Here is a 144,179-nt window from a genome sequence, read left to right as displayed (position 1 = left end):
CAGTCTCTCTTGACTGCAGGATAAGGCCTGTAGACCCAGTGTAATGAATTGAAGTGGTCCTGAACTGGGTGTTAGCTATGAAGCACCATTGTTTCAGAAACAATGCATACCTCTTGACTGGGAGGGAGTTTCCAAGCTTATTCCATGTGTCAAGTGGCAAGAACTGCAAGTGGAGTAATTTCTTACTTTCTCCAGTGGCAAAGAGCAGTCAGTTGTGCCAATCACCACTAATAAATTACACTGTGTTTCTCTTGTCACCAGACATGCTCTCTCACACACACATTTCTAATATCTAAGCCTGGGTTGCATTTATTAGCAAGTGCTGATGTGTTAAGTACCACACCTCCTTCTTGAGTCTATGTGTAATTTTCTCCTTATCCTGTGAAGAACCAGGACATAACCAATCTTGACTCCCTTTTTTCTACTAATGCCTTCAAGCAGAAGCTTTTATGCCTGCAAAACTAGAGGCATCAGCACAAAACTGCCTAGGATTAGACCCTTCGCCTTTTATGGCAAAACAAACAGGTCTTCTTGAGGTCATATTCAAAATGACTGTGAAAAATGCGATGGGGGAAAGTTTTGGCCACTTGCCAGTAGCTGTTCACATGTCTTTGTTCCTGTTGATGAAAACCATACTGATTGCAGGGCTGACATCCTCATGGACTGGCTGCCTGTGCACACAGGAGACGTGCAGCTACAGGCTGAGCAGATTTTGCACACAGCTTCTCACCAGTGCTCTCCTGGGTGAGGGGAAGTGGCACTAGTGGCTCTGTCCCTTACTCAGATCATTTTGTCACTACATCTGGGACACCTACTGAGTCCCCCTGGCACAGCTACTCAGTTTTTTTCTTCACCCAGTTTATCACAGATCCCCAAAATTTGAAGGTGTATCTCTGATTCCTAATGCTTTGACAAGACATGCTGATGAATATTAATTTGGTGGGATATAATTAACATACATAGGAGGCTTAGACATTTGTTATTAAGGTATTTTGCTGGCTCACAATGAATTCCTCTGGATTGAAAGAGCCGGCCCCTCTGCTTTGTGTAGCTCTTTTTGATCTTCTTTCTGTGACTCTGATAATGGTCCCTCCTCCCTGTAGAAAGGAAAATCCTTTTATCATCTTTTCTCCCTCTGGGTGTTTGGCTCTGTTCTCCACCATCAGAGGGGTAAGGGGGATAAAGTGAAATGATCCCTCCAAAAATAGTTCTGATGATCAGGTCTCTTCCTACTCATGGAGGCCTTGGCTGTATTATTTTCTGCCTAGCTCTGGCTTCACTCCTGCTTTATGCACAAGAGGGCAAAGCTCAGGGAGGTTGGCACTGAGGTCCAGCTTAGCCAGAGTGAAAGGCCCCTCTTCCCCACGCCAGAAAAGGGACGATGTTGTGAACTCAATGTGCAATTTTACCAGCAGCAAGAAAGAGCCACATTGACAGTCCCTCTGACAGAGACAGCATTGGAAAGTGGTCAAGTGGTCTGTTCCCCATCTCTGTTGCCACGTGCAGAGGGGTAGAGGATGCCTGTGGTGCAGTGGCTGCCTTTGACCCACTCAGTCTCCTTCAGCATTGCTCTCCTCTTGGGGAGCAGAGACCACAGGAGCTGCTTGCCTGTCTCCTTTACTAAGTAAGGGAGCCAGGGTGGGTGCAGACCCCTCTCTTTGGCGTGCTGTTGGCTCTCACCTGCTTAGAGCTCACTTCCATGTTCCTGCTTGTGTTGTACCTCCTAAAGAAAATTTCCAAACTGTGCCAAAAGAGAGCAGCTCTCAGAACAACTCTAGCCCGATGGAGAGGTGAGGAGGAGCTGTGTCCTGCCATTGAGCTGATGCCTGGAGAGGCTGGCCTGCAACAGAGGCTAGACAGAGTTAGAGGAATAAAATAGGTATTTATTTAAAAGGCCTTCAAAGGATATACCTTGGGCAGTACAAGAGCCTGGCTGTGGCTTCACATAAGATGGACACAAGATGGACAGCAAGTCATGAGTTTTCACACTTTTACTAGTTTTAGTCCATTTCCATATTGGGGTTAATTGTCCAATTACAGCTTTAGGTTATGAAGTCCCGTCCTCCTGGATTGCTTTCCTCAATTCACTGTTGTTTACACTTTTGGGCCTGAAGCTGCAATGGTGTCCTTGATTCTCAGGCTGGAAAAGGATTGTTTTGTCTGACTAAACTGTGAGGAGAACTTGCTAACACTTTATGTGAAGTTCAGAGTCACACACTAAGGCAGTACAGAATCTAAAAAATATGAAAGCTAAAACTTAAGGCATCAGAGCTCCCCTGTGAAGCCACAGGAAGGGTGAGACAGCCCTTGCCTTGAGCCTGTAGGGATTTCCATGAGACTGAGAGGCCAAGGAGCAGTGCAGGCTGCTCAGCATTGTCAGCGAGGTTGTGAGGAAACCTCCCAAAAAGACAAACCTGACACGTTCATGGGCGTTACACAGAATTGAATTATTCACAGGAAATGTGTAAGCAGAACTTGGTGTTTTGCTCAGTGGAAACTCAGCATCTGGAGGTCAAGCACAGTGCTTTCTACCAGGCAAGCACTTTGAATGAAGCCTGCAATGAAGTTGGGGTAGAGGCTGGGAGCTGCCGTGGTGCTTCAGGATCTGGGTTTGTGGGCAAAGAAATGAGAACTTGGGGATTTTATTTTTTTCTTTTAGTATCAGCCTCCAGCTCTGAAGTGTGAGGATCAGAGCTCACATCTGTGAATGTCAGGGGAAAAAAGCTCCATGCTGTGTAAGCAGTGTGCTGGCTGTAGCAGAAAAAAGAGTAGTGCTCTGAAAGTTTGATGTGATCAAACAAAAACATCTCCTTGTGCCACTCAGACTGTGAATGAGGTAAAATAATTAAAAGTTTGAACAAAGTGCTTTCCAATTCCCTTCTGTTCTTTTCCCGTAGGCATTTGATACATTGCTTCATCTTAACTGGGGAAACCATATTTAATTTGAACCTGGATTTAAATCACCTGAGCCCTGGTCAAAAAGTAAATGCAAAGTCAAATCAATTTTGTGTAAAGCTGAGTGCAGCCAGCTACTGAGAATTACAGCCACTGCTAGCAATTATCACAGTTGTGATAGTTATTTCCAGAGACACTTTATATTTTGTTTTTGCAGGCTCCACTTCATAACACACAAACTTGAAAATTACCTTTTACGCTTCACCACTGAAATGTTATTAATTTGCCAAAAAAAAATTAAAGAATCAATCAATATCTCAGAAGTTTACAACTTGCCAAAGAGCCTTAATTTGCATTCAAAATGTTTCTGTGTGAATGATGCCTCCAATTTAATTGAATTTTCAGAGTTCTCTTGGAGGCTTCCTGTCTTTGTCTCTGGGTAACACAAGTGAGTATTTCTCTTTCACTTTGTAGTCACAGCCTTTCATCTGGGGACAAGGTCTGGGACAGAAACTGTTTCTGCACTGATGACATGGGCTTGGGACTCACTGGGAAGGTTTTGCAAACCACCTGTGAAATCCATCCCAGTTCACCCAGACTCCTCCTTTAACTTTCTGAGGCCAATATCCATCAAACATTTTCCCTTCAGAGAAGTATTTATGGCTGAAGAGACTCATCAGAGAGTCCACAACACAGTGCTGGTCTTGTATTTAGTGCGCTCACAGCCACCTACTTACCTGCAGAAGGGATGTGCAGGAATTTGGCACCAGGAGCTCTGGGGGGCTCTGAGCAGCTCCAAGGAGAAGCCAGGTGATTCCCTTCCATCCAATGTCTATTTGCATATTCATGAAGATACTTTGCATTGAAACAGAATAATGTTTCAGACATGAAACATGCAAGGCGGAGAATCAGGGAAGAAAAGAGCAGCAATTTGTGGGCTGGGTGACCTGGCCTATGCCAGGAGAAGCAAAGAGCTGAGATGACCAGCAGGCAAACAACCTTGCGGCTCAGTCTGCTTATGTGTTGTTCAGCAAAAGAACCAAACCAACCCCACAATGCTAAATATGAGAATATGAGCATTTTACAAAAAATCGAGATCAGATTAAAGAATCTGTGGTTTGAGGAAGAGCCTCAATGTACCAGATCATGTATTCAGGCTGAATATCTCAGCCACCTCTAACTGCCATTATACATTTGCCATTCTAAATATAATTTTTCTAGAGAATGGCAATGAAAAAATTTTAACAGCTTGCTTGGAAGGGGGCTGTTCTTTGGTTTACAGAGGGCTTGTAGCTACAAGCGACTGCTAACATCCAGCTACAGTACTCAGCGAGGTATCTCTCTGAGACAGACATCTGTGTAAAAAGTGGCACCCTGAGTTTTCTTACTTGGGTATACTGCCTTGAAAAAAACAGCTTGTGATTTTATTCAAATTACTACAGCAGCATAAAATTTGGACCAAGCTGTTTATGGATTGGGGCGGATCCAGGACTACAGAGGTCAGGAAGAGTTCAAGTTCATACATAATGTATGGCGTGTTTTAATAAGGCTCCTTTCATACTTCAGTTTGTCTGCCTGCCTTTGCATGAAGCTGTAAAGCCACAGGCATCGCTGTTTAAAATTAAAAAGGCACGGCTGAAACCCTCACCCTCTGCACTTTTAAAGGCAGGTCTGTTCTCCAGGTGGCTCCACAGAGCCCCATCGCTGCCACACAAGGCAGCTGCCCCGCATGGCACAGGAGCGCCTGCCCTCCCTGCTCATTATCCAGCTCTTTGTCCCAGCCCTTCTGTTTGCTCAGGGCACGTTAGCCGTGGGAAATTCCTGCCTTTGCTGGGAAGTTGCTGATGGTGGGGCGAAAACATTTTTACATAGATTAGGCCTTTAAAAGTGCTCACTAATACCCACTAATATGGACGGACACTTTCTGCTATACATTGCTTTGCTCTCTTTCCCAGCTATTAAGGAATGCAACATCATGAGAGCCAGCTCTGCAAGATGCTGAGCCTTTGGCTGTCATCCAGCGAAAACTTAAATATAGGGACAGTCCCATTGACTTCAGCTGGTTGGAATGAGCCCTTAGGCCCAGATCCTCAAAGGCATCTGGGCAACTGGCTCCCAAGGTCTGGGCTCAGGGTCTGCATGTGTGTGATATATTTGGTGCTTGAGACAGGAGCTGTTTAATCAAACAGCTCTTCCCTTTGGCTGTACTCTTTTTGCAAGATGAAGATTTGTAGTTTTCACAGCCGGGGCTGGGGACTACAGAACAGGATGTGCTGATTTGAGTTTCTAGCCCACAGAAATGTGTCCTAAAATCATACTTGTGAATGTATCAAGCAATATTCTGAGCACAAGTCTGTATCACAGCAGAAGCTCCACCTTTACAGCCCCTTCTGATGTATACAGTAGCTATTGTAATCTTATTTTTTGAAGTGAGAGAATGAGTTCTGCAGCACCTCCATAGCTCAGCTAATGTCATACAGTGGGTCAGAAGTTATACCAGAAAAGGAAAAGTCAGATTTCCTAAGTCATTAGACAGCACAGCTCCTCCTGTGGTGAGAAGAAGGGTATGAGACCTGGCCTGTTTTGCAGTGCCCATAGCTGGCAGATGGTAATAGGGATGATCCAATGAGTACAGACACAGTGCAGGTGGCAGTCTTCAAAGGTTTGTACAGGCACAGTTTGAAGATGGCAATGCTTTTCTGGATCTAGGTCCCTGCTCTGATTTTATTCTGAAATTGTATCAAGATAAGAATCCTCCTTTTCCCTCCATTTATTTTCACCAAGGAAATCTGAGTTTTCGGGCTGCAGTGGAGAAATATGCAGTAGTCAGGCTCAGACCCTGCAGGCCAGCATGTGCCACAGCTCACATCACAGAGCAGATTAAGCATGGCCTTCCTCTGCCATCCCTTCAGAAAGGAAATACCCCAGCAGAGTGAGTGTCTGGCTGTGCTGTCGGATTCAGGGCTGGGCAAACACAGAGGCTGTGGTAGACAAGCACGTGTTTGCTTTACTTCCTTAAGAAGCAACTGCATGCCAAATGTGCGTAGCTATATCAATGTACCAGAAGTATGCAAAATTCAGACACTTTGAATTTCATTTATACCAATTACACAATGTCTTTTACACCAGAGAATGTTCCAGTCTTTCTTGGCAAAAGGCGCCTCCGGCATGCAGCAGCGAGTGCCTGTACAAATATCAGAGAGAGATTATGGATTAGGACCTAAACACGTTTATGGCATTATGTCAGGGAAAGTTTGTGTTGGATATTAAGAAAAGTTTCTTTACCCAGAGGGTCTTCAGGTACTGGGACAGGATCCTGAATCATAGCACTGAGCCTGTCAGAATTCAACAAGTGTTTCAACAACATTCTCAGGCATCTAGTGTGACTTTTGGAGTTGTCCTGTGCAGAGCCAGGAATTGAACTTCTTGATCCTTGTGGGTCCCTTCAAACTCAAGATATTCTATGATTCTTTAACATTTAGGGTGACACCTCAAGCCTCTACTGTATGGCTATTCATTTCCAATCTTGACATTGAGGATCCTATTCTGATTGCTGGACGTCAAGGATTCCTTTGATTCTAAACCCATTTGAGATACTATAGGGCATCCCCCATCTCATCTGTAGCTACTGCTTCAAAAGGGCATGGGTGTCACTTAGATCCTGTGCTACATCTAGGGACACAGCTTTCAGAGGTGTCCCAAGCAGCTCTACTTGTGCAGATGTGTGCGGGGATGCTCTGGCACACCTCTTCAGGTTCATTTTGTGTTTGCTCTCCTTACAGATCCAGTCACTGCTAATTCCTCACAAAGCTGCTCTTTGTCAATTCTCCTCTGCCAGACCATATGATTTAACGACACTTTATCATTTCTACTTTCTGATGCTGAAAGATCAGTGTAGCACTAACACTGCCTTGCTTAATGTATTGCAAAGGAGGCACCTTTAGTTCCTAATGATGATTCAACAAATACTGACACCAAACCTTCCTTGCTTAGAAGAGCTGAGCCCTTCTGGCTGGGTGTCATGTTTGTCAAAAGCTATGATGTTTTAACTACCTCCCCAAGCAAAATCCAGCATCATTCAGGCTTCAATTAAAGAGGAAATAAAAATATTAAATACTACACAGCAGTGTTTCCATATCTTTATTTTATAACCTGCTGCTTCTCAACCCCCATCCTATGTTTGCTTGCTCCTGACAGCCTGCTGAAGAAGAGGTGTGGGACTGGGACAGGGAGAGGCCAGAGGCAGATTAATGCTTCTTTGAAATTTATGCTTCTTTGAGAGAAGTGAGACTACAACCAGAGGTGGCTGTTAAGTGTCAGTGTGACAGGGAGTTGCAGACACCTCAGGCAACATTGGACTCATGCTTCACAGCTTTTATTTACTGAGCCAGCCCCAAATGAGTATGATCAGTAGGCAGGAAGGACCAGAAGAACATAAGGAGTGTTTCCTCTTGCAGCTTCTGAGTGCTAAAATTGCTCGACCCTGAATCCTGTTCATTCACACTGTAAACTTTAATCCATTCCCTTTTATTTCCTCGTGTGTGTCTGCAAAATCTCCTCTGCAGGATGTTGGGTACATGGCAAGTTGTGCTAACTGCATATTCAAAATTTGCAGCAGATGCTGGATTTTGGCTGTTACCCTTTAGATGGGCCTGAATTGAAAACCTGACTCTGCCCTTTGTGTAGCCTCCCTGGAGGAGTGGGGCACCAGCACAGATGAAGGAAACACTGAAATTTTGTGGAAAGGATATAGTGAGCTTCCTTCTGTGCCAATATTTGAATAACTGGATACGACTTTGAGTGCTCTGAAATGCCCTCTCACAAACTCATGCTTCTTGAAAGGAGTCAGTCAGAAACCAGCCCATTTGTTATTGCCCCTCTGGTGAAATTCTACAAGACAGTTCAAGCACAGAGGGCTCATCTGAGCAAGGCTGCACTTCCTTTAAAACTCTATGGCACCAGCCAGAGAAAACTCTCAGTTTTGGTTTTGGTCATACACAGTGCAGTTCATTGGAGGCAATTTCTGTGCTAAACAAGGAATTACCCCACTCTGTGGGGAAGGCTTGTTCCTGCGCAGAGCTGGTCCTTGTTACCCACTTATTTCATATAGATCATTCCAGAAGCACATTGGCTGACGTACAAAGGAGCAAGGTTCTCCTCCCTGGAGCCAGAGTGTATTGTCATCTACCACTACACCCATTAATCAGGCCAGGACAGGGTCTGGATGAGCTAACAGGTACAGCCTGTAACTGTGTTGCCTACCAAAATAGGCTCTTAGCCTCTGAAACAAGGTTTTCACTGGGAATGGTGAGAAAGCTGAAATGCTGAAATTGCTCGTGCATGGAGGAGCTGTACATCAGAACAGGGCTCAGGATGCTGGTCAGGACCACTCTCTAGGAAGAGTCTCATCCTTGCCCGCAGCCCTCGGTGCTGATGGATGCAGGCTGTTGCCTCAGTCCATTCCAGCAAGGTTCCAGATTGCTGGGCACACAACACCTTCCCGTGGGCCTTTCCTCTGACTGAGAGGCAAAACATGCAAACATGCCATGCATTCACTGCAGCCCCACTCCACAGGCTGAGCAATGCTTGGGAAAAGGCCATTTTACCAGGCAAAAGGAAGGGTGGAGGCCAGAGTGAAGAAGCCCTGCTCCCACATCACACCTGATAAGATGCCAGCAGCAATGTTGCACAGCCTCCAAGCAAGGTCCAGTTTTAAATTTATATCACATCTGTGCATTTTACCAGTGCAATATTCCTCATAAAACATTCATATGGATTGGATTTCTACCCAGTCTCCAGTGTTTTGAAAATACAAGGTGGTGGCTTTGCACAACTGTCTTGCTATAAGGCCCTGGATGGCCTGAGGACTTGTGAGAATTTTGCAAGCTTGACTTATTTTTTTTGCTTTTTCTAGGATTCTGCCAGCCTGTACAGAGTTTTGGTGATCTTCAAGAAGGCTGTGACTGACATTACATGGGCAAGACTTGTTCAGACTATAATGGATAAGGCCCTTCATGGGAATGGAAGAGCTGGGGAAGACTAAACCCAACCTCTCATGTAACTTATGAATCCCTCTGTAGAAATCATTTAGAACAGGATCCTCATGAAACACACTTGTATCACCCAAGGACATGTGCCCCTCTGAAACAGGGGAAGCTCTGCTTTATAACTTTCAAGAGCATTTTCAAATCCCACTCTTCTCCTTGAGTGTCTGCTTTGTACTTTATAAGCTATAGGGTAACTGTATGAATTTCTATATGCAATTCAGTGTGAGATAAAGCTCCTAGAACTACTGGATATTTCTGTGTTATAAACACTGTTAAAAAATAAATCCCAGCCTTGTCTCTGCTGTGTTGTCTTGTTTTCAATTTTCCTCTGATTCATCTGAAGAGAGCATGTTTCAGAGATGTTTCTGCCCACAGTGTGTCATATTGATAAATTTCTGCAAGTAGATAATTTTCCCAGTGATCTTCCCCATTCTGTCTTCCCACCACACTTGGTTGGGTGGATGTGAGTCTCTCAAGAAACACCCAGTGGCTTCTGAAGGCTGTGAAGTCATACAGGAGGAGGTAACCTTCTTCCTGAGTCAGCTCTCAGCTTATGTCCCAGACTGGTACCAGCGAGCATTGCACATGCTTTGAAGGTGCAGCTGAAGAGGTTGGAGTTTTTTTCCCCCACACATTGGATGAGATTTCCCAAAGTCACTTTGTGACAGCTGAGCACCCATGTTGCTTCAAAGCTTGATGGGAATTGGGAACCAGAGTGCCATGAACACCTTCATGTACCAATCCATAACAGATATGTGGGATGAGTGTAAGGCATAAGGGAGATTTGATACTGCTGTTATCCACCGAGAAAAGGCAAGCAGCACCTTCCCTCTTTAGTCTCATCCTGTCCCTTCTTTCCTCTTGTTATTCTAAAACCTGCATTCAGACCTGAGTCTTGGCTTGGTTGAGTCTTCATTTGCTTTCCCTCCCAGCAGTTGTGTCACATCCAGATCCTGCTTTCCTGCATAGCACAACAAAACATCTGCATTGCCTTCAGCCCGCACAGCCAAGATGTGGCCAGACTCTCTCCCACTCACTCTTTCCTGACTGCTGCCTCTTCCTTGCTGACTTGGCCAATGACCCCTTTGGTCTTTCGCAGATGTCTTTCAAAATTCAGCTGTTGGCACCATTTTCCAGCACCCACTCAGTGTGAGCAAAATAACTCCTACACCCCATTTTTGAAAACATCTTTAAAGCAAACAGAGAAACATTTTCAATTGTTACTTTTTTTTAATCCTTCCCACATTGCTGGGAATTTGAGTGCTAAAACTTGAACAACAAGTAACATTATACCTGGAAATGTCTCATCAGCCCCTGGGGATTTTTGAGTGATGATGCCCTAAGCAAAGCTAGTCCAGTTCTGCAGAGCCCTGATGAGGAGCACCGGAGCAGAGGGAGCAGTAGGAGAATGTAACCTTCCCCTAGTAAAAGGCACAGAGAAAAATATGGAAACACAGGGATACATACAAAAATAGTGGGAACGTCCATCTTCCAACCACCTGGTGCCTTCTGAGGCTGCTCTCATTTCACTCTTCTTTGCTAAGGAACTTGGATTAAATATTGCCCAGAATGGCTCATGGAAAAGGAGAAAATGGAAAACGAAGAAAAACCCTGTGGAGATGGGCGCAGGCCTGATGTTGGGACAAAGTACTGTCCTGTGCCCCAGGTGAGACCCTAAAGCACCATTACTGATGTCCCCTCACCCGTTTGGTCAGTCCCAAAACTTCCCAGTGCACAGATGCCAAAGGAGACTGGAATCCATGTGAATCCCTCAGCTTCCCCCTCTGTCATTGGACAGCTTGGGCATGCTGGGCTGTGGGTGGAAACCTACAGCCTCAGACCTGTGCTTCCCACCTCCAGGATCAATGTTCACACCCCAGTCCAGAAGCACAGGGATGGGGTCACACCCCAGGCCAACAACAGAGGTTGGATCCAGTCTCTTCAACCTGACTGTTCTGGGGGAATGGCTCAGGAAAGGAGCTGCAAGGAGCGAGGACAAAGTGTGTGTATGGCTGAAGCACGCCTAGAGGTTCATGTTTTGCAGAGAACTCAGACAAGGGACTATATAATTTGAGCATCTAGATGAAATAACAAATTCCTTGATGCCCACCTGAGGTGAATCCTACATTGGAAAAAAAACCTGTGGAGGCCCATAAGTTAATTTATGTTTTATCTTCCTATCTGATCTTTCATACTAGAATGCTTAAGAATTCAGACTACATAGCAGGTGGGCCATTATCTGCTGGAGAAGAATTAGAAATCCAGAGGACCCCATCTAGCCCCTACTTTTCCAAACACTAAGGTTAGGTGTAAGCCTTGGGTCAGACCTGCAGTTGCTATCAATTGACACAATTCTACTTTAGATTGTATGACCTGAGGATGACAATCTTCACCTCATGAGGACATGAACTCTGTACACAAGAGCATGGAATGATTCTCCTGCTCATTGCAGGGCCCACCCAAAACCACTACAAAGTGATGACTCTCTCCAACACACCTGTAGAAATATGAGGAAGAGGAAAAACCAAAACAAACCCCACAAAGGCACAACACCATCAGGCCTAAGACACAATCCAGGTACCATTTTCCTGCTGTCCCAAGGGTATCAATGCTTAGTACCCAAAGACTAGATGAGGGTGAGTGTTGAACAAGCTGTTCCTTCCCCTCCCTGATGCTGAGGTGGCTCTCCTGGGCATTTAGTAAACCTGCCTCCCTGATGAGAAGAGGGTCATTGTGATGGAGGTATAGTGAGACAGTGGGCAAACACGTCTTCCCATCCTGATCAGAACCCTCTGAAGTTCTATGAACAGTTTTAATTTTAAGAGTTTTGATTTGCATTCTTCATTTGGCTCAGCTATTGTGTTGGTAAAGTAATTACTGTATTATCTCACGCTTGGCTTTCAGCCTTGTGTTATCATGCTGAGCAAGTCTTTGGGAACATCTTTAGCAAGATAACTATTAATAACCTTGCTGGAGCTGGAGCATTCTGTGGGACCTCTTATCTCTACTCTGAGACCATCTCTTACTTCTATGCTTACTGCTGTAGAGCCAGAAAGCTCTTATGGAGACTTTTTTAGAGGGAGGGGGAAGAAAGTGCACACTGGTTGGAAACTGAAGGGAAAAAAACCACGAGAAGGATGGATGCAAAAGACAGAGTAGTGCCCAGTTTCTTGTAGGAACATGGGAGCCACATGGTTACAGTCTGGCCAGAAGGAAGGTAGCATGTACACATGCAAAATCATTAAATCGTCTTAATGATGTTTACTGCTTCTTAGGACACACTGTACTGGTTTGCAAAACTTGGCTTTTCTGCCTCAGATCTCTCACTCTTTCTTTGTTAAAAAACATCTCTACAACCTGCCTCCTTGTGCTCATTGAGGAAAGGCTGCCAGGCTGCGTGTTTGCTTTGCCCTCTGCTTCCCAGAGGGACCTCAGTACTGGCTCCTGCCCCAGCATGGTGTTGGATTTACATCCCCAGTGGATGATAGCATCCCATGAGCCTGCCAGACAGGATTTTGCAGCAGAGAATAACTTCTGTCTCTTGATCACTTCACATTCTACCTCTGTTTTCCTGGTTACCAGCAGTATAACATAGCAGTCATCTTTCATTTAAACCGCAGTGAGAGCGTGCTGTCAAAACCAGGCAGGCATCTGTGATCAAAATGCAGCCCTCGCTCATAAATCAGACTTGCATGCTGACCACACATGAAGCATGCTCCAGGATCCTGACTGGCTGCCTGGCTCATGAGAAGATGAGATTTCAAGGTGTGGTTGTTAATCTCTGAACCTTGGAAAGGCTGGAGAGATGGCATCTCCCCTGCCACCTTGCTGCAGCTTTGACAAACAGGGGTATGTGTGTAAGCACTATGTTACTGCACACAGGTGTGGGTCCCTGACAGATATTTCCCAGGGAGGAGGCAGGACAAGTTAAATTTGGTGCTGATCCTACCCCTTCTCTCAGCCCACATCTGGGATGTGTGGGGCACTTTGCAAAACTTTTTTTTTTATTTTTAATTTTTTTTGCATGTGCACAGATCTCCTAACAGCTGTGAGGGCTATTTTCTTTCTGATTACAAATATTTTAAAAGGAAAGAAAATAAAGTGGTGGGGGTTTTATTGTCAATGAGGTAACCAGAAAAAAACAAGTTATTCCAAATAAACTGGCATATCCAGAATAAATAAATGGCAATCAATACTTGAGTGGAAGCTGGGCATTTCCTTATCAGTTGTGCCTTTGTGACATAATTGTCAGTGATAATGTTGATATCCTACATAACAGGATTTGTCTGCTCTTGGGTTTTGTGACAATAAAGAAAGAACTTGGACCTTAATCTCAGAAGTACAGATGAACTTTTATCTGGGCTTTGCTTTGACATTACAGTGCAGGTCACAGTGTGTCCCCAGTATAATTTCTGCTATTAAATCAGCCTATGGACATTTCTTCATTGATCAGAGGGAAAAATGCAGCTTGGTGGGGACTATGGGAGATATTCTGGCCTCACTTGAGGCAGGGCTAGCTTCAGAACCTGGGCTCCTGTGTCAACCACTGAGATGCTTTGGCTGGACCCCAAGGAAGAGGTCACCAGTGTTTAAGAGGATCCCAAGGGAATACAAAATATTGTCCTGAGTTCTCCATTAAGTGAGGAGACAGGCTGATGGGGAGGGAGCTGGGACTGGGGATAGATCTCTGTTTGCTCTTCATGTAAAAGTCAATGAAGGTGAATGCTTATGGCAGCGTTAAAGCTTTAAGCACACAAATGATTTCTAGAGCTGATACAGGCACCCCAGTATTCGGATGTACAATTTATGTCTCTTACCTAAGAGTACATGAGAGGGAGATCCTAAAGTTCAACAACTCCAAATGAGAGTTGACACACTGAACAAAGATTCAGGCAAGCAGCACTGCTCAGTAGTGTGTTGTCTCTGAAATCTCACATTTCTTCAGATTTGTTGATGTGGCTGAGCATCTTCATTTCCTGTAGTCCATCTGAGAATATGGAGACAAGGTTTTTTCCCTGCATGTTTTACAAAATACCCCCAGGAAGCAGGAGATGCAAACTCTAAAGTGCCTGGGGCTTTGAACCCACAGCTCCCCCATCACATGGTACACTCTGATGGCTCCCAGGATGCTGGGACCAGACCAGGCTTAAATAAGATGGAACCCAAGAATGCAGACCAGTAATGGGCTGGACAGAGGTGGGATTTCTCAGGAAAGGAGAGTCCAGGAACTGCTTCTCAGCCTCTATAAGAGAGCCTGTGCGCAAGCAGTCCCTGGGAGCTGGAGGAAGAACAGTCTCAGTGCTGGCCATGCTGGTGCTCCTCTGCCTGCTGCCACACTGCCTGCAGAGAGCCCTGCTGCTGGGAGGTGAGCCAGAGAGCAGCTTCTCCTGGCTCCTGCTCCACCTTGCCCAGAGGTGCCCGGAGGTTCCTGCCCTGTGCTGCCTTCTGTTCTGTACACACAGCCCTGCAGACTAGCTCTGTGTGACTGCACATAGGTAGTGGGGGTATTTCTGGGACATTGCAGTAAAGCCAAGTGAAAATTAGCCTCCCCCTCAAAAGCAAGTAGGTAAGCACAAAAGGTTTAGGTGGCTGCTAATAGGACAACTGGTGAGCAAGCATTGAAATATGCTGACAGATACAGAGAATTAATCTGAAACAAGTGCAGTGAGAACATCCTCATCCTAGGGCAAACTGGGTCACTCTTCATGGTATGTTCACTTCTAAAGAGCTGCTACTGGTGGTTTTTTACAAAGGCTAAGGGATCAATAGGTTACCTGCAGCAATGGCTTGCATCTATCTGTGATACTTTCTGTAACGTGTAACACGTTTAACATGTTCATAACAGACAATAATCATCACATAAGCTTCTATAAACTACAACTGCACAGGGCTCTAGCATGTTTCAGCACAGCCTAACCTGGAGTGCCATCATCAATTTAAGTCATGTTCACACTTCTCATGTGTGTTATCTGTATTAGGGATCAGGTCATCAGGGCTTCAGTCCTCACAAGGCAAAAGAATTGTCTAATTTTCTGAGGTTTTAAAGATTATGTAAAGGGTCACCTTGGCTTTTCTGCACCGACTGTATCCCATTGTTCTTGACTCTGTTTTGAATTACTTTTCTTGCACTGCAGGGAGGAAACTCTCACAAAATAAAAAGGGTATTTTATGAAATATCTATGCAGTGAAATACAGGTGCATTTATTGATAATATTGTTGTAGCCTTGATAGTTTAAGGACTTAGACAAGGCATGCTTTATAGATAGAGGCAATACTTTTTTATTGAGTCAACTTTCTGGTCTTTACTGCAGTTGTATTTTTCTGCAGTTGGAAAAGGGGATCAGTTCACAGGCAGGCACACAGGCCTTCTCCAAGTCCCTGTTTGCTTTGCTTCTCTGGTCAGGACACATGACAGGGCCTGTTGCCAGGAGCCTGGGTGCATGCTGCAGTCATGTCTACAGCACAGCCTTGCTTTTCACCCACACCTGCTTGGCAGGCTCATAAGGAACTGTGCTGTGTTTTAAAAAGGAAAAGAGTGTTTCCACCCAAACTGCACCCTGACAGCAGAGGACGGGCCAGCCAGGCTCCAGGGGCAATGGTGAGGGACAGGGCAGTGCCCTCCCCAGCGTGGCACTGTCCTGTGGCACCCAGCCAGAGGAGCAGAGCAAGGATGGGGATGGTGACCAGCAGGGCACAGCCCAGCACTGTCTGTCCCTGGCTGCACACAGCTGGCGGAAGCACAGCCACAACTTCCTGATGTTGCAGCAGCCCCGAGAGCTTTGGCCCCTCACTGGGCTGGACGGCCCCAGCTCAGCTGCCTCAGCACAGGCCAGCAGGATCCAGCCCAGAGCCCAGAAGGGCCTTGTGTTCCTGTTATTCTGCAGCACAGCAGCAGCAAGGGAAAATTATCCTCCCCCCTGCTATCTATGTGAGCTGCAGCACAGCCACAGCAGCATTTCATGTAGGTGTATGAGAGATGTGCAAATGCTGTCCTGCTTCTGGGCTTTCTGGTTTTGGCTGTGGAGAGAGGCAGCCATTTACCACATTCATTGCCCTGGAGAGAGGGCCGAGTCAAAAATAAGTGTCAGATGTTGTTTGAAGCACCACCATTGTGCCACCATTGTGCCACCATGGTGTGGTTGGAGTGCCTCAGCCCACGCTGGGTGCTACCGCAGCAGCCAGCTCAGCAGTGAACCCCAACCAGCACCTCCCAGCCAGGACAGATGGGCTGTGCTGAGCCTGTCTGCACCCCTGCAAGCCACAGCTTCCACACAGCCCAGGTCACAGCTGTCATAATGTGCAGATCAAAGCTGAAAAAGCTCAAGAAGCGCTTCCAATGGTTTACAGATAAACCACTCTCAGAGAGGATTAAGGGAGACAATTGTAACTTGTATTATATGAGGCAGGAGCTGACTTGGTTTGAAAAAGTTTGTCAGTGGGTAACTTCCCACCACAGACTGCTGTCAACTTGTGTAATGCTGAGTCTGATGATGCAGAGGTGCCTTGACAGGTCTGTGCAATGTTATTTTTCAACTCATTACTCAATGTTGCAGCTGAATCCATCAAACCAAAGGTGATTTTACTGCCTTTTGGATAAGCAAGTCAGTGTTTATTCAAAAGGCAGGCTCTTCAGTACAGCTGCTATCAGCCCTTTCACTGAGCAGGACTCAAAAATGAAATGTTTCTTCTCAGCGGGTTGGAAAGGGCAGAGTCAGTATTTCCCCTGAGGATCTCAGGAGAGCTCAGCTCCAGGAGGTTGCTTCATTGTGGTACTGCAAACAGATTACAGGCCTGCATGTCCATGTGTGTGCATGCCTGTATGCCCACACACACTGGTCAGATTTTGCTCTTATCCTTCCAATTCACTTGCTGAACAAAATGAGTATTTAGGGAATGATTCTTCTACACTTTTTGAAAATTTCAGCGTTGAGCAAGCTGAAATATCCACCTGTTGTCACCTCTTCATTACCTAAAGTGTTAAGTGTTCTTTTTGTCAGGCTGTCAGGAGTAGCATTAATAACAATCTCTTCCCTTGTGGACTGAGCTGGGGCAGGCTTTTGTTGTATTAGTTAGTAAGAAAATGCCTTGAATAGTTGATGATCTAAATAACAAAATAGGAATGAAAAGTCCCCTATTTTCCAGATGTTCAGCTGTGGTTTAGACACACAGAAAATGAAACCCTCTCTGTGCTGAAGTCAGTGCTGAAGCCTCAGTAGGACTGCAGGTTTTATCCCAGCTGCTGAAACAAAATATGGAAAAATGTTAAGGACCTGGACACATCTCCTTAAAAAGCTTTATCTTGGAAATCTGCACAGAGGCAGGCATTGAACATGTTTCTCGGGTCCCATATCTGTATATTAAAACCCTACCTTTTAGTTGCTAACTCCTAATGCTAAAAAATATAAGTGGCAATAAAACACTGGCCATGACATTGGGCTGAGCTATGCAATGGAAAAACCTCAGTTGCTGTTTTTTGATAAACTGTTCTAAGCAAGTGACAAATGCCTGGTCTTGACAAAGGAGAGCAGTACCTCATGCTGCTGTGATGAAATGTTTGCAAGCCCTGTGCTGTGCTGTTCCACTGCTTTCAGTACCCTTGTCTACGAACCCATTGCTTTCAGAGAGCTGTGGCTGGTGCCATCTCTTCCCTGTCTCCAGATGGCTGCAAGACAGATGTTTGTGTGGGAGCAGTCATTTCAGCTTCCTCGAGAGCTGATGTAGAAGGATGGGTGATTCTGAGGCACAGCACATCTCAGCCAAAGGTTGGCAGTGAAAGTGAAAAGTGAAAATCTCTAAGCCTTATGCTTTTTCAGCTTCTACCATATGACAGAAGCTGGAAAAGCATAAGTCTTAGAGATGGAAATGAAGTAAAAGAGAGACAGGAGGAAGACCCAGGGGAAGGAACTAACTAAACCACAAGATGCACAAGGCACCAGCTGGACTTCTTCCAGCTCCTGTTCTCTCCTCATGAAGAGACCTATATAAACTCTCTCTCTCTCTCTCTCTCTCAAACACACACACACACACACACACACACACACACACACACACACATAATGAATGCTCCTTCATATGAGCCTGCTGCAAATGTCTTGCCTGCATTGGATTATTTTTTGAGGTCTGTTTTAAAGGAAGGCTGTATGTGAGAGGGGATGATTGGAAATGGTTTGACCTTTCACCAGAGTCCAGCCCCAACACAAACTGGAAGGGCTGCGATCTGACGACTCTCTAATTGTTTTCAGGAGACATAATGAGACAAAACCTATCAGCAATAAAAAAAGTAGAAAGGCAGAGGTGAAGATGCTTGCCAGCTGGACTAGGAAGAGGCAGCTGTTGGTTATAAAATGGCTGCTTTGTGTCTTTGTCTTGCCAAACTTGGAGAGAAATCATAGGGTGTGCAGAGAAACAAGTCTTGCACTTCAAAAAATGAAGTTGAAAGTACTCTCGGGTTATGATCTCCTTTAAAGTGTTTTCTGCAATTTTACAACTGAAGTATGCTGCTTACAAGTGGAAAGGTAAAATTAAACTTTTCTCCAAAATTATTCATGGTTTCAGGTTTTTCTGTTGCAGTAACTTCAACATTGATAACACAGAAAAATCCATCACAGTCCATCAAGAAGATTATTGTTTGCCTCTGGCCAATTCTCAGTCAATCTCTTCAATCTCAGTCAATCTCTTTCCCAAACATGAGACTGGACTCTAAGATCTGTTACAGGCTGATGCCCTCACAAAAACCCCAAAGTGCAATATGATTCCCCCAAGAAGTCTAAAAAATCCAGTTCAAGTCCCACTATATATCATGTCAAAGTCCCAAATAATTAATCCTGCTCCCCAGATTAAAAAAACAACCAACAAGCAAATGATCAAGCAGGATGATAATTTTTTTGTATGATGTCACTGTTGAAGGAAATTTTTATCGGCAATCTGTAGTATCCTAAATTAATTTTTGCCCCTCAAGCCCATAATTTTTTATTGCATATGACATGCTGACTCAAGACATCTCACTGTTCAACATAAGGCTTGCTCTGTCTTATTAGCCACGGAGCCCATAGGCAAAGCAGTCAGCGTGACGGACCCCATGTGGCACAGAAATGTTCTGAATGAACAGAAACATCAGGAGGCGCATTCTTCTGCTCAGAACGAGCCTCAACAACAGCTGTCCACAGTTTCATGATAAACTTCTTCCAGTTTGGGGCAAATCTAGCACCCCCTCCCCCATGCTCACATACTGTTGTTGTGCCGTTATCTGTTGATGTCTACTCAGAGGCTGAGAGGAATGATCTTAACACTGTTTGCCTTAAAATAATATACTTGTCCTAAAACATATGTTTGGTGGGAGAATGCAATTTAAATTAAAGCCAATGTGAACTAGTTATAAATTTTTTTAAGGAAAAAAAGCACTCACCTTAAATACATCATTTTATCTGTAGATCAGCCACAGTCAAGCAAATCAAAATTTGACAGAAGTCAGAATGCCATATCCACTTTATAAAAGATGATACCAGAAGTATGGATAATTTATTTTGATCTTGGACAGAAAAAAATGTTTAAAATCTCTGTGCTATGAAATCTGCATTAAGGCTTTTGAATACCATGTATTCCAGTAGAAGAGAATTCTTTGCAATAAAGTATTAGTGAAAAACAACTCAACTTCATCAGCTCTCAGACTCTCCATTAATGTGAAGAAAGTAAGGTCACAGCAGTGAAGGCACTTTTGCTCAGGGGGCTGCTACCTGTTACCTCATTATGCACAAGCCAAAGTACACCTGATGACTCAGTGTGGACTTCGGTGAGAAATGTGCTGTTCATTTTTTGTGACCCTGTACAATGTTATTAATTCTTCTGTCCTCACAGTGGCTCAGTAATATACACATGGATTTGAGATATGTGCACTGAATGTGAAAGCAACATTGTTTTCAGATGGAGTACAGTTGTGGGGATATTTAAGCAAGAACAGGCTGCTCCAGGCAGAAAACATACTGAAAGAATCAGCTCTAAACCAATATGAGACAGAAAAGTGTATTTTAATATAAAGAGACATTGTTTATAATTTGTATGGCTAAAAAGAGAATGGAAAGCAACATCTGTGTCCTCTTTGCTAATTTTGTCTCACAAATGCACTCCGGCAGCACACACCACTTATTTTTGTGGAATAAGAACTGACACAGATTAGAGGAAGAATAGATAAACACTCTTCCATAATTGCAAGGTAGAAAGAAGGTAAAGAGGAAAGTTCTTCCCTATAATTATTCCCAAGCTTTCTGTCACTCCAGCAAAGCTATTTATTGATGATATACATGTTACTTACACAGGAAAACAAAAAGATTAAGGCATCAGTGACTGACTAGATTGTTAATGGTTAATGGCTCAAACAATCAGCAGGGTGCTGAGGGGTGCACATCCACCACCAGAGGCTACAGCTGGGTGTTGAAAAATATATGGAAGAGGCTGAGAAGATGCAAATCCTTCAAACTGAGGTAGTGCTTTTTATCATGCCAAAGTCCTTACACCAGTGGCTCAGCTGTGGAAACTCCCCATCAGAGAAGCACCAGGATGTTCAGCCTGAAGGCATTCATCCCTTCTGGTGGGCCAAAATTGACTCAACTACATGTAACAGGCAGCTGTGTGTCTTAGAAGGTGCCAAAGACCCCCGAAGTGTCCTGTGATCCACAGCATTACATCATCCAGTGTAAAACTCCCTAGAGGAGGTAACTGGACATTCCCACTGAGCCTGAAGATAAATAAAAAGCCACCAGACTCCGTGTTTTGTGGGTTTCCCCCACCCCTGATGGATCAAGACTTGGCAGTAGTTGTACTTTTTCCATGAAAATGTGTCTCAAAGAGTTGTTCTTAACCTCGGTAGCCTGGAAGAACCAAGATAGCACAGGGGCCCTGTACCCCCCAGGGCTCTGGAAATTGTTTTGTCTTTCTGCCTAGGGAAAGGCCATGGATCCCTGATGTATCAAGGCCATCATTTCAACCAATGCAGTCTGGTCGTGTGATCCATGGCTAGTGACTATGTATCTTTCCACTCTTACAATTTTCTTTCTTCTCCCTGATATGTTTTCTTAAGTGATTTTTTGGTGCTTTTATACTGTTGCATTTCTAACCAAAATGGCTATATTTTAAAACCTCCCAAGAACCTTGCTCTACCTTAATGTTATAAAGTTTGTAAGTAAAAGTCTGTTACTGGGCTTGCCGCGAATTTTGCTGTTCCTCCTGCTCACTGGCACTCCTCGGCGCTGCTCTGCTGACGCTCTCCAGAAGGCACCCTGGGCTGGTGACCCATCTGTATCTGTCCTGCAGCCTGCAGCCCGTGTCCAGAGGGCCAGCCCAGAGCACAGGCTGAGCCAGCAGCTGCCCTGACTCTGCTCGGTGCCCTGGCTGAGCCCCTCTCCTGAGCTGGACATGGATGGGTGCTGTGGTGCGCCCAGAGACCGGCTGGTCTGGGCAGTGTAATCTGCTGCTGTGCCCTGGTTGTAGGGAACTGAGTGCTGTGTCAGCAAGGGTGTGCAAGCTCCAGGGACACAGAAGGGACACCTGAGCACCATGGTCCCTTTTACTGACTCCTCTTTTAAATTTAAGACATTAGTAATGTGCTTAACTGGAAGCCATAGGACTTGTCCCTGCCTCCTCCCCAGTATCAACAAATAGCTGATGGCACTGAAGTGAAACAAAAGCTTTGCCTTTGCTCTCCCTGTCGCTGTGGTAAATCATGCTGTCACGTTGCCATAGAAACGGCAGCTATCACAAATATCACTGCATCGTGGCATCAGAGCAGCTCCAGCAGCCAGGTCTTCCTTCTGGGGCCAGTCCTCTCATCCCTCATCCAGCCCCGTCTTCCCAGCTCTTCTACAACGTGCTGCAATTTTTGATGAAAAAAGAGAAATCCAAGTTTTATTCTTGGGAGTGGAGAGTTTTGTCAAGGAGGATTAATTGTGAAAACCCACACTTGTTAGCTCTCCAATACACAGGTGGAGTAGGACAACAGACTATGGAGAGCTGAGACTTTGGTGATATAAATTCTTAAGTTTACTCCCATTTGAAAGACAGTGAAGAGAAACCTAATTAATTGCAAGTTGATTTGAAATAATCTGTGAACAGCTTTGGTGGAGAGGACAGAGATATTTTTTTTCCTCAAATATTTATGAACCTAGAGATACAGATGGGTAGTGGGTGAGATTTTTAAGAGACATGCTATGCTAATTTATATTCATCAGGGATTTTTGCATTTTCTATAGCAGAATTGGAAAGCATTAGAACATTTCCCTCCAATCTTCCAGCTCCCCTATGGACAAATATCTATTATGTTCATTGAAAACTCATTATAACTTCAGTATTGTCCAAATAAAGGACATTGAGCTGTGTTTTAACTAAAATGAGCAGGTTGCTCTGCTCTACTGTAATGAAGAATATCTATTTGGCCAGGCTTGTAAACGCACCACTTTTCACTTACAAGAAAGGTTTGCAGTCACATCAGTATATGTTTCATGCACTGAGTAAAAAAGACAGCTCTAATTTTTAAATTTTTTTCAGGGAACAGTAACATGAGTTTTCAAAGACATTGGCTTTTTATTATGAAAATGCCTGTCTTTTATTTCATTTATTCTGCTTTTGCTAGCCACATGGTTAAAGTTAGGAAAACAAACAGCAGATACTTTCCAGTGAGGAATGTTTACATTACATCTAGCTTATCTGTGCAAAGAATAATCTATGAACTCTCCCTGGCCTTTTGGATAAGCAAACATAAACCTCATTTCCCTTTATTGTCCACTCCACGTAATAAGGAGCCTTTCCAGAGGGCTTCACAGAGGTTATTCAGTCCAGGATGGCTCCTGGGGATTTCCTTTAATGACTAAAGGCATGGCTGTGTGCATTATTGAGCAGTCATATTGCAGTTGTGATGGTTGGTGTGCATTATTGAGCAGTCATATTGCAGTTGTGATGGTCGAAGGATGAAGCACACAAGTTTGTAGGGAGAGGTATCATCTTGTATCCAGACTAATCAATACAGCTGGAAAAAGCAAAGTCTTCAAGCATGAGTCTTTCCTCGTATCTCTGGAGGTAAACGGATATGCTCCACAGGTTCATGCCTCCAACCCCACAGTCCCATTGAGCATTCATGCAAATCCTCTGTGAGCTAAACCAGCTCAGGAAATTGGTAAAGAACTAATCCAAAAAAAAGCAGTGAATTTTTTGGGGTGGGTCAGCAATCTGATTTGGCTGTTTGCAGGGTGACACTCAGTGCCATAGGTACAGAAGCAAGGGAGAAGACAAAAAAAGAGACAAGATGCCCTTTTTGGTGGCCATGAGATGTACAATTGTTGCAGTTGTCTCATTTCATGAGAGATGAGGCTCTGGTTAGAACATTTCAAAGGGCTTCTTTAACTCTGCTCACACGATGTTCTTCAAAAAAGAGCAATCAGCCTAACCATGTAAGGATACACTTAAGCTTTCCACAGCTATCAAGAGGGGGATGATGCTGTTAACACCTTTCATCAGAGCCTTTGCAGCACTTCTGCAGCCCCTGCTCCTTCTGGCAGGTAGGCACTAAGACTCTGCCTTTCTCAGAGCACTCACAGAGCTGTTCCAACACCAGCCAAAATAAGATTCCTTGTTACTGATCATGCCCTTATCTCTATAAAGACATGCAAGATGAAATAGCTTGAGCATCATATTCTCAGTGTGAGGGTCTCTTCCCTAGAACACCAAAGATATTGAAATTGTTCACACTAATTTAAAGTGAGATTTGGATCTGGTCTCACACAGGTGGGTATTCAAAGCATGCTGAGAAATCTTTTCCTGCTGTAAAGATTATAGGATTTAGAAGGCAAGTTAAAACTATAAAATCTAAACTGCAGGCTAAAACATGGCAAACAGCTCTATTTATTTTTTTTATTATACATTGTGGTATAAATCTTCACTGGAGTTATTAAATAATTTGTTTTAAGGAGATGTACAATTTTGATACAAAAAGTACAAGGATGAAGTATTCACCACACTTATTCACATTCAGTTATTTACTCAAAAATTATCAATGTCTTCTTCTTAAATTTCTACAGATGGTAATGTGTTTTGACAAAGCCAGCTAATAGCTGTGCCCTTTTGAGAAGAAATATTTTTGAAGTAAATAAAGTTATGAGCTAAGAGGCTTAGAGCCTGTGTATAGTTCTAAAGCCTCCTGTTTCATTCAATCCATAAAACCACACTATGTTTTATAGTCTCCCACATGAACATAACATGAACAAAAGCTGACTGGACTGAGGTGCTTGACTGTGTTATGAGCATGAAATGCCTCACCCTTATCTCATTTTTTGGCTGCTTTCACTTGCTGCAAACTTCACGGTGGTTCCTTTGAAAGCTGCTCTGTTTCAGTGACTCACTTGGAAATTATGGGGGGGCTAAATGTTCTGTTATGAAAGAGAGAAAAATAAAGATGCTTCACTGTTCTCTAATTTAAGTAGGTTTACGCAGCTACTATCAGCAGACAAGATTATTTTTCAGTAAAGGCATGACTCCAGGGTTTTACCTTCATATTTCTCTGTCAGAAACCTTCCAGAGAAATCTCTTCCTTAGGAAATATTTTTTTGTTCACTCAGGTTTCCAATGTGAGCTTTGTACTACAGAGAGACAGACTGCTGTCTTCCTGGGCAAGAAGCAGCTATGGAGATGTGCAGGGAGAAGTGGCAGCAGCCAAATTTCTTGTGTAGCCTGCGAATGGATCAGTCCTGCAGCCTGTTATGGAGCTCGGCTCCCTGTGATGGCTCTTGCATGGGTGTAATCACACCCACACCACCCTGACCCATCAGTCACAGGTGCTCTGTGCTCCCATGCTGCAAGCTGCAAGCTGTGGAGCAAACCAATGCCACCAAATTTTAGTCCTAGTGAAAAGTCAGGGCTTGTTGGCCAGAGTGAGGTAGCAGGAGAAGCAAATGGTGTGTCCCTCCAAAGGCAGGGGTAAGTTACATAAAAATCAGCTCTTCTCAACACAGAATACCTCATACTGTAGAGGAAAGCAACTCTTCTCCCCCAAGCCATTGGCAATCTGAGGTGAAAGCAAATTTCTCATTCCAAATCATAATATAGGAGAATAAGGTGAATGAGCAAAACCAGGGTTCTGAGATACAGCAAAATACCTGTGCTGAAACAGGGCACCAAAGCATCATCAATCTCCAGGGAGGGAAAACCCTGCTCCATACTCTTCCTGCAGACTAATCTTGTGGTTAGAGAGTGAAAATATCCTCCTTGACCCCCATCTTTCTTACAGGCCACCCTGAAGTATTGAAAGGGCCCAATTTGTCCTTCTCTGGAGCATTCCATTCTCCAGATCAAACAAACCAAATTCTCTCAGCCTGTCCTCACTGGAGGACAGCCCTGACAGAGTTCATCAGAGGGCTCCAGCCCTCTGATCAACTCTGAGATCTCCTCTGCATTTATTGCAACAGGCCCACATCCCTCTTGTTCTGGGGGCCCCAGAGCTGAACACAGCACTCCAGGTGTGGTGTCACCAGAGCAGAGGAGGAGAATCCCCTCCCTTGATCTGCTGGCCAGTCTGCTTTTTAGGCAGCCCAGCCATGTTTCTGCCAGCATTCATCCTGCTATTCTGATTTCTCTCTTATTTACTGAGCAAACATCTGAGAAACCCAGGTTAGGTTTCAGGGTTCACATCTTGGATTCAAGCCTTGCAGACCACCTGCAGGAAACATGATATCCCAAAGCACCTGCTACATGCCATATGTTTGCAAGGCAGACACATCAAGGTCTCAAACACCCTGAACAGAAGAAGGCTTTCAAGCTTCCCACTCTTCAATGGGGAACAGCTTGTAGAATTTCCTAGGTCTTGCCCTTTGCAAGGTGCCCTGAGCAGGCCTTCCAGAAAGAGCTCAGAGTCATATTGAAAACTAAGATGTTCTCTGGAGGGCTTGCTATACATGAGGGCAAGTCTTCTCCATAACTGGCAGCACCTGGAAAGGAACCTTCAGATGCCCAGTGTCCAACCAGGTCAATCAGGGGATGCAGGTTGGTTATGTTACCTTGAGCCCAACTCATTATCATACTCAGTTTTTCAGACCTTTCAGATTTTTTTTCTGATCCACCCTGGGAAGCTGAACTACATCTTTGGGAAGGTCTGCGTTGGGTCAATGTGTGAGAGAGATTGTAGCAGTGGGGTGCTGTGTGCATCCTAAAGAAAAGAATGCAGTTTTGCAACTCGAGTGAATCACCACGCCAATTTCTGATACAGACCTCCCCAGCACTCCTAAATCTGTACACAGTATGGAGGAGGTTGAATGTCACCTCAGAGGACCTCTCAGAATTAGCACTTTTGTGACAGAGAATTAAAAAAAAATACATTTTCCTAGATTTAATGCCAAATTCTGTACCTTTACTGAATTTTACAATTTAATCTTCTCTTGCACACCTTTTGCACCATTTCTGTGAGTGAAAGCTTCTTAGTCACCTCTGTTGCAAGACCTTTTGCACCTAATTTCCTCACATTTTCTGCAAATATAAAATTTAAAGACCTTAGGCAAAACTGATGCTTCCTAGGTAATAAAATCTAGGCATCCAGTGGTTTATTCCTTGTCCACAGATTCCTTTTAGGGTCTGCAGGCACTTATAACACCAAGACTCATTGCATTGCCTTCCTTAAATGTGCTACCAGAACATCCAACACTCCTGTCACACCACCATATATTGCTCTAGGCAATCACCACCATGGAAGAGTACCTGCCAGTATTCAGGTCTGTCATGATGATATAATTCCTTTTTTCCTCCTGCATTTGATGTTTGCCCTTGCTTGACTTAGTTTGTATGACCAGGGAATTCTGTTTTCCATCAGATACTCTGGGGAGGATAATATTCTAAGTGACACTGCACTACTTTCCTCTTGTTGATTTCTTTCCCATGCACTGGGGAGAGCATAATCTTAAGATGAGCATTTTACTTGTGCTGTTCATTTAGAGCGTTGGTTGTTGGAGCAAAGATCAGTGAAATACAAAAATATCCATTTTCCTCTGAGCTAGAGGAGTGATCCCAGAAACAGCTGTGGCACGAGGCTCTTCACAGGGCCCAGCTGACTCTGCCTGCTCCCTTGTCCCACAACAGTGACAAGTAGCAGCCAGTCTGGATTGAAAAATGTTAGGGACCTGTTCTTTATCATTGCTTTGTTCTGTGGGCTGGGTCATGGGGAAAAGGGAGGAAGCATCATCAGTATTCGCCAGTGGAAGTGAATTTAGCAGGAACAGGGCTCGAGTGAGGATCCAGCCTTTCATCAAGAGCACAACACTCCCTCCAACTTAGCCCCACAGGTAACCCGTGCAAAGGAAAAAATGGAAATTTCACCTCACTTTCTTTCCCTCTGTAAGCAAGTGGATAAAGCTAATTTCTTTCTTTTCCTGCAGTATCTTCTGATGGAAATACTTGCATTCTATAAGTCTTTTCTAGAGCAAAATCTGCACATTTGTTCAGCTTAGACTCCAAAATTCTAAATAATGTTGTTTGGATTCTCCTCAGTTACAAGGGTTTGGCCCTGGCTATGCTGGAGTGATGTCAATCAAAGTGGAAAAGTCATCTCACTTTACTATTTCTCCATCCTTGATTGTCTTTCTCTGCAGTTTATTCCTTTGAAATTATATACAGATCTGTCACATGATTATTAGGTGGCATAACTAAGTTAAGCAGTTAATAATCACTTAAATCTCCTTGTTATGAAATTCCATGCAAAAAAAGAGAAGGTATAGCAAAAGTTTATTTGGAAAAGCAAATGTTTCAGGTTGGTATATTCATTAAGGACTGCCTAATAGTCAAGTTCTTGGCACATTATTGTTGTAACTTTTCCCAGCAAGACACAGAAATTGGCAAAGAAATCATCAAAGCACATGAGCATATGTCTTAAGTAGATGCTTTAAGTTAATCATATGGCCAAGTGCTTTGCTGAATTGAGAACTCTACACTACACAGTGACTGCTTCCAGAGGTCTGGCCCACAGACAAGGAGTGTAGGACTGACAAAAGGAAAAGCAAACTTGAAAATATTTGATAACTACCTCTGCTTCAGACAATATACAGTCTTAGTGGTGTAACAAAGCACAAATATAAATAAAAATATAAAACTATTTTACTAGTCAACACCTATCCACAGCCTTGTACTCAGCCCATAACCATGGAAAGACATCCATGAAAAACAGGCAGAGGCCACATGGATAGAAAGAATGTAGGAGCAGGCAAAGGTGATTTCTGGGAGGTGAGGACAAATGACACAAATGACATGTCAAGGCTGATGCCACCAGCAAACCATAAAGGATGGTTGCTGTAAGAGGGTGAGAGGCATGGATGAAACAGAAATACAATTCTGGCAGAAGGAGAAGCTTTAAGCAACAGATTGGAAGAGTAAAGACCCATGAACAATTAACTTCATGCAACCCTTCTGGTTTGACTTGTTGACATAAATGGGCTCTTATAGTAGCAGTGATTGAGAGCACTCTGCCTGCATCCTCTTCCACAGCTCACCTGATCTACGTAATCATCTCCACACCATTTGTGAACATATATGAAGAGGCATTTTGCTCCATTTCCATATGCAGGGATACTTTTAAATTCTGTGCTTCTATCTATTGCTCAAAACGGATCCTTTAGCCTATGAGCCTGGCCTGTGATGTTATTATCACAAGAGTGTTTGAAGTGTTTTTTCCAAATAAAAGACAGGCACAGACTTTTTAAAACACTTAAAGGACTGTTGTTCCATGAAACCTGAAGTCTCAAGATGACAGAGAGATAAGGCACTCATTGGAAGATTCTTCTGCACTTTCTGATAGGAGTGTCAGGAAGAAAGAAATTAGCTCTAAAATGGCTTTAATGACAATGTAATTTTCCAAGAAAACAAACATCATTTTCCACACAAAGTTCAGGGGGTGCAGGATTGTAGTGGAAATCAACTTTTTTTTTAATATGCAAACAAGGTACTCAGTAAATATCAGCATCTAATCACGCTATTTTGCAGTAACAAAGTTCTCTCTATAATGGTTCCCATGGCAGGCATGCATTATGAGAAAGAAATAATTTTGAAACAAATTATCACCTCTAAAAACATAATAGCGAGCCTGAGGACTGCTTTTGTTCAAATGTATTTTCTGTTTTGGGATGTATGAATTATTAATCATCACTGTACAGGGAAGTGACTCCTTCCACTCCAAAAAAGAAGATTAAAGTTCAAACAAGGTGGACTCAGATTCTTATCCTAAACACATGAATTTAAGAGGACAGTTTCTCCTCTGCCTTCAGCATAATCTTTCTGTATTTAAGCAATTTAGGCAAGTATAAATGAGATCAGCATACTTTTCAGTCACCTGCAAGGAAAACACTCAAATAGCAGAACATAATTTCCATACAATTCCAGTAAGTGCATTATGCTGGTAATTTAATGACTAATTGCAAAATCTATTATCTTGGAGATGAAAAGATTTTTGGAAGATTTAAGATCAGATTTCAAGTTTAAGTAAAGCAGGAAACAAAAAAGAACAATGAACTAAATTCTGGTAAACACATGCATGACTCAAAGTCCTGCAATAGAAACAGCTGTAACTTCCATACACATTAACATGATTACAAACAATTACATGATATGTGGGAAAGTTGAGTTCTGTATCAAATGGAATTAAAAAATTTCAGAGAACAATTGAAAATTAAAAGGACAAAGAAGCAAGTAGCTTTGCCAAAACTGGGCAGCAAGTGCCTAGAGGACCACAGCAGTAACAATTACCAGGCACCAGCATCTTCCAGAGCCATCCATCAGAACTGCCAGGTGTGCAAAGTGTCTCAGGCACTGGACTGTATAAGGCAACTTTCTCAGCAGTGCACAGATAAAGGAGTAGGGGCACAACAACCCAGGAAAACATGGAGAGCAAACTCTTATCTTAGAGGTGGAAGAACTTATAAATATTGTTATGGGGACCTGGCTGTGTGAGAAACCCGTGGTTGCACAGTGGGACAAGACAGTGACTCTTGCTGGGTAAAACCTGCCTCTGAAGAAAAGGCCTGCTTGTTTTGAAGACTCAAGTTGGACAGAAATAATGGAAAAGCCTTCTAATGGCTTCTCTCAATGGACTAATTTAGCCTCCTGTGCCTATCCTAATGACTAGAAACAAAAATTGAATATTTGGGGCAAGAAAAAGCATGCTGAGCTAATTTAGAGCCATTTTTCAAATAAGCTTCTGAGCCAGGGGTTGGTATTGGACTTGATGATCCTTGTGGGCCCCTTCCAACTCAGGGTATTCTAGGATTCTAGGTTTCATCAACATTTTGGTAAGTTTGAAGTATTTTCCCTTTTGTCTCAGTCTCTGAAAGGAAAATAATCTTCAGTGTTCTAGACTGTACATAACAGCTTCAAGTGCCCAGAAGGCATAGAAACATGCAAATCCTTGGCCTCTCTGGGAAAAAGAGTGTCCTGAGAGCAGTCGCTGAAATGCTGGAAACCATGAGCCATTAGTGGTATTGGCATAGATACACGTAATGTAAACTGGCAGCACAGACTCAAAACATTAATACCCAAGCAAAATTAACTCTGCACACTTGTAAGTACAAAGAAATGCCAAATAACTGCTTTGCAAAGAATGGTAAAATATGATTAAATAGAGAAGAGCAGATGATAAACACTTTGAAGGAAAGAAAAGTTGTGTTGGTGCCTCCATTTTCTTCTGATCTTGCTGGCCTACTTCTAGAGATGTACACATCTTATGCACACAGCTTATCCCTTGTAAAATATCAGTGTGTTAACTTAAATGATGCCAGTGCTTCGGAATCAGGCAATCAAGGATGATAGCAGATCTGTTGTGCAATGCTCACAGGCAAGGGAAGGATAGACACCAGCTAATTCAAGAAGACCGCAGAAGACTAGCACAAAGAAAGTGCATTTCATTTGGAATTAAGTTAGCATGCCCTTACCCAGTGGGACATGAAGCAGATTCCAGAACTGCTCTTACTACACCACCACCATTTTGTATAAGATCAACATTTACACATACACAGATAATAAGAACAGGAAAGGTTTTCTATACACACAAATCTTACCTCTGTCAGAGACTCCAGGGCATGATGTTAGTCATCCCTGCAGTAAACTCTAATCATTCAGGGTTATAATTAGACAAGCAGGCAAAGGTGGGCCAAATATGCCTTTTAAGAAAATCAAACCCAGTCTCTTGGCCATTCAGTCAAGCAAAGCCAGAGTGGGAGGCACTGGGAAGGGCAGAAGTGAGTCCTGACATTCACACATGCTGGAAAGCACAAGATTCCTTCTGCTGTTTCTCTTCATTCTACCCCAGCTCCTTTGTAACCATTGATCCTTCCCAAAGCTATAATCCTGCCTCCATAGGACCCTTCAGCCTCCACCTATTATCCTGCTCCTAGAGGCTGTTTGGGATCATCTCCTCCACAACCCACCCTGGGAGAGGAGGGGATAAGCATCCCCCTCTTACTCTCCACAATGAACAGAAGAAAACCAAAAGAAAAAGGAGAAAATGAAAAACGGTGAGCATCTTTAGTTCAAACAATCAAGGAAGACAAAACGAGCATGGGGAAAAGTAATCTGAATTCCATCTGTAAATGGGAAACTAAAAGCAGAGGAGAAGTCCTGAGAAGGCTGGTGGAGGAACCAGAATGGCAATCTATCTCTCCTAAAAGTGATGCAGTGTCAAGCTCAAATATTATTTGCAATATATAAGATTTAAGACAAAGAAAATAAGCATGTGTCTGATAACCAGCATTCAGCAGGTAGTTCAGCCATGTTTTTAAAGCCTCTCTAATTTCTTTCTTTTCCTGCATCTAATGTCAGATATTTACTGAGATCTATTTACTTTCCTTCTCAGTCTATGTAGCTATCAAGTATAAGGATCTGTATTTTACTAAAACATCTGGAGTTACTGGGGCTTTTTTCCAATACTGTCTCTTCTCTTTGTCTTATCCTTGTGCTTTTCTAGTCTCACTATGTGAAAGCAAAAACAAAATTAATATCCACAGCCAAACTGAGGTGCAATTCATGAATACAAACCTAGAGAGGGATAAGCAGAAACTCCCTCTGCTGTCATGCATGGCATTCATTTCTCTGTTAATTAATGCCTCTTTTCCCTCAGGGTTGCTTTGTCCATTGATAATTTCTCAAAACAGCTCATTATTTTATCCAGCTGATTATATTGTTGCTTTACAAAAGGCATTTATTATTTTTCATCCTAAGAATTACTTTTACAGCCCCAGTGTAGAGACAAGATGTTTTGCTCTTGTTCTTCCTGAAGGACTTGTATTTTAATCAATTCACAACATAATTGCAGTGTTTTATATAAACACCAACCTAAAATTTAGATCTTAACTAGAACATTCTCCATTCATCCAGTTAAGTGCTTCAGTGTTTCCCAATAGTTTTGTGTTTGACCATCTAATGTTGCTTAAGGTATTTTCATAGGGCAGAGCTATTTTCCTGGACAGAGAACTGAAGCAAAGTTGGGGAGTTCATCAAAAGAACAAACAGATCCAGATTTGCACCACTGATGGGGGTTGAGCTTGTCTCCCCACACAGCCCAGGGTGCTCCCAGGTTTCCTGTGCCAGCACCAGCTCCAACCCAGTGTAGCCAGCCAGGCTCACCAGTCACTGGATTACAGCTGCTTTTCCCCAGGTGTCAGGGCCACATACTTCTGCCTGTTAAACCCTTTTGTTGCATAAAGCATGGATGGGGCTTGGAGCAGTCTGATCTACTCAAAGGTGTCCCTCTCTGCCCATGACAGGGATCTGGAACTAGATGATCTTTCTGCTTCTAAAATTCTGTCTTGTGAAGTGGCTGTAATTTGACAGGGATTCATTTTTTTTCCTATAGAATTTAGTTCAGCCTGCAAGATGTGGCATGCCATTAATATTCCTCCTCTAGAAGGATGCTTGGTGCTCTCCTGGAGAAGTCTGCCAATTCATTCTGGATATTGGCAACAAGCTGGATCTTTCTCAGAAAGCCAGGATGCAGATCAAACAGGAACAGCAAGCAGCAATAGATGTCCTCTTTGTCATGAACAGGTGCTATAAATTCTTAAACAGGTTACTAAGCCTCTTTGCACTCTTTGACAATTGAACCAATTGTGGACTTGGCTATTTATTCTAATGCCAGAAGGAGGAAAGAGGAGCAAGATTACACAGGAGTGATCTCATAATGTTCTCTCAGGATATCCCAGGACTGCAGTTGTGATTGTGCAGCTGGCACTACAGCCCTCTGCAATCTCAGCCCTATAGGAACGGGACTGGAAGAGCTTATCAACAACATAGAAGGAAATGTCAGGAATAGTTCAGCTGTTATAAAATGGCATAGGTTGGAAAAAATATAGAAATTATAAAAAAGTAATTCAGGGTGAAAGGAAGTTCTTTTAAAAAGCTTCATGCTATCAAACTGTGAGAGAGAAAAGATCCTTAAGTCCTTAAGATGGTCTGCCGCCTGACATTTTTCACTCCTCTTAGATTTCCAGATAGTTGTGCTTAAGGAAAAAACATACCTTGGCTATCAGTATCTGGTTCCTCTTCTGGGATCCTGTCTTGGCAGGAAGTAAGACAACCTTCCAAGACATGTTCTCCCTCCCCAAATACAACTAATTTTTGTTAGAAGACTAACATCATCCCGATTTCATGGCCGCTTCAGGATAAGATTTCCCACTTCTGTGTGTTGATTGGAATCCCAGGAAGCCATCTGTTCAGGAGACATAGGTTTCCCAAAGTACACCAACCTGCCATTTAGCTCCATCCCAGATTCAGAGACAAGATTACAACAGACAACCAATTTGGGTTCCAGATGGTGATACGGGGGAAGGGTTAATTACACCTTTGAGTACTCCTCGATTTTGATAAGTATTAACTTACCAATAGCATGAAGGGTCATTTAAGACATATTAAAAACACTGGGGAATAAAAGAGTTATTAAATTGTGTTGGTTTAGAGTATTCTTGTGATGTTATTTCAGCTCTAACAGTAATAAATTTGTTATTTGTTTTTCATACTAATATGTTTCCATTTACTTAGCAAAAGTGATGACAACAAAAGTTCTGTCAAAATGTCACTGGATCACACGAGAAAGTAAATACTTACAACAATGGTTTGTTTAAATTATCTCCCCTGGCCTCCTTGGGGTTAATTTAGGATCACTGGGTTCTAGTATTGTCAAAAAGAGCCTTTGTAGAATACCATATGGCTAAAAACATAATGAGTTTTACCAAAGTTCAGCAGAAGGTGTGTGTTTGTATGCAGTGACTAAGCATATGCAAGTAGGAGGCAATTACAGATGGCTGGAAATATGCTACTACTGCAGAACACATATGATGTTTTGTATCGCAGAGCAGAAAGCAGAAATGCTCCAAAGCACCAAGCTTGGCTACTAGCTAATACCCTGATTCTGAATTTGTGTTATTTAGGGCCGCAGCATCACACTCAGCAGATGCAGACCAGCAACAAAAAGTTGCTCACTTCTGCTTCTTAGACTGAAAACAAGTTAATGCAATCATGGAAAGTATGGAGAGGTAAGGAGAATAGACCAAGTGGGCAACAGTGTGATGCATCCACTAAAAGCCCCATTAAAAACAAAGGTATGAATTAACTGTGACACAGCCATGCTTAGAGCACTTAGGAAATTATATCTCTTTACTACATGTGCCAGTGGTTAGCCTGCATTCTCTCCTCCATTTTGGGGTTGCCTTATGGATTTTTTACCATACTACAGTGCTGAGATTGTAAAATGTTAATTTGAGGAGTGTTCATTCTCTTAGGTAAACTACACATGTGTACTGCCACTTTACCTAAGCAGTTGCTGGTGCATTGAGATATCAGCCCTCACACTATTTGCCAATTTTCACCCTAACAGAAGGTGGAGGTGTCCTGGGGAAGATTATCAAGGGATTGCTTTGGAAGTGCTGAGTGGGAACTCAGCATAAATGTCATAAATGTGAGGTTTGTTGCAGAGGTCAGGGCAATAAACAAGTTGCAGTCCCTTCCCACCCATACAAAGGAATGGAGACCTGGCATTGGATGACAGGTTTGTATTTGGAAAAGAGGTATTTACAAAATAAACTCAAAACAACAACTTCAAAACCAAACCACAAACCACTCCCTAGTCCACCCATTTATGTTTCAAACCAAAGAACAATCCTACTGATGTCTACCAAGTGATCCAAGGTGGGCTGAATGCAAAGAGACGCCCTGCTTTTAAGAGAAAATAAGTCCTAAAAAGGATATCCTAAAAAGGATAGAAGGTATGAATAGGACCCACGCTACTGATCCCATCAGCTTTGCACTAGGCAATAGAAAAGACAAATAACAAGGCATTTTATAGAGATATGAAAATATATTTATATTCTAAATAAAAAATATTATATGATACATTATGTATTATACAATACATTGTATTGTATAATATTATGATGTATCCTACATAATTATGTTTTATATAAATTATATATATAATTTATATAAATTAGAGCTACTCACTTCTTGCTTTATTTTCCTCTCTAAGGTCTATTTAGCAACATTCTTGTAGGGTCAGCAGGGCATAGAATTCTGCCTATAAGACTCAAAATTGCATCAATCAGTGCAATTGCATCTTGAAAGTCTGGGAAAATGAAAAGAAGCAAGCATTTCCCACTTGGATGTAGGAGACAATATACATTAGCATACTCTAGCCAGAATTTGCATGTGCAACAAAACCCTAAGATCTAAGTCAAACAGAGGCCTTTTTAGGAAAAGTTACTCAAAGAGCATTCACACTTCCTCTGTTAGGGAGTAAGACCCATATACAATGATGTAAAATAGGCTCATCCAGAGGACAAAAATGAAAACACTTTTTTTTACTCTAAATTGCTCTCTGATGACTTGATGGGAAGCACAGACTGACTGTCCCCCTGGTGGGCAGTGTGAATGGCCCCAAGTGCCAGAGATGTTCATTCTGGTGGAACTGGTCATTGAAAACATCTCAGCTTGATCTTAAGCAAGCTAACAAAGTTGCACTCTGAGCAAGTTGAGGTCTACTCCTCAGGGGCCCACGATCTTCATTGCCCCATAGATTTCCCCTCTCAAGGCTTCCATCTTCTGAGTGGCCATCAGTAATGGTTTCAGTGGGGCTGGCAGCACACCTTCTAACAGCCCTTCAAAGGGACTGAGAGAGGGAACCCCCGGCAGGATGAGCACCCAGCGATTCTGGGTCTAAGCAAACAGAGCCCTTGCTGCAGCAGGGAGTGCTGTGCAGTGCTGCCAGTCACAAAGACCTGTGCTCCACTGAGAGGGAACGTGTGGTGGCTCGATGGGAACAACCTCTGCCAGCCTCCTGGAGAAGGGCTGCAGATGGACATGGGCTGGACCTCAGCCGTCCCGGGGCGTGGGATGAACTGGAGAACAGAGAACTGGAGAACAGAGTCACTCCAGGGTGGGCCGGAACAGCGCTTTCACTGCTGCCAGCACCCAAAAACTGGGCATCTTTACTGCTGGCAAAAAACAGCACTAGAAAAACAGCTGGAAATGTATTTCACTTCAAGGAGCTGATGGCCCTTCCCCCCCCACCTCAGATGTACAGTGACTAATTTATTGACTCCTGGAAGAACAAATCTTACTGCCAAGAGGAAAAGTCAATGGTGCTAATTAGCAACAAAGTGGTGTAATTGAATAAAAGTACTAGGAGAATCTTTGAATACACTGATCCTTGAGGGCAGAGTCACAGTCTTTAAATCCTAAACCAATGAATGTATTAATGAAGAAAAAGCATCACAGAAATTGAGATAAAACAGATTGATTTATGGACTTTTTGGCCAGAAAATGCAACTACAGTTACAACTCTAGTGAGATTTAAGAAACTGAAGTTAGGCTAGAGGAAACTTCCAATGGGTTTAAAGAGAAAACTTATCTCTCGGGAAATGATTTTCTGTCAACTACCAAAAAAATTCTTTCATGTTCTACTGAAGAAGCAGAGATATTTTTAGACTACATAAATTACTGTTTTTATAAGCTCAATTCTATTTCAGTAAATAATATATCAATATCTGTGTTCCTAACTATAGTTGAAGAATGAAAAGCATGTTTTTGTTCTGTTTTCTAAAGCATACTCATTTTTTGTCTTTATAAGATCAAACATGTTTATCAGCCTGATAGCAATCTTGACAGTAGAATCAAGCTCATGAGTGCATTCTGAATCACTATAAAATTCATATTTACTGCTTTTTAAAATTATCTCAATAGCTTATGTATTTTTTTTTCCGACACTATCACCTAGTTTACTCAACTTAAAATGTTATCTGTGACAGAATTATGAACGGATTAAGATGGTATCTGATTTTTGCTATGGTTTCTGTATGCCTCAGGAGCAATATTGAGTGAGTTGTTGCAAGGATACTTTTCAGGAAAATGCAAGTGTCCTCATGATAGCAAGTCAAAAAGAAAGCCACATTCCTTTTCAAGTGGAGGGCTATTCTCCTGACACAAGGAAATATGTGAAGAGCTACTCTGTACTGTGAGTTTGCTTTTTCAAATGAATTAATAACTCAAAATATATAATAATATAAATGTGTGCAAAGATAAAATAAAAACCCCAAGAGTTCCAAAATGCTGCTTTTCTGACTCTTGATTTAGGATTTTGATACACATCCAAACCCAGATTTAATAAAGCAGAAGTTGTTTGAGAAGAACAGCACTTGGGATTTGGCTGACAAGAGTGAAAGTGATCTACAACTGTACTTCAGCCATGGGCACCTGACAGAAGGTAAGAGGTATCTCTGGATAAAGGGAAAGCAGCACTGCACATACTCCTGAGGTCCTACGTGCTCCACACCAAACTTACTTAGAATGCTGTCTCTTAACAAAAAATAAAGCAAAGCAAAAGGGCTTTAGAGATCTGGGCAGCAAGATAAGTACTCTTGGGAACTTTACTATTTTCAAACAGACTTGTTTCTGACTTTGCATAGTATGAGAATTATATCATGTTGGCAACAGATTAACAGGAAAGAAATAGAGGGGAAGTTACTTCTCCTTGCTCTGTTTACTTGAAATTTGCTACCAAAAATAACATTTAGAAATGCTTCTTCATGCAAAGCTATTTCTTTTCCAAGCTCAGCAAACTATCTTGATGATTATGTAACAATCATACGTATAATTTGGTATGTTTCCCTAGTGCAGCACTCTGCCTAGCAGGTGAATGGCTATTACAAAAAATTGTTAGGGTTTTTTTCTGGTCTATTCAAATGAACTGAACCCTGTGAGGGAAAAACTGAACACATCAAAATGTTGCTTACCTAATTTTTTTTCATTATAAAATACTGTATTCTAATAGATGAAGGAAACCTGTTTAAGTTGTAGAATTACAGGACATTTGAGGTTGGGAGTATCTTCTGGAGGTCATCTGGTCCAACCCTGTTGCTCAAGCAAGGCCACCTGGAGCCAGTTGCCCAGGATTGTGACTGGGTAGCTTTTGAGAATCCCCATGGATGGAGACTTTACCACCAGCTAGGGAACTTGTTCCACTGCACAGTCATCCTCATATAGTAAAAGCATTCCAAAGTACTATATTTCAGCATTTAGGATATTCTCATTTTAGCCTCAGTGTTGAACAGGAACAGCTACCCACTGTGGGCGCTGGCTGCTGCACAGAAAGCAGAACCATACACTGTGGGGTTTAAGCAGCATCTAGTGGCTAATCTTAAGTAGGCAGCCATCCTATTTAGCTCTATTTTCCCTTAATATATTTAACATCAGGAAGTAAGAGGAGAGATGCATTCCATCAGTTTTGATAAACATGATCCAACAGTGTGCTTGCTTTAAAAATGTCTTCACATATCACTACCTTTAGAGCCAACTAAAAGAAAAAAAAACCCCAGTCTACCAATCCCAGCTTAAAAACTGGAGCATATTTATGACTGGAAAAAGACTGAAGTATCTTTAATGAAAGAATGAAGAAATAATTTTCAAATGCATGTTGCAAGGCAATTTGTTTTCTATGCAAAATAGCACCATGCCATTCCAGTAAGAGGAGGTATCAAGTGCTCGCTCCACTTTTTGCAGATGTTATAAGATAGTTGGAGGCCCTGTGCACATGATCTTGTGTACAGTGATCATGAAACCTACCTCAGGGATGGGGAAGGCCATGGAGCAGATCACTGTGTGTGCATCGAATGGCACATGCAGGAAAACCAGGGGACAAGGCCCAACAAGCATGGATTTAGGAAAGGCAGGTCCTGCTTGACCAACCTGGTTTCCTTATATGCTGACCCACTTAGCAGATCAGGGAAAGGCTGTGGATATTGTCTGTCTGGACTTTAGTAAATCCTTTGACACCATTTCCCATGGCATTCTCCTGGACAAGTTGGTTGTTCCTGGCTTGGACAGGTGCTGCTCAGTGGATAAAAAACCAGCTGGATGGCCAAGTTCAGAGAGTGGTGACAAACACAGTTACATCCAGCTGGCAGCCGGTCACAAGTGGGGCTCCCCAGGGATCAGTACTGGGCCACTCCTGTTGAATGTCTTTATCAGTGATTTGGAGAAAGGGATTGAGGGCCCTCAGCCGGCTTGCAGGCAACACCAAGTGTGATTGTTGATCTGCTGGAGGGCAAGAATAGTTTGCAGAGGGAGCTGAACAGACTGGATTGATGGGTTGAGGCTAATTATAAAAGGTTCAACAGGGCCAGGTGCCAGGGCCTGCATGTGGGTCACAGCTGGAAAGGCCTGGAAGTGCTGGACAACAGCAGCTGAACATGAGCCAGCAGTGCCCAGGTGGCCAAGAAGGCCGATGGCATCCTGGCCTGGATCAGTGATGGTGTGGCCAGCAGGAGCAGGGCAGGGACCGTCCCCCTGTACTCAGATTGGTGAGGCCACAGCTCCAATCCTGTGCTCAGTTCTGGGCCCCTCAGTGCAAGAAGGACATTGAGGGGCTGGAGCGTGTCCAGAGAAGGGCAACGGAGCTGGGGAAGGGTCTGGAGCACAAGTCTGGTGAGAAGTGGCTGAGGGAGCTGGGGGTGTTCAGCCTGGAGAAAAGGAGGGCTGGCAGGGAAATACTGCTCTCTAGAACTGCCTTAAAGGAGGTTTTAGTGAGGTGAGAGTCAGTCTCTTCTCCCAGATAACAAGTGATAGGACAAAAGAAAATAGCTTTCAATTGCACCGGGGTGGTTTATATTGGTTATTAAGAAACATTTCCTCATGGAAATGGTTGTCAAGAATTGAAACAGGGTACCTAGGCAAATGGTGGAATCACCATCCCTGAAAGTGTTCAGAGAATGTGTACATTTTGTACCTAGGGACTTGGATTGGTGGTGGACTTGACTGCGTTAATGGATGGATCTCCACAGTCTTTTGCAACTCAAACTCCATGATTGCATGACAAAGGCTTTTTGCCTATAGTAACTTCATTGAATGATGCACTTTGTCAGGTAAGTGACCAGCAATCAAATCCTTGTAGATCTCGAAAGAATGATTGAAATGACTGTTCCTGGTTGTGTTTTGTAACATGCAGTGCAACTAAACACTGCAGGTGTTTGTATAGGTTGTATGAGCACCACTAGACTGCTTCAGGGGAGTCAGCTTGAATTAATTGTTTGCCTTTCAGCAACGGTTTAAGTTATTCCAGATAATACAGCTTTACAGCTCTTCCCCTTTTTGGAAGGTTGTAAAAAGTTTCCCAATGAACCTCTATAAATAAAACTAAAGACATGTTGATGCATCTGATAAAGGACAAATTGTGAATGCCTTACACTGAAATACAGCAAAACACATTTATCTGCTGATTCAAATAAGGGAAAACATGAGTTTTCAGCACTCAGTTCAAAACACGTTGCTCTAAGGTACTGAAAAAGTGGGAGAGGCGTTACAACAGGAGGTAAAAATCAATTTGGGAAAAATCAATTTGCAAATTCTAATACCCACAGAAGCCATAGGAGGAATACATCACATTCCTCTGACCCAACCCGTAGTAAGATTGCCTGGGGGTCTAAACTCTCACCTATTTGTTAGTCCAATCTATTTTTGTTTGTCCACAAACCTGCAGTCAAAAGAAGACCCTATAAAAGGAGTCTTCTGCTTACACCTCCAGTACTGACCTTTTGTTTGCAAAGGTGATGTGGGTTTAACTTTAGCCTTCAGTATTCTGCAGAAGCTGGAAGGCCTGTTTTACAGCCGACATTTAAAAATGAATGTACTTACCAAGTACTCCAAAGTCGGAAACCCTTAGCAGACAGAAGGAAAATGAACACTTCACAAACAAATATCTACTGTCCCCTGGCTTGCCTAGCACATCAGCATCCATGGCACATGACTACTTCAGTCAAAATGCAAAATTACCTTTACCCACCAGGAGATATACTGAAGAGAAATTGCCAGGAGCAACAGGGTCGGTTAGAACAGTGCCAGTGTACTACAATGAACATTTCCAAAGGCAAACAGACAACTCCAGACTTGTTTTCTGTTTAGGTTAAAGCAAGGGAAAATGTCAATGATTCATGTGCTGCTGAGTGACATACCTTCAAGGACAATTTCTGTCTAATGTGTGAGAATAGAGAGATAGTCACTTGGAGTTGTGTAGTGAAACTTGCACCATTACCCAGCGGGGGTTATGGTATGCAGTGGTCTGTTGTAGTTTTACCTGGTTTTTTTGACTTACACAGTTATGACTAACTGCTTAAAAGGTGGATACAAAGGTTACACCTTTGTATCTCAATTTAATCAAGCAGTTTGTTCTATTCATTTCTAAAACCTGGGCTCTAGTATTGCTAAAAACAAACCCCAACAAAACCAAAAATCTCCCGTAAGCAACGCTGCATTTTACAGATATAGAGAATATGTATCTCTTAAAAAACCCAGCTGTGTGATTCACTACATTCAATAACCAAGTAACATGGTTTCTCAGAGGTCTCTCTTCCTCATTAGCCCTGACATCTCCATTACCCTCCTCCTTTCTCCAGGAGCAGCACAAACATCTCCATTCACCTCAACAATCCCCCTGTCCAATACCCCCTACTTCTTCTGTGAGATTCAACAGAGGTAATTTCTGTACCTCAGCAGTATCAGTACTTCTTCCACTAGGAAAGATAAAGCAAATGCACATAATATATCAGAAAATGTGTATTCTATTGTAGTACCAATATTTTAGTAATCATTTGAATGAATAAAATGACATGAAAAGCTGTTACTCCATTTCAAAAGCTATAGTTTATAATCATAAACATCAGTGTTTTCATAAAAATCAGTGTGGATCTGAACTTTTGAAGGTACTAAAGACCATAAAGAACTGCCTGAATACCCATACACAGGTTGTATCAGTTTAAATCTTCTTTAAGGAAATTTGCTTCAAATGATGGAAATATCTTTTCAGGAGACAATTGGTTACATGGCTGGTTACACACATTTTCCATGGGTCACATGAAAGCCACACCTAAAATAAGTATACCATACCTAATTTTGACTTGCTCTCAGCTTTAAAAATAAATGGCTTCAAAGCTGCTGCTACCAGTTTGCATTAAAATGAGTCTGAGAGCAATCCTGCATTAGATCATTAATATACCTAACACAAAGTATCAACAGTTTTGAGATGCTCTGGAATTCAAAGATTCTCTCAGTAATTGCCTTGACCAGATAGAGAATCTTACTCTCTTGTTGGACCTGTTCTTTTTGGTTGTTTCGGTTTTTTGGGGGTTTTTTTGGGCGGGGGGGGGGTGGTATTTTTCTTTGTTTTTGTTTTGAACTTTAACTCTTGAATGAGAAGTATTCTTCTGGATAGGGGAAGGACGAAGATTGATTGCTGAGAAAAATATAACATGAGATTTACAATCTGCAGCACCAGTGCTCTAAACACTAGGAGCCACTGTGACTGACAGCCAGCAGGATGCTGCTGTGGGCACCTAACTCCTGCAGACACAAGAAAGGAAACAAATTATCAATGTCACTTCATATGTTTTTCTTCTCGATAGGAAAATATTTCTATATATTATAATTCTGTTGTAGAAAACAAAAATATTTTCATGAGACAAAGTAATCTGTAGCTGTAGTTTGTTACAATCTGTAGACAGCCCAAGGTGCCTAATCTTAAAATATTAAATTCAGCCCATTTTTTGACTACAGACTTTTAGTGAGTAATGTAGCATGAAAGATTAACACAAAATATGGATTTTTGAATAATTTTTAAAAGACAGATGAATGTTTTGACAAGATTTTATTGTGAAACATTGGATTTAGAAAAGGTACAAAATGTCAACGGTCAGATGTGTGCCAGTACAGGATTTCAATTATCTATACATGTGGACAGCTGAACAGCCTCACTGCAGAACGTGGATTTGGACAAACTATCTAAAAGGGGGCTGCAATATTCACAGGCTTAAAATACATAAATAACTTGAGCCAAAATGGCCATTACTGGTCAATGCTAATCAACATCTGGAAACAGGCTAAAAAGCACAATACAGTACAACAATCTCCTCGCAGATCCACGTTTAAAGAACATCAGTTTATTATGTCAACCATCTACTGCTCCAGAACATGATTCTCAGGACTGGGATTCAGTTGGCTAATTAAGGACTTTAAAAAATTAATGTTAAAAATGAGATTATGTAAGAAAACCCACAGGTATTTAATTAGAACTAAACACTCTGAAACCCCTAAAAATTCTTCTGACTGGGATTTATGAAGTCAATTACCTCTAAGTCAAGTACCTACAGAACTTCTGCTTGTTTCTTTAAAATGTCCTGACTGCAGCTTGAACTGATATCATTAAGTAATCTTAATTCAAACACTAAATTTTGCTATGCATCTCTGTATTTTAAAACTCATTTCAGTGAGTATGGGTCACCATCAAAATGGAAAAAAATGACCCAAATATTTAATCTGAATTAATAAAAGTCATAAATTTGTATACTAAAAAAATTAATAACAACCCCAAAGATAGCAGCATTCTCTACCCTAGTTTAATATGTTTTAAGAGGAGTTTTCATAAACTTACAAAGTTGATTTTAGGGTATAAAAATACACATATACTACACAAAACAAGATAGATTAAATTTTTCATATTTTTCAGTAGTCTGTCGCTGCTGGAGCTCATTTGAACTATTGAGAAAGTGTTCATAGATCAGTATAGCTGGGTGAACAGCCAAGAGTCTATAGACTTTTGTTCTTCAATTAAAAATGTGTAGTAGCTGTTTCTACACAATTAAGCTTGCTGAAATATCAACAGTTACCAGTCAGTATCCAGAGCTGACTTAAACCTTTACCCATGTAAGTCTACTTCCTTTTATGCTGATTCATAACTTACCTTCCTGAACAGATACCTTGGGGTATACTAAATTATTGTTTAATAGAAATTTCTGAATATGACTCATGTCCATTAGGAGCAGAGCTAACCTTAAACTGATGTAATTTAGAATGAAAATCCACCCAAAACATTAAAACCCACCCTACGACACCACATCCGTTCCCTTAATTAATTTCAAGACTTCCCTTAATTAATTTCAGTTTTGGCTACTCTTTTCTCAGTGTGCATCTTCAGTGGGGGATGTGAATCTTGTAATTCATTAAGAAGAATCACCATAAGTTACAACCAAGTACATTAAACCAGACAATGGGAAATAAACACAATTAAAACTTTGACTGTGTATCACTAGCTAAGGATGTAACATTGGAGTACAATGTCTGCTATGGAATTAAAATTAGTGCTGTGCCAAATGGGAAAAATGTATAAACAAACCACAAAACTCCAGTGTGGCAAAAAAAATAAAATTGTTTTTTTGTTCAGGAAGTGTTTGGCATAAGCAGCACTAATAAAATTCTACACCTCACAGACACAAGCTACAAAGGTTATCTAAAGCCAATACTCACTGTCCATCAATCAGCTAGCCAGCTCTTAGTGCTGCCTCGAGCACTGCACTAGCACTTTGATCTTTGTTTCAGATTCCTCTGTACACACATTTATATTTACATAAAACATTTATTAAACATGATTTTTAAAACATAAAAACCTTATGTACAAAATACCAACATTCCTATAAATAAACAGTTGGAGAAAGGCACTTGCAAGAAAAGTCTACAGTAAATCTTACAAAGACCACACTGCCTCTGTTACTGTACAATAGATAATCTTTCAGTCAGTCCCTATCACAAGAAGGTAAAACACTAATTACTTGTTATAACAAAGAATATAACCATTACAGTCGTATTTACACATACGTATATGCCTCTTTTTAGTTCCACTTGAGAGCACCATGATTTCCATTCCAAATTTATACTTTCATACAAAGTAAAAGAACGGTTGCCAGAAACCAGTGTTCAGTGTCACTGCAGATTCAAGAACTTTTGGCTGACATCATTGTAGTTTAAAAGACTCAGTTGCTACTTTGTAAAAAGTACACCTAGTTTGTTATTGCATGTTGTCCTTTCAGAGAGAGCACTGCTATGTTCTCTATGCAATTGTTTAATACTATTGCTGGCAAAAGGTTTCCAATATCAAAAAAATAAAAACATTCTTCAAGCCAGTTGAAGTATTTCATCTGAACAGTAACTAAAAAATGCTGCATATTAATTATAAAAACATGTAGGAAACATGCCAACTAATCTGGTGTGCAAAAATATTTTTTCCACTACACAGGATTTTAAGGGCTTCACAGAATTACTCAAATGTACATTGAGTAGCAAACCCCACAAAGAACCAGTTCCTCAAGGAGATGTAAGGATACTCCCACTTCTATCAAACTTTTTACCCTTGGACAATGCTGCGACCTGTTTGAGCAGTTCTCTGTTTTTGGCCTGCAACACAGATTAAAAAAAGTATGTTACTGAAATAGTAGTGTCATGTGCTTTGCATTTATGAACAAATTCTGAAAATGTACAGGATAGGAACATTCAGAGAAGGTAATGATCACTTTTCAAAGAAGTGTATATGTTTCTTGATATGCATATTCTGTCTTCAACAGAGAAAGTAATCACACTCCCTATACTGCAACATTTAGTATATCCACTATTGCACTGATTGTCTGCTCAGTCTGTGATTTGTAAGGCAACTAATTCAGGCTTTCCTCCTGGTAAATTATACTTTAACAAGAGACATCTAGCTGCCAATGTGTTAATGCTGAGTGCTTAAATCAGATCCATAGCCCAATGATAACTGATAAATTGTCAGAGAACAGACACAAAAAATAAACTTTGAGAAAGCACATGAGGTAAGGCTTTACCTTTTTAAGTTCAAAGAGTGAGTTTAACTCATATGGAAACTGTTGACTCCAGAACTGCTGCACAATGCATCCAAAGTTAAGCATAGCAATGACCATTCATGAATTTGGTACTACTGTATTGAACACACTGAACAGCCTGAATATATGATTCCATCTGAAGTATTTCCCAAGCATTGATAAACAATTACGCACCTGCAACTGTTCCACAGTTTCCTTGTGAGCTTTCTCCATACTGTTCATCTTTGTCCTCAAGTTAGACTCTTGGTACTGGAAATCTGCCTTCAATTCTGTCAACTGAAAAACACAGATCCTATGAAAATTCCCTGAACTGCAACAGGACACATCTTCTAGTCAATATGTGAAATCTTCAGCAAAGGCTCAGGAATCCCAGGAAATGCTGTACTTATTTACTATTGCAGTATTGACAGTTCAGCACTTGAGAAGCAGTTTGAAAAATCTGTATACCTATTTTATGAGCAGAAAGCAAGTGTAGTCATAGAACCATACTATTGGCTCAGAATTTTGTTAAAAATAGGCTAAAGCTCAACAAAAAAAATTCAAATACAAGACTGATGATTTACAGTTTACTGTTCCTTTAGCTGTGAGATGCTTACCACAATCTTCAGTAACATCTCTCAGTTATAACATGTGGTAACACCCAAAAAATCTTTACTACAAAGACAATAAAAAGGGTGTTTTTGTGTCATTTTATGCTACATTTTGTCCAGCAGAAGGAAAAATATATACAATGCATACATTCCAGATTTATTAGGAAATGAAGCCTTTTTGCTAGCAAAGATGCCTGCCATAACAAACCAGAGCATTTCCTCCTAAAGTGACTACCAAGACTGCAATTGCCAGCCTTAGTATGTGTTAAATCACATGCAGTGAAACAGATATTGTTCAAAAGAACAGTCAATAAAAGGCCAAGTGCAGGTATGTTGCTATGATGGTACATAACTCCCTGAACACACACTGCTGCTCAAGGTACGGCTGGTGTAGCCTACAGGGCATCCAGTGCAAACCCACATATCTCACGATAAATATAAAAAACTAGTGTAGTGCTGCACCACAGTGAAATATGCCACTAGGTGAGCAAACTACCTGTGAACATTCAGCAAACTGTGGCTCTGTCCTAATAATGAAGTCTCAGGGCCCCACAGTAACGCTGTGGTTTCTCATTACTGTTTTGTGCAGAAAGACAAACAAGGCTACTACTGCACACAATAAGCATTGATAATGACGTGGCTGATACCTTGACTCATAACAGAAAGTGATGAGTAAGTATTATCTGTAAAGATGGTGTACTGAGCTGTTTTTGTTGCCACACAATTCAGAGGTTTTACTTTTGGAGCATTCAAAACTGTTCAAATGCTGTCCCTTCACAAATCTTGAGACACACCCATAACAGCAATCTCCCACAGGTATGGCTCAGGCTTTTCACCCAGTACATGTCTCCTATCTCACAGCAAAAAAAAAAAAACTGCAGTATGTTCATTTGTTGTAATTTTTCAGCAATGCAAACACTGCATAATGTGTTCAGCTTTTGTCCCCCCTGCAGCAGCTGAAAAAGTAAGTGACATTCTGAAAGTGAGGACTTCGTGCCTGAAAGAGACTAAGTTCAAAAACCCTGAAGTCAAATAGTTTTAGCAGTGGGGATATTAAACTCAATAGATGCTCTCCCTATGGAAACTGCACAAAACATGTCACTGCAGTGGTTATGCAGAAGTAGGTGATGTTTCTTTACCTACCACTTTTGTTAGCTTTGCCCAGTAGATTGAAAATAAAAACGGATAATTGAACTTCCTACTAACCCATGGTCTTCTCCTAGCTATATAAGAGAAAGATTAGGGCCTAATGTCTGTCCTTTGAAGAAAATACCTAAAGAGAATCCATGACAGACTGTTCAGCTCTTTCACATTAAACACTTAAAGGCTTGGAATAGCAAGTACTTCCAACACTAGGTATATTTTAACAGTAACATAAATGAAAATAGGATCAACATCCTTTAGAAAACACAACTATGTGTAGAAATGAAGATACTGAACTATGGTTTAAAAGTGTAAGCATTTCCCTTTCAGTATGAACGAGTCTTTCTTAACCATCAATGTCTGGTAGGCCACCATGCATTCATAATCCAAATTTTACTTGAAAATATAATAAATTTGTTTGGAATACAATTCCATAACCTACTCAATCCTAAACAGACATTCTAAAGCCACTGCTACAGTGTCCTAAAAGCATCTAGTTATTCAGATGGCAGAGAAATAAAGCAAATGCAAATCAAAGTGTGCATTTGTTGTTATTCCTCTTTTCTTGCTAGTCATTAGTTTGTTGGAAGGGTGAATCTTCTGTAAGAGTTCTGCTGAAGCCACTTGGGCCTGACGATTTCACTTAACTTTTGTTAACTGACAGGCACTTAATCCAAACTTTTCTTCTAGTCTCTGACTACCCACAAAAACTTGACAACTCATAGTACACATACTTGCCAATCCTATAAAAACAAACCACTTATTTTCATTAATGGAAATTTGGACATCAACTTATTATGGCTAGCATTGCTTCAGTTTAAAACTAAATAAAAACTATGCTAAACTCAGAATGGTTACTACTCTTTGCCATGACTCAGTTAAGAGCATGTAAAACATGCTCAAACTGTCTGGAACTTTATCCATGACCTGCGGCACGCAGCCTGAGTAACAGGCTAACTTCTTCATGGCTGAAGTGAGGTAAGATGCATTACTCTTTGACTTAGGAGACAAAATATATTCATGATACAAGAGTGCAAAAGTTTTCCTTTAGATGTTAAGATCTGATTAGCTGCTGTATAAAACAGTTGTATCTGACTGTTTTTATCTTATTGTTCTGACATTTTTAGGAGACGACAAATCAGAAAACAAAATTATAAAGTTCTGATAAAGCAGGTGTAATTTTTACCTTTTTATCTTTCTCTAAAATAGTCTGATCTCTTTGCTGCAGAAGACGTTTAAGTGACATTACTTCTTCTTTCAGCTGACTTATGAGGACAAAGTTGTCAGTTCCTCCACTGTCTGCAGACTGATTTATAGAGCTACTAAAAGTGAAAACCAATAGTTACTTACAGCGTCAAAAGAAAAAAGAAAAACACTTTTAAAAAACTTTGATAAATTTGATAATTAATAATTCCATAAACATCCTTAAGGACTAATGCAAAAAAAGTATGTACCTGACAGAAATGGATGCAACTGGCAAATTACCTTACTAATGGCACACATTACATACACCTGCAGAAATATAATTCAGTATTAGCTTTGAGGGGGACAAATATCTTTTGACTGAAGCAGCGACTTTTAACTATTCTGACCATTTGGCCAGAGACAGAATAAAGATTCAGTGTCCCACATTAAAGTTCAACAGCATTATCTAGGTACTGGGTCAGCTTAAAGCAGCAGGTTCTACCCTGCATCTAACTGATAGAACAATTTCCCAGTGTGAGGGAACACCATTGGGTTGATAACTGTTACCTTGTACATAAGCTTTATTTAATTTTGCCCCCAGCAAAAGCAGGAAAAGTTATTTCTGCTAATACAGTAACTTAATTGACTGACAGCACTCAGATGCCACCCAATAATCCATCTGGCAGGACACAAGTTTCACATCCCTCATTCTTCAGACAAACAAAGAAAGGCAACTGGCCACAAATTGGTGCTCTCTTTGGTTAAAATGGCTCAGCTTTACAAAAATGTGACTTTACCTATCTCCATTTGATGGCTTGGATTCCAGTTTGGGTTTTTTCTTTGGAGTTTCATTCTGAATAGCTGCAGAGGATTTATGGCTGAAATCAAACAAAATGTAAACCTAAAGCCTCATACTATGCAACTCTCTAGTATCACCATTTGGTACATGTAAAAAAACTAACTCATGCTCCTAAGTGGAATGCTAGAGACTAGCCAGAAATGCAAGAAAAAAGAAATTCTTTAAATGAACACTGCAAGACAAATTAAAAGAAAATTAATAAATAATATCATATTTACCTCTGTTTCCATAGTCCCTGATCTTGTTCTGGACTCAGATTGCTGATTCTGAAATATGTGAAATGTACTTGGTAACTGATCAAACACGCCATTATTTGTAAGTTTATGTGAATGGTATCTCTACTTGAGAAAAATCCCTCCCCACTTCTTTTTTTTCCAATATGGTGAGCATTTATGAATTTTCAGTTGGATACTAGAGTTCCTGACCATTCTTTAGTATGTCAGGAAGCTATAAAATTACTTCTTGGCTAAATATCTACACTATTACAAGTCACAAGGGGTAGACCTGAAGACTGATGGCCAAACGTTTTTGCTGATACCTCCCAGTTTTTGTGAACTTTGTCCTGCTAATCTTGTACTCAGCCAGCTGGTCTAAAGCAGCTCTCCTGGGCTTCCCATACTGCCATTATGAACACTGCCTGAAATGGTGCTCATTTGGTGCCATAAGAGTAAAGTTAAATTTGGATCCCTGAAAATAACTCCTTCTCAATTGTAACCAATTGCTTTCAATCATTTCAAAAGGAACTAATAATGAACACTGATATAGAAATGGTAGAATGAAGAAGATTGCACTGAGTGAAATAGCTCCAAGAATCTGTATTTCTACCTCATTGTCTCTATTGTCTGATCTTAACAAAAACTGAAATGGACAGGGAAAAGGAGTCCTATTAATTGGACCAGAAGCAATGGATCCATGGCAGTCTACAGAAAAAAAAAGGTGGGAAACCAGGAGCATTGTCATTTGTATTGATATGAGTACTGCTCTAGGTCTTGAGTATATCAAAAGCTCTTTCCAGTAGTAAAGAGCTTATTTTTTTAATTTAATCCCTACTGTACCTGTGCCAAATGCATCAAATTAGATTTAACTTGCTGTAATTCAATTTTCATCAGAGATTTGAAAGAACAGGAACAGTACAATAACTCAGTGCATAGATGAGAAAAAATTTTTTCTTCCAATTCCTAAAATGCCAAATATTTTCACTTTTTTAAAGTGAAAGTATGGGTCTTTCTCTTTTACTCATTACCAATATAATTTCGTCTTATTTTGCCTCTAAGTCACACTTAGGCAAGTTTCAGAGAAGATGAAAAATTATAAGCACTAGAAAGATGAAGTTTAGAAGGAAAGTGTCTGTGTGTCTGGGATCAAGGTCATTACCATTGCAGACACAGTATTTACTATCAAACACAAAAAGTAAGTAGTTCTGAAGTTATGCTGCCACAAATCTATCACTGAAAATAAGAATCATGACTACTATTATAACAGCACAAAATCCCAAATGAATTCTGGAGTTTATGACTAAATAAATTTGATATGTACATTAAGGTTGGTTTATGCCATGGTAAGAGATGATGTGTTGAGAAAAGCTGCAGAAAATGCGATAAAACTCTGTGAAATATTATTAAGGTGACAGTAACTGAACCGACAGTCTTATGTCCCTATGTCTGTATCATAACTCCCAAACTGCCTTTTCCAGCAAGACCTGGTTACAAAAGCTGGCAAAGAGGTACAAACTGGTCCTAGACTGAAGGCAATCCCACACTGTCATTTCGGCTTCTCCTCTTCATTTTGACTATTTGTACACAAATAAGTCAGGGTGAAGCAAGTCAGGATGAGGATTCTCACTGCTAATACACAACTTTGGCAAATGCAGGTACCACTCAGCAGTTGCTGCATAGAAACCAAATACAAGTTTGCCCTCAAGAAACTCATTTCTGTAGCTATTCCATGAGCCTTTTTCCTAGACCTGTTACCGATTCTAACATCAACTAGGTTGACAATCACCAAGAATTCCTTTTTTTTTAATGAACCACTTTCACTCAAACTTTAAGAATCCAAGGATTTTGAAAGACCACGAAGAACAATGTTCTGCTACTGCTTTTGACACCATGTTTTAAATAGCTTTTCTTACTATCTCTGTACAAACAGAACACAGAGGATGAAGAGCTACCAACACGCATTTCAATTTTTGAAATACTTACTTATGATGACTGCTGCTGTGACGATGATGATGGTGGTGATGGTGGTGGTGTTTTGAATGATGCTGGTCTTTCTCAGTAAGAGATGAGGATGAGGAGTTAGAATGTGAAGATCCTAGGCTCTTTCTCTGTTCTTTTGTCTTCTGTAGCACTCTCTTGTAGGACAGCGTGCAGAGCCAACACAACAACTTTCCATCAACCTTTTGAGAAATAATTCAGGTTTTATTTCCAAGTATATTGCACTAGAGAGATGTACTCAATATTTGCAAGGAGATTTTATTTCACTTCATTATCTTTGGAAAAACGGACATCTTTGGTATGAAACATCACTATTGTATCTCCAATATATGCAAGTTTCTTTTAGTAAATTGAATCTTATTCCTCTTGTCATTTAAAGTTATGCTACAAAGAGTCCTAGCAATTTTTGGACCTGCTGTAGATTGCAGAAATAACAATAACTTTAAAAAAGGACGAGTCTTTTTTACAACGTGCTACATGTAACAAGTAAATTCTTCTGTAAAAACAGCATTATTCTTGTGTTCAGTCAAGAGGCTTTTGAGGTCATTTTCTCAGCACCTCCTGGAATGAGAAAGTGGCACTCACCAAAGCTATTTAACAAAACAGAACACAAAGGGCTGCTCAGATCAGTCTACCTCTCTGGTGCTCTACTTAAAGCCAAGGCAGGCAAATAAGAAGAGGTAAAGTGACAGATTCAACTTATGAACATACACGAGATCCAATGGATAGGAAAATAAAAGTAAAATAAATATCAAAACACAAGAAACTGTTGAGCTGCTTAACTGCTGTTCCCCAGCTACAATTGTCTGCTAACACTAATGCCTATTTTTACAAAGAGTGATTTAATTAAAAGTTAGCTCAGTAGCTAAAATAACAATTGCAAGTTATAAAAAATAATTCAAATAGATTATCAACAGATAAACAACTTTAATCCAGTATTAGAGAACTTCACATACATTCCTGTTAATCTTTCTCTTCTGAAAGAGGAACACTATTGTCAGACAAAGCCATGAGAGATGTGGAACAAAGCCTACCTTCCTTCTTCCCTCCTCTTTTCGATCAAAAGCACATTGCTGTTTGCACTGCTCACAGGTCTGGGGCGGGCCATACTTCTTCTCTGAGTTGGTGCAACGCTGGCATTTTGTGCCAATAAATGCTGCAATAATGTTACAATACTGACAAGGCTTGGGCTGAAAAAAAAAAGTTGAACTGAAGTCAATATATTTGTATTTGCAGTAATGAACACAGGTATTTCAATTGGCACAATGATGCTACAAAACCAGTAGGGCTTCAAATAACCTACCTTAAAGAACCGTTTTCCTACCATTTTTATTTTCAGTGCCAAACCTTTCCTCTAAAATGATGCTTCTTCAAGGGTTAAAACTAGCCTGGACTTTCCATGAAAACCCAAACACAATAAAAGAAACACACACATCTATCTGGTTACTCATCTCTACACTTACTGCTTTTTATTTTTTAAAATACGTTGACAATTTCTCTCAGCTTTACTACACTACTTAAGAAATTACTTACAGAACTTTGAAAGAAGAGTGACCAAGTGATTTTTTTTTTTAGATTGGAAGTTTCTGATGGCATCCCTCTCCTTTGCACAGCTCAGGGATTCAATAACCCTACAGTTCCAAGATTAGTATCCTAATCCCTGCAATTCTGTAGGAAACTTAAAACAAACCAAAAAAGCCCCACCACCAAACAAAAGCCAAGTTCAGGTCTATTTGGTCTGAACTATCAGGTCAGGTTATCAACTTTTATATCATACACTCAACTAGACTTATAGAGTGCTGAAAAAGAAAACTGATGTCAGTTTTCATAGGTTAAAAGTGGCTGATTATCTTCAGTGCAGTTCTGGTTTTTGATGAACCACTGATAAAATCACTGATGGCTCTGTCCTGCAATTCATTTTGCTCCATTTTAAGCTTTTTGAAAGCATTTCTTTGTTCAGTTTACATACACATTCACAAAGTGCCTGACTACATACCAACAGCTATTATGTTTCTCAAATAAGTTGAATTTCAACTAATATGGTTTATGTCAAGTATCCGAAAGTTATGGCTTCTTTGTTTCACAACAAGATTATCTTGATACCTCCCAAAACCCCTATCTGCAGGGCAGCTCAGATACAATGTGTGCATTCACACAATAGAAAAATTCATTTTTCCAACAGAACTGAAGCTAAAATTCAATACGAGAAAATGCAAAGAAACATGGATGCAGATAATACTCAAAATCTTTTCTACTTATTAGGCCAACATGATTAACATCCATTTTTTAAGACTTACATAATATGAAGTATGTGGTATTACTAGATTTTCATATTTACCACTCATTAAGAATGAGAGCTAATGGTCTTCCTGCCATGAAGCATGTGCTTATGAGAATATGCAGGGAATAACTTACCATGCATGGCCTGAAATAACATTGCTTTGTTACAAATAGCTATATTGAAATTATTCTTAACTGTTAAGCTATATATAACCCAAAGGGATTTCAATTTGGGAAAAGAAATGGTAACCCAGAGGAAATCAAGAGATCTCAGGCTTTTCCATCACTTTTCTGGATGGCAATCTATAGTGTGGGCTGGTTTTGTGTTTGTTTTTCTCAAAGGAAAAAAAAAGAGGATTAGTTGCAAGAGAACTTTGGTTTTGGTTTGAAGCACAAACAAGCTCAACTTCAGCATAAAGAACCAAATAACTACTCACCGTTCCAAACTGCTTCACGTTTTGGGCACATTTCTTGCATATTGTGTTGGTCTTGCTAAAGAGATAAAATGGCACAACGTTGAATTAGGTGATGAACACGCAGTTTGATATTCTTCCCCATGCAATTACTTGCAAACAGAATCAGAGAAGAGTTGGGTTGGAAGGGAACTCCGGTCCAATCTCCCTGCCAAGGCAGAGTCACCTAAAGCAGGTGACACAGGAACGTGCGCAGGCAAATGCTGAGTGTCTCCAGAGAGGGAGACCCCATCACCTCCCTGGGCAGCCTGTTCCAGTGCTCTGTACCCTCAGTGTAAGTAAGCTCTTCCTCATGTGGAGGTGAAACTTCTCCTGGTTTAGTTTATGGCCACGGCTCCCTGTCCCGTCCCTGGGCACCAGCGAAAAGAGCCTGGCGCCATCCCCTTGGCACCGGCCTGGGAGATATTTATAAGCACTGCGGAGATCCCCCTCAGCCCGCTCTCCCGGAGCGGCCAGGCCCAGCTCCCGCAGCCGCGGGGCCCCGAGCAGCGCTCTCCGTACCTCTCCTGCTGGAACTCGGAGCGGCAGTAGGTGCACTTCACGATGGGGTGGGCGATGCGGCACTCCTGCGGGGGAAGCGCCGCGTTACTGCCCGGCCGGGCCCCGGCCCGCGCTCCGCCCCCGCCCGCCGCCCCGCCAACAGCCCCGGCCGGGGCCGCCCCGCCGCCGCCGCCGCACCTTGCACAGCTGCTGGCCCTGCGAGAGCTCCTCGAACGGGTACCGCTGGTTGCACTTGGTGCACGCATAAAGCGCCGGGGCGGCCGCCGCGCCCGCCGCCGCCATCCGGCGGGGCGGACACGGGCGGGCCGAGGGAGGGGAATGGGGAGGTGCCGCCGGGGCGAGGGACGGAGCGGCCGCCGGGGCCGCCGAGGAGGAGCCGGGGCCGCCGCCGCCGCCGTCCCGGTGCCGCTGCCGCCGGTACCGCCCTGGGCCCCGCGCGCCGCCCGCCCGCGCCCCCCTTGTGTCGGCGGCAGCGGCGTCACCCCGCGCGCGCCCCCCGCCCTTCCCTCCCTCCGCCCCGGGCCCGGGCTCGCGCTGCGCCCGCGCAGCCAATCGCCGCCCCGCGCCAAACCTGCCTTCGAACGCCGCCGCCCAATCGCCGCCCCCGCCGGCCCCGCCGCCGCCAATCCCGCCGCGGGCGCCCTGCCCTGCGCCGGGCGGCGGCGGAGCCCCTGCGCTGCGATTGGCCGAGACGCGGGGGCTCCCTCTGACAAAGGCCGGCCTCTTCCGCCCTCCTCCCTCCGCGCGTGCCCACGCGCCACCCCCCGCCTGCGCAGCTGCTTTCAGGGGCCCGCCCGCCTCCGGTACCTCTCGATTGGCTGAGCGCCTCTCTCGCTCTTCTTTTATTGGACAACCGCCATGTCAATCAATTCTGAGAGGAAGACGGGGCGGGCCTTACACCCGGTCCTCCCTTCTCATTGGCAGGCTGGGATAGCAGTCAAGCGAGCCAGCGAGCCGCCGCGCGAGTGCCGAGCCTTAAAGTGACATGGGCTGAGCGGGCTCCCTTATGGCCGACATGGCGGCAGCTGGGAGCGGCTATCCGCTCACGGTGAGGCTCGCAGGGCGTCCCCGCGGTGAGGAGCTGCACGGGCGGGCAGCTTGTGAGATCCGAGGGGTAGCGGCCGGGCAGTGCGGGGCCGGCGGCTTGCGTGCCGGGAGCTGTGCAGGCTGTAGAAGCTGGGTTGTCTGTTAGATGATGTGCATATATATGCGTGTGTGTGTATCTACACGTGTAGATATCCCATGTCTACACGTGTAGATACGCACACATACACGCACGTATATATGCACATCATAGATATAGGTGTTTATATCTGTGTGTGTACGTATCTGTGTGTGTATATGTATTTATTTATATGTATGTTTACGTATGTACGTATGTGTATATTCATGTGTGTATACGCATGTGTATGTGTGTGTGTGTATATCTATATATGTGCGTGTAAACCTATGATGCATTCACACGTGTTTTCTGAAGCGACGGAAAAAAAAGGTGCTCTGCTATTGTGTATCTTGCTGTCCCCGTACCGGTGTCTGGAGATGGTGTTTGTAAGGAATGGGAATGAAATGCTGCATTTGGCTTGTTCCCGGGTCTAGTCCGTGCCGTGCTGGGCCAGCCCGGAGCTCCCGGGGCAGAGCCGGCGGTGCCTGGAAGCGCTGCCTTAAGCCGAGCTTTAGCAGTAGTCGATGCCTGTGCCCTTGGGCGAGTGCGGAGCGCCTGGCGGGCCGGGACAGGTCAGCACGCACATTCCCGCCGGGAAGCGGGATTCCCGGCCCGCGTTGCTCCCGGGAGGGCGCTGGGAGTGGAGGAGCCCCGGACACGTGGCTCGGCTGGCGGCACGGGGTGAGAGCCTGGGCTGGGCTCGTGGAGTGCTCCCTGTGCCCTCCAGGCTGGCACCTCAAACAGGTCCCAGTTGGGGTTCGTGTTTGAAGTTTTGGCATGATGTTTGCAGCTTTCTGGAATAAGGGGTGTTTTAGTTGCTTTTTGTTGTTTTGGCTTTTTTTTGCATGAGAAACGGTGTCTTAGGCGTGCTTTGGAGGAGCAGAGATGGGGAAAGGGCTGCACTGGGATGGGCTGCAGGGAGTACGAGGTCACTCTTGGGGGATTCATGGTTTGGGGTCTCACTGGCTGGGTGGTGAGCACCCATCGTGGGGCTCTCTTTTGTGTCTCCTGCCCTGCAGTGTGCTCCCATACTTACACCTGGGCCAGCAAGGGGAATTTGAGAACCCTTATTTCTACTTTTGTTTCTAGCATGCCTGGAAAACTATGTCAGAAGACTCGTTTTAGTCTTCAGGAGGTAAATGTAGGCTACTTAATCAATTTAGTTAGCAAAAAAACCCCAAACTTTTTGGGATAAAAGTTGCCCACTGTAGACTTTCTCTATGTATTCAAAAAAAGAAACAAAAAACTCTAACTTAATACTTTTCTAAACTTTCAAAGTAGTTGCTTTTAATATGTCTGGCACTCTATGGCAGACATTTTTTTCCTCCCCATTTGGTGTAATTGCTTAACTAAGTTAACTTTTTTTTATGGGATGATATTGAAATGTAAAATGCTCCTGAATCAGCCTGTATCAGGGAGGCACAGCCAGCACTTAATTTGGCCTGTGGGTGATAGGGGCTGTCCTTCCTTCCCCACTTTCCTAGTACTGCAGTAAGGAGGGAGGGTGTGCTGCCAATTGAGACTGTCCCTCCAAAATGACTATGAAAGTTTGAATAACTGGGTACTCAGATGTTCTATAATCACTACATTCAGTATCTCATTATTTTGGGATATTTTTTCTTGTTCCCTATGTAATTTTCCTGGCTTTTTTTTTTAACCATGTGCAAAGACAAATGTGTGTCACGTAAAGCATTGCCAGGTATTAATCGCTTTTTTCCTCTTTATTTTTTGGTTGTGAGCACCCAGATGAGAACTTGCAGTAGCACCCATTCTAATTTAATCCCTTTTTAAAAAACTTTCTGTATGAGTTTGTGTCTTTTTTCCCCCCTCCCACTGTGTTTAGCCTTTGAGAGCTTCGGGAGGTCCCTGTGTTGGTGATGTGTTATCTCTGGTTTGTGTTTTCCATATTCCCTTCTTTCTGCGTGAGTAGGCAGCTGATATGCAGTGGTGGAAGCAGTGAGTTTTGGAAGGCAGTGTTCTCTGACCTGTGCAGATAAAACGCACTCAGCTTGCTGTTATGTAACAGGGTGCACTTGGCCCCTTGTGGGACTGTTAAGCTTCTTCATTTACTACTCTGAGGCTTTAGTGGGGATTACAGAAGACTGAGGAGTGCCCTGAAAGAGAGGAGATGTAGTTAGCAGACATGACCTAGCTGAGATTCAGAACAAATATATAGAGTTTCCTGATTTTTTTTTTTTATTTTTCACAATTTTCCTGGGCATCCGAGCATGATATTCCCTGTGAGACCTTCCAAGAGCAGCAACAATTAAATGATTTTTAATGACTTGAGAGATAGGGCAGAAGAGCAGAGAATTTTGAGCTTTGTGAAGGGAAATTCCTTGATGCTGTTTCATAAACTTTTCCAAAGTATTCAGTCAAATTATTTAAAGTTGCTATTTATGAAACTGAATATAAGCCACTCTTTTGCTTAAAAATAGGTAAGAAAAATATATGTGGTAGCAAATTATTATTTAGACTGAAAAAAGAATGATTACCTATGTAATAGATCGTATTCCACCACAAATTTTCTCAGTAGCTATTTGAAGCGGATATCTGTACTGACTACACTAATCAAATTATTATTACAAGTTGCTATTACTGACTGTTCAAATTAGTGCCTATTGCCTGCATCCAGGTGGAATTTAGAAGACATGTAATAGACAAAAACCTCAATTTGCTTTGCTTTGTGTGACTTTGGTGCTCCAGGGCTTTGAGTACACCAGGTTTTTCTTTCAGCTAGTCTGCTGTTGGCTAGAAAAATGTTACTAATGGCAGCAAAACCAAACAGGAGAATTTCCTTTACTTTGGTGGTTTTATGCAGTTACATTTAATTCTCAGACAAGAGTTTACCTGTAAAGACATAAAAGATGATAGTGACATGTAGAAGGGTTGTGATGCTGTCAGCCCCACTTTGGCTTCAGGCTGATTCCCTTTTTGTTTTGTCTGTTTGATGGGGCACCTTTGGTTTGAATCAGTAGCAGACAGGATATTGATATTTGAATCCGTAGTTGCTGTTTGGGTTGCTGAGGCTTTTGTTCCTGCTGTTCCTGTGCTGCCTGCTGCACAAGTGCTGTGTTTTGCTTGGTTCATTTTTATTCCATCATTTGGTCTTGGTATCCTGTGCTCATCAATGCCATATCCTGTAATGCTGATGGCATTTTTGATGTTAGCACCTAACAGGCTTTTGATCAGATGGATTCATGTGCTCTGCTTAGACTTGTGAGGCTGCTGAGTGTGAAACAGTGTGTTTATGCAAAAAACACCGTTAAAAATAGTTTAATCAAAATATTCTTAATTAGGGGTTAGTGTTTCAATTCGCTTTCTATGGTAGAAAATGCATGTGCAAATGCAGTTATTTTGAGAAAAGCCATTATGTTGTGTGGGAAAATGTATAAACACAAACTGCAAAGCAGTCATACAACTGTGCTTAGAAACACCAATTGATACACTCAGAGTAGTTAGGATCCTAATTTTCCTGCTCACAATGAATCACTGTGTTTATAAGAGGAAATCAGCTGTGTATGGGCTTTAAACAGCTTTAAATTTTGCTTTATTTTCCCCCGTATTTGGCTCCTTGTAATGCATTTGTGTAATTTGCTAGAGATACCTAATACTTTCTGTATTTTAATTTTGGTCATGATATTCTCCTAGTGATTGGTATGCAAAAGCATAAAAACACCCTGCCAAGATCTGCAATTGCTCCTTTTACTTATGAACAGGGAAGCTGTGGGAGCTTTATATCTGCCTGCAGCCCACCTCTCTTAGGTGCTTTCCAATTCTATCACTGAAATGTTTAGTGATGGGTGCAGTTGAGAGAAGTTAAAAATAAGGATTTTGTTTAATTTGTACATACAGATTATAAGACTTAGGCCAGGTAGACAGTTTTTGAGTTAAAACCCTAAACATGTAATTCTGCCATGTCTCCTCTATTTAGAAGGGCATCTTGCTAGCTAGGTTTTCCTTTCAGGTCATTGCAACATCCAGAGCACAGCAGGTGTTTGCAAAATTGGTGCAGACTGCTGGGAAATCCGTGATCTCTATAACCACATTTTTCAGAACAGTCTGAAGCTGATTTAAGAGTCCATCACTGCTAAGAGGCAGGAGTTCTTTCCTGGCTGTGATCTCCTGGTTTTCCACTGCTGATACCGCTAATCAGCTGTAGCATAAAGTCATCTGGATGTGTCTTGTGAAGTTCCACCTGCTAATGGAAAGATAAGGAGAATGAGTAGAAAGCAGTGGAGTTGGAAGGATTGGGACTCTGAGCTCACCTTCCCAGCTGCAGAGTGTCCTGTGCCCCATGTGCAGTGAGCCCTTGTTTCACATCAGGGGTGCAGGACCACAGTCCTGGGTGTGCCTTATCAGGTTGGGCCACCTTAGTGCAGTATCTTGTGCAGTAAATGGAACCAGTAATTAAGAAGGTGGTTGTTTTCCAACTGATTGTGTGTTGCCTTCTTCTAATATGTAGGAGACAGTACAAGTAAATGGGGAAAAAAAAGGGTAAATCAGAAACTAGTATGGTAAAGACATTCTTCTGTTTGATACTGTTTTTAGTGGAGGGGAGTTGCATGTAAAATGACACATCCTTAGTCTATAAAGAAGGAAGTACAGCTTTTGAGATATGAGTCTCCTGTAGGAGTCCTTCTACACATCATCTGGTAGAATCTTACTTGTCACCCTGATTTTTTAAGATTTTCTAAGCCTTCTGATGTTTACATTCTTGTAATGGACTTTCTCACACGCTTTCTGTATATAACTTATTGTTTTGCATTCTTTTATAGAGGAGGAGAAATTTGATGGACTGTTGATTTGTCCAGTGTCGTTGGAGAGGTGGCACTTTCACCCTCCACTGTCACTTTTGGAAATCTATAAATGTTGAAGTCAGAAAAATAAAGGTCCCTTTTTACCTTGGAAAGAGCAGCAAGTTTGTGTCGTGTTGTTTCATATCCTATAGTGACGCTTACTTTTCTTTATTTTTGTTGTCGTGACAAAGAAACAAATGTGCTGAATAACAGCTTTATTTTGCTTTCAGGATGATCTGCGTAACACTCAGAGCTCTACATCAGCCACAGATGGACTCTCCTCAGCTTCATTTATAGAATATCCAAAGCACAAGCCATTTATTAATTCAGATCTGCAGCGTTCCTCACAGAAACCAGTAGTTCCATATCCTGAAAGCCACAGCAGAGGTAATAGTTCAGCAAAGTTGTTTTCCTACATGTTTCCAAATCGTGGTAGAATACTGTATGTCTTCCACACCTATGAAGGTTGCAGTCTTTTTATGCTTTTATCAATTCCCAGTGATGTCCAGGTCACCTGTTTTGTAGGTCCTTGGCACTTCTCTTTCCAAAGAGCACCTGATGATAAAGGTCATCTTACAAATGGAGAAATACTCTCCTCTTTGGTAGTAGAGATTTGTAAAATTGTCTGTCAGTACAAACTCATGAACTACTCAGGTCTTTTGTCCCTTCTTCAGTCTTTCTCTCCTTCAACTTTTCCTCTCCTGTGTTCCTAGCTGAGTTAGAAATAAGGGGATTTCAGTCCCCAGAATGGCTTGGAGAAAAGGAAGAGGTTTAGGAACCTGTTAAAGTTGGAAGGCTTGTCATGGATGAAGGAGGTGTTGTATTTATCTTTTCAGTGAAGACTTAAAGGATACAGAGAAGGCTTCAGCAAAGTGCTGAACTGGTGCTCACAACACCAAAAATGGAGGCAATTTTACTCCCATTTATTCTTCTTATTTCTTGGCCATTCCTTCTCTCTCCTTTCCATGCTGGACATGAACAATACAACTATTCTTGGTTAGTTTTCTGTTTTAGTGAATTAGCTTGTCATGTAGTGAGACTTACTGCAGAGCTGCCTTGGGGTACATGCAGGGTGCACCATGAGGAGTTGGGAGACAGAGCAGGACTGATCCTTTGAAGAGCTGTTTGGCTCAGGGTCATTGCAGAAATGCTTCCTGTAAGACTGGAGTGTATGGAGGATAAAACTATGAACTGCTTGATATTTTTTCCTTATGGAGACAAGTGAGAAATGCTTAGGATGAATCTTAATATTACCCAAAACGAAGTAAAAAATCAGGATGATAGCCTCAAGTGTCTGCTCCAAAACACAATTCATGTCTGAGTTACTAAAGACTTGTGTGTTAATGACCTTAAAGATGAAATCTCAGTTCTTGCAGCACTATTTAAAATGCAGAGTGTACTCTCAAGGCCATCGGTTTTGAGAGTGCTGTTGACACAAAACTAAAACAATCTTTACAGATGAAAAATTGGATGTGCAGGAAAGAGCTTCCTTATGAATTACTGATGCAGGTGTATTTTTGTAGAGTGTGCTGTATGTTGCATTAGCAATAAAGTTTTGACTTCCAAGTTTTCACTCGGCAATTTTTTTTCTAACAGTGACTCTGCCTACTCTGAAATAAGGATGGGTGGTGGAAGACAATCTGATAAATTATATCCTGTTTTAGAAACTAGCAAATTTTTTATTTCCAAAAAATGCTTAAATGAAGTGCAAGTGAATGTGGGTATGTACTGAAAATTTAATCCCAACACATGGATGATCCAGTATGTTTCTCTTTTTGTATAGCTTTTAAAAATGCAGAAATGTTCTGTGGTGTATATTTTAGTAAATTTAAGGATGTGGGAATTAATTTCAAGTGGCAAAATTGATTGGTTGTTCTTGAGGGTCCTCATTGCTCTTTCCATTCCCCATATTAAATAAGTCTTATTGAAAAATCCTGAAATTGAGTATAGTAAATTCTGTTTATGTTGGGTTTAATGTCTTTGTGTTGTATATGTGTGTCAGCATGCACAGTTGGCTTTAATACTCCAATGTGATTGAATAATAATTGCTCTGTTGGATTTCACCTTCATCTCTTCACTGCTTGAGTTGCTTCATTGCTGCGTTTTGCTAGTCATTATTGTGTATATACTGAGATTTAAATGTAGCTTTTAACAATAATAGTAACAAACCTGTTCATTGTTTCATCTATGCCCATTTCAAGTGAATCCAAGGAACAGTAAATACAGAAGAGGGTGCAATTGGTGATTCTGATATTGCAAATTGGGCCAAATTATCAATAACTTCCCCTTAACTGTGACTGCTCCTGCTACTTATGTACTTAACAGGCTTGCATTGATGTGATACTCTCGTGTGCTGTTAACTCACTTCAAGATTTGATAATATTTTTAATTTTTTTTTGTGTTATCTGATGGATAAACCAATATGCAGTCCCAACTCTTTAAGTGCTCAAGCATGCTATATTACAGGTACATTCTTTCTCTGGAGTGGATTTAAGCACAAAAGAGTAGGCTAATGTGACCTTGCAGATTAGTCTGCTATTTGAGCTGTGTGTACAGATGTTATGTTTAACTTCAGCAGCACTGTACAGGGGAAAGGGCTTATGGTTATGGGTCCCTTCATGGAATTAAACAGCCAGCTAAGAGACAGGTAATACGTCAGATTACCAGCAGATGGTCTAATTGCAAGGTGATGCGTGTTCTGTTATAGCTGCTTTTCTTTTTGTGGTGAAGAGTATAGAAAGGCTTTGTTTACTGACTGCTAAAGCTGGGAGTGCAGCAGAAAGGCAAAATGCTTCAGCACTAAAGAGATGTATGTTTGTAGATGGAGGAGGGGAACACAAAAACCAGAAGAATTAAAAGAGAAGTCTGCTTATTTATAAGCACTTTTATAGCTCTTCTGATTGTTAACCTTTATAGTGCTGTGTGGCCATTCATGGGAACACTGTTTGTGTATTTGTTATGGTAGAAATAATATTAATATGGAGAGTTGCTGCTGTTTTCACTATCTAATTGAGACTTTTCACTTCCTTTTGATAAAGGGTCAGAGGATACTCTGTTTGTTCTCAGTTGACACATTTATATGCCTTGTTCTGGGAAATAGTTGTATCTTTCCTAAATGTGTCAGGTGAAGGATGTGCACTAATGGCATCTATTTGTTTGAGACTAGCTTTAGAATCAGTTATGGTTTAAAGGGAAATAGGTCCTAATTCCTGGAAGGACTCTTGGATGCTGCTAAGGAACACTCTGACCTTCTTACGTAACATGCTTTTATAATAACTTTTCAAGTTTAATGTTGTATTGAAGTGATGATTTAATGGTATCTAACAAAAGGTACTTGTTCAATTGCAGCAATATTTTCTGCTCTGAGGAATCTCCAGGAAAAAATTCATCAACTGGAGTTGGAGCGGTTTGAGGCAGAGGAGAATGTAAAACACCTCAGCAGGGAAACAGCAAACTTTAAAAAAATGCTGAGTGAACAAATGCAGCACAAAGAACGGGACAAGACTGAAGTGTCAAAGAAAAATCAAGGTTGTTTGCAAAGCGTGTATAGATACTATAGAACATTGATGTGGATTAAGCTTTATTCCTATAAACGCATAAACTAATTTTAATTTACTTTGTTCAGCATCTTTTAATGGGGTGACTTGGGGAGTTACAAAGAGAATTCTAAGGCATTCTTAATTTTAGGGGTTTTTATACAAAAGTTCATTCAGCATAATATGTAAGTTTCTTAGATGGTCCTTTTCTTGTTTGTTTTGAAACTGTCCTGGAAACAACAACAAAAAAAATCCCAGAAACAAGCAATGCATGATTTCTACTTTCTGCCTTCTGTTATCTTCAGAACTGACTTCTCAGCTGGCAGCTGCTGAGTCTCGATGCAGACTTCTAGAGAAACAGCTGGACTACATGAGACATATGATCCAGCATGCAGAAAATGAGAAGTCGCATCTCTTGGAGAAACAGGTGTGTTCCCAAAATATCTCAGTTAAATCATAAAAGTCAATTAGTTATGTCACGATTTTTCATAGTTACTGTAATTTTTATACCTTTAAGCGTGGGTGTCTACTTCAGCTGGCCTTCATATTCTTAGGTATGGAGAGCTTCCCTACTTAAATTTCCCAGTCTTCTCATGACCCTGGTATTTTCTTTGTGCACCTGTTTGTAAGGCCGTAGCAGGCTCTGGCATTAATATGAATTGTTTGCTTCTGCATGATTGGCTCACTGCAGTGGCTCATCCTTATCCTCCAGTTATATACCTGTGTGCCACTGGGAAACAACCTCCCTTTTGTGTTTACAGTCTTCAGGCCTTTGGGGATTGTCTTTACTAGCACTGCTCTTGTTAAACTGGGCCTTAAGTACTGATTCTGTAGTAGAATAGAATGTAATGTAAAATAGAATGTAATAATAGAATGTAGAAATAGCAGTAAAATTTCTATTTCCCATCATCACCCAATTATTCCCAATCATCAGTGATGATGATTTTGCCTATATCTAAAATGAACTTGAATTTTGTTATATAGGCATATGGGTCAACTGGAGCTGTCTGCTCACTGGTCTCTGTGGCTATTCTATTTCAGTCTGGTAAATAGAAGGCAAAAAAACCCAAGAGAGTTATTTCTAATTTCTGCATAATTTTTTTTTAATATTTTGAGCTGGGAGGAAGGAGAGACTGCAGAATCCTCTCTCAGTGTGGTTAAATGTCTGGCTTCCCAACATTGGTGGACCAGTGGTGCAGTTTTTTCCCTGATTGTCCCACCATCTAAAGTTGCACGGAGGAATTAGTAGTTCCTTTGGACTGTTTATGGATCTCCTTAGTGCTCCAGACACAAAGATGTTACACAGATGCTTGCTATAGATGGTCTTGTTTTCTTGTGCTTATAATTGTTTTTCTTTTCACTTCTCCATTGGAGAGCTCCTTGGCGAGAGATCGGCTTCTTGACCAATCGCATGTTCAGTCGAAATTGGAAAAGCTGGATATGCTGGAAAAGGAGTACAACAGACTAACTGCAATGCAGTCCACAGCAGAGGTCTGGCATTTGTCTTGGATACTGTATCATATTTATCTTGTTTGTTGTAATCTGTACTTCATAGCTTATGGCAATAGCAGAGCTGAGCAATACTTAGTGCTTTAGAGTAAGACAGCAACTAAACTTTGTTTTAAACTGATGGGTTGTGGAAACTTGAAGTTATTGCTGCAAGTGTACATGTCCAGGTAGGCTTTGGGGCACTACATTGCAAGAGTTGGATTTTAATTATGCCTTAACAGTCTTTTGGTGTTCCTCTTTTGTACTTAGTTGATGCCTAGGCGTTGTAAGATTGCAGCCATTCCTAAGATCTTGACTTGCTTTCCATGCTACTGAATGCTAGTAGTTATTTTCTGTTATTATTGAGATTCACCCTGACTTGTATGAATTTTATGGGATTTTTTCCTCTTAGCCCTCCTTCTTAAGAAACACAATTATTACTAGTTATTTTGTGTGCAGACTGCTGTGCTCTCATGTTGCAAGGCCTCTAGCACTGGGTGACTCCCTGTGGGTTTGAGTCAGTCTGCCTTCTCAGGGCTCTGTTTGAATCAGTAGCTTCTGCAAACTCTATGTGACTGTGTTTGGTCATATTCTGTTGTGGTGGGTTCACCCTTGAAGTTTTATAATTTTTCTAATTTTATGGTGAGAAATAAAACTCAGTCTCACCATGGGCTGCAGGGGAATCTCTGCTCTGGCACCTGGAGTACCTTATCCCCCTCCCTTGTTGACCTTAGGGTCTGCAAGGCTTCTGCTTTCAAACATTCTCACTCCTTGCTTCTGGCAGCAGTTCCCCACAGGTTTTTTCCCCCTCCCTGTCTGTAGGGAGGTGCTACTGTCATTGATGTTGGGCTCAGCATTGGCCAGTGGTGGGTCTGTCTTGGAGCCAGCTGGCATTGGCTCTGTTGGCATTGGGAGGTTTCTGGCAGCTCCTCAGAGAAGCCATCCCTGTAGCCCCATAGCTACCACACAAACCCCATACATCTCTGTGCACTGTCTGTGGTGCTGGCCTCTGATGCTCATCCACATACCTCTCTCTGCTGCTCTAAGAGAGACCACAAGTCTCCCAAGCCTGGAAACTACTGAGGGCTTAACCAGGGAGAGGCTTCCTTCTGCAGATTTCTCCCCTGTTCCCCCAAAAAGGGCCAGATACCCCACGATCAGATTGTAATATCGAGGATGGCAGTTCTGGATTCTGTCAAAATCACAGGCTTCCCACTTTGTACACCAGCCCTTACCTCAGGTGGTGAAATAGATGGTGTTTCTCCAGAAGTACATAAGATGATGTTTGGTAGTAAATCTTTATCTGCTTGGCTTGCTGCAGGAAATTTAGATGCTGCAACTCTTGTTGGAAGTCCCTGAGCCAAAGCAGCTGCAACAGGCTTTTTAAGGTCTTGACACCCTGTTGCAGTGAGCTGCAGTTTTAGAGTACAAGTGGTTGCATTGTTTACTTAGGCCAAACACTTGTAAAGAAAAATAGGAGTCTCCTGGGTCTTGTACTCTGAAAGTAGGAGTGATTTCCTCCAGGACTGGAGTTGAAATAACATGTTCAGCAGCTGGCATGCCCTCTGAAAGGCTTTTACCAAGTTTTGACTGGTAGTAGCTGAAGTTTGGTGATACTGGGTTGCTTGTCTTTTTGCGCTTGGGTAGCGAAAATAATTTCAACCTTATGATTCTTTTTGTGTTCTTTTCTGGATCAAACCAGAGGTCTTTGATTCTTTATCTTTAGGAATTAGTAGCTGCCACAATTAAATATGTTTTAGAGGATTTGAATGTTAAATTCACACAATTTTGAAGCAATTCCAGGGCCTAAAATAAATGTGGATTAAGCTGTGATGTGAATTCATTTTTCTTGTCATCATTATGTAGTTATGAGCCATTTTCTGGTTGTCAGGTCTCTGTGGTTATAAGCTGTGTTTGTATGTGAGCATCTATGTGATAGGTATTAGCTGAATATCTTCAAAGAGTGCCTGCACTCTCTACTCAGAAGTGTTGCATCTGTTCCCTCTTTGATCTTTCCTCTAGTTGTGGCAAGATTGTAGGAACATTTTCAAGTTGAATTTGAAGCAAGAAATAAGAGAGACTGTTTCATACATGGTGTGCTGAAATGGATGGAAAGTGGTGAGGTGATGGCTCATGAGTGAGCAGAGATGTAGCCTGCCTCTGTTCAGACAGTGCCAGAGCACAGGTTGTGTGGGGGTCTTACTGAGAGCATTTAATCTCTCCAGAGAACTACTGGCCCTATAAGTATTGTCTTCAAGTAATTTGCTAATGTCAGTAGTGGCCGTGAAAAAGAAATCACAGAATCACAGAATTTTCAAGACTGGAAGAGACCTATAAGATCATCTAGTCCAGCCGATGTTCTAACTGTTCAACTAGATCATGGCAGCAAATGCCACATCCAGTCTTTTTTTAAATTCTTCAAGGGATGATGCCTCCACCACCTCACTGGGTAAATGATTCCAGTTTCTGACCACTCTTTCTGTGAAGTATTTCCTTCTTACTTCTAACTTACATCTACCTTGACGCAACTTGAGACTGTGTCCTCTTGTTCTATCCGTTGTCGTCCGGAGAAAGAGGCCGACCCCCAGCTCACCACAGCCACCCTTCAGGAAGTTGTAGAGAGTGATGAGGTCACCCCTGAGTCTCCTTTTCTCCAGGCTGAACAACCCCAGCTCCCTCAGTCATTCTTCATATGGCTTGTGTTCCAAGCCCTTTATTAGTTTCGTTGCTCTCCTCTGGACACGCTCAAGCAACTCAACGTCCCTCCTAAAGTGAGGGGCCCAGAACTGGATGCAATACTCCAAGTGAGGCCTCACCAGTGCCGAGTACAGGGGAAGAATGACCTCTCTGTTCCTGCTGGCCACTCCATTTCTGATACTGGCCAGGATGGCATTGGCCCTCTTGGCTACCTGGGCACACTGATGGCTCATATTCAATCGACTGTCAACCAGCACCCCCAGGTCCCTTTCCACCTGGGCACTATCCAGCCACTCCATCCCCAGCTTGTATCGGTACAGGGGCTTATGTGGAGTACTTACCCTGGAAATGCTTTTGAGGCCTCTTTAGTTCAACTGTAGTCCTGCAGTGCACTCTCTGGACAGTTGACTGAGAAGATCTGAACGTGTCTGTGTCTGGAGATAGAGTAAGAAATGTGGCTGTTCCCTAAAAGTGCAGTATGGGCTGTGGTCTTGTTTATGGCCAGAATTTGAATGTGTGTGTGGAGTTTATAGTAATTGATCTTAAAGCTGACAGTGAGATTAAAACCACACTCCCCCAATTCTGTGGATTGGGCAAAATACTGGAACAGATTGTCTGCAGAGGTTGCAGATGCCCTGTTCCTGGAAACATTCAAGATGATTTTGGAGAAGGCTCTCAACCACCTGGTTTAGTGGAGAGGTCCCTTTCAACCTAAACCACCCTGTGATTCTGGGATTCTCTGGGTAGGTGGTTGCATGAAATTCATTTTCTGTTAGAAAACAGGTCAAAAATAGACATTGGAATATTTTATTTCTATTTTGTCAGTAAAGCTTTTTGCAGTGACTCCTGGTGCTTGAGTGGATGTTCAGGCAGCCCAGTGCTGACCTGCAGCCTGCTTGCTGCCCCTCGCAGTGCTGTCTTACATGATGGGCAGCACTGCTGGGCAGGGGCTGTTTGCTTGGCTCTGTGGCCTCTCTCGTAGTGACAGTCCAGTAATCTGCACAATACTTTCTGCTATAAACAAGAAAACAATATTTAGGGAATCTAAATATTTAATATTTAGATATATAAGTTGGATATATAATTTCTAACAGGATTTGTCACAGATGATACAGTAAGATACATTCTTGCTGTGTAGTTTGAGCTGCACCCTGCAGCTGAACAGATAGCTGAGGGAACATTCATTTCAGAATAAAAGCCTTGGCCCAGCTTCATGTCAATCTTTAGTTTAAACAGAATGTTTTCCTTAGTATTTTCATACTAAAAATTCTGTCAGACTTAAAAGGTTAATAAAAGGGCTTTGAGACTGACCACATAGATACACATTGGCACAAAGAGTTGTGCCAGTAACTGTGAAGGGCAGAAGATAATTTTAAGTTACCTGGAATACCTTTGTTTTGAATGAAAAAAATTCATCAGAATGATTCTTTCATTCAAAAGAAAAAGCTGGTTCCTGTATATAGTGCCTTTGTCCTCAATGTTTATCCAGGCTTTTGCCTTTTAACACCTTTGTATAACAGCTCATTACATTATTCTTGCAGTTAATGCTTAAGTAAAGCAGAACTGAAATATTTAGTACCTCTATGTAGTGGGTTTATAAACAAACAAGTGTGCAAACACAGCTGTCACTCTGTATAACATGCTTTTCTGCCTCAAGTTTGATTAGTGGCTCTGTGAATTATCAGTCTTTGGGGGAAGAGAAGGGAAATTGTTTTGGAGACTGGAGCTCTGGGTTATTTTTTCACTGCTGTATAAAGCCAGAAAGTTATTTGATAACTTTCACATTGGGAATTTCAGTGTATCTTGTTTAAACAATGTTTTCATCTTGTTGGAGGTTTACAAAGAGATGTGTGCTTTCCCTGTTAACCTTTTCCTTTGAAAAAGAGTTTCAAAAGTGGTCTTTTAAGTTTTTGTGATTAAAAGATGAAATTACTTCAGTTTTATTTAAAGGTATCTCAGGGGCATCATACAACCTTTCCTCCTTTATTAGGAAGGTGGCTAGATGTTCAAAAATACTTTTCTTGTAAGAGTGTAAGTTACAGATTTTAGCAAAAATACCATTAGTGGTCTAAATAAAGCAAGTCTTCTGTTGCCTTATAATGACATGTCTTTGTTAGCTCTTTTGTAGTGCAGAATCTTGGAGGATCATGTACACAAAGCAACATACTGTCTAGGGTGTTTTTACAATTGAAGAGAAAGGGCCTTGTGTATTGCTGTGTGTGTTTGGCTGTGACCTGAGTTCAGATACCCATTGTGAAAGTAAGAATAGCAAGATCAATTTAAATGATAAGCATAAGCTTTTGACTGCTGTATTTATGCCTGTACAGGCAAAGCATCAGCAGTCATTCTAATGCTCAAGTCTCCATTTATCCTTAAGTTGTAAGATGAACTCACGGTTTTGTGCAAGCTCAATATTGTAGGCTTCAGGAAGGAAAAATAATGGTTTCATTAGTAACACTATTATTTTGATTTAACTTTGACTAGAAAAAAATGAAAGAGCTGGAACAGAAGCTTTATGAGGAAGAACATGCAAGGAAGCTTGTTCAGGAAAAAGCAGCTGAGGTAACCAACAGGAAATTTCTTTTGTACTGGTATGCACTGTAATTAGCTCTTTTCCTTTTTATCAACTTTCTAGCTAAGCTTACTGAAAGTGCCCCCCATATGCCTCACAGAGTTGTGAATCCTGGTTTCAGTCTTTTTTTTCCTTCTTTTTTTGTTTTTCCTTCTGCCGGAGGTACTAAATGTTCTGAAGTTTTCCGAGCTTTTTGGAAACCTATCACCACATGTGCACTGCAACTTTGACATCTTTGCTAAAAGTTGGAGAGGAGGAGTAGAAATTCAGACTAATCCATAATTGAGTATGCATGGCAACCTTTTAAAATATTAAAGTCAACAAATGGGCCCCCTTGTTCATAATTGTAATTAAAATGCTGTACGGGAAAGCAAAAAAGAGGCAACATACTCTTGATTATGAGCCCTTAAGGATGCTGAGTGGTCTTCTAACTTGAAAGTATTGTATTTATTAAGCATTCATTGTGTGCTGGAGAATTATGGAGGTAATGTGTCAGGCTCTAACATTTACCTTGGCTTATCATAAGTCTGGTGTGATGGGAAAAGGGGTACCTCAAATTAATAATGGAAAATTGTGTTGTGAATGCTTCTTCAGGGCACGATTTCTAAAGCCATGCAGTATCTGCCTCTTGAACAGCAAAGTGTGTTAGGATTCTCAGTGTGGACAGGAAGTTCTAACCTTAACTCTTTCAACAGCTGGTTTGGTGGTTAGTTTGTTTATTTTGGTGTTGTTTGTTTGTTTGTAGGTTTTTTTACTGTCATATTTAATAGAACAGAAGGAATAGTTGCCTAGTAACTATGTCATGGGATCAATTGATCACGGTTGGGTGGCTTGAGCTCCCCAATTCCTTGCCAAGTGTAAAGCACAGCTGATGTTTTGGCACTTGTCTGCATGGGACTAATGGACTAAGGCTAATTCTCTAATTTACTAGAATTACTGATGAGTAGTGCTAACAGAGGAAGTATTTAATGTTTAAGTTGGCCTTTGACTGCAAAAATACCCTAAAAATTTGCAGCCCTTGGTTCTGGAAAGCCTATGTTTTAAAAATTCTTGCGGTGCTCTGCTTGCACTGTCTCTGATTATTTATTAATATATTTTCAGTAACTCCCCTTATTCCCTCAATTTTAGCTTCAGACAGGCCTGGAAACCAACAGACTACTGATTCAAGCAGCATCACCACTGCTTTCTCCAAAAGTAAGACAACCCAGGAAAAAAGCTAAGCAGCCAGAGAAGGTAAGATATGGGGAAGAGAAGGGCAATTACTGAGGAGTTAAATAAGGTTGTGTGCATGTGATCAGGGAGCTGATTGCCTCTTTTACTACAAAGTAAAGGGAAAGTGTTTTGGCTGTATTATAATTTTTGCTAAATACTTTCTCTTCTTTCTTTCCAGAAATGCTTTGTCAGACATTCCACTGTGCAGCCCCATTACAGGTTGTGTCTGAATGATGTACCCTTTGTGGCTGGGAAGGTGAGCTGGTTAATTCCAAAGCTTAGAGCCCAGTAGGTGCAGCTCCTTAAGGGACTTTGGGTTGGTGCACTTCTGACACCCAGTGGTCAGATCACTTAATTTTCTTTGACACTTTTCATACAGATTGTCTTTGAAAGACTTGTTGGATATTGACAACTAGCTGAGCTGGTATTACCAAAAATAGGCCTGCACTATGCTGCTTGACAAGATGTTCTTGTTACTGCATATTAATTCAAACAAAAATTACATTCTTGTCAGCAAAACAAAAGTGGCACTGCTTTTGAATGCTCTCCAGTATTATCAAGTTGTTGATAATCCTATCTAAAAGAAATCTCTTTCTTTTCCTTTCAGTCCACCAGTCCCAGTCATTCGGTTTGTGCCAATGTGCAGCACGTGCTGCACCTGATGAAACATCACAACAAAGCTTTGTGTAACAGACATGTGGTGAACGATCCTCCAGCCAAACCCACCAGCTCTGGTCATCCTGCCTGCAAAAGCAGAAGGCCATCCCCGACAATGGACTCGTCCTCGTCTCAGGAAGAGCTCTCAGAAGTGTTGATGACTTTACAAGATGAATTTGGACAGATGAGTTTGTGAGTGTGGCATATTTTCTTCTGCAGATTATGAATGCCAATGTTTCATATTTTTGCCTTGTTGCTTTGAACTTGGAAGGTTTTGCCTGAGAAAGTTCTTAGTTTAGGAAATCTCTGGAATGTAATCTTTGTTTTGCTGGCTGCAGAGGCTGTCAGTTGTCCTTGCAGTTAGAGTCTCTGCTACACAGTTTGAACACCAGCCCTGTGCTTATGTGCAGCAGTATTGATGTCAGAAGAGGTGAGGGACAAGTGTGCTCACAGCCCCAGTGCAGTGGACTGTTGTGGTGTGGAGCCAGCCAGCACAGGACCCTGCTGCCACTCACAGCCCCCACACCCAGCCTTCCCCTGTGTTGGGATGGGCAGAATTCACCCTTTACACTGTACCAGTTACATCCTGCCCAAGCCCCACACTTTCCAGTATGTCCCAGATAACCACCATCACCTTTCCAGCCTTTTGATGTAGGTACACACAGATACCATTCTGTAGTCATGGACTATCCCTTTACTAGTCCACTGAGTTAATGTAGGCCATGACTTTGGACTCAGCTGTCATAGCAGTCTTTCAGGGCAGGAAAAGGTTGTGGGTGGGTAGCTAATGGCTGAAGTGACTTGGGAGTGCTGGTGGGTGAGACACTGGACACGGCCCAGCCGTGGGCACTCCCAGCCCAGAAAACCACACGTGTCCTGGGCTGCATCCAAAGCCCCGTGGGCAGCAGGGCCAGGGAGGGGATTCTGCCCCTCTGCTCTGCTCAGACCCCACCTGCAGGGCTGGGTCCAGCTCTGGGGAACCCCCTACCCAAGAAGGATGTGGGCCTGCTTGAGTGAGTCCAGAGGAGGCCAGCAAAGACAATCAGAAGGCACCATTCCTTTGAAGACAGGCTGAGAGCTGGGCTTGTTCAGCCTGGAGAAGAGAAGGCTCCAGAGAGACCTCACTGGGGGCCTTTCAGGGCTCAGAGGATGCTACAAGAGAGCTGGAGAGAGGGATTTTTACTAGGGTGTACAGTGTTTGCCTGAGGGGTAATGGCTTCAAACTGAAAGGGGGCAGATCTAGATTAGATATTAGGAAGAAATTCTTTACTGTGAGGATGGTGAGGCACTGGAACAGGTTGTCCAGGGAAGGTGTAGATTCTCATTCTTGGAAACATAAAGGTCAGGTTGGATGGGGCTCTGGGTAACCTGTTCTAGTTGAAAATGGCCCTGTCTATGCTAGGGAGTTTGGAACTCAATGATTTTTAAGGTCCCTTCCAACCCAAATCATTTTATCACCTCTTGTTCTTTGACCTTCAGCAGCACCACATCAGAAGGGTTCTCTTGAGAGACAAGGCAGGGTACACAGATGCTTCATTTCCTTTGTCTCCAAGACAGCTATGTGGAGAGCTCACCCTTTTGAGTCCTTAAAATGGCCAAGACAGTCTCTGCCAAGGGTGCACAGAGCCTCTGGGCCAGTTACAGTGGGGTGCTTCTGCCAGTCATTTTGTCAGGCTGGTTTCAGCCTCCAAGACCATCAGCTGTTGGGATGCCCCTGTCACTCCAGAAATACAAGTGGGTTCTGCCCCTGTACAGCTTGATGGCATTAGGGTGCACTGCACCAGGGTCTGCTAAAGCCTTGTGCTCCTGTGGGGTTGATGTGCCCAGGCCATCTGAGCCACACAGCCCAGTAACCTGGTTGTCCCTCTCCTGCACCTTGCTGGAGACAGGGCTCCTCTAGTACTGGTCATAGCATTCTCCATTTCCTGTAAAAAAGAATTAGAATTCCTTTCCATAGGATCAGGAATAATATCAGCCCTGCCACTCTGTCTGGGGAGCTGCCCACTGAAGACTTAAGCAGCAACTTCCCTGGAAGAATTCCTGTTTGTGCTTGTTTTTTGCCTGCAATTCACATACCTGTGCCTCTAGGGTTGAGGCACAGGTTTTCCATCCCCCTTGATGTTCTCCCTATGGTCCCAGAGGAGAAACTCGGGATTCCCTGTGGTGTGTACCCTCACTATCCTGTCTTTAGTGCACAAGGAAGCTTTCTCTGCTGTGGTTTGACCAGCAACTCAGTCCCATGAGCTGCTCACTCACTGCCCCCAGACACAAATCCTGCCCTGATTTGCACCCCCTTCAGCACCATGCTGATCCTAGCACTGGGACTACGCTGGTTTGAGCTGGGGCGGGATATTGCGGGTTCTCCAAGGCTGCTGTAATAGCCCGGAGCAGCAGGGAAGGTGTGGGACCGGCTCTCCCCTGCCCTTGGCTGCCGAGCCGGGAAGGAGCGAGGTGTAGTTACACGGATTCCCCAGGAGATGGCTCCCGTTCCCGGGCAATGTCATGGCCAGGGATGCCTGGCACCCTGAACCAGCATTGCTACCTGCCACCACTAAACCAATACAACGGTGCCTACAAAAGATTTGTCTTCACACACTCTGGTCAGACCTGCCATTCACCCCTCATGGGCCATGTTGGGTGCCAGAAAATACTGTCTTGGTTTAACCCTGGCTGGTGGCTAAGCACCATGCAGCTGCTTTCCTGCCCTCTGCTCTGGTGGGATGGGGAGGGAAATTAGGAAAAGGAAAAACCCATGGACTGAAACAAGGACAGGTTAGTAACTGAAATAGAGTAAAATGTAATGAAAAAGGGAGAGAGATAAAATCGAAGGTAAAAAATCACGTGATGCACGGTACAATTGTTCACCACCTGCTGATGGATGCTCATCCCCAGCAGCAATTGTCCCCTCGTGGCTAACTCCCCCTGGTTTATAATACTGGGCATGATGTTCTGTGGTATGGAATCACCCTTTGGCCAGTTTGAATCAGCTATCCCAGGTATCTCCCTGTCTCAGCTTGTGCCCCTGCTCCCTAGCATAGCAGGAGACACTGAAAAGCCCTTGGCTTAGGGTAAGTACTGCTGAGCAACAATGAAAACATCAGCGTTATCAACATTATTTTTGTACTGAATCCAAAATGCAGCAATGTAACAGCTACTAAAAATGAAAACTCTATCCTAGCCAAAAGCAGGATCTGGACAAATAGTCCATTAGAGGATAGCTTTGCTGGGTGTTTTGCTTGTCCTGGTTAACAGAACGTGAATTGTTACTATACTGCACAGCTGCAGTAGGCACAAATACACAAAATATTAACTGAGTGAGTGCTGAGATCAAGCTCTCAAATGGTTGTGTGGTCATTTTGAATATGCATCTTATAGTTGGAAGCTACTTAAGTTATCAGTGTTGCAGCGGCCTGTCACTACAATGTGCTACTGTAATAATGCTGCAAACCAGCAAAACTGTTCTTACTGGTTTGTTATGGTGTGCTGAACATGTCTGGCTGCTGGTGCTATGGTTTCCTGGAAGTGTTGTTTCTGAACCGGGTACACGATAGAGAAGCCAGTGGAAACTGATGCAAGCTTGTTCTGTCTGAATTGTGTGCTAGTGATCACCAGCAGCTGTCAAAGCTCATCCTGGAGGCCCCAAATGCTGCAGTGAGGGAAGAGCTGGAGAAGGAGCTGGATGCACTAGTGGAAAGGATGGAAGCAAAGGCAGACCAAATCAGCAAAGTTCGGAAGCATCGTTTGCAGGTGAGTTTCTTTTGCCTGTGATCATACTTATGTAGAGTTGCTGACTTAAGTAGGGGTTTTTTATGTTATATCCTAATCTAGCAGCAGTTGCATAAAGCAGAAATAACTAGAGTTAATTCTACCTTTGATGTCCCAAAGTTAGTCTGCATACCTCCATCCATCCCAGTATTTTTGCAGAAACATCCTTTCTGTCACCCTTGTGCACACTCTTCACTGTCCTGGACAGGGCTTTTGCATCTGTTCCCACATTGCATTTTACACTGCTCTTGTCTCTTGAACATTGCTGAACAGTTTTCCTTTACTTGGACTAAATTACCTATTTATATTTGGATTTGCATCTTTTAAGACTCAAAATACCTGTTTTGCCTATTTTATAACTTTCAGAATGTTTTGGATTGTGTAGCCTTTTCATTCAAAGCTATAAAACATACTGATTCCCTGTTTTCTTTTGTCTTCATTAATTTTAGTGGATTTCTTCCAAAGAGCTTAACCCCATGTATTTAATCTGGTTCAGTTCATACAAACCACGATTCACCTTCACGTGATGTAACTTATACACAAAACACGTGCTGAGACCTGACATCCAGAATGGACCTGTGAAATGCTTGCTGTTAAAAGCATTACTCACTTTTGATATCCTATGATCTTCAGAGGAACTGCTGCAGAGAAGCAGATGTGCTGTAGTTCACAGCAGTAATGATGCTGCATGTGCTGTTGGCAAAAGTTTTAGGAGCTGGGGTTAAGGAAAATTGTTGCATGCTGTCAGCTAGAAGAAGAGAGCATGACCACCTGCAGAGAGGGAGCTACAGAAGCCACCTGTGTTGTGGTTTGGGTGTATGAATGTGCCTGAACCTCAGACTGTCCAGTTCCCCTTTCAGTCTTTGCTGGGGAGTACTGAGACTGACTCACATGCTGTGATGTTACAGAGCTGTGTGTGGGCACCACCTTTTCACCCCAGCAGAGCTCTGGTCTTCTTTCAAACCCACATCTCTGACAGTGACTAGCTATTACAATTACTAGTATGTATGTATAAAGCTCTTGCTTTCTTTTCTGATTACTGGATGGTAACAGTGATAAATCAGCTTTCTTCATCTGCATCTTTTTATGTTACATTCCTGATAGCAATATTCCCCCATAATGAACATGTCAATTTTTAGAGAGGAGGTATATCACTGTAAGCTAAACACAGCTCTAAAGATGCAAATATAACAGTGCTTTGTAAGTAAAGTAAAGTATTTATTGTTCAGTGGGACTTGGAAACAACCATTTGCTTACCTGGGTGAGATATGTGATGGGATATTTCAGCTGATTGGAAGAATTGCTGAACATAAAACTGAAGATCACTTCTCAATGTTTTTCTTTGGGTTTCTCTTTCAGCTAGAGAGACTTAAGAGAGAATGCAAGCCCAGAAAGACTTGTGCTAAACAAATAAAAGACAGCAGGTTCCCAGTCAGTGAGGTTAAAGTAACAACTACAGTAACCGCGAAAGGAAAGAATGCAGGTCCCATCAAAGCGAAGCCTGGAGAAAAGAGTCGGAAAAATCTTCAGTTGCTGAGAGACATGCAGACCATACAGACTTCTCTACAGAAAGATGATGTCAGCTGGGACTACTGACTCTTCTGCAGGAGATGTTCCTGAAGCATCCTGGCCAAACTTACATTCTGCCTTTCCTGCTGTGTGGAAGAGACTACTGTATGCTAAGCACACTTTTGAAATATAGGCTTACAGGCTCTTGGCTCTCCATCCCTGCATTTGATTGTATATATTGTGGTCTAGTTTAAATCACATTCTATTTTCAAGGTACATGGCCAGTGAATCTTAACAGTAGGGTTCCCCCAGTTCCCTGTGTTATGGTTCCAGCAGTCCTTCTGTTTTGTTCCAGCACACCAAGCACTGCACATGTACGTGGTTTGGGGTGTGTGTGATGTGCCAATGCCATTTGCTGCTGTTGATCTGGGAGGCCTCTCAGGATGCATCTTGTGTGAAAGCAGTGCTGCAGTCCTGGGTGTAGAGGGCTTTTGTCAGTTCTGTTCTGTGTGCAGCTGCAATGGCTCCATCTCTGGGAGTGTCTGAGGGAGAACAGGTACACCCCTTCACATGTGTTCTGTGTGGCTCTCTTCAAAAGGCATCCCTGGTTCTTGATCTGCTGCATTGCATTAGCATCAGTGGGGGTGGATGTTTGAGTGCTTAGAAAAGGAGCAAAGTAGGTTATGAATTACATTGCTTAATGATCAAGTGAAAATTTTTCTACAGAAATCCTGCCTTAGGAAAATGCTGTAGGGTAGAGGGCAATACCCTGTCTCTAGCTGACAGCTTTGGGTGGTAGAGGAGTGAGAGAAACCACACAGGTGTTTTAAACTGCAAGTGCCTCAATCGTGCCATTTGGTCCTGGCATCTTGCTTTTAACTTAAGTATGTGCTTTGATGAGCTATCAACTTTGGTAGTAGTGCAATGAAGTTTGTGCTCTGACTTGCACAGCTGATTAAATGTTATTTATTATGTTAATAATGTAAAGAGTTTCCTGTCAATGGAATGTATAGAAGACCCAGATCACCTGTATATACAGTTGAAAAATAATAAAGCCAGCTTGCCTGTTGAATGACTTGTGGGAAAGCTGCACTTCCTCTGTATTAGCTGGGTGTTTGCTGCAGCACTGTGCCACAGCCAGTGGGCTTTTTATGTCAAGGAGACTTCTCCCTGGACAGGGTGATGAATTGTGAGCTGCAGGGAAGGGCAGAGTCAGAGCAGTCCACCCTTGCCTGTAGCTGAGCAGGCAGGGAACTCTGCAGGGCCAGCACAGGCAGAAGGGAGTTGAGTTTGTTGCCTGTAGGGGATCCAGCCAGCTTGTCTCCTTGCACATAAGGGGTTAGCTGCTGTTAGATGCTGCTAACCAGGTATAGTGACAGTAACCACTTAAAGAGCAGCTCATGCTGGGAGTCCTGAAAAATCAGTAGCTGAAACTTGCACTTGGTCATTTTACTTGGGAAGGACCTCTGGAGAGAGCCCTGTCCTTGAAAGTATTCAAGGCCAGGTTTGATGGGGCTTTGAGCACTGGTCTAGTGGAATGTGCCTCTGCCAATCGGGGGGGTTGGAACTGGATGATCTTTGAAGGTCCTTTCCAACTCAAACCGTTTTGTGATTCTGTTTTTATAATGCTGACAGCTAAGTGCTGGTCTGTACAGGATAAATGAAACTTGTCCAAAGATGAATCTTGGTTTTCTGTCATTCTAGGCCTCAGAGTTTGAATATTAACAACTTGAAAGACCCTCTGCAGGCAAATGAGAGAGATTTGGATTTCACACACTGAACTTGCAGTGCTCTTTATTTCATGTCTGCATGTCTTGCAAGTCCTTTGAAAAACCACATAGTTGAAAACAAGAGCACAGGAACTTCATCCATTTTTCTGTTTTTATTAGCATTAAGGAAACCAAACAGCCTTCATCAAGAAACAAAATATACACACATAGTCAATTTGCTAATACAGAATAATGCTTTAAACCATCTTATATAGTGATTGTAGGTAAGAGCAGACCTGCCCTCACAGCAAATGAGGAAGTGTTTTGTGTGGATTCTTTGCAGTTTTGAACCATACTGTGGCAGGCCACCCCTTAACAGCCGTGGTGATGCTGTGCAGCCTGTTACTCACCCTGTCACAAGGTGGCCCTGGATTTCTCTGTAAGCACGGAGTGGTGATTGCAGCAGTAAAGCAGGCAGAACTGGAGACTGCAGGGGGAAGTGACTGCTAACTGCCTTGGAAGGAATGTGGCTTTTGAAAGGCCATTTCTTAGGTGGGAATAGGTCTGCTCTTATGCTCCCTCCAAAAATCCCTCTCTAGTGGAACAGCAGCTGAGTGAAGCAGCTGACAGGTATATTAAGCAGGTGACCAGTCTGGGATCCCATCCTAAAAGAGGAACACAGGAACCCACACCAAGCAGTACCCCTGCTCCTCAGCAGAGAGGGGGAGAAGCAGCCTTGCACATACTGAACTGCCTTTGCTCCAAGAGCCCTCCTCTGCAACCCTGTGCTTACCTGTTTGGAAGAGCAAAGGGGCAGTCGTGGTTTCACCAAGTATGTGTTGTATCCCCTACAGTAAATTTTTGTATTAAAATTCAATTTCAGCTTGAGTTTAGTTGAGTGACACCAATTCTTGAAGCAGACTATGAGGAAAAAGGTAGGGTTTAGGAAATGGCTAAGCTGTTCAGTCTGCCAGAAAAACCTAAAGCAGCAGTTGCAATGCAGGCAGAAAGGCGTCTTTGGTTGATGCACAGTTGCTTCCATTAGTTAGCAGAAAGCTGAAATACCATAAGTACACCACAATAACCCTGCACAGAAGCATTAAAATTGCTGATTATGCTTACCCAAGCAAATGTAATGGCTGATCCCAGCAGTTCACATGTGCCCCTTGGTATTCCATTACCTTTCCCCCTGATGACTGTGAGGCACTGGAGGCCAGAGGAGCTGTGGAAAGCCAGGGGAGCCCACTCTGCTCCCCCTCTGAAATAAAGGTGCTGAAGTTGCATCCTGGCACACCCACTGTAAACCATAAGTGAGATTCTGAAGTTGCAGAGGCGGAAGTAAACGTTGTCCCACAAAATCATGTCCTATATTGTTATTCCTCTACCGCAGTGTTTTATTGGGAGAAGCTGCCCTTTCTTTAAATAAGGCATCATTTGCATGGCTTCCTGTGACCTAGGTTGAGGTGAAGGGAATGACTTGTTTCAGACACTGCTGTTGCTTCTTTCCAGGCGTGCTGGCAAACGCACTCATTGACTCTGCTGTGCAGGAGGGTGTGTGATGGCACAGCTGCATCTGAGGCTCCAATACAAAGTCAGGTTTGGCCTTTCAAACTTCTGAGCAGATGTTTTTCCTCCACAGTACTTCATGCTCGTGCACAGACTCTTTCAAGCCAAGTGATTTCCAGCACATCAGTGAACAAAGAGCAAGCTCCAGGCTTCTTGCAGGTGGCAAGTGCAATATAAGCTAGCCACTGAGAAGGGTAATTGCATAGGGGGTCTTGTCTGTGTTGGTTTTTGCTTTAAGCTTTCTCTAGTGCTACAGTACTAATAAATTACCCTGGAGAGAAATAAATAAATAAGTTGGCATCTCCCAGGCACCATGTTGGAAATCCAGGAGGTTTCAGAAAAGCTGCCCCCCATGGTCCTGGGAAGGTAGTCAGCAGGAAAAAGTCCCTATTATACAACTGTCTGTACGGGAGCGACGCACTGCGCGGGAGAGCCGGCGCGCTCCGAGGATGAGGTGGAACGGTTGGTGATCTCTCTCTGCAGCTCCTCCACTTTCTTCTGCAGCTCAGCCCGCTTGGCCAGGAGCTCCTTGTAGCGATTGTGAACCGGTTCCTGCAAGGAAATGTGCGTCTGAGCACCAGGAGGTCAGCATGGAAAAGGGAGCCTGAAGCACAAAGCTGCTGCTGACCTTACAGACAGCGATAGGGGAAGGAGGCAGATGAGTGTCATCAGTCTCCAGCCCGCAGGTACCCGAGTGTGTGCTCTGGCTCTTGGCTGCTCATTTGGATCCAACACGCACAGTGCAATGGTGGCTAAACAAAACAGTCTGTATGTATTTTGAAAGATGACAGTTGCCAGACTCTGATCTCTGACATTTCTGGGGGGCACTGGCCATGGCATCTCAGCCTGGATATAATTTCAGGGGCTTGGGAGGAAAAAACCCAGCCAAATTCTTCTAAATATTTTCACATATTTCTGACTGTTGAACAGTCAGTACTGCAAAGTGTTTGCTGGGTTCCTGTCTTTAACGCTGCAGATCTGCAAAACTGCCACCTGCAGACAGGCACTGAAGCAATTGGGATTTTTTGTCCCTTTCTACTAAAAAGTGATGTCAGCATTCAGGGTCATGCTCAGGCTGCTAGTCTGAGGTGCCTGCCCTGGGCAAGCCAGCTTCCCTGCTGATCACCTTCCCTGCTGGCTGGGGTCAGACCCCTGGTGCCTCAGGCAGCCAGAGCAAGCAGCAGGTTCCCATCACCAGTAATTTAAATACAGCCCCAAAATTCCTATATAGAACCCCACATTCAGAGAAGTCTTAGGGGTTTCAAGATCTTTTGTAAAGAGAACTCAGATAATTTTTCCCACATTCTAAATAAGAAATCTCCCAGATTGCTGAGAATCTTCAGCTCCTGCAGATTTCACAAGGTGGTGATGTCCAGCTGGGCACCTGCATTAGGCAGCTCAAGGTGGTGCTTGCTCTTGCTGGCATTTGAATTTAGGTGTTTGTTTTCAGATTTAAGCATAAGTTTGTACACTACCTGAAGCTCTTGACCTCCAAAGAAACAGTACTGGTACTAGCAGAGAGGGAAGCAGGAGCGGCAAGAGGCGTACCTGAGGCTTCATCCTGGGGTTCCAGCGGATGTAGTAGCCGACCCACAGCTCGAGGTGGCGCATGCTGGCCACGGGATACAGGACGTGGTTGGAGTAGCTCACGTACAAGGGGTTAGTAAAGTCTTCCAGTTGGCTGTTGATGTAAGACCAAAGTGATACAGTCTTTTTTGGAAGGCTCTGTAAGGGAAGGGGGTGGAGGAGGCTTTATTTGCCGTACGAATCCCAGCTATCTACAAACTGTAGCAGCATAGACATATGCCTGTCATTAATATGGAGCTGGCTGTTTTTTGTACCTTTAAAAAAACAACCCCAAAACTGTTCTTTTGATGTGGTTATTGTACTCAGAGCACATGGATGCAGCAGGCACACACGCCCTGGCACAGAACAACCCCTCTGACCCACCCAGCTGTCAACACAGATCAGGAATCGCCACTGCTACAGCGAGGGGACACTGGCATGTGAACTCCTGGTGCTTTAGTTAAACTTCACTTCTCTGAAGTGCTCCTGGAGGACTTGCTGGAGTATTTAATTGCAAAAGAAAAAAAGAAAACATTTGACTTAGGCCCTGATCTAGTGGAATAATTATGCCTGTGAATACTCCCACTGAAACCAGTGCTGATGTACTTTCTAGATTAAGTACTTCACTAGGCTGAGGCCTTTAAAAAAAAAACAAAACTCATGTGCAAACAGCATGCAGATTTTATTTCCTTGAAATGACAATTATTGAATCACTGTGGACTCCAGAGAAACAGGGACACTGATTTCACTATAGTAAAATGCTATCACTGTTATTTTCCATCTAGTTTTTATGATTCTTTTTAACTGATTTTCTATCATGTGTAATCACATCAGGTCCTCACAGCACTGCCATCATGTACCTCTGTGCTGTTAGGCTGCAGCCTTTGGTGACAGAACGCTTCATCTTTAGGTAGGTGAGACAGAATGAGTGCCACTGTTTTCCTTCTAATTCCAGACTGGGTCTGGATGAACACTTCTCTACACTCCTCCCTGGGCAAACAAACCTTGGCCAGACTACAGGGCAGAGCTGGCTTGTGGCAGGACAGAGAGGCATGTCCTTAATAATAGTAGGAGAGTTGTCCTCTCCTGGCAAGATGCAAGCACAGCAAGAACACACATACAGACCAGTTACTTGCTGTAACCTCTGTGTGCAGAATGACAGCACACACTAGCTTGTTAAAAGCACCCTAAAGGGATCACCTCAAGACAAGGCATGACAAAAAAGCACCAGTTCCCACAGAGAAGGTTACAGTAAACTGAAGTTCAAAGCAAAGCTGCATTTCCATTACCTGGGAGTAGCAGGAGCTATTCAACCACTAGTGACTAACTGGAAGTAGACAGCGTGTCCAGAAAGGAGATGGTGCTGCTCTGAAACATGAAGCCTCCAACAGACAGCACTTTATGCAAAGAGGAAAATCCCCCAAGTCCCAGCTATTGAGAAGGGGGCTTGGCATTTCCAGCCTCACATCTACAACTATCTCTGAGTGAGGAACCAGCTTCTGTAGCAATATCTGGCCAGCTAAAGCAATCAGGAACAGGCTTTTATCTCGGGGAGAAGCTGTCTTACCTCCTTCACTCTCTGCTGCTCACTGCTGCACAGGAAGGTCCCAAACAAACAGCTGTACAGGTGATCCAGGATGGTGATCAGGAAGTACTCGTTGAACTCAAATGCTGTAGGAAACTTTAGACAGAAACAGAAAATTACTTTAGGATTTAAAACAGGAAAACAAACTTTCTCTCTTGCTGTGGTCTTGGTAAGGAGTTGGCTTCTTGATTTGTAGAACAGGATCTGTCCCTGTTCCCTGCCTGGCTGGATATTCAGGGTCATATTTGCTCCTTCCAGGAGCAAGAGTTTCCCTCTTGGAAAGCTGCTTTGCATGTTCAGAGAGGAATTTTGAGCAAAAGCCAGAGGTCTGAGGGGTTAGAGCACTGTGTTTATGTACACTCAGTGCTGCTTAAAATTGAAGCTTGCTCTGCTATGGCTGTCCCTCATGACGAGCCATGCAGCCAGACTGTGAACAAAAGGCACACGTGAAATAAATACATTCAAAAAGTGGAAATGTCCCAGGGCCAAATGGAAATAACCTGAGTGCCTAACACAGCACTTCCCAGAGGAACAGCAGGGAGGCACCTGGTGACAGAGGTCAGCAGGAGCAGAAGGTCTATGGGCACAGGCCCTGTTTGTTGCTGAGTTCTGAGCAGAATCAATCTGACCTGAGACAGGGACAACTGAAGCTCCTCAGAGGGCGAATAAGAATAAACTGCAAAGACATGCAGGGGAGATGGAGAGGAGAGCAGGAGGCCTTCCTCCCTCACAACCACCCTCCTCTTCCCAGGCTGCCCCAGTTGTGACATCCTGACCTCATCAGCTGCAGGTCAGGATGCCCAGCTGTAGAAGCAATCCAAGGAGACCACAATGAAAGTGACTTTTGATGATGGTAAAGCCTCCTTTTCTCTCTGCATTGATGTGGTACAGTGCCATATGCAGTGGAATCCTTTTCTTCCATATATAGTGCCATCCTTCTCTTCCACTCCTCCTGGTCTAACCCAGGGTGAGCCTAGCTTTTTTTCAATGAATTGCCTAATCATAGCTGACTTTTGTGTCACAGAAGATCAAAAAAAAATCTTCCAGGTTCCATGTGCCTGGGGAAAAATCTCACAGACACAGGGGATCTCTCCTGGACTGTACCTTTGCCATGCCAGGTCTGAAGTGAGGCACTCAGCTCTGCACCTCACATTATGAATTGGGAGCAGTACATTTGCCTTCAGAAGAAGTTAAAATGAAACACTTTACAGGATCAGCTTGAGCAAGGGCAACAGGGATCTGTTACACCCACTGTGCTAGGGACTTGCATTAGCAAGTGCTTTCTCTGTGCTAAACAGACTCCCAAAAAGCCTGCTGCCACAATTGAAGCAAGAGTACAAGCCCAGGAAGGAGAGCCTGCACAGGTCAGTTTGGAAACCATTCCAGTGTCCAGACACCAGGCAATGTCTTGGTGCACTGTGCATGGCTCTGGGGACACGGGTGCCACCCAGCAGTGTACCTGTCTCGTCATTTGCCAGACGCAGTCGATGAACTGCAGGAAGACGGGAGAGCGATCCGCGTCCGCGTGGTTCTTGTCCCCATGGCCAACCCTCTGAAACAGCAGGACAAAGAACACGAGTCACACAGGGCTTCGTGGGGTCTGCTCTCAGGCACCTAAACCTTTACCAACAGCTTTAAAAAACTTCGAGTCCTGATACTGCTTTGTCCATATCAGTGGGTAAAGGAGTAAAGGACAGCTACTCTCTTTGTCTTTGAAGTGAAAATTCTTTATGGGGATATTTTCATGCTAAGTTAAAACAAGAGTTGTTTGAGTAGAGGCTCCAGATGCTATGCTGGCACTGATTTCAGTTAATAGCTAAAGTTCAGAAGGAAGAAAAATGAGAATGCTTTTTGCTTCAGTTGCAGCTGTTGTCCTGGCTACTTCAGTAGTGGAGGGTGCTGGACGCAAACACTACCTACAGGCACGGCATGCGGCGATACCCGTCACACAACACCTCGCCGCTTCCAAGAGCTGTACAAACACCAGCCCAGCCCATCTCCTGCCACCTCCAGAGAGGCAGCAATGACAGCACTCCCAGAGGCAGCCTCCAGCCCTGACCGTGCTGTGTGGCCAACACATGTGAGGCACGACTCCTCAGAACTAGCACAGTACTCGTTAATGATTATATATTACCTGGCAGCCCAAGTACTGCACAAAGATAGAACAAGAACCTGTAAGTAACAGAGATCCCTAAAACTGTTCTCCCCTCACACAGGGTAATTGCTGTTGGTATCTTCCTTGCCTAGACAGTGAAGAAGCTAAAACACTCATTGCTCAAATACCAGATAACAAGTTTTGCTGCAGCAGAACCTCAGTCACATTAGTGCCTCAGTTTCCCCACCTTCCCCAGAGCATTTGACAGTGCAGCCCACCACTGCAAGTGCTGCACACAGACCTTGTTCTAGCCCTTGCAAAATTAACAACCACTAGAGAACAGCTACGGGCAAAACACAATGGGAACAAGACTGAAAGGATACTACTGAAAGGCTCTCTCAATTCCCATCAGTGCAAACCATAACAAACTGCTGTGTCACAAGCCCACAAAGCTGCCTCTCTGCCAACTGCTAGGGCACAACCACAAACTACTCTTGGTCCAGGCTCAAGCTGCTGCTCTTTCACCTAAATAATTAGAAGCCTCTCCAAAAATAAAATGTGCTTGAAGAAAATGTGAGGTCAAGGCTATAAACAAATTCCCAAACCTCTTCAATACAAAAGTATTTCTTAGATGATGGTGCCCAAGTACCCTGAGAAAATGGACTGAACTGAAAATAAAGACAAAAAATGCCCAGTGGTCTCTGCCAGCAGAAATGCCAGCACTGAACCCAAAGCACACTGCTAAGCATGAGAACATGACATTATCAATCAGACACCTGAGACATTTAAATACCACCTGTTCCCTGTATCTAACCAATACATCCCAAGGAGGTTAAGAGGTGAATGGAATTATAGGTAGAAAATAATAACATCAGCATTCACCTCTCTTCAGTGAGTTTAGCCAGGAAACTTCTCACAGGAATTGTTAAACTCCTCTGAAATCCTTCAAGAGAGACAAGAACTTTCTGTTCCGTGCCCTCCACGGGCTGGGGACTCACCAGCTGGAATCTGTGGCCGAAGCTGAGCCACTCCTTCTCCACGAGCACCTCGAAGCCGCGGATGGTGCGGTAGTAGCCGTCCAGCATGAGCAGGGCCAGCGAGGTGAGCTGCGCCGTGCGGTCCCAGCCGTCGCTGCAGTGCACCACCACCGACGTCTTCCCCGACTCCACTTTGTCAGCAATCCGAAGGGCTCCAGCAAGAATGAGCTAGGACAAGGGAAGGAACAAATTACAAAATCTCTTTGGAGCAGAAACTAGAAATGAAAAATGGCTAGTGACAGCACAGGACAGACCAAGGGCTCTGCTTGCCTCAAGGAGAATGGTAAATCAGTTCCAACAACTTTATAACTAGGACGGCAAAACTGGTGAACACATTTTCTGTTCCAGCAAGATCATGACACATCTAAACTGTAGTGTAGGCACAACTGTAGAAGAACCCTTGCATGAAACTCAGTCCTTGGACAAGTCAATATTTAAATGCAGGAGCGTGTTGTGTCTGATAGGAAAGGCCATCGCCTTGCAGCTGCCCCACGTGCAGATCTACCCCTGCCTGCATCAGCAGAGCAACAAAGTAAGCTGGACATTTTTAGAAAAGAACATTATTTGAAAACCAGCATCTGGAGAAGCCAAAGCATTTTGCCTCCTTATTCTGACTCTGCTTGGATTCCTGAAAGGCTGAGAGGCCCCAAACTCCCAGCATTTGTTTGTCTGGCCCACACAATAATGCCAGGATGTCAAGGAGCTGAGCCAAGAATTTGGAAACTCTGTGACTCCTGAGTTCTAAGCAGAGCTTTCACAGTTACATGTCACCCAGGAACATCCTTCACTTCCAAAACACCATCTTTCAGGATTTCAGCCCCCTCCCTTGTCCCTCTTTTCATCTCCTTAAGATTCCTCACTCCAAGAACTGCAGTTTTAAATGCTTATAAATAGAAAACAAATTATAAGTCTTTACATTTAGAAGGAACTGAAAATCCTGGAGCTGACTCTGGATATCTTTCCCAGACTGGTAAGGACTTGTGGTTGCTCAGTCACGTGCAGGGGATGCAGACATGCATACCTTGATATGCTCCAGCCAGTGAGTTGACTCTAAATTAGACAGCCAATGAGTCTCCTCGATATTGGGATACACAATTTCTTTCAGTTTTCTCAGCGACTCTCTCATAACATGAATGTTGTGAATGTCCAGGAACACTAATTCTGCATTCTGATAGGCGTCCTCACTCTCATAGCCCCCTCCTTTAGCCTGAAGAACAAAATTCACATACAAATCATTAGGAAAACCATATTTTGTACTTTATCCCAGTCATTTGTCCTGAGCAAATAGCAGCTGACAAAATACTACAGTGGCTGGGCTATCTAAAGCAGGAAAAAACCATTGGCTTTATCTTACAGCTGGGAGCAAACATGTACAGGCACACACTTTGTGTCTCTCTTCTGCAATACCTAATGAATGCTGTAATTTTTACCAAAGAATATCACATTACAAGCCTTCTTTTCCTCTGTAATTATAATTTATCCTCATTCAAGCTGTTAACTCATTACATTCGCTAATCTATCATTTAAAAATTTACCATACTATTACAGAGGAGGATAACCCACACACTAATTGCCTTCCCTAAGTAGTGGGAAAGGCAGATTAAAAAAAAAAAAAAAAAAAAAAAGATCTTTACTGCAACAAAGTAGCTCCACCACTCCACCATTAAAACAAAGCTTAAAGTGATGGCATGGAACACCATTTTAGAAGGGTAGAATGATGGACCCTGGGAACTACTGAAATGTCAGCCTCACCTCTGTGTCTGGCAGGATCACGGAACAGATCCTTCTAGAAGATATGCTAGGGCATGTGGAGGACAGGGAGCTGATTCAGGATAGCCAGCACAGCTTCACCAAGGGCAAATCCTGCCTGAGCAGCCCAGTGGCCTTTATGATGGAGAGACTACAGCAGCGGACAAGGGAAGGGCTACAGGTGTCATCTACCCAGACTTCTGTAAAGCCTCAGTTCCCCACAATATCCTTCTTTCTAGACTGGAGATGATGGACAGACAGTTTGATGGATGAGAAATTGGATAATCTCATCCAGAGGGTAGTGGCCAATTGCTCAATGCCCAGGCAGTGACAAGTGGCATGCCTGAGGAGTCTGTACTGGGACTAGAGCTCTTTAATATCTTCATCAGTGACACAAACAAAAGGATCAAGTGCACTCTCATCAGGTGTGCAGATGACACCCAGCTGAGTGGTACAGGAGCTGACACTCCTGAAGGATGGGGTGCCATCCACAGGGACCTGGACAAGCTCAGGAAGTGGGTCCATGGGAACCCCATGAAGTTTAACAAGATCAAGTGCAAGGTGCTGCACCTGGGGCAACCCCTTGCATCAGCTCAGGCTGGGGATGAACAGGTCAGAGCAGCCCTGCCCAGAAGGACTTGGGGGTGCTGGTGGCTGAGAGGCTGGACACGGCCCAGCCGTGGGCACTCCCAGCCCAGGCAGCCAATCCTGTCCTGGGCTGCATCCAAAGCCCCGTGGGCAGCAGGGCCAGGGAGGGGATTCTGCCCCTCTGCTCTGCTCTGCTCAGACCCCACCTGCAGGGCTGTGTCCAGCTCTGGGGAACCAGCACAGGAAAGACAAGGTCTTGCTGGATCAAATCCACAAAGATGATCAGAGGTCTGGAGCACGTCTCCTGTGAAGAAAGGCTGAGAAGGGAAGGCCCTGGAGACACCTTATAGCAGCCTTCCAATACTTAAAAGAAGCTTATAAGAAAGTTGGGGATAGATGTTTTAGTTGGGCCTGTTGTGATAGGACAAGGGGGAATGGTTTGAAAGTAATAGAGGATAGATTCAGACTAGATATAAAGAAGAATTTTTTCACAGTAAGGGTGGTAAAACACTGGAGCAGGTTTTCCAGAACAGTGGTAGATGCCTCATTCCTGGAAACATTCAAGGTCAGATTGGACAGGGCTCTGAGCCCTGTTAGAGGAAACAGTCTTTCAACCATGTGAATTGAAAAATGGTGATACAAAAGGTCTAGGGTGCTAGAGTCTGACCTCAGTACTACTTCAATTTTTTTTTCTTTCCAATGTCATTTCCCACTGTAAATTAATGTAATGGATCATCAGCAGTCACACTTGATATCTTACAGATACCGGTGAAGGTATAAAAGTCTGTCTAGAGAATCAGATCACTGCATTCAGACTTCTTCTACACTGGTAAACCCTTGTGATCCTTAAGAATAATATGAAATGGTGGTGGGAAATGTGCTCTAAATTACTACATTCCCGATTTTAGACAGAGGAAAAAGTACCCAACCTTATTGGCTACAGCATTCACACTAGGCCTTGCATCAAATATGAAGATTTTATGGGACTGGGCATTAGAATCCATGATGGCTTGAAGGTACTTTTCATCCTCCTTGCTCCGCTTGCCACTCACTCCCACCATGGGCTGGCTGCAGCGCGTGATCGTTGCTTGGCTTTCTGGGTGAATCCATGACAAGACCTTCAGAAACAAATGGGAAATAAATAAAGGAAAAATGGGATTCATTAAACCAATGGAGTGAATTACCTGTAATGGCTTGCTCTGGGATTCTCTATCAGGGGGGTCCAGAAGGCTGGATTTTATTACATCACAACTGAATGAAAGAAAGAACCCTTCTGTCTTTATTCATTCTGGTGGCATTCCCAAACTTTGAACAAACAAAAGGTGATCAAATTATTTGAGTCTGACTTTTAAATATGATGCAGACTGTTTTTTCTGGCTGTTGTGTGAGTCAGTATGTGGGCTGTGTCTTTATGTTACACCATATAAAAGTTAAGCACTTTAGGAACAGACTGAATTTCCTATAGACTTGAGGAGTAAACCAGTACCTTTTCAGTTACCTCTGAAATAATCATCATAACAATGTGCTTTGTCTTAATTTCATTAAATAAATGCTCTCATCAAGACTATCACTACATATTTCTCTGTCCTGAAAGTCAGAGTAGGCCAGACAATTGTAAACAGCCAAACAGGGCTGCCTTGTGTTTCCCAGGAACTGAACTGAGATTTGGTCTGAGCAGCGCTAAATTATCTTATCTTCTAGTTTTGGTTTAGTCTACATCTCTTTCTCAACAGTAGTTTCAGCAGATACTGTTGTTTTCTATGTTCTCAAACACGTTGTTGTCACTTTTATTATCTTCCAACCATTTATTTGCTCCCTGGAATCGACTCAGCCTGATCTTGGTATTACTTATTGCCCAAAGCTATGTGTAACAAAACCACATCAAAGTGGCTTCTTCTGTCCCACTCACTGGTATGCGTCCTCTGGACCTGAAGGATGCCACTCTCTTTAACTCCTCGTCGGGAATGTTTACAGGCACGGCTAGAATGGCAGGGTACGTATCGCACAGCTCGTAGCGCTCGTTAATCTTGGTCAGCCTCCAGCTCTCATTGGGAATTCCCTAAAGAGGAAAATGCAGCTTAGCAAACGAGTTGCTCTGAGACCTCAGCACAGACAAATCCCCAGACCTGAAATTCAAGGCAGCTTTTGTTAATGAAGGTCATTCAGAACTGGCACCTGGGAATGCATTATCTTGGTAACTTGCATTTCATGTCTCTTCCCACAGAGGTGGATGTTTTGCTCAAGTCACTGAAGAGCAGGGAAAGTGGGCTTCAGGCAGGGTCACCTATGGCAAAGGAATTGTGGAGGCTACAAATGTAGCAACACAGATGGTCACCCTGAGCCCAACTTTAAGATACCTCCCGGTCTCATCACGGGCTTACAGGAGGGGCAGGAGCAGGACAGAATGGGTGACCAACTCAGTCCCCTCATGGCACTTAGTTCAAATGTGTTGAGTGAAAACTGGGGATACAAAGTGGAGTTACCTGACAGGATGGAGGGAAGGGGGAGAAGGGAGAACAGGCAGTAAAACACCCCAAAAATGAGCCTGATTTGGGCTTAGCTCAGTGTATGTGGCACAACCGTGGAAACCTCAAAAAACACCAAAAGCTTAACAATTGTGTGTCTCTGTCTGCATGACTGTATGTGATGTGCAACTCCCATGTTTCCATCACACTAAGCTCTCTGGTTGAACTGAGGACTTGGGCTGGGAGAGCAAGGAATCTCCACACACACATCACAGAGCTCAGCATGCTGTTATGGGGAAGCCACTCAACAGCTTCCCAGACAACAATCTCCAAGTAACACCTGAGGCACAATGGGGATGATCCTGACAACCTGCAGACATGGTGTGGCTGAAGCTGGGAGAGAACAGACCAACAGGGAGTGGCCAGTGCAGCTGCCTGCAAGGAGAGATTTAAACAGACCCCTACTGCAGCAGGGGTGAGCAGTGACACAAAGCATCTCTGTGGGGAAGACACATCTGCTGCAGCAACCATGGCCAGGCTCTGAAGCACCAAGTGTGTTTTAGGGGAACACCAACTCCTTACACAATACATGCCTCTGTTCTAATAAACACTACTCCATTTTAAAGCAGGGTGGTGGGACACTGATCACCACTGTCACAGCTCCCACAGGAAATCAACAGCACATCTAACATGGGGCAGACGAGCTGTGATAATTACAGCTGACCCTCACAGACTGCAGCCGGTCTCCCATCCCAGTGGTGAGTCACGCTGCCAAAAGAGGTCATGGTTAGAAATCAGAGGGGAGGCCAGACCTTCTGTCTAGTATCAGTCACACACTCTGCTTTGTGAACCACTGCTGTCCTTTGGCCCTCCCTGGGAAGGCAATGTTACTACAAGGATTACCCCAAAAGCCTGAAGGAAAGCTATTTTTGGCCCAGTCTGAAGCCAGAGAATTGGCAGAACCAGACATCAAGCAGTGTGTACGCACAGTCCAAGCTTACTGATGGGTAAAACATGCTCAGAGGTCTACCTGCCGTACACAGCAAGGATGGAGTCTGCTGGGCCCACCAGCTCCGCTGCCAGTCAGGGAATAGCTAGACTCTTGCCAGTCACCAATCTGTTTACTACCTGGAAGTGGACTAATGGCTAATTAGTTCTCAGTCCTGTCCTAAGAAGCACATGATCCATAAGGAATTCCTGAAAATTTCACCTCCCCCAAATCTGAATGAAAATTATGCTGTCGGCACAATCTTGGCAAGAAAAATGGGAGCTAACAAGCAGCTACACAAAAGAAAGGCTCCTTTTCATTTTACCCAGCAGCTCTACCAATGCTTATGGAGAAGACCAAGGATTGGGCACTGGAAAGCAGTCCCTTCACAGTGCTGGGTAGTGTGGCTTCAGAACACACTGCTTGGAGAACTGAGCTCCAAAGCTCCCCAAAGCTCTAGGTCTTTCAGCTGCCGCACTGACAAATTTGAAGGAAATCTTTTCTCTGCAATAGCCCAGACCTGAAAAGTCCATGAAGAGCCCCCAAAGAAAGAAAAGATGCTGTGTGTCAGCATTCAAATTTCTTGTGCCTCGTGGGGAATGTCTGCTTTTCCCTGGCCCAGGAGCCCTGAATCACAGCACCACCCAGTACGCTTTGGATTCGGATCGTGACTTTCTCTAAGGACTCGAAGCAAACAGAAATAAGCCAAGTGGGCTAGAAGAGAAGCTGAATTTGCATCTTCCTTGGATGTTTGCCATAATGCAGTGTAGCTTCTGCATTTATTCGTGCTCCTTCAGATTTGCCCTTTCTCCAGCTGGAATCAATAGAAAAAGCTAAACGTGATATAAAGCACACTGGTATTTCCTCATCTGAGATGCATTTCACTGCTTCCCGGTAAGTTGTAAGCACCCAAAAGCCCACTATGAAACAAAACTGTTACAGATGTAACTCAATTGGCCTCTGCAGGGTAAGGAGTGGCTCAGGATGCTACCTGCCTGTGCACCTGCAGGAGGAACTCAGGCAAGCCTACCTAGAAACAGGCTGTGATCATCCTGAAGCTGCCAGGGCACATGGCACGTCCACATTAGTGACCAGATACTTCTGCATGGGTCTGTCTTCTTCAGGTAAATTAATGCTGCTAGCAGCCCCTGATTCTAGGGAAATTCATATCTCTGGTGGCAGCCAGAGGGCAAACTAAGGAAGGCAGCAATGCCGCACGTATAGTCATAAATTAAATATACCCATGACCATTCTCACTGAGCCCAGGTGAACCAGCACACCTCACATCTGTACTAATAAACTCATTTATCCTCCAAACAGGATATTTTGTCCAAAATGCCACTAGTGATCCTTAACTTGCACCACAGGACCTTTGTGCATGGCTGAAGATGCTCAAACACCCTTACTCAAAAGATGGATGGTAACAGCCTGGTCTGTAGCTATGTCTGAAACTTGCCCCTGTGCTTGGGAACACTCCTTACAACTCTACCATCTAACCATAGAGACACAGCCTTTGTGCCCTCCCCACACACAAACTACACTTTGTTTTCCTCTAGGTAAGACCTTCATGCCTTACTGTAATGACTTGGGTTTGGTTATCACTTGATTTACACTTGATGTTGCAGAAGATTTGTTTGCAGGGAAAACCTGTTGAAGCCACACCAGCACAGCACTGACACCACCACCTTGCAAAGCACATGGTTAAGCACAAGAGGATCCTTCACTGACAGGAAAATAATTTCCTTGCTGTAGTTACACGCAGTCACACCTCTCTACGGAGAGAGAGTCCATCTCTCTGTGGATCTCAGAGATCCACTCTGAGCTTACACAGGTAAGTGCACCTTGATCTGCAGCAGGCAGCACAGGATGCAGCTGCAGAGCCAAGCTGGTCCCTCTGCCATTTACTGAGCCCAGGCTGTGCCCACTCAGCCCCAGAGAGCTGTGATCTGTTCTGCAGCAGAGACATACACAGCATAAGCAGGACCTCAGTTAAACCATGGGACATTTAACGTTCAATCCTCACTTTGCTTCCCAAGTTACACCCAACAATCCTCTGGAGGATGATGTTACCAAGCTCTACCTTTCTCACTCTGCTTGTATACTAATGCTGGGCACTTCTTTAATCGTGAAAACAGGTCAGTTCTTCTGAGTTATTAGTTTCTACATGTTTTCTCCAAAAGCAGGAACCACAGCCCTAATCTGTGGCTCCCCAGTAGATATGACCAGAGCAAGGGATATTAGACAAGAATGACTTTTGTAGGGAAACATCACACAACTACACAACCTCTTGTAATATTTTCCAAATGCTCCCCACCTTATTAAGGAAAATAAAGCTTTAAGTTACTCCAAAGGCATCTTAAGGACTTTTGGTTTCAAGTGGGTCTTATTCACTTTGCAATTCTGTTTTATATTCTGCCAGCCCATGTGTAATAAAAATCAGGGAGCAATTTCAGTTTTAAATTTCATTTGCCACATGTGATTCCATTTACCAACTAAATCTCAAACCTCTCTGAGTTCCTTTTGTTCTCTACAGGTTGTTTATTACTCCCCATAGTTTTACACAATCACAGATTTTTAATAAGTTACATATTTCCATCCTTCCCAAGAATGCTAACGGGGAAGTTAGGGGTCTACTGACTATCTTTCCTGATTGCAACAATTGCTATCATCTCAACATATTTCTATTAATTTTAATAAAAATTGTAATAAATAAACAATAGCACCCTCAAACTGGACATGTCTACCAGTGTGGACATAGAAATTACCATGGATCCTGGTCTAAAAGTCTTTTCTGGATGCCTGGTAGGTGGAGTTTACTTTTGCTCCACTCCCCTTCCCACACATCCCTGCTCCCACAGGGAAAAGACTGACCTGGCCTAAGACACAGCAAGTTAATGCCTGGCCATCCTGCTGGGCTGCTGATGCCCTAGGCCAGCCCTTCTCTAACAGTTTCTAAACCAATTCCAGAAGGTCCTGCTGACAGTGCATATGTCCTGCTTTTCTATTTCTGATCACAATTCATAGAGTCAGAGACAGGTAATCCCATTATCTGATTTGATGATGCCAGTTTTGTTTCACTGTTAACGAATCCCTGCTGCCATTTCAAGACATAATCCTGATTTACTGTAGTATTTGTTATTGCTTTAGCAGAACCTGGTTGGATTAAGAAAAAAGGCTATGACACTCACACAGATAAATTGAACATCCATAGTTACAAACACTGGAATTAAATAAACAGACTGAAATACCTAAAAGTTTTGGAGTGGACATAAAGCATCATGCTGCAGGACTTAAATCAATCCAACAAAAGGGATGAAATTCTCCTCCTGGCCAGATCACAACATAAACATCTACTGCAGTATGGCTTGCTTCTTCTTCAGCAGCTGGTGTTGGTCACTTTTGGAGATAAGGAACTGGAGCAGATGGATTGTGTGATCTGGAATGGTAGTGATTGTGGCCCATCATGGGTAAAACTCAGAAAGGCTGTGGCTGCAAAAAAATCTTGCTTTGGATTTGCTTTTGCAGTTAACACTGTAAGGAAATGACCACGGGCATGGACGCTGGTTTCTTGACATAGAAGCACTCAGGCAAGTTTGTCCTTCCCATTCACAAAAAATTAAACAACAAAGAAGCAGGCCACAGCACAAGTACACACTGCAGCAACACCTCAGCTGTGTCACATCTTACACCCATTTTCTTTCCAGAAAGGCCATGAAGAGCTGCAAATCACAGGCATGCAAACATATGTATTCTTTCACCACTTCACCAAATTCCTGACAAATTTAAGGTGCACCAAATCACTGTATGGTGATTTGGTGCACCTTAAAAAAGAAACTAATTTGGACAGAAAAGAAACTAATATGGACAGAAAAGCTTCTATCATAAAAACTGGCATGCCAGGAATTAGAAAGTGGAACAATCTACATGGAAATTATCTAATTTCCTCTTCCCAGGTGTTGTAAAAATGTCTTCTGTACTTTACCTGTTTTGACTGATGCTTGGCTGAGTGAATGCTGTGCTTTCCAGGGGAGATTATTTTGATAGCACAGGTATTCTTTTAGTTGTCACTCCAAAATTTTCAGCCCTACAAAAAAGTGTCTTGCTCAAATAGCTTGGGCTGCAAATCCTTCTCTACAAGCAGATCTTCCCATGAAATAGCTACCAAGAAGGAGGTAAAGTCTAAACAAAGCAATAATTGCTGCATTATCTGATCTTATGCTCAAGTTGACCTTAGTCAAAAAGTGATTAGAAACGATTGGAGTTTGTCTTGACCAGGATTTTAGATTGTGGCATCTCATTGCAAAATACACTCCTTTGCACTGAAGGCAGCATTCAGTAGGATACAGTAAGATACATCTTGCTTCCCATTAGCAGTCTAGAAGTCAGCAATCTATCTTAGGCAGCTATTTTAGGAGAGAACAAATCACCCCCAACAGTGAAGCACTCTCTCCCATCTGTTAATGACAGGCCTCGATAACCAATTTAGAAGGCATGCCCAGCTTTTAGAAGGCTAGAACTAGAAAAATGAATCCTTAGATTTTGGATTCCAGGAATCAGATGAATAACTAGGCTGGGACAGAGATCTGGTTTTGTTTGATTTGATTTTTAAGAAATGGTTTAACATTTCTTAATTTTACAATAGAAAATTGGTTTTATCCTGAGGGATCTAGAGGAGACAGAAGCTTATAGTGTCCAGGGCAAACGTGCCACCAAATCATGCTCCTTTTTCTACTTGAGAATTTTATGACAGGAGTGATTTCATTATAAAAAAATCAAAATTCACCCATCTTTTACTCCAAAGAGGACTACTCAAGTTTTCACCACAGTATTCCTAATCCACAGCCTGTCACTACATAATCATTAATACCTTTGATCTGTCTACTCTGGACACACTAAACTGTAAATAACAGTACTCTCCAGGCTGATCCCTATGCTGAGAAGGGATGCCTTGCCCATGCCTAAGATAGTGAAGGCATTCCACACCTAATTTCTTTCCTCCCAAGTTGCAGTTTCAGACAGGAAAACCTGGAAAGAATTAAAACCAATACAAGCAAGCACTGAGGTGTGAAACTCAACAATGGGATGCGTGTACCTGGAACATGCACCCTCCATTCTCCACTGCCAGCAGTACCTGATCACCAAGCCAGAGCATTAGTTTTTTCTAGCTGAGCCTAAAGTCAGCTCTCTGCCACCTGAGCTGATGTCCAGCAGTGGATGCCCCTATCTCTAAAGCTGTACTGCTCTCAACAAGCACTGCAGTGTGAAAAACAACATCCCAACCAAGCCTGCACAGCATTTTTCAGCAGAATCAGTCTCTGCTCCATGTAACCTGTCATTTTATCACTGCACAGACCCTTGTTTCTGAAGAGTAGGGGATGAGGAAGGATGTGGCACAATACCCACCTGTCTTCTGTACTCCCAAGTTGGGTCATACACTTTCCATCCATTTTCTGGGAAAACCTCTTTGTACTCAAAGGCAAAAAGTGGCTGAAAGAAAGAAAATTTACCTTTAAGAGCCCACTCAGAGCCCATTTATACAATGTTTGATATCTCAAATAGTAATTCATGACTGACCCTTCTTTTTCTCCACCATCACTTTTCTTTCAGGGTTGTATAAAAAAAGATTAACACTCTCACTGTAGCAGGTAATTAGTACAACAATATACCTTCCAATATGTCCCTGATCTTGCTTGGCTATTAGCTAGTACTTCACAGACAAAAGAAGTTTGTTATTAAGGAGAGAAGATAAAACTACTTAGGCAAGAATGCTCTTACAGATTAACAACCAGAGCCTTTCAACCAGCATTTGAAACAATTGCAGTGTCATAACATTAGAGAACACGGGGGCTGCATTCCAGATTTGGGGCACTGCAGTCACCATTAGCGGTGAACCCCTGATGGATGTCACTGTGATTTGAGTACTTTCCCTCTATTTGAGTACTTTCTCTCTGTTACAAGGCTTTATCAGTAGGTCATCCCCCATGCATGAAAGAAGGCACTGTAATAGATTTTTCCTGTTTCCTATATGATCTAAACTCCTACAGAATTAAGTTGAAAACAGATTTGAAAACCAGCACTTCTCATCCCTCAAGAAAATGCACCCCACGTGAATGCTGTATTAAGTAGATGGGACAGAACAAAACAGTTTACTGCTACTCTGTGTCTTTTGGCAAAAGCTGAAGAGAAAACACTCACCAGATTATTTGAAACTGGAAAAGCATATTTCATTAGGTTCTCAAATATAGATCGTCTAGTTCTCCCTTCAGGCTTATGAGCAAACCGCAAGTTTCGAATATCCTAGGGGAAAAAAGAGGGAAATCACGTTGCAAATTTCTGAAGCACCTCAAAATCCAAAGAAAATCCAAAAGCCAGAATTCAAAATGGGGTCACATGACAATGTTCCTTCTAGCACTGATTTAATGCTTTGAACAATGCTGCGCTGCAATGTTGGGTTTGGTTGAGGGGGTTGCCTGCAGCTTCCAACAACAGCAGAGCAGCTGAGGGAGGGCACAGCTGTGTCTGACCAGAGTATCTTGCCTTCACATGAAGCTCTCCATCTGCTGAAAGTCTTTGGGAGAGCCCTGCTCAGGAAAAAGCTATGTTTGACCAGCAGGACTTTGTGAGACAGACATCCTTGGCTCTCACTGAGCTCTCATGCCAAGCAATGCCATAAGACCACTGGAGGGGATGGCCTAACAAAGTACCTCCACAGAGCTACTGCACATAGAGGCCCCAAGAACAGCCAGCTGGGTGCAAAGCATCCAGTGCCATCTCCCTTTAAAGCTTCCACCTCTCAGAGCACTCAAGGGGATGTCTTGAAACCAAGAACTCCACTTTGCACAGCAGCACAGTTTAGACAAAAAGGGGTCATTCAGGACCTCCTTTCCATAAGTCATCTACAAAACCAAATTTGGAAAGTAAATAAAACATCTCTAAGTTTTTCCAGTCAAGCCTGCAACTAAAATGCTTGCAGCAAAGAGTCTAAAACTCATCAACAGGAAATGAACTATCAAGTTCAAGTACATGAAGATAGCAGAGCAAGTCAGAGAACAAGATAAACAGCTGAAGACTTTGCTTCCTCACAGGGATGACATGGCTGGTCTCCTGAACTTTTCAGAATGGCTAAGATGTACCTGTACCACTCTGTTATTACACTAAGCTGCTGTGCATATCCTGGTGAAGCAGGCTGAAATATATAAATAGGCTATAAAGGGCCAAAACACCCATCCTATAGTTTGTGCCTAAGTTTCCCATAAAGGGAAATGATACAGTTCACTCCAAACCTGACCAAGTGTGCTTACAGACAAAATGGCTGAGGACCAGGAATCCAGATCAAAACAGGGAACAAATTAGCTCGCCAGCACAAGCACCCCACCCTGTGTTAGCCAGGGTGGATTATGACTCTCACAGGACAAGGGAGCAGCTGGATTATTTGGTACAGATTGCAGTAACTGGTCTTGACTCAGCACACCCACAGCTTGACAGTCTGCTTAGCTTCCTGCTGCCTCAAAATCACAGCAGTGACCAGAGCACTTTGGGATTCCTATTCATTCCTCCATCTGCTCTTATCCAGCATCCTTTTAGCATTGAGGGGCTCTGACAAGCTCTAAACAGCCCAAGACTTACAAGGTTCTGAATCCAGCCCTTCCTATGTGCTCACTGAGGGAAGCAGAAGGGCCATGCCATCCAGAGATACGGATTTAGGAGGAGATACGGTGGTTTTATCTACTTTGTGGATCTACAGTAAGCAGACATGAGGAGGCAAATTGTTAATTTTTGTATTTGCAGTTATTCCAAGGGTTCCTGAGGGGCACATGTGAAATCTGTACTGCCTTGAAAGAAATGAAAGAACAGCCCTGATGAGGACTGATGGCTATTCACCAGTCCCTCATGGCAAAGCACTGCAGCAGGACATGAGCTAATGATTTAGGGGGGGAAAGTGCCCCTTTCTTGCTCTTGAAATGCAAATAAGTGAAAGGCCTACTGAAATCCGCAGTAACTGGAGTCTACCTAGAATAAGTCTGGTGGACAACCAGAAATGAGAAATGAGGGTACAGGCCTACACTTCCATGATCAAGGAAAGCTATTGCCCAGCACAAAGCCTGAAAAAAGGTTTGAATCTCTTCTCAAATGAGTGGAGCTGGAGAATACTGAAAACTACTTTTAAAATAATGGTTTTTGACACCTGTGAAGTCATACTGACCGAAACATTTTGCAGAACTTCCTACAGTGCCACAGAGACAACCTTTAAAAATATATGTTCCCCTATTGTAAAACACAGATAAAAGTTTACCTTGCACACAATCTCCAGCCCATAGGAATTTTCACCACGACTGGAAGCACCTCCAATTTTCTCCACTCTGTTGATTACACCTAAAGATGCATCTAGGACAAAAGGAGGGTCCTGTAGACAGTTGAAATTTGTGAGTTTAAAAAGGGGAGGGGGAAAAATCCCCAGCTCCTGCTCCCTTATGTCTATATTGCCAAACAAAGAGCCACATTTCACACAGAAATACTCTCAACACCCAGATCTAAAGATTGAAAAGGTAGCAAAAGCAGATTATTTCAAAAGCTTACCCGTTCCATGCTTTTAAAATACAGTCTATAATTGGTAACAGTAAGGGTTCCTCTGATTGCTCCAGTGAAGGGGCAGATGTAAGTAACATCCTTAGCTTAAGAAAAAAAAAAAAAAGAAAAGAAAAGAAAATGTAAATTTCACAGTTAATTTATGGGAGAAAAATTATGCCAGCAACAATATTTGTGGGCAGATGTAAGTAACATCCTTAGCTTAAGAAAAAAAAAAAGAAAAGAAAAGAAAATGTAAATTTCACAGTTAATTTATGGGAGAAAAATTATGCCAGCAACAATATTTGTGGGCTGTACCTTGCAGATGATAAAATTAAAACAAGTTTAATCTATGGTTCTAGCCTAGAGCCAACTTGCAAGTTTCAGTTCTGTGGAGAAGGTAAGAGTTTGGGTAGAGACAGTACCATCATCCAGAATCCTACATTTGACAAAACTGCCACCCCTGCGAACAGGCCAGTGTTCAGTGCAAACTGTTTGCTCTTACTGCCAGTAGCTGAGAATGTCATGCATGAAAAGAGGAGACCACTCGTGCCTGGATGCACACATTTGAAGCTGGCAACAATGTGCATAGAAGCTAAGGATTGTGCCCAAGATGGTTTGTGCCACCAGGGGCAGGAGAAGGCAGTTCTCATACATCATACGTGTGGTTTTTCAGATGCTTGGGTCCTTCTGTACACCTTTGCATGTGGAGTTAGCCCTGGGATGAAGGCCCTCATGCTAAAAGCCAGCAGAGCTACAGTGATTTGCAGGAGCCATGAATCTGTGCAGCAGCCAGCTGCTGGTGATCTTAGGTCTGAAGTCAGTGATCAAGTTACTCTGCACAAGTCAATTATTTTTGAGCCTGAGTGACGGTGACTCAAAACAGTCCCCTTCTTAAATGGCCTCAAACATTTCTCACTTGCTGCAGCAAAGGGAAAGAGGTGCTGCTGGCTTTCCACAGCAAACACCTCTAACTGCCCTTCTGTTTTATATCACCTAAAAATGCCAAGATTTAGGTTGTTGCCTCCCCACCTCTGCTGCCTATCACTTCTTCTGCCACTGAAGCAGTTGTGTTGTGGCAATGGTTTGCACTATCACCAAGAACTAATAACACCCCTCAAAAACAAGAGGAGACCCACTGAGCTGCCAGATCCATGAAAAAACTCCCTGGATCATCTGAATAACCTCAAGCCTCCAAACCCTTGGGGACTCATTTTGCAAGGACTGTGTCAGGAGGACGGCTCGCCTCCCACCCAGGAGACAGCCACCATGAGCATGAGGTCTGAGGCTACTGGGGGGTCAGAATGGGAACCTAAATTTCTTCTGCCTTTATCCCATGAGATTTAGCCCAGAGGGGGAGAGAGAAGAAGTCTGCCTTATTCCAGGGCACTGGCAATTCATATAACTAAATCATCATCCTCAAGTCAGCTCTGCTTCTGCATTGTCTTCCTTGACTCTCAAGATCTGGATGCGGAGAAAGATCCTTAAAACATCAGAAGTGACTAATTTGCAGCAAAATATGTAGCATACAATATCTGGTTAAAAAGAAATAAAATATACATAACTATACTAAACATGCTAGTAATTCCATTATTTATTTATTTATGTATATAAATTTACATGTATTTGTTTGAAGGAAAATTAAACACAAAATGCTTATAGCCACTTCTAATTAAACCAAGTGTTTCATTAGTGTCCGATTATTAATCACTTCTTTTCAAAGGCTAGTTTGACAGAGGTTTGAAAGCAGACTCAGGAAGCATAACAAGGGTGAGGGCAGCCTGCCTAGTTTTTCCACTGGAGTTCCCATTATTCAAAATGCAATTTTGAAATGCTTAAAAAAAAACCCAGCAAAATCCACTAATAAGAAAAGCATGCATTTACATCTGAAAAGGAATAGGATTTCTGGGTAAAGAGGAAAGGTGCTAGAAAAATGTTTTCCAGGTAAGGAACCCCAGGCACGATCTCAAACACTGGCTTTGCCAGCATGTAAGCCACACCACCTTTCACATTTGCATTTTATTAGCCTGGTTTCCTAAGGAAACAATTTTACTTAATTACACTGCGCATGTACAAATGTACCTACACACATGGCTTGTCTGACCTTCACCCTGCCACTGCTGCATGATTTCAGCAGTCTCTACTTGATAAACAGGGATCTCCAAGGCATTAAAGTGCTTCACTGTTTGTGAGAACGAATGCCAGGTATAATAGAGAGGTTGTAGTGGTGCTATCACCACGGGAAAGCCTAATGAGCTCAGCCTTTGGTATGTATAAGAGAACACATATGGGAGAAAGAAACTGGAAACCACATTTACTAATTCCCCTGCTTGTGGAATTCCTGTCTTTTACAGGCCAATCTTACCCTAGATTATTGGGTTGGCTGAAAATATTTTTTCTTCCCTTCCCTGTAAAATACAAGAATTACATTTGCCTTTCTTCACACTTTTAACAGGAAACAATTATTTCTGATGAATAACAAAGATTTCCTTTTTGCTGCCTTTAGCTTCTTGCCGGAACAGGCAGCTGCTGTCTGGGCTACTCCAAAAGCCACCCAGTCTTATAGATTTATGTGGCCCATCACACCATTTGCCAACAGATAAAGCACTGGTAACTCTGACCTATTAAACCATTCCCTAGGAACCCTTCAAAATACTGCCTCACTGTTAGAGCTAATAGCATCTGTGGAGAGAGTTAGGTATCAGTCTGCAGTGTATGGTGAGAGTACGAGTTCAAAGTCCTTTGGACTCTGAGGAAAGCGCTTGAGAAAAAGATTAATTATGGAGGCAGGTTGCTTGGAGGTTTTCTTCCTTGTTTTTATATTGGTGTTGATGGGTGCATTTTTTTGTGAAGTATTTTCAGTTTTCATTTTTTGATTTTTTATGTTTAGGACTGAAGTTGCACTCTTCCTTACCATTTTAAGGGGAAGGCAACATGTTAAAAAAGCAAATGCAAAATCTTTCACAGAAAATTAATCAAGAGGCTTACTCAAGCCTTCAGAATGGAGTGCCATCAGCAAATCTGAGGCACATCAGAACGTCGGGATGAAAAAAGAAAAAACCCATCCCCCATCACAGTAAAGTCTCTGCAGAAGCAGTGTATCCTTTCCTAGAGCCCATGACAGAGATTTGACACATAATTGTGCTGTGTCAGCCTAGGAAGTTACCCTGTGGCAAGGACAAACTGAAACAGTTGATCCATGTCCTCTCAGGAGGCAGCAAATGCAGAGCTGTACAACTCACACCCCATCACTCACGGCAAGAGCGTTGAATTGCTTTGTACTTGCTACTGCTAAAAGAAGACACAGTTACCTTGGCCCATGTGCTGTGCAATTGCTCAATTAATGAAACAATCTCATCATGGTTCCCAAAACATCTGCAATGTGCTGTTGTTGGTCAGTTAACACCAGGATATTTTGCTCTATGGATACTCTACTGTTTGTCAGCAAACAATAGGGAATTTCCTCTTCACGTACCCATGTCTTTGATGGTTTCCCCTGGCAGCAAAGGTGGCTCTTCCATTTCAGCCAATTTATTTGCCTCTCTCAGCACCTAGGCAAAAGATACAAGTACAAACAGAAATTCATTATGTTTTCATAAACCAAGAAGTTTACACTTACAGGTCAACAGTATCAAGGACAACAAATATTCAAAGATCTTGAAGTACTGCCTAGGGTCTCTTCAGAGGACAACACCACGCTCTGTACTTTGGCAGCACACTTCCAAGGTGTCCTTTCATGCTCCAAACTCCTCTTGCCCAGGCCACTTTCACAAGTCAAATTCCTGCACAGTTATGGACAGAGCCAAATTAATCAGTTCCTTTCCCAGCTGAAGTGATCACCGATTACTACAATGACATCAATATACAGCAGAGCAATTTCTAGTTTACACTGAGGAAAACTGAAAAGGACACTTTGGTCGGTCACTCCACTGTGCTCAGTGAGGGTCCCACAGCTGCAAAAGCCCTGACTTGACTCAGTTACAAAAGTACTATTTTGACAGGTATGTATAGGAGGTACAGTTTTGATTTCTTTATTTTTGGCTGCCAAATGACCCCTTCTTCACTTTCTTTTGGGTTCGTGTTATACCACAGAGCATGACTTCTCAGACCTATGACTGCATTTACACAAAGGTTTTCACAAGAACAGCTGCTATCATGGGCAGATGGACATTTGAGGAAAGCATGGCTGTAACTAGGAAAGCATAACCTGGGGTCTAAATCTATAAGAACTAGGAGAGAAATGCAAATATAAGTGATCAAGGTTAAGGCTAAGTCTCTGTGGCCAAATGTAGATGGATTTAATCATGTTGTCCCTGTCTCGAACTGGACAAATGACCACAATCTCAGCAGTAGAGTTTGCTCAACCTCTTAAAACAGACAGGGAGCAGGTAAGTTACTACAGACTCTGCTTCATGCTACAGCAACCACAAAATTTTGAGTTCAGGGTTGGTGTGTGTCCCACCTGCTGAAGACAGGCAGAGGGAGCTCGCTGCTGCTCACAGCTGAATGTGCAGGCTCATTCAAAAATGTTTGTTTTTTTTTTTTATCATAATGCAAGGAAAGGGGAAAAAAATTGCTTTTCAAATTGGTATCAGGAAATCCCTGCAAAGAAAATTCAAAGACATAGCCTAAAGTGGCATTCTAGAACCTGACACGTCTGTGGTCAACTTTCATGTAGGATCAAGCCAGAGGGAGAGCCTCAGGGAAGAAAAATTCCCTAAACTATGCAAAAAAATTGGAAACAAACCCAAAGAAAGCCCTTGCCACAATAAGAGCACATTCCAGCATTTTCACACAACAGATTGATGCATAGATGAAAAGATTAACAAGATCAAAGCCTTCTTGAGAACAAGATGTACATTTTAAAAAATGCATTCAAAAGACTCTTTAAAAAAATTAATAATAAAAGCAAGTACAGTCCTGGCTTCCTAACAGAAACCTCCCAACTGCACCCACTTAGATCAGGTCTTACCAGGGAGGCTGTCAGAGCAGTTGGGCTGGGGTCCACAGGATGAGTAAGGAGAGGTCACCACTGACAGAACTCACACTGGCAGCAACTTGCAAGGAAGTTTCTCTTCCCCCACATCAGCAACATCAGTAAAAATAAGGTTTTGCTGGTATAATGAGCAGAAATCAATGTTGAGGACTTATTTTCAGCACAGCTGTGTTGGCCAAAGATCACACACCCCATCAAAGCCCTGACTGAGGGCCTCCCTGACAAAAGCCTGTGATGTCCTGTGCGTCCAATTTTGCGCTTGAGTAACAGCCCTGAAATTAGCAGGGTAACATCTGGATTATGATAAATGAGATGGAAGCTTCTGGCTAATTAGCCCATAAGTGGTGGTCATCTTTTTGGCCTTTTATCTTGGAAGGACATGAGTGAAAATACACTCTGCATTCAGAACATGATCACAGCTTCTTTGAGAAGGTCCCTACCCCACACGCGCAGCAGCTGCTGCCAGGATCACTTGGGTCAACAGCTGGACTCACTGCTCTCCTGCAGATGTCAGCGGGAGCACGTCCAGCAGTAAACATTTGGGAAACTGGGTTCTATCTCAAGCCAAAACAAATATGAAGTAAGACACATAGAAAACGCTCGGTATGACAAACATCTGCTGAGGTGGCAGAGGTGGGTGCTGCTCAGGTGGGTTTTAAACCCTGTCCTGCAAGTGGGGGAGAGAAGGAGGGAATAGGCTAGCAGTATGAAAGACAAGGACCTCCATGTCAACATCATTCTCTGAAGACAAGGTTGAAAGCGTTTTCAATTTAAAAAGTGTCTCTTCTAGGTCTAATAAAATCCATCTGCTCACTCACACTTCTCTGAAATGTCCCCAGGATCAGAGGAAAGGGTTAGCAATCCAAACCTGTGCTCACTTTAACCCAGGGCAGCAGATGGCCGGCTTCCTGGAAGCATAGCACCTCAAGGTCGGCCTCCTTGCCTCCCCTCTTACTATTTTGGGGGCTTTTTGCTACAGTCTTGAGGACTAAACTCATTTTCACAACCCCTCAAGTGACTTCAGCACAGTACCTGTCTCAGGTAACAAAGCACTGACTCCATGGTGATTTCAAAGGTACAAGCATATAACCCCTGGAAAACTGCCATCCTTTTCACGAGGCTGAGACAGACATGGTCAGCAAGCCCAGGACAAACACTTCTCTCTGCTGTGCCAGTCGTTGCACTGTCTACTCAGCAGCAGATTTTGAATGAGCCTCTAGTTGGGCACTTGAAACCCAACCTGGCAGAAACCAAGAAATGAATGGTAGGCATTTTCCTGAAACACACTTCCATCAATGGCTCCTTAAAATTGATTCAGAGAAATACAATCTGTGTGGGGCTGAAAATGCAAGCAGCAGACAGGAGAAGACATATGCAGCACCAGCCAAGGACAGGGACCACCAGCAGGTAAGAAAAGTGGGTGGATAAGAGAAGAGGAGTTTTGGAAACAGATCAAGGAGAAAGAATGGTATGGGACGAAGCACATGAAGCTCTGAGATGACGTCAGTGTCATAAATGGGCCCTTTGCGCCTTATATGACTAAGGAGGTGACATGAAAAGCCCTTCCATCTTACTGCCAATCCTCCTCTCCCCCTCAAAATCCAAAAACGGTTCATTAAACTGTGAGAAAAATCTTTTTTTGTACATTAGCCTATTTTCAAGACTCTAAAAATAACACTCTTGGGCCCAAATTTAGCCCTCTGCAAACCTTACAAAATTAAATTAAGAGCACCAATAAGGCAAGGAAGCAGGGAATGGAGCCAGGGACACGACTGTGGCAGCCTGGCTGCAGGGGGGACAGCAGCTGCTGCTACATAAATGCTACTCAGGCAGGTACCACATATGCCTGCAGCTGAAATGTGCCACCTCCGTGTGCCTCAGCCTTTGAAATTGTTCAGTGGGACTAAAACCAAAGAATTCTTCGGTATCTGCAATGCAGAACACGCCAGAGCTGGGCAAATCATTATTACTTAGGAATACAACCACAATGACAGAGTTTCACATGCCTCCTTCTGTCACAGTCATCTCTAAGATGGTTTCTGTAAGAAACATATACAATGACCAAAAACCAGTGGAATACTCTGCCTTGCCTCTAAGCTGAACCAGGTCTTCATTATCTTCTCCCCACAAAAATGTTATGCTTGGTAACTGAATCTCTGGAGGAATGAAGTCCTGTTACACACCAGAACAGCCTTTATTTCTGTCTTCTTTTACCAAGTAACATTATGTACCCATCCCACCTGTCAGCAGCTCTCTCTCTAGATGAAACAGCTAAGAGACTGAGAATGGGAGTACCTTAGAACCTAAACACATGTCCTGGCTCAGCTCAGAGGGTGTGAGGACTTTGTGCCACCACCTACCTTTGTCCTCTGCTCAAGCAGCAACTTGGCAGAACAAACCCACACTGCTACATTCAACAACCACTTCTCTACTCCAGGATCCCACCTTGTGTAAGCTCCAGCAGTCATGCCTAGCTGAAGGTGCAGAGCTCTCTCATGCCCTCCCAACTACTGCCCCCAACGCAGGGAAACTGCAGTTCTGTTGAGGCAACCTCAAGATCTAAGCAACAAAATCATGATCTCCTTTGCTTGCCTGTATGGGGTCAGGGAAAGATATTTAGGACCTGCTAAAAAGGTAAGACTGCTGTGCTTCAGAGTACTGCAGTTCTGGCAAGTGTCTCCAGCCACATGTTCACACTGCCTCCTAACACAGCAGCCAGCATGCTGCTACAAAAATCCCTCTCCTGGACGATGTTCCTGCGCAATTTGTGCACACAGCTCATCCTGAGCAGCTGCTGCCAACAGGGGTGGTACAGAGTGGAATGGCAAGCACACTCTATGCACAGGTCTCAGAGCTCTGTGCACCACTGAACACTGCTCTAGAAAGATCTGAGAGGGTACATGACACCCTAAATTCTGAGTTTGCTTTCTGACCATGAAGGAAACAGCCGATGTGCTTTCCTGCTGTACTGCCTGGGGAGGCGCTTGCCTACCAGCGAGGCTGCACAGCCGGGCTGACAATCCCCGTCCTGGGCTGCCTGAGGCCAAGCCAGGACTGCCTCCTCCTGTCACTGCTTCAGTGTCCAGCTCACTCAAGATGCCCTGGGTCTGCTTTATGACTTTTATAATGGAAGTTTTCCCATAACCTGGATCATTTTGCCAGGACTAGCTTAGAGTGTGACTGCAGGAGTGAAGGCAAGCAAAACCCAGGCAGGAGAGAGGGGGCAGCTAGAACCAACCAGGGAGAGAGTCATTTTATCCCTGGACACTGCACAAGCCTCCTGATAATGAAGATGCATGAGGAGAGCACCTGAGGTCTCTTCTAGCCATCTACCAGTTATTCTTTTGTAACTTTCTCCTGAATGTTTGAGTCCTGAAACCCACAAAGGTCAGATTGTTTGCCTTTACACAACATAAGGGGAGAGAGGCTTGTGTTACCAAATTGTTGTGTAACAGTTTTCATAAGTCTGCAAAGATTATTCTATCCTGAATCACAATAAAAATGAGCAAAAGGAATCTTTTTTGGCTTAGACAATATTAAAATGTACCCTTTTTTGTAATATTTTTCCTTTCCTCTGAGTTAATCTCTCCTTGGTAACCTCCTACACACTCCAAGTCACTTTGCACATTTGGAACAGAGTTGTTGTGCATAAAGCCACAGCACTGGTTTGACACGTTCAATCCGACAGCATGGACACCTTGCTCCTGCATTACTCCTTTCCCCAAAACCTCTCCCCATGTCTGCTCCATCTACTGAGAAGACAAGCTCTCCAAGCTGGGAACTGCCTTTGTTCCAGCTACACAGTCCTGTTGTGTTTCCTACAGCAGGAGGGCAGTCACTTAACATAAACACGTACAACCTGCCTGCACAGACAAATATTATACACACACCAAGTCCCCTTGCTTCTGCAACCCCTGAACTCAGATTTGGCATGTCTCTGTCTACCTTGTGAGCACGCACTGGTCAGCAGCAACAGCTGAAAGACATGCTGAAGGGACAAGAATGCACATGTTGTACGTGTACAGAAACACACAGAGAGAATTAGTAGTGTTTAAAAAAATCTATCTTTTCAAATATGGAATTGAAACTCAAAAGCCAAGTAAGAGGTTTAATCTCCTATAGGAAAATATCTCTCTGATACTTTACACTTAAAGGACTACCTGGGAATATTCTGGTTGTACTTAACATATCTAAACTTTCCTTTGCTCCCTTTTTTTTTTAATGTCTTTGTCTCAAGAAATGGAAAATGATTAAATGCCCTCCTTAATCACCATTTTTGCAACTTTACAGGCAGTGTAGTCAGTAAGCTGCAGAAATATGATTTCACCTGAAACTGGAGATCTGTGCTGATCCCCCTAGGCACTGTGTAGCAGTCAGTGGAAAGCAGGATACCTAGGAGATGCACCTTTAGGATAAGTACCCTTCCTCCCACTGAAGGCTAAGAACTGGGTAAAGGAATGTCAGTGCAGATCTGGAAGGGCAAATCCCAGTTCTGGTCCTTCCTTGTGGTCAGCACAGCAAAACCCAATCTCCTGGACATTCCCAAACAACTGAGCAGTTCTATCCTATGTTTTCAGAGAAGTACAAATGTGCTGTGTGCTGAGAGGCAGCAGGGAATGAACCCGAATCAGATACAAATACTGCATGGATTTAATTTAAAACAGCATGACTCCAAAGCCTGTAAGACAGGTTGTCTTAGCTGAGGTATAAAAGACAGCTTTTGTGTCAGAGCTGGCTCTTGTCTGCTGTCACAAAGAACCACATAAGGGAAGTCAGCCTTCCTGCAAAGACTTAGCCATAGGATTACTTTTACATATTTGATTAACTTAGTTACTTTATTTGTAAATTAATAGCAAAACATATACACTTACATAACTAATACTTCTCTGCTTTAAATGCCTTTTGGGGGGTTTCAAACCACGTTCACCTATTCCTTCCCCTGAACTGCCGTACCACTCCATCCCTTTCCTGTTTCATGGCTGTTCCCACCAGTCAATCAATGAAGGACAGTGACACTACAGCAGGTGCATCAAGATTTATCATTATTCCAGTGATGGTGTAAAAATGTCTGAAACAAAACAGAGAAGCTCTTTCCATTCATGCCAGAAAAAAATCCCCACAGTGGTCTAATTCTGTCCAGCTGACATTGACAGAGGATGCAGAGCTGACACAGATCTGTGCAGAAACAAGATGAGTATGCTTCTGTAGGACAGTTTTTCACAGGTGGACAGGTTTCTTCTCTAAATGAAACATTTCTTACAACAGGAAAAAAGGGCACATTTTTCCCAGCATTTCACTGCTAAGGTGCTTCTGTCCTCTCAGTGCTCAACCATCAGGACCATGGAACAGAAGCCATGCTTACTTGACTGCAAACACTGCACTACACTGAGGAGAATTTCAGCTTCCATTTATGGCTATTTCAAGTGTACTTGGAGAAGATTTGTGTGCTAAGAATCCTACTGGAAATGCAATAAAACATAAATCAAGCAAGTAAATGGACTTTGTTGATTATTTTTGAATCATCAAGAATACCACAGGAGAAAGACTATGGGAAAGAACAGAAACATCTCTGCCTGACTGAGGCACAGGGACTTTTCTGAGGATTATGACCAGATGGCTTGAAAAACTATGTTAGAGACATTCAGAGCTGCAAGATATTAATTGCAGGGAAATGCTTTATGTCTTATTCCTTTGGGATATTAAAAGTTCATAGGGTAAAAGACAAAACACCATGGACACATGGATCATTTCAGGAGAGTACACAAAGAATCAAATATACCATCGAAAGACCACACCAAGCCCATTCAGCTCCTAAGAGAGCACTTGGCCAAAGGCAGCCTCCTAGCTCATTAAAAAAAACAAAACGCAAGAAGTTCTTAAGTTATCAAAAATGTTCTGACAACAGATCACATATTACACTACTCTAAAGACAGTAATAACATACAAAGTACACTGCAACTACTTTTAACTACTCCTTCCCGACACAACTAAAAAAAACAAATCACAAACTGTGATCTCTGCCTACCATATATGTTTTGAGAAAGCATAAAAGTCCTTGAAAAATCACTTGCTTACTTACCACTGTCTTGAAAATCTTTAAAAAGAAGCTGAAGGTTATTGTATTTAAAAAAAAGAAATACAGTCCCTAAAGTACTATAAAGAGACTCTTCTGCAGGAGGAAGCAGCCACCATGCAGTGCTTCCCTGGGGTTTTCTGCTTTGTTTTTTCTATGATGTTCTTCTCCACTCAGACCCAAATGTCCAGTGACAAAGAACAGCCTCTCTGGGTTCCCTGGGCTGGTGAATCTCCTGGGCCCTCGCTGCACAACTGCAAGGCAAAACTTAGAAGCTCAAAGGAACACATTGTTGAGGGCCACTCGTTCAACCACAGCTGGCTTGTCTCTTCAAGTTTGTATGGCTTGGTGCCTCAAGACAATTCTCTCATTAGGCTCTGACAGAAAGTCGTCATTGACTCAACTCAGCAACGCTCCCTGGCACAGAAGGTTGCAGATATTATCTATTCAGACAAGTCCAACATTTTTTAATACAAAACCTTCTTCACTGCCAAGGGTTCCACATACGTCTGAAACCACAATGCCTCTGTTCTGCATGGGCTGCTCAAAAACTTTGGACAGCACACTAGCTTGACTCTATCCTTTATTTTTACTGAATTTTGTTTAACAAACAACTTACGTGCAAAAAGAAGATTAAAAGTTTCAAGGAAACCATTAAACTAGTTCAGTGAATTTCATATCAATAGTCTTAAGTGACAGAAAAACACTCTGACCAAAACCAGGGTTATAAATTCTACCAACTAAAATAAGTCACAGAATACTACCTCCATTACTGAGAATTTCACTTTTGAGTTTGATACATATAATTATATATTTATAATGAGCAAACAATCATACAGAAGAGAACAAAGATGTTTCATTCCGTGCAAAAACATCTACAGAAAATCAAATCTTGGCAGGCACTGCGTGCAATCACAAATCCATGTACTCCCTTTAAATACCATGCTTGTTCATTCCTGCCTGATCTGTCCTTCAGTTTACAAAACTATAACTAACAGGGGGCAGGGGGGGAAGCCACCTCTTACCTGGTTTTACTCAACAAAAAGAGCATTCTTGCACTTTGTAGCTAGGAGAAATATGGTAGTCAATTAGGAATAGATGAAAATATTTTTGAGAACATATGAAGGCCATTTGCTCATTCTCCTTAGCTTTCCATTCCTAATAGATGGCAATCATAAATGCTTCCAGAGATTTCTGTGCGTTACTCCACATTCAAGCCTTTAGGTACCTCTATATAGGAAAAATTAGCAATGTTTGCTGTCTTTGCTGTTTTCTAACTAGATGAGCACTTAAGGGAGTATTATTTCCATGTAAAGGAGACAGAAGACTGACTGCATCTGGCTTTTTTCCCTAATTTGCATGAAATCAATATTTTGCAACCCAGAGGTTGGCTACTCTGTGGGTTTGTTTCCTTAAAAGGGGGAGGTGCAAAAAGGACTTACTGGGGAGAGGTGTAAGGAGGGAATCAAGATCTTCCATCTCTTGGGATATTTCAAAATGAAAATTACTATAATTCTCATGAAATATGCAGCACTTACTATAAACTGGAGTTCTTGAAAAATGTGACAGGGGCTAAATTCCAGTCACTGACAGGGTTGTCCTGATATGACCATGCTTATGGACAAGAGCATCATTCATTCTCCAGAGCCAGTCCTTTGTGCCTTTGTTCACCAACAGCTTAATGCTCCAAAGAAAGGAAGCCCATTTTCCCCAGGCACACAAATGCAATTCATATGGTCAAAATCAGAATTTCGAGATAGTTAAAATATGTTTCCCTGTAACACTTCCTTACTTCTCTTCCGCTGCTCTTAAAGTCCCTCTGTTTGACACCTTTGATAACAGAAAGCACTGCCTGTTCTTGGATTTGGCCCTTGGACTTTATCCCTGTGTACAAAGGGACCTATGGAAATACAACTGGCAGGTCAGGTGAAGGCCACTTCTGCCTGCATAGCTTCCACTCCCGTACAGACACATGAAAACGTGAAGTGCACCTCCATGTGAGAACAGAACCAAGCAATGATGCAGAGAAATACACGGTCAAGTCTTCATACAGTGACAGTAAAAAGATGAACAGTTTATTCAGTTTCACTGCTGCATCACCAGCTCACATCTAGCCAAGTGTTTTGTGACCACAGGTCAATTATGTTCACCATCTGGTGGCTTGTGCAATACAGTCTGTAACTTAATAGCAGTCACAGTCCAGTGCACCAGGAAGGAAAGCTCCCAGCATGGAAGACATCTTTGCATTTGCTATGAACAACTGCTGCTTGCAGGCAGCCTCATGCAAAGAGTCAAGGGCTAGTCTGAAACAGGAATATTTATCTCCATATATTATCACGGAGCTGACTGGCAGGGCCGAAGGTCTTCAAACAGCATGGAGGAGCTTAGGCAGAGATTTTGTCATGATTTAGTGCTTCCAAGCTAGCATCACTCACTGACTGAAAAGTCCCTTAAAATCAAAACTGAAAAACATTGCTTAAATGAGTGCTCAGAGTTTAAAACGTTATGTCACTCTCTAAACCCAGCTCTTGTTGAACATGTGTTACACATAACCAAAGCCTGACACACTTCCTGCATTGGCAGGGAAATAGTAATGGAAAAGCTCACTGAGGCTAGTTTTAGTGATTTACAGCAAAGCATGGAGGGGGGGAATCACATCTTTCTTCAATATGTTTTTCTACTAACAATATACGTGTCCTACAAAAAGCTAGTCTAAGCTACTTTGCACTAAAGCTCGAGTAAAGCAAAGGTGGCAAAGTCAGTGACTGGCATTTCAATCAATCCTGCCCAATATCATCTGAGGGACAGGATTTACCTCTATTTTACAAGTCTGTATCTGGAGATACTACTCTGCACTCTCTCCACAGTCAGAAGAGAAATACATTAGGTCCTCAAAGCAGATAAAACTGCACATTTACTTGAGTCCAGTTAAAGCTGGGATCCACAGAAATCACTTGCTGCCCCTCAAAGTACGCTCCCAACATCTGCACCAAGGACTTCTCTAGCTCAACTCCACTACATTTTCACCTAACATGGACATATCCTTAAAGCTGAGATAGATCAGATCATAAATGATCTATGTCCTTCTACTGAATGCAAAGGAATTGTGGTTGGCTAGCTTCAATGCAGACTTGCCCAAACAGATTTAATCCAGGAAACCTAAGGAGACAGCAACAGTATCCATTTACTATCTTGGAAGGAAATACTCCTTCATACACCTTTTGTCATGCACCAGTTATGTATCTTACAAAATAAACCACATGGGCTTGTCTACAGTCTTTAACCATACACATAATCGAGAACAAATTAAAGTTACAAGCCACTCTGTTTCTTCCCATTTCTAACCTTCAAGTCCTGGGAATGCTACAACAATATTCTTGCACCTCATGCATTAACCTACTTACTGTAAATCCACCAATTCCTTGTATATTAAAGAAAATCATTATGTAGGGAACCAACAGTCATGAATGGTCATATGCTTGTGTTGTCTGGAGTCAGAGGAGTATCAGGAATTGTGAATCTCGTTGCCCTTGAAGGGCAGAACAGTTTAGTGGTCGCAACAGCAATGCTAACAACAAAGATTTAAACCACTTTTTCTGAAGGCTGCACAACTAGGCAGGTGACACAGATCTGCTGCAATTTCCTTCTTTCTAGGTGCAAGAAGCAATATAAACAAAACAACATATGAGTTTGGCTTAAGCTTTTGCTGCATGCAATCCAAAAGCAAACACAACAGGCCTTAAATGATCAGGCAAAGGTACTGTTCTTAAGGGAAGTGGTAGCAGGCTCTAGGGCTTTATCCACTGCTTCTCAACTAGAACTGAACAGGATCCAACCTTTTATAAGTGCCATTTCAAAGCTTTGAACATGGTAAGCTTCAGGCATTATTCTATAAAGCAACAGCTACCTAAAAATGAAAATCCCTACTGATAAAAGATAGAGCATCAGCAAGAAGACTTAAGTACTATAAAATGCACAGACATGTCTCCTCATTTGCACAGGAGAAAATACTGCCTACAGGACTTAGGAGCAAGAAACTCACTGTATTTTATTAACCACCAACTTCCCAGATCTGTAACTGCTATTTATACACTCCAATCCCTTTGGTAAAGTTGGCTTTAAGGTGTTTTTAACATCTCAACCCAAATTACAAAGTATCTATGGATTTCCAAATCCATTTTCACTTCCAACTACTTCAATTCTGTTCTTGCCTGACCTATAACTTATGTTAAAACATATGGCAGGGTATTTGCTGAAAAATCCCTCCAAGATATATATACCCTAAATCAATTCTAAATCGTTTTGGATTTAAGATCAGGAAGGGGGTGGAAGGAGAACCTAAGAGTGCTTTGTTGCGTTTCTGTTGGGGTTTTGGTTTGCTGGGTTTTTTTCTTTTGTTTTTTTTTTTCCCTATGAAACTAACTGAAGCAGCCAAAAGTTATTTAGAGTTAGTTTATGAAGTGAAAATTCTGTAAACTTTCTACTGGAAAGGCAATTTAATCTCAGTTCCAGATACCGACATGCTCAATATACATAAAAAAAAAAAAAAAAAAAAAAAAAAAAAAAAAAAAAAAAAACCAACAAACCTTCATAAAGGTCATTATTAAATACTTTGGAGAAAGATTCAGGAAAAATACTGCACATGCATTCAGTAGGCATCCCTAGTGGCTGTCTCATTTACCTCATTACACACATGTGCGTGCACACACAGAGTGTTAATTGCACTCCAAAAGAAAACTGCAGGCACAGACTGCAAGAAATTAGGTGGGTCCTTCCCCTGGTTCCCTCCTCCCAATGGACGCCCACTATTCTTCTAAAAATTCCCCACAGAAAAAGAGAGTGCTAATTGTAGCTATCACAAAGTGTTTTTCCATCGTCACAGAAATTTAATTCCTAAATTTGAGCCAATGCACACGCAGAGGCAGAGACCAAATAGAGGTAGGAGTGGTGATGAATCCACATAGCAATTCTGTGCAGGGAAAATTTAAACACACAACAAGAGAATAATCCCACAACTGGCATATCCACATTAAAATCTTGAAAAGTTTATTTTCAGCCTCTTAAAGCTAACTGATGCAACACCTTCCTGTGAGAACATTGCATAGCCCAGGCATTTGCCACCCATACCACAGAGTTACCACAAAATGCATCAGTTCCCTCTTTAGGGCTTGTTCTCTTACATTCTTTCAGGAACAAAATGGGACCTCTTTTTGTTCCACAGTAGTGAGATGCTTAGCTCAAATCTCAGTACCTGAGTACTCAAATCCAAGTGACACTTGGGAATTCATGCTGTCTTGTGCCAATGAAAGCTGCACAAGATACTCAGGCATGTAAGGAAAGAGCTAGAGGAGAGAACATGCTCGTGCCACTGTATCAGTTAATGCCTCATCTGCAATACCCAAGGCAAGGGCACATCTCAGAAAGTTCAAAGAAAACAGCAAAAATAATCAGGACCTTAAAAAGATCTCCCATAGAACTGACTTTCAAAACTTGTGGAACAATCACAGAGATGGCAATTCAAAGAAACCCAGACAAAGAATGACAAGGGAAAGAATCTCCATTGTCCTCAACTTAAGACCTGAAAGAAACCAGCATTAGCTGGCCATCACTCATAACAACTGTTCCCTTTGGGAGCTGGCACCAGGCTGCAAGAGGAAGCCCAGGGAGCAAACAGTAACACACCAGCACTGACAGTGATGATTAGAGGGCAGATGGTGGGTCTGCAGTTGCACTGGCAATACCAGCATGACAGGCTGTACACAGGTACAGAACAGATCATCTGACCCCCAAGAACTGCTCTCCAGCATAAGACACTCCCAGGAATGAGGAGTGAAATGATGAATGCATGAGTTCCTCGAGGAGAATTAAGTCAATCTGTAGCAGTGGAAACTGTCTCTTTCTCCCTATACTCTAATACAAGTAGGAGCATATACTCTAATACAATGGGAATGCATTTTCTCCAGGTCTGCCTACCACTGACAAGCAGCCACTGGAGCGTAAAGGAATGGCCCAGGTTTACAGCTACACAGGCGCACTGCAGCCACTCACAGCACCTCTGCAAGAGTAAGCTTCAGGTGAAGCACAGAAGACATGTGCCAAATTATCCATACACAGTGTTGATGCAGGTGAAGAGCAAGAAGCCAGCAGAAGCAGGTGCTCACACTCAGCCTGCAGTGACACTATTGTAAATAAGCAGTCCTCTGCTCTACCATCTCTCCTGAAACATTACTCTAAAATGAAAGAGGAGCTGCATTTGTTCCAACCAAGGCAGAACTTTAGATTGCTTGGAAATTAAAAAAGCAGGCAGGCTGTGAAGAAATCTCTCCTGCATATTATAGGAACTGTGGCACAGCATGAAATTATGGGCTCCTAATGGCCTCCAGGAACACACAGGCTTCTTCTGCTCAAAAAAAATCTCTCATGCAGCTAAGTGAACATTCCTCTGTGGACACTGTTTTTCATTGCTAGTGAGTACAGACACTCTGTTGAATGGGAAACCAGAAAAGCTGAGGAGAGCTGGAATCCCTGCCCAGACAGCTTACAGTTCACACAGATAAGGTGACAAAAGGGAGGAAAGAGTCACAAGACACAATCGGGATGGCAAAGAAAACATGTTGAACCATCTTAACTACCAGAAGGGAAGACAACTTCAGTTGTAAAAAGGAAATATTGGCTTGGCCTCTACTTCTAAAGGTAGTCCTCAAGTGTCACAAAAACTGTGAGAAGACGACTTGGACATCAAAACTGAAAAAAGAATTCCACATATGCAAACTTCAGTAAAAAAAAAGAAAGTAAGTTAAGTAAGAAGTAAGTTTATCTTTTTTTATAATATCATATATATAACATTATACAGTTCAGCTGTAGCAGAATTTGCAATTTTATTCATATCAACAAGCCACTTAGCCTCAGCCTAAAAATAATATTTCCTGTATGTTAGAGTGACTGAATACCCTAACTTCACAGAGGGACAACTTCAGACATATTACAAATTTCCACACCCAGGCGTGTTCAGAAGATAACTATTTGTATCCATAGGCAAAAGGTACAAACTATCATAGAATGCACATAAACTACTGATTGATTTCCAAATGTTAGCTTAAAATTGGCTAATAAGCTGCCTTTAGTAAGAAACATTCATATACTTGTCATGAACAGGTGGACTCTCAGTTATTAATTATGGATGACTGAGAAAGCACTCATGGGATGAAAAATCACCATGCTTGTCAAAGGAATTAGCTTTGTACTCAGAGATTTTTATGCAATTTTACTGTGTTTACATTTTACAAAGATTCTCAACCACAGCTGAGAAATGCAGAAGTTGTTAATACAAGGTACCACTACCAACAGTTTTATACTCAGGGACTTTTTTTTAGAGCTAAGATATATCAAAAAACCCCTTGGCTTCATAAGAGAAACATACAAAGAGCTTTCAAAACTCCTGTGACACCGAATTAGAACTCTGAATTTATAATTAACTAATCCAATAGCAGACTTCAAAGAGCCCTGTTTGGACCTTTTTTATGTCAGAGCAATTCATAGTGACAGAATAATATTTTTATCAGCTCGGAGATTACAATCTTGCTCTGAAAGAAGGTACTTCCAAGGACTCAGTGTTTACAAACAGGCAGAAGCTCTCAAGACTGAACACCTCATGTATATATACATACACATAACATACATACATACATACATACATAAGGAGGAAAAAGTATATACAACTGACAGGTTGAGGATTTAACTTACTTAAAGCACCTAAAAGAAAATGGAGCAACTTTGAAAATTCACCTCCAAGTGAGGATTGCAGAGTCCGCTTTTTCAAGATTAAACAACTTTATAAAGAAGCATATCATATGGTAGAGATTAAACTTCAATTTCACCTGTTTGACTTCAGGTCCTTTCAGTAACTTGGCTAAATACATTTTGGCATCACTGAAAACTGACATTATTTTACCATAGCAAACTCACAGAAGCAAGATGTTCTCTGAAGGAGGTCACATTTTTGTATTTTTTTTTTTAAACAAAACATACCCTTAAATCTGGAGAGAAGTTGTCTGCTGAGGTGGAGATGGAGTCAGACGACAAAGCAGAAGCAGATTTGGTGTGAGTGGAATGGTCCGACTGCGACGTGGAAGCGCTACAAAGAGAAACACCAGAGGGTATCAAAACTGTGCTCGAGAAAGTTCAAAAGCTGACAAGTCCAGCCACTCTCTTACAGTCATATCAGGCATTTCCCACTGTTCCTACCCTTTCCACTCTCAGTTATTCAGCTCTCAGCAGTGCTTTAAGAGAACCTGTTCTACTTGCCATTACCAGGGATTACCAAAGCGTACACAACTCTTTACTAAAACTCAGCTCTGACTGAGCCAACATTAACCACAACCACCACCTTGAGCAGAGGAACCCACTCAGTGCCCAAAGCTGGGTGAGCAGATGCAGGTTGAGATGTGTGTGATGAGAGCCTGAACCAAGAGGCCAGAACTGCCAACCCACTGCACAGCCAAGGGCCTGGGGACCTGTGTCCCGGCCAGGTGAGCGGACACCCAGAGACACGGCAGGAGCCAGTGACCCCAGACCGTCCTGCATTTACACTGGCAGGGTGTAAGAGCCCAGGGCTTCCTTTGTTTGGGGTCCCTCCTCAGAGGCACCAGCTTGAGCTGCTATTTTGTTATTTAGTTACTGCACCAAGATTAAGTTGTTTTAAGGATGGAGTCATCTTAGACCCTGCTGAGGGAAATCCAGGGTGGAGATGGTAGCACATCTTGGTCTGTCTGTGAGTGCGGGGTGTGTAGCTGCAAAGGGCCTTTGCTCCCTGCTCAGGTGCTGAGAGAGCGACTGTCAGACTGGCTCCTGGATGGTTGGATGGGGAAGTTTCCTTAGCACTGGATCAAATCCTAAATTACAGAGCTAAGGGCCTCCATTTCAGCCCTTCAGATGGGAGATATTAGTGCGCTGCAAGGGGATGAAAACAGACAGACTCCTGAACGCGCGCCAGCACAGCTCCGACCGCAGCTGTACAGCGGGGGAAGAAATTCAGAATTAAAACTCTTTTCATTGCACACAACTTTTCTTCTTCAAGGATGCATGCAAAGCTGAGGAGAATAAAAAGACTCTTCCAGCATATGTCTCTGGTGATATAAAATGCAATTTTCTAAATAACAAAGCAAAACAAAAATTTTCCTTTTCTATACAGTTTTCCTAATATAGCTGTAAACAATTAAAATAAGCTTATATTTTACAGCATTTTTATGCTGCAACCTCTCCTAGAACCCTAATTGCTTAAAATGAGTATTTGATACCAAGGCTTTTAAAACCCCAGATGGCTGCAAATAAAGATCCTATGAGGTACAATGTTACTTCCTGAAGTCACTATACAGAGATGAATACTACCTGTGCCAATTAATTCTTACCAACCCCACAAAGGTATTAGCTGGGTGTAAAGATACTCTTAAGGATCAGCTATCAGACTTGAAAGCCTAGCCTTGGCTGAAGCAGAATATCACCAGGAGTATTACTGTAGCTACTTACGTTAATTAGACACGTGACAACCTAGAAATAGCTGTATCTGAGCTTCCAAAGGGCCTGGAGATTTGGTTATTGTCTGAAAATTGTTTTGCTCCTGATAAACAGCCACCAAAAGGCCAAAATGTTCCATTTTTATTTCTATTCTTTGGAGTTTGGCAAAGTATTGCACAGGGACTGTTAAAAAGGACCACAGAAAAATTTGGCTCTTGCTGGGAGTTAGTCCTGTCTGTTCAAGAATTAAAGAGCACTGGCACCTCTTTCATTCTGAGAAGTAGAAACTTCAAAATGGAACCTTTAGGAACAGTAAAAAGTTATTTAAAACAAATTACACTGGTGTGCCAATTGATTAACACAATTCCACTGAATGCACTTGTTGTACAAGGTTCAACAGCCAATCACTCAGCTTTCCAATGTGTTCAGCTGCTGTGGTGTTGCCAGGTAAACACACAATTCCGGATGGCCAGAGTGACTTGTGCGTACAACTCATGCCCCAGACACCCTACAGCCTCTGTTCAGGCAGAATATCATCTTACACCAAAACAGCAAGAACCAAATCTGTAAAACCTCCCATTCTTGTGAAGGAAAAGGCCTCATATAAGCACTGTATCTGGGTATAGTTCCACATTACAACAAATCTGATATAAAGTTTCTGCTGCTGCTGCTGGGCTGCTCACATTCCTCTCTCCTCCGGACCCAGAGTGCACATTGCTGCCATCTCCATTGTGCTGGACAGGCATCATGGGATGCACGGCTCAATCTGCCGATCTGACAGGGCAGTAAACTATTAATAAACATGAAGAGAGTCTGCTGTTGGGTAACAAGGCTGATTGGATTCATTACATGGCTATATAAATCATCAGATGCAGCACACAGAGAGGGAAGGAATCTGTATCTGGAGATGATGAGGAAGGCTGAGAACACTTTGCGCACAGCAGCCTGCAGGCATGCTAAATTAGGCTTAGCACTAAACCACATTTTTACATTACTCTCCTTAAATGAGCTCAGACCCCTTATGTGCTCCCTTGAAACTTCTTTCAGCCTGGTTTCTGCACGGTCAGTCTTCACCTTGGTCTTTTGCACCCATTTAATTATCTTGATTTTTAAAAGCATGTTAAAAAAAAAAAAAAAGAAGCACTTAATTTAATTATTCCACAGAGCAGCACCCATTTACTGTACAGCAACCTATAAGGAGATGGTACTTAGAGCATACTTTAAGGTACTCAAAGTCATCAATGAAGACCAAGCAGACACTGTAGATGCTGTTATTGTTGGGTGACAAGCCTGACTCCTGTCCCTGGGTCCCCACCGTGCCTTCTCCCACACCAGCTCCAGCTGGGGAGGCAGAGGCTGAGGGTAAGCCTCCAGAAGCCTTCTAGCTGCCTCCCCTCTCAGGGCCCACTCTTTTGTGTATTTAAATGCATTTGAAAGGTCAGCAGCTCTGCTGAGTTTACGAATCCTTTAGCACAGGTGTAAGTACCCAAGCCAGGGCACACCAGCAGCTGACCTGGCCCTGTACCCCATGCAGGACAGCTTGCTCAACCAAGCAACCACAGCAAAATCACAGTAACCTACTGGCAGAACCATTTCCATCAAAAATTTAATGTCCTTTAGAGAAAGAAAAGGGAGCTGGAAAGACCAGACAGGTTTAGTGGAGCATGCTAGTCTCTGCCCCAAAGTGAGGACAAGCTAGACCCAAACAGTTCCCAAGAGCTGTCTGTCTAACTTGCTCTGAACAGCTCCCAGGGAGGGAGAGCGCTAACAAAAGGATCAACATTTCACCAGTTTTCCTGCTGACACAACTTGTCTGCCTAGATGCATTCCCAGTGACTGCTTAATACACAAGCAGTGATTTTCTAATCATTATAAACCAAAGATTTTTATGAAATTGCTAATTAATTTCACTTTCAAAATAAGGGCCAAACAGCATTATGCAAGGGAAAAAGAAAATGAAAAAGGGGGAGAATGATAATACACAGCATGTCTGAGCTGTGACTGTGTTTTCTGTTTATTGATCATGCTTGGCTTCAAGTGGCTGTTAAAGAACAAAAGCATTTGCATTTTAGAAGTAGATTTTCAAAAGCTCCCCACACCAATGTCCCTGTGCTCCTGCAGAAACCACCAGAGAAGCCTCCCTCCAGTGACAGCAGTGGGAGCCTTGGGGAAGCAATGCCTGCAGACACAGCAAACAATACCTCTGGATTATGCAGCTCAGCACAGTATGCATAGGTTGCATATGTTTGGCTCGCTACCTCTCTTCTCCTCATCTGCCATTTCCAGGGAGCTGAGATGGAAGGAAGGAGCAGACAGCAGAAAGGCCGCTGGTTTGTGGCTCCCTCCTCTTATCGGTGTCAGGCAGCTGCACAGCTCCAGCTCCACTGCTTAGCAAACTAATTAATCTGATGTCCCTGCATGCACATGAGAAGATTATTAGTTTCAGTGGTTTAGTCAATCTTAGCTCCCCTTTGCTGCCAATACAACAGCAAAGATCCTCAAACCACAGAGTTTCATATGCCTTTGGATAAGGGAGAACAGGAGAGTATCCTGGGACCGGCACACAAACTCAGAGGGAGGACAGCAGAGCTCCCTCCATGCTTTGCCACCAGCCCCTCTGCATCAAATCAAGCAAATCATTTACTTGTGCCTCTGCCATGGCTTCTGCACATTATCCCAGCTTTTGCCAATGTGAAGTTAAAGCTGTCTCGTGCAGTACTTTTGGCAGCCTGACGGGTACGTCTGGCATCAGCTTAATGTGCTGAAGACCCCACTGAGGACATTCTGTTCTCACAGGCACAAACACCCAACAGCTGCATCTCACCAGTAAGGCAACACAGAGTAGACTGAGGGATGGCCAGGGCATGATGGACACATTTAAGTGCTGGGTTGGGGGGCACCTGACAAACATCTGAGAACACAGGTAAGTTTGGACAGATCTGAGCCAGGGTTAGAAATCACTAGGGCTGTGCCAGTCACTGCTATCTGCAATACTACTTAAACACGCAAAATTATGGTATTGGCTCGGAACTTCATTAAGGTTCTGGAAAACAGCATATACTCAGATTCACAAAATACTTTGAGTCCGCCTATAGAAAAATAAGTGAGCTCCTGTGAGGAACCAGGGATGACCAAGGACCTCCTGGAGCTTTTCTCTTCCTCGTGCTTCAGGCCCAGACAGCTTTTCCTTGTCCATGTTGATGGATGTCTGTGTTAAGTATGAAAAGAGACCCCTTCAACAGGTCAAAAGCACCTTCAGGGAAAGGACTTTACTCCTGTGACTGCCATTCCTATTTACTCCTCTCCTCATTCCTCCCCCATGCAAAAGCAGAAAACAGGTCTAGGGTGCAACTAACACTGATCTATCTTTCATCTTGGCAATTATTTTTATTATTTAGATGTTTTTCTTTATAGCCAGATTTGGAATGATAAATGGTCCAAGTGCGAGCTGTCGGCACAATGGTATTATAGAACGTCTGCACGCAGTAGTAACCCTTTGGCTATAAGGAATACATACATGCAACTAGTCAGAGTAAAAACTGGAAACTGAGCACAGTGACTCAACTCCTGATAAAGTGTTCATTGTTATTATTAGGACTATCTCACAATATGCCAGGTGGTTTTCAAACATAATTCAGACTCAGACAGATGCCCTCCGGTGGTTCCTGTTCAGGCAATTGAAAGGTATTACTGCACCCGTAGCAGAATTGAAGGCATGCCAGCATGCTGAGCCTAAAGTGTCAACAAAGATGGAAAGGAGCTGCAAACAGAAGTGTCTGTGATGCACAAACCTGACCTGTTAAACTATGAACATGCAGGGGAAATATTTTGGGGGAAACCCGTGATAAAGTCTTAAGCCACTTCAAAAAATATAATTAAGTGGCATTTGCCATTAATGATACAAGGTAATCTCCCTGCAATGTAAAAAAAGTGATGTATAAGAAAGCCCAGAAAGAGAAACAAAATTCATAGTTGCCATTTGCTCTGGCAACTGTTACCCTAGGAGTTTGAATATGAAGTTCTTTCCTTCCTAGCATAGAGAAGCAATAGTTTTCCCTAGAAGTAGAAAGCACAAGTACAAGCTTCTGAAGATCGTGCTTTGACCTTGTGAGGATCTGAGCACGACAGTGAGCCCAAGCCAGGTAGAAGATAAGCAAAAAGATGCAAAGAAACTGCCAGAATCAAACCATGAAGCCCTGAAGCTTTAACTTGATGCAGACCAATGCACCATTTCTGAAGGACTGAGCTCCTCTATCTATATCTTTACCCCTGTTGTTGGGAACTTAATACAACATTCTTCATACTACAAAGCCAGGATATTTTACTTAGTTGTCTTCACACTCCAGAGGAAAGAAAAACTCCTACTCTGTGATCTCTGAGAAAAGCTTTCTGTGAACATCACCCTAAGGATGACCACTCTATACAACCTCTTCTCTTATATCGGGTGACTCAAGAAGAAAAGTCAAAACAACCAATTTCACATGTCACTTAAAACCAAACAACAACTTCTTGCAAAATCTTAGACAGAAGTCACAAAATGAATATGAGGTGTGATCTGCCTAAACCATCTCAGCCTGTTAATTACTGAGAATGGCCATTTCTGAGCAAGCTCTTAGAAGTGTGCCTCACTCTGTTCAGCAAAATTATGAAGTATACATATAGTCATTCTACTATACTTCTAAACAGCAAGAACATAAATTCTATACACCTTCCCAAAGACAAGTAAATCCTGTGCAGAAAGGGACTGGATATGATGAGGGTGGTGAGACACTGGCACAGGTTGCCCAGAGAAAATGTGGATGTTCCATTCCCGGAAGCGTGCAAGGCCAGGTTGGATGGGGCTTTGAGCAATCTGGTCTAGGGGAACATGTCTCTGCCTGTGGCAGGGGGTAAAAAGAGACTTTTGTCTTGCTTCAAAGTAAGACACTGTATTAAAAAAAAAAAAAAAAAAAAAAAAAAAAAAAAAAAAAAAAAAAAAAAGCAAACCCCAAAACTAGAGAACATCAAAAGGAAGAAGGTAAGATTAAGTTCTGATCCCTAAAGTTCCAAGTTCCCTTCCTAAATCCAGAAGCGGGAATATGCATATGAATTTAACACCCAGAACACTCAAAAAAATTCATGGAAGAGAAGGGAAACACATCTCTGGATAATATGCCCACTTTGAGTTGCAGTACATGCACAGGGCTTGAGGACACCTATTTTGTGTACCAATGTCTCAATGTCATAAAAACTAACCTGGCTCACTCCTATAAATAACACAACCAAAATCAGTAGCCAGTGATGAAAAAGCCACTCTTCCAGCACCTTCTTTATGAATATTCTATCTCTGTCAGTACAACAAGCAGCTGCTTCATTGCTCACAGAGATGTGCCAATTACTCAGACACTAATTGGCATGAGCTGCTCACACCATTTCTTCTGTATCAAACAGAATATTTTGTTTCAATAGTCACTGAACTGACACAGAAAACAGGTGACAAAATGCACCACTGAGCAATACAGTTTCAGACACAGAGGTCATAAATGAGAAAAACACTGTAGAGGCAAATTTCCATTTCCTCTCTTCCTGCTTTTTTAAAAGTTTCTCATTATGTTCATTCCTAAAAATTAATCAAGGTGAAAACTGCAAATTAATGATGACGAGTGGCAAATACAATTTAATTTGAAGCTTCAGATGCCAAGAGGGCTGGGTCAAATTGATCTGAATTTACAGCAGGGCCATGAATAGAAGCACTTGTATCACTTGGGCAATTCTTTTACGTGTGTAATGCTCCAGAGGTATTGAGCACTCCTCACTCACTTCCCAAACTCAGACTGACAACACTCCCTCCCCAACACTTCCAACACTCCTGTTCCTTCAAGAGAAGAAAAAGCTAATACTGAAAAACCTCCTGGGTCACATCAGAGCAGAGGGAGACAAACCAGTGCTTGTTCCCCATGAATATGACTCTGTCCCAGGCAGCACTGGCTGGAACACCCAGCTGTTGCCCACATCAGACTCTCCCATTTGCAGCAGCTCTCTGTGGATCTGTGCTAAGGCTAAGTGGTCCCCATAGTCCTTATCTGTGTATACACACATACTGCTAAGGGTCCTCAGAAGTCCCTCACACACCCCTCTCCAGGTAAGCACTTGAAAGCTCTGTTGGCATCTTGCCAGAACCAGGGCCTTGCAGCAGGAGCTGGGCACTCTCTGCTGGCTTCCACTCTGCTGCTGTAAACTAAGTTTAACATTTTAACACCATCCCTCCCAGAACAGGAATCCCACAGTGACTGGCACCACGTGTGCCCATTATAAAAGGCAATGCCTTTCCCAGAGATTTCACTGACTGACAAAGGAGTGGTATCTCCAGCGAGCAGTGACTGGATCTTAATTCATCACAGTGAAATAAAAAGTCAAAACAGACTAATTCTACCTAGACAACAAATGACACAGGAAACTACCTATAGCATACGTAAGATGCTTACCCCTCTGAGCACCCAGTACCATCTTTTTGGCACATGCAGGACAGACAGCTTTAGTTTCAGGTGAATTGACTGGAACTCACAATTTTTGTAAACATTTAAAGATCCCAGTTCAACCTCTGCTTGACCTGTGACAACCTCAGAGGGGAAGAACTAAAAGCCATAAACAAATATGCTTTTGAAGGAAAGAAAAGCACAGACCGCCAGGCTGCCTCTGGCATATACATTTATATTATATAATACTGCACTCTCACTATTTAAAAGGGCCACCAATGTCAAAGTTGACCATCATCTAAAAGAGAAGCCATTTTAGCAAACAAATCATGGTGCATGTATGTGACAGACCTAAAATAGTCCCCCATGTCACTTGCCTGAATGAAGAAGTCACTTCTGTTGTCAAGCAAAGCCGGGTCTCAGTCTGACTTCAATGTTCCAAGGGAGGAAAATGACATTTTTTAAAAGTTGATCCTTCCAAGTAGCATCCTGAGCTGAATACACAGTACATCTTTTCCCAGGAGCCATAAAGAAAATGCCCTATATTTTGACTGTGAACAAGCTTTTCTAGGAATGCAAATTTTGCTCTCAATAGTTACACAATGGACTACAGTGTCACAAGCACCATTCGTGCTCCATTAGTCATTCTTTTATTTTTTTTTAAACTGAAATTCACAAAAGGCCCACAGTGTGTGTAGAGCACTTGCTAAACAATAGGCTGATTGTTTAAAATATTTGCAAGATTCCAAGAATAAAGACCAACGCCCAAAGACAAACCAATATGCACCATGTAATTAATAACAGCAAGGAGCCCACAGTATCATGCTCTCATGAGTCAAAAGTCCAGAAGGTAAAAACCAGGAAGGACAAGAGCTATGAGACCCCTGGATCAATATTCTCTGATCAGCACAAGAAAGATAACTACAAAATGATCTGTATTCATGAGAGGAACAAAAGGGAAGTTCAGTTTCTAACAAGCTCCCAGCTGGTATGGGATGATCCTCAGCTACAAGAGAAAAGAAGAAAAAAAATATTCAAGAAATTGTTAGACTTCCGCAGGGAACTGACATTTTGACTCTGCTCTACCAATTTAATTCCAGCCCATATCCAGGGAGTGCAAAGTTAGTTCCTACCTTCTGAAAGCAGGCTGATAATCCCGTATTTTGGTCTGATTCCAGTTCCTGATGGAAATGTTTGGATTGCAAAATCCAGCCCAGCACAAGCCCTTTTGCTTGCAGCATTAGGAGTCTGGGCAGGGAGTGGCAGGCAAGGCAGGCATCCCATGTTCCCCAGGTGACACACAATGCAAAGGCAGCCCTGTCCATCTGCCTCTGCCCTGGGCCTTCTTAGGGAGGAAGGTCTGACAGATCTCCTAGAGATGCTGCACACATCTGGGTCTCTGCTCCAAAGCTTATGGGTTTCCAACCACCAGCACAGGCCCTCAGCATTGAAGATAAATCAAGCTATAAGATGAAGAGAGGTTCAAAACACAACCCTGTTTACTGCCAACATAAACAAGGTCGTCTACGAGGACAGCAATCTCACCTGCTCTTCTCTGTGGCTTCCTGCACACTGGGTTATTGCTATGCTTCTTTTTGGCATCTCTGGTATTGTTCAGAAGAAGCCAGAGCCTTTGTTTTCAAATATCACATGCTACAGAGGGCAGGACTAAACTAGAAATTAAGATCTTGCCTGCTCTGAGAAAACTATTTCTAGGTCAAAAAAATATGGCTGAGATGGAGACATTCCAGCACCTCAGGCTTCAGGTGGCTGAAGCAGTGCTGCACAGGGACAGACAGACTGCCATCAGGGAGATGGCTGATTGACAAGACGTCTGGCAAGAGATCTCCTGGGCTGTGATGAAGCAGCCCATGTCCTGACCTGCAGCTTTCTCCCTCAGACAGCCCAGGCAGCTGCCTCAGCCAAGGGAATCTCCACGCTGCATGACTGCTGTGGCAGAACAGGAACTCACTAACCCAACTTCAGGTGTCCCCTGGTGGTAGAAGAACACCCACTGTCTGCTAGCCCTGCCTGTGGAAAACACTGATTCCAGAGCTCAGGACATCCTGTGGCACAGAACTAAGACACCTGGGTGGTGCTGCTATCTCCTATATCAGAGCAAATTTGGATTTCCCACTGCATCCCACAGAAGAAAGAGAGCTGGCAACATCTGTCTCCACAAGTACTTTGAATAAAGACAAAAGCCATGATGGAAATCCTACATACAATTCAAAATCATCCTTGCAGTTAATCAATATTTATATCTACCTTATAAACATTGACATCCTTGCTTTAAAAACTTATCAAGCCAGAGAAAGACACACAAGTAAAAACCTATATAGGATTTTGATGCAAATACAGACATTCCCATGCCAAGTTGCAAAAATTAGCAAGGAGAAAGAAAAAAAAAATGGAAACAACAAATCTTTCGTTTTCTTGTTAATTTTTATTTTTTAGGAAAAGTCTATTAACTTTTTAAAAGAAAGAAAGAGAAACAAGAATTATATTAATGAGTACTTATCTTAAGACAGAAACAAGAACTCAATAAAAAGACAGATGCAACTTCTCTTTTACAATTTGTATTCTGGCAGCACCTCAATTTCTAGCTATGTACTAAGAACCAGTTGTGTTTAGATTAACCAAATATATGTGTACTTCTCACAGTTCATGTGCTGTCTCGGTTTTTTCTTTAGCTTCCTTCCTATGTTCCTATTCAAGAAACACCTTAGTTAGAATATAACACATATTGTTAAACTTTCTGATTTTCTTTAAAACACATACCACACAACCCCTCACTCCAATAAACCTAACACCCACAGGAATTAAAAATACCAGTGATTTACTAATCAATGACATTACTTGTTCCATCCTGGGAAAAATCAAAAGAAGGAGGAAAGAATGTATAAATATAGCCAATGTGAAGAGTCTTGTATCACCCAGCAAAACTGTAACACCTTGCTAAGCTTTCACAGACACTACACAGCCATGTGCTCTGCCACATTCAGCTCAGAAAAAAAGAGTGGGAACATTTTATTCTGTTGACAGTTCAGCCCCTGCATGAAATTAGTCCCTAACAAAATCTCAGTGCTCAAGTCAGAAAAGTATTCAGTAATTTAGCAGCTTTGTTTCCTGAAATTCCACCTAGGCCAACACAAGATGTTTCCAGAAACACAGAGCACTGGTGTGAGGAGTGAAGACTGAGAAGGGATCTCAGCAGTATCTCCAAGGTGGCTGCCAAGGGGATGGCGCCAGACTCACTTTGGTAGTGCCGAGCAACAGGATGAGGAGCAAGGGCCATAAACTAAAATACAAGAAGCTCCATCCCAACATGAGGAAGAACTTCTAGGGTACATGATGAAAACAACAGTCTTTTAATTCTTCTGCCTTGCAGTGAAATGAGGAATACAAACTATGCAAACTCATCTGAGGATTTTCTGTTCATCAGTTCTCATTCATCTGAAATGAGGGCTAAACTAAGATCACCCACAGCCACTTCCTCCTGCCACTTCTGCTTCCTCAAGCAGATATCAGTGTATGTGAAAAAACAAGTAACTCAAAGGGAGTAGGATCAATGAGGTCAGAATAGTTTGCCTCTGCCTTATGGATAACATGGGTGTGTTTGCTTCTACTAAACCAAGGGGAACCCAGGCAGTGGAGTTTAGACAGCTATTCAGCCTTCCTGGAGTGGATCCCTACCTTTGCTCTACTGAATTACTTGTGGAGTTTATTGATTCTGCTGAGGGTAGAGAGGTTTTAGATACCTACTTCCCATGGAGATATAGCAATTTAGATACCTACTTCCCATGGAGATATAGCAATCTGAACCAGAACTTACCCTGGTTTCCTGAAGATCAGTGTCTTGTGGCAGAGTAGTTTGTATTTGCTGCGTGTTTAACTGAACACAGCCTTTTGCAGACACCAGAGAAAGCAAATGGGAAGAAGAAAATGCAAAATTAACAGAATATAATGTATTTCTCCAACTTGAGAGAAGCCTTGTCCAAGACAATCTGCACATATTCATGATATCCTTCTCATCTAGGTATTCCCTTGTGTGGCAAATCAAAGTAACTTTTTCTGTAAGGGAAAAACTGCTGTGCCCTCTCTTCCTATAACCATTTTTGCTTAAAAGCAAAACTTGTCACAAGTTACTATTTTCACTTCTCTGTAACACATGGCTAAAACTGTCTAAATGTTAGAAAAATTATCAGTGGACAAACTAGACAAATATATACACATACATGGAGAAATGGGGCTTAGGAAAACAGACTACAAATCTCTGCTCTCTTCTCAGTTACAAATATATTTAGTTAACATGTAAAAAAGAGGGATGCTGTGAGTTAAGAAATAGCTCCTTCCTTTTTTGGAGTTGAGAACAACCCAAATTCAATGCTCTCTTTGCCCTTACCACAACGATGGGGAGGGAGTTCTGTGTAGGTGGTCACATCTGAATTACTCACTGTAGGCTCTACTTAGAGTCACTGTGGAGAAACTGAGATGACTCATTGTCTACAAAATTGATTCTTTCTCATTGTCTTCAAAAATAAAAAAATTAAGAAAAAAAAAAGAAAAACCACCAACCCAGAGATTACCAGAACTCTGTATTGATCCAATCAGATGAGAAAAATCTCATGCAGGATGCCTGTATTTTTCTCTATGAAAGGTGGAAACAGAAAGTGGAATCCGAATGTGTAATCTAGAATCAGAGTATGTCTTAACAAAAAAAGGTGAACTCTGTCTTTCTGTGGTGCTGGAGACAGGGATCATCAGCACATGCTGTACCCAAACAGGTGGGAATACTGAAAACCCAAGACTGCTCTGCTGGCACAAACCCTGGACACATCCACACCAGTCCCCCCACATTCTCCTCCTCACACCCCAGTCTTTAATGACTACTCTGTTAGCATGCTGCTTCACCTTTGAGGAAAAAGACTTGGGAAGCACTCAAGCACTCCCTCATAAGGTGCGGGGACTCATTTGCTGTGTGGGAGTGAGATACCAATTCTAAGACTGGAAGACACAGCCTGAATTTTCAGGAAGAGTCTACTCCAAAAGTCAACTTGGGTAAAATATGAACAGAAGATCCCACATTTTTAATTTCTTTTCAGAGAAGTTCTACTTACAAGTGAGATGCTGATCAATTGTGATTTGTTAAAAGTATCTATCTGCTGGTTAAATCAACTGATTTTGACAGTAACCCTTCAGCAGTTCATCTCTGGTACTACAGGTCCCAGTGACCTGCCCTTACCTTCAGCATCTGCTCTCCACAGCAGGCAGACAGGCCCTTCAATCTCACAACTGCACCAAAGTCACTCCAGCCTCCAGCCCTTTCCTGGGCAGATTAAGCTCAATCTGTTCATGAAGGCAATCCTACTACCAATGTGTGCAATCTTTCTCTTTGAGTAGATCACTGAGCAGTGATATCAGCTGAAGTCAACAATGGGGTTTATTAAAAAAGCAATAAAAGCAGCACAACTGCTTTATTTTCACTAAAGGCAGAAGGTATGAATGAGGGTGTGGTTCAGCTCAGTTTCATTTATCAGTTCATTTTGTACCGGGGTAGAAACACAACAAACACTTTGATCACAAAACACCAAGCAATGATCACAGGTATATTCACTCCAGCAGTTAGATTTTGTACAGAAAAAAATAGCTGGGTTAACCTTTGGCCCTGCCATTCAGTACTGCCATTGTTCTTCATAGGCCATAAGCTTTGCAGTGAATTTTCAAGGCCTTGGGACGTGTCATTTTTGCTTTGCCTTTTCTTGGCCTGCTTGTAGCATTGGTTTAACTAGTTTGGGTGTGACTGCAATTCCTGTAACTGGTCAGGCATGTGTATCCCCTCTGTTTTATTTTTGTCTGTGTGTGGTACAACAACAGTTTTGCACAGACAACAGTAAAAAGCAGCTATTCTATACAGAATATTTACCACTAATGTAACTTTGTAGAGAGAGACGTATCACAGCAGAGGACTTGAGAAGTGGAGACACAGGGTGTGGCATGGAAGAGTAGAGGCACAGGGTGAGAAACGGGGCACAGGCTTGGCACCTGAGACCATGGCCATAAACAAATCACCAATGGTCAACCAAAGAAATGCAGACCTGGAGCTGGACAAAACTGGCCTCAGAGATAACAAAGAGAACAAAGGAATTGTATCTAATAACAAAAAAGCAACTATGCATAGCAAAAACTCAGATGCAATGTGGAACTACAGACCAATGAAGAAAAGAATCAGGTGTAAAGTTGTTTTACCAAACATACTAAAATGACCTCAGGTGGGTCGTACAGGAAAGAGAAAGAGAGAAAAAGAGAGAGAGAGAAAGAGAGAAAAGAAAGGAGAGAAAGCAACATGATGAACCTCATACCTTTCCCAAGAAAGCATTTCAGATGCTGACAATTTGCTCTAACACCCACTACTACCACAATAAAATCAGCAGCCTTGGAACCCAGAGGAGCAGAACAGGAGTGAACCTAACACCAGGAAGAGGGATAGAAACCAAGAACTAAAGGTACAACAGTTTTAACTGCATTATTATTCTTTCTTTTTCTGTAATAATTGCATCTGGATTCATCGTGATTAGACTTCCAAAAATTCAGTTACGCTAAGAATAAATTCTTTGCAATATAAAAACACACTGCCTTTTTGGCTGTGAACAAGGTTTTGAGTGTAACACTTTGTCTGGACATGCAGTCTTCACATCACAGTAAATAACTCCAGATAAAAATGTTGTTTTATTCTAAACAGGTGTTGCCAGTCTTCCCAGAACAAAGGAAAAAAAACCTCTATAAACTGCTGGTTTTCCAAATACTTCAGCAGAAATACAATCACGCACCCATACCTGACCCAGACCAGATTTGAATCATTGGGTGACCTAGCATTAATGGTTCTGGAGCCATGGCCAGAAGACTACAGAAGCCAGATCTGTAAAGTGGGAGCATTTGTAAGGAGCTAACAAAATTACGAGAAAATCACCTTGAAGGGGTTATGGACTCAAAAACTGCTAACACTTTCTCTTCATCAAATCTATCAGGGTTTAGAAAGCAATGGCAAAGAATTCACGTAGCAGAGAAGCGAGAGAGAAATAAAAAAAAAAAAAGAGCTACCTTGAAATCAATGGAAAATTACTGAGTGAGAACATTCTCTGGCAAAAGTAACTACAGATGGTAGGAAAGGGAAGAGCAAATACTTGAAAAGTTCCACTGATTTTTTTGTTGTTGTCTTTCACTGATTTTTTTCTTCAATTAGCTCCCAGTACTGGGGCAATAAAAAAGCAAGATGTTCTTTCAGTTAAAAATGAAGATGGGGTAATTACTGTGACAGTGTCTCTCCTATATTCTCACTTCCCTGGGTTATCCCAGACATCTCCAGAAACCAAACACTTAATTCCCTTCCTGTCACACTCTTCCCTCATGGTGGAATGGGGTTCCCATGGACAATTAAAAAGACTTTTTCATTGCTGTATTACAACTACACTTATACTTAACACCCATATATCAAGGTGACCTCTGGACTGTTTCCTTCTTTTTTTATGAAGGCCTGTTGTTTGTTTTCCTTGATTGACCTTTCTGGTAACACAGAATATCCTGAACTAGAAGGGACCCACAAGGACCAAGTCCAGCTCCTGAGTCAACAAAAGCCCTTTGGTGTATGGATCAGGTCTCATTTTACACTGCTGATACCCTCAGAACTGAAACACCAATAACAGTAAAGCAGGTCGTCAGGAAAAGATTAATGAAAAAGAAGATGTGGACAATTGATCTGCTGCGCCATTAAAGAGGTATTATGACCTTTCCAAATGCAGTTCTTGCCTGTACACACGAGGTGTAAAAGAATTAGCAAAGGAAGGGAGATGATAAAACATCAGAAGTAGGTAACAAAATATGTTCGAGATAGGTGTTAACCTATCAGGAGCACAATCATGCAACAGATAGGAATAGTGTAACTTGACACTGTCAGGTCATCCACAATCTTCACATTCAGGTTCTGTGATTGCAGCCCTGCTGTAAATAGCCTGTAGTAAAGGAACTACGTGTACAACTCTGCGCTGTCTAGCAAAGAGACTGCTAGTCAGCACAGCATTACCATCTCTCTTCAGAGAAGGCAGTGCTTGATGGGACCCAGGAGAGTCGTGCTCTGAGCCCAGCTTCACTCCTTGCCAGTTGTCAGATCCTGCCTCATGTCTCCACTGCAGTTTCTCATCTCATCCTTAGACATTCTCACACTGTGCCCAATCTCTTAGCAAGGAGTCTCAGTACTCACCTGCACTTCCAAGAGCTTAGTAAAACTGCCCACCAGGCATTATTAAATATAGAGTAGTCCTGGCTAAGGCACAAAATAAATTAAATAGCTGGTCCACATCTCCTCAACACAGAAAGCATCACCATCTGTACAGCAGCTAGAACTATGATACTGCAAGTTCCTGTGAGGCTTTTAAACACCAGCGTAACCTTAATTACAACACAATGAACAGGCGGGTGTCATTTGTATTTTATATTCTCAAATGGAAAATATGCTTAAACCCAAATATTTTTGTCATCAATAAAAAGCATTTTATTGAACAGTCAGAACTGGGACCAAGAGATATGCATGTGCCAGACAGAGGAAAACTTTTAAGCTGAAGGTCTCGCACTCTGGGACCAGTAGAAATGGTTTCTGCTGAATGCAGAAGCAGAAATGTGCATGGCAAAGACTGCTAGTAAAAATAATTTGTGAATTCTTTAGAGGTAATGGTTTCTCTTCACTGCTATAAATTAAAAGCTCTAAAGTCCTTTTCACTAAATGTTATTTTCATTATTTTCTGCACCAAACCCTGAGACTATTGAAAAGATTCTCCTCATTTTACAGATCTATATGAAGGCAGAACTGCTATTTCTCTTCACAATACACAGTACACCAGAAAAAACAACCCTGTCTCAGAATGGACTTCAGTTGCAAGTAAGTGTTAAAAATTATCACTCATTTATTGAAATCGATAATAATGAGCCCATCTGGAGTTGCTAATTGTTTGTAGGCTTAGTGTCAAGTTCCTGAGATGCAAAACCAGTTCAACACTCAGCCAGCAATGTACTTGTCTTTAATATAACAACCTTGCTTTGCACTTATAAGAAATCAAATGCAAGAAATGCTCTCAAAGCCCATGAGGAAAAAGACAGCTACTCGCATTTCACCAAACACCAGAACTGGCAAAAATCTTCCCTTTCAAACTCTAACTTCAATGACTCATCACAGAACAACTCAATCAGCAAAGCTCACACATCTGGTAGCAATGTGGTGCTACAGCTAAAGCCCTCCTCAGCCAACAGCTCACAGACCCTACTCCTTCCAGCATCACTCTCACCCATGGGGAAAGAATTCCTTCAACACAGCCTTAAATCAGACCAGGTATTGACAGAGCCTTATTTGAGACAAGGGGGGAGTTCATACCTCATGGAGTTACTGGTTCAACAGACCTTGCTGCACTGATTTACACCGAGTTTATGTTTTCGGATTTATCCCTGCAAACATAAAGACAAGGAGCATGATTGCTCTCATATGCCTCAGTAAACGTGCAGTGCATCGGATCCACCGCGCCTGCAGACCTCTGTGGATGATAAACACCAGAACAAAGGTGATAACAAGCAACCAAGAGAGCCGTGACATCAAGCATTGCCACAGTCATGCTGCTGGGAAATATCTACCCACTGCCTTACCTTTCTCTAATTTTATACTGATGTTGAAATATCACTGACATCTCCTATAGCAGTTTTTTAACCGTACCATCACCTCCACACTTTTGCACAGGCAATACAAATTTATCTTCAGCAGACCTAAGAGAAAGCCTCTAAGTATCTTACTGGACCATTGTTCAGACTGAACTATGATATGCTTTTTCTGAGGAATACAGAGAGATGTATGCTCATTCAGAAACTACAGAACATAACCACATGGGCTGCACGAACAAAATGCCTAATCACTTCTCATGGAAAGTAAATATAAGAAGTTTGCTACCACTTTTTTCCCTAAAGTCATGTGTTCTGCTGAAGTCATACACAACTCTGTCTGGCTTTCCTTTCACAAAAGGAAAAGATCATGGTAGAATTTTGTTGGCTGTCCCTTTGAATTCCAGAGGTCAGACGGTCCGTATGACACCTCAAATCTGCAAAAACAACAATGCAACAAACCCACCAACAAATTCATTTTAAGAATGGTCTTGGAAGAAATCTGAATAACCAGCACAGCTGAACTGTGTTTATCACTCACTCACCTAAGATCCTCAGGCCATTCTAGAGATATCCATAACATTGAGAAAAGCTCGCTCTTCTGGACATAAGCATACTGTAGCTCATCAAACATTTGAATCAGTGTTTTACCTCACTCCTTCTTCTGTCTCACGGGTTGTTCCTGGACAGACACTGCAGACACACAAGCACGCCTTGCAAGCTGCTGATCAAACACCACCACAGCTCTTTATGAGTAACTGGCTCATAGTCATGTGCCTTCCATGAGGACAGGATGGAAGGGGAATGCCCACCCTAAGTGCTGACCTCTGGAAACCACAGAGAGCTGCAGAACGCGGTGCCGTGCCACACAAAGCCAGCTCTGGGTGAGACGGCTGAGCCTTGAAAAGCAGAACAGCTGGCTCAGCACAACCATGAGGGCAGCTGAGTTAATTAGCTGTGACCTGCTCATCTGAAACTAACTCGGTATTTTCACAGAGAGCTGGCCATTTTTTACCCTGTACAAACAACTTCACTCTAAGTCTTATTAGGAGTTTTTCAAATGTTTTTCTAGTTGGGACAGAAAGCAGGTAACATTTGTTTAATTATTCCTGCATCTTCCTCAAGGACCACAAGTACTGCACATTACTAGGGTCTACTAAAATATCAAAGCAACTTTCACTGTCAAATGCCCTTATTGCCATATCTCATGTGCTTTACTAAAAGACAAACCTACAATGTTCTTCAGGACACTTATTCAAATGTGAGCAGCCCTATGTATAAGTAAACTCTATCAAGCATGTCTCCTTGAGGAGCTAGATCTTAAATACCTCCAGAAATAATAACACTTCCAACCAGGAGCTGAGACAACCTAAAGAATGCACTGCTGTATGTATTTCATATTAGCACCTTTCCAAGTCTTCTAAATCTTGCATACAACAATTCAGTAACTACAATTCAGTACAGCTTCACATGGCTAGGTAATGGTGATTTGGGGATGAGTGACCTTTGAGTCATTTTTTGATTTTTGTTCCTTTTAAATAAAATGAATTAGCAAAACTGATGACAGCATCCTCATGATTCATTGTGTTCCTCACATCATCCCCAAAGCTAACTTCTTCTTTTTAAACAAAATCATTTGGTGAAAATGTGTCATAGGTTACAATTTGAAGCTGATCTAGCTGCTAGATCACAGTCATAGAGATTAAATATTTCAATGCATACAAATAGTCCAATTAGATTCAGAATTATTTGGATGTATAAAATCAAATAGCAATACAGCTTTAATGAAAAAAAACCCCTGATGATAATCAATCTACTGTCCAATTTATAGACAAATATTTATTTGTGCATATGCATCACTGCAAGGGAAGATGATAATAAACATTCTGAAGGTCACCAGCCATCTCTCATTACAAGACCCTGGTTTTATTTTCTGGTAATTTTGCCCTAACCTTGAACCATTTCAACTAAAAAGTTCCACAGCGTACACCAACTCAAGATGAGGGTAATTTTATTAATAATTACAGACAAAAAGCATCAATCTATTTCAAATACCTATATTTTGTTTGGAGTACATTAAACCCTCCCAACTGGTTAGCTTTCTTCTACGGGCTCTAGATGTTCAAGCAGAGACTTGAGATTCTGAAAGCTTTTGAATAAGCCTTTTTTACATCCCAAGGAATCTGTTAAGAGTCTGGGCTTGGAGGACACAGCCTTGTGCATGCTCAACAGCAACAGATTTATCATCTCAATTTCCCCACGGTTCCATTTGTGCAGGGCACGCTGCCGAGAGGCTCAACAGGAGCTTCCTTGTAGCCACTGGCTCTTCTGAGTTAAGCTCTCTTTAGTGTCCACAGGCCTCTTACAGTGAATGACCTCCAGATGGGTTCAAGTTGCCTGAGCTGATGCACAGATAAAAAGAAGAATATATTGGGTCAGTTAGGTAAGGGGGGAAGAAGCGTGCAGGTTCTGGCAGGGCACTGGTAGAACTGCACAAGGAAACCAGTGCAGAGAGCAGTGAACAGAAGAATTTGATGAAGAAGGGTGAAATGAGGGTCAGGAGTCATGAAGGACGCAAGAATGAAGAAACCCGAGTGCAAGCTGGGCATTGCCTGTCTGAGGAGCAGCTGGGTAACAGCCAAGCAGGGGAGTTTTGAGATGCTGGCAACAAAGTGGCCACCAGCACCTCGGGCTCTAAGAACAGAGGCTCTAGGATCCAGGGAAGGATCGCCCTCTGCCCAGCTTTCAATAGAGCATTTCTGGAATACTTCACCCAGGTATTAGCCTCACAGTGCAGGAAAGTCACTAGGGAGCTAGAGGGAGTAAAGGAAAGCACCACTGGGATAGCAGGGCTGGAGCACCCTGACTGTATAGAAAGACTGGGGAGAGACTGCTTTAGGGGGACCAAAAAGGCAGCCCCAGTGCTACTGGAAGATATACAGGAGATGCCAATGGGTTGTCCAGAGAGTCTGTGTGCACTTCATCTTTGTAGGTTTTCAAGATCAAACCGGGTAAAAGATCTGATCTTTAAGCTGTCTCTGGTATGAGTGGGAAGCTGGACTCAGGGATGCTGAGATCTCTTCACCCAGAGTTATCCAGTGATCCTACAAACTGGCACAGCAAGGGCAGCCAGAAACTGTCAGCAGCCATCAGGATATCCAGTTCCTGGGCTCTAGCACAACACCAGGGCTTCCCACTCCACCAGCCCTATCAGCCTCTCAGTGCCTGCCCTTGCTACCCTACTGTAACCCTCTCCATCAAACACAAGGCCCAAGCAGGATGTGCTTTCAGTCACTAAATTCAAATTACACTGGTAGTTCATGGACAGTGAGAAGAACAAAAGTCTCCTTCCAGCTTCCGTGGATTAAGGACCTTGAATATTACCCACATGGCATTACAAGCCATTCAGACCAAAAAGCCAGGCTCTCAGAAAAAAACCATGATGGCAAAACCACAGAGGCTCAAGACACCACAGGAAATTTGCTCCTGAAGAGGACAAGGCCTGGCGAGGGCATGGCAGCGAGCTGAAAGGCAGCTCCCAGGCGGGTGCCGCGCCTGCCCTGCCAGCACCGCTCACCTGTGCGCCCATCTGCCATCGCAGGTACCAAGGGCAGGGGCAGCGCTCTGCCTATGCAGGGATTTACCGAGAGCCCGGTGCAGGCAGCATCTCCTGCCCGGCTTAAAGGCCTGAAAGAGAGAGCGCCTGTGCCGCAGCCGAGCAGAGCCCACGCCTGCCTTCCTGCTCCGTCACCCCACGGCCACCCCCAGCGCAGGTACACCCCAGCAGGACGGAGCCGACCGCGGGGAAGCGCGGGAGCCTCCTGCCCACGGAGGGAGCAAACAGCACCAGCTCAATCCCTCCATCCCTCCTGGCGGCCCCTCCCCGCTCCCTCCCTCTGCCCCACGCCCCGCGGTGCTCCCCGGCCGCCGAGCCCCGCGGGCGGGGGCGATGGCTCTGCGGCGGGCGGTACCTGGACAGGGAATCGCCGCTGGGCGGCCGCGCCGCCGCCGCCCGCCCGGCGCCCAGGCTCTCGCAGCTGGAGCTGCCCTCCATGGCGGGCGGCCCCGCGGCGGGCGCTGTCCCCGCGTCCGTCAGCCCCGGCGCCCGGCGGGGCGGGAAGCGGCCATGCTGGCCCGGCGTGCCGCGCGGGGGGCGGGCAGAGGCGGGGCGCTGAGGGGGCCGAGCCGCCGCCGGCTGCGGGAGCGGCGCTTGGGGCGTGAGGGTGCGGGGTGGGCCGCGGTCCCTCTTTATGTCCTCTTGAGAACCGAGGGAAGATATCAGCTCCCGGGTTCCATCCTCGGAGCACGGTGGTCGTTCCTAGGGGCAAGGAAGTGGTCTGTCTCAAGCATCGCTCTTGAAGTCAGCTCACCTGCGTTAGGCTTTCAGCTGGCTTGTGTACCCACAGTTAAAACAGTTGCGCTGCTCACATTTGTAATTGCCCCTGTCTGCTCGAGGATCCCCACTGAGTCTGTCCAGTCTGTCCCTCGAGTGGGTGGAGCAGGGGCTGTGGAAGGTGGCAGGTCACAGTCACATTCTCTGCGAAGTTACCCGACGGAAAGCTCCAATGCATCCATGGCGATCTGTGTCCCGAGGGCTTTGCAGGCACAGTTCGGAATCCAGTGTTCTGCAGGAAGAGCCATGGTATGCCCAGTTCCTTGAAGCAATCGAAGAGCGGGAGAAAAGCTCTTGGCTTTGCTTAGAAAGACTGAGGGACTACATCTTAAGCCTCCCATATCAAGGATGC

The 144,179-nt window shown here is 42.8% G+C and overlaps 3 protein-coding genes across 10 annotated transcripts; 1 reads left to right on the top strand and 2 right to left on the bottom strand.

Annotated features, from left to right (window-relative positions):
* Window positions 1-43,112: 43,112 nt before the first annotated feature.
* On the bottom strand, window positions 43,113-55,681 carry FAM76B (family with sequence similarity 76 member B). Of its 5 annotated transcripts, none has more exons than XM_058018946.1 (10): window positions 55,569-55,681; window positions 55,392-55,456; window positions 54,855-54,909; window positions 53,172-53,327; window positions 52,123-52,319; window positions 50,143-50,190; window positions 49,863-49,943; window positions 49,067-49,202; window positions 46,322-46,423; window positions 43,113-45,704 (listed from the first exon to the last, which is right to left on the bottom strand). In XM_058018946.1, the coding sequence occupies exons 1-10, from the start codon at window positions 55,671-55,673 to the stop codon at window positions 45,615-45,617; spliced, it is 1,035 nt and encodes a 344-aa protein (XP_057874929.1). In that variant the 5' UTR covers window positions 55,674-55,681; the 3' UTR covers window positions 43,113-45,614. The 5 variants fall into 5 exon arrangements, with proteins under 5 accessions (XP_057874929.1, XP_057874930.1, XP_057874933.1 ...); XM_058018947.1 differs by having other exon boundaries at window positions 49,067-49,199; XM_058018950.1 differs by lacking the exon at window positions 49,863-49,943.
* A 651-nt stretch (window positions 55,682-56,332) lies between these two features.
* CEP57 (centrosomal protein 57) lies at window positions 56,333-79,004 on the top strand. 3 transcript variants are annotated; one of them, XM_058043807.1, is made up of 11 exons: window positions 56,333-56,439; window positions 61,583-61,739; window positions 64,701-64,880; window positions 65,194-65,317; window positions 66,265-66,379; window positions 71,558-71,635; window positions 72,774-72,878; window positions 73,036-73,113; window positions 73,465-73,706; window positions 77,117-77,261; window positions 78,639-79,004. In XM_058043807.1, exons 1-11 carry the CDS (start codon window positions 56,398-56,400, stop codon window positions 78,873-78,875), a joined length of 1,503 nt encoding a protein of 500 aa, XP_057899790.1. In that variant the 5' UTR covers window positions 56,333-56,397; the 3' UTR covers window positions 78,876-79,004. The 3 variants fall into 3 exon arrangements, with proteins under 3 accessions (XP_057899790.1, XP_057899798.1, XP_057899807.1); XM_058043815.1 differs by lacking the exon at window positions 71,558-71,635 and having other exon boundaries at window positions 65,194-65,315; window positions 66,263-66,379; XM_058043824.1 differs by lacking the exons at window positions 56,333-56,439; window positions 61,583-61,739 and adding an exon at window positions 62,306-62,348 and having other exon boundaries at window positions 65,194-65,315; window positions 66,263-66,379.
* Window positions 79,005-80,651: 1,647 nt separating this feature from the next.
* Window positions 80,652-143,485, bottom strand: MTMR2 (myotubularin related protein 2). 2 transcript variants are annotated; one of them, XM_058043844.1, is made up of 15 exons: window positions 143,406-143,485; window positions 121,799-121,904; window positions 106,177-106,252; window positions 102,714-102,808; window positions 102,430-102,540; window positions 100,332-100,433; window positions 99,540-99,623; window positions 92,593-92,742; window positions 91,613-91,801; window positions 89,368-89,553; window positions 88,308-88,514; window positions 86,674-86,766; window positions 85,197-85,310; window positions 83,612-83,788; window positions 80,652-82,615 (listed from the first exon to the last, which is right to left on the bottom strand). In XM_058043844.1, the coding sequence occupies exons 3-15, from the start codon at window positions 106,220-106,222 to the stop codon at window positions 82,454-82,456; spliced, it is 1,716 nt and encodes a 571-aa protein (XP_057899827.1). In that variant the 5' UTR covers window positions 106,223-106,252; window positions 121,799-121,904; window positions 143,406-143,485; the 3' UTR covers window positions 80,652-82,453. The 2 variants fall into 2 exon arrangements, with proteins under 2 accessions (XP_057899827.1, XP_057899819.1); XM_058043836.1 differs by lacking the exons at window positions 106,177-106,252; window positions 121,799-121,904; window positions 143,406-143,485 and having other exon boundaries at window positions 102,430-102,521; window positions 102,714-102,796.
* Window positions 143,486-144,179: the final 694 nt, after the last annotated feature.

Source organism: Melospiza georgiana, chromosome 2 (assembly GCF_028018845.1).
Source record: "Melospiza georgiana isolate bMelGeo1 chromosome 2, bMelGeo1.pri, whole genome shotgun sequence".
In the NCBI taxonomy this organism is placed as follows: Eukaryota; Metazoa; Chordata; class Aves; order Passeriformes; family Passerellidae; genus Melospiza; species Melospiza georgiana.
The sequence above is the reverse complement of the archived record's forward strand: the minus strand, read 5'-3'. Positions and strand labels throughout refer to the sequence as shown.

What these genes read in the sequence shown, in the direction of transcription:
- CEP57 (XM_058043807.1), top strand. Translation starts at nt 56,398, where the DNA reads ATGGCCGACATGGCGGCAGCTGGGAGCGGCTATCCGCTCACG. An exon ending in GAATTTGGACAGATGAGTTT is followed by an intron (nt 73,707 to 77,116) that starts GTGAGTGTGGCA and finishes ATTGTGTGCTAG; the next exon opens with TGATCACCAGCAGCTGTCAA. An exon ending in TTCGGAAGCATCGTTTGCAG is followed by an intron (nt 77,262 to 78,638) that starts GTGAGTTTCTTT and finishes TTTCTCTTTCAG; the next exon opens with CTAGAGAGACTTAAGAGAGA.
- MTMR2 (XM_058043844.1), bottom strand. Translation starts at nt 106,222, where the DNA reads ATGGAAGAGCCACCTTTGCTGCCAGGGGAAACCATCAAAGACATGG. An exon ending in GGCTGGAGATTGTGTGCAAG is followed by an intron (nt 100,434 to 102,429) that starts GTAAACTTTTAT and finishes TTTTTCCCCTAG; the next exon opens with GATATTCGAAACTTGCGGTT. An exon ending in ACTGGCTGGAGCATATCAAG is followed by an intron (nt 88,515 to 89,367) that starts GTATGCATGTCT and finishes CCCTTGTCCTAG; the next exon opens with CTCATTCTTGCTGGAGCCCT.
- FAM76B (XM_058018946.1), bottom strand. Translation starts at nt 55,673, where the DNA reads ATGGCGGCGGCGGGCGCGGCGGCCGCCCCGGCGCTTTATGCGTGCACC. An exon ending in AGGGCCAGCAGCTGTGCAAG is followed by an intron (nt 55,457 to 55,568) that starts GTGCGGCGGCGG and finishes CTTCCCCCGCAG; the next exon opens with GAGTGCCGCATCGCCCACCC. An exon ending in CAGGGACTATGGAAACAGAG is followed by an intron (nt 49,944 to 50,142) that starts GTAAATATGATA and finishes GTTTGATTTCAG; the next exon opens with CCATAAATCCTCTGCAGCTA.